Raw genomic sequence first — 121,896 nt, 5'->3', positions numbered from 1 at the left:
AACTCGTTGTTAAAACGGTCTTTATAAATCCACTATCTTGTCGACCTTTAATTGAAACCATATTCCCACAATCATCATGATGTTGTTAACCTTTTATAACCATCAAAGAGATCCGGTTCAGCACCAACAACTGTACCACTAGGAGACGCTAGGGGCGAAGTTGAGACGCTTTCTGTCGCCACTTTAATTATGACCGAGTGACGCGTCTTCCTGCTCGTAGACGATCTTTGTTACAAAAATGGCAGCGCGCATGTGAATGTCATGCCATCTTACACTATTCCCTGAATCGGTTCGTGTTTCGGTGCGATTAGTTGATACGTTGAAGCCGACATCGAAATTACATCTTGCAGAAGTGTGTTGTCACTCACCTGCAGGCAGCTAAAGATCAGGGAATCCATAACCTGCTTGATTCAAGCTCTCGATGTTAGCATTGTAGCTAACTACAACATAACGTGAGTCAACTTAAGACGGAATCACGATGGATCCTGACCAGCAGCTGAGAAATGTGAGTGTCATTCAGATACAGTGGCAGATGCATTGGGGTTTATTTGTCAATGTTTGATTGGGACTTTGGGTGATTGTGTCTCTTACAGCTGCGGGACTTCCTTCTGGTTTACAACCGCATGACTGAAACTTGCTTCCAGCGATGCAGCAGCAACTTCAACTACAGAAACCTCACCATGGACGAGGTACGAATGCTGGGAATCATATAGGTTACACGTGTGCCCATAACCTTACAGAACATGGCTAAAAGTATCCGTGGTGAATATCTGTGGACTGTTGAACACGTTAGGCTTGATTTATACTTCACCTGTTTTTGTTACAAAGTGCTTACTTTAAGATATCCACTCATCACCGATTTGCTGTTGTCTCTCCAGGAGAAATGTGTGGACCGCTGCGCGGGGAAGCTGATTCGCACAAACCACCGCCTGATGGGCACCTACGTGCAGCTGATGCCTCGGATGGTGCAGCGTCGGATGGAGGAGATGGAGAGCAAGGCAGCAGAAAGTGCCAAGGCAGCAGAGGCTGCCGCATCTGCACATGTGACGCCTCCTGCCGCCGAGGCCTCACCAGCATCTCAAACCCCCGTCGGCTTCTCTCAGCCGCTGTCGGAGCAACCTTTTACCCCAATGACGATTGACGATGCAGGACCAGAGGCCCGCGGCTCAGTCTTAAAGCCAGTAGGATTGAGTATTCCAGTTCAGCGTGACGCTGCCATGTCCAATTCCACAACGGCGTCAGAAGTCAACTTATCAGCCGCCACACCGCTCACACCTGTGATTGGAACAGCGAATTTCTCTGTGCTTAATGAAGCTGGACCGTCTTATACAGCAGGCTTACCTCCGCCGCCAATAGCTGGTGCCCGAATTGAGTCTGAGATCTCAGCGCCTCTATTTACGCAGTCTAAACCAGATGTGTCAACAGTAGCTGCACCTACAGTCTAAATCCATGGGAAGCCTGTCAGGCCAACAGACGGCCCCAGAGGTTACCCCGCCGCCAGGCCGGTAATGATGGCCGGACTGGGTGTGTCTCCGGAGGTTAAACTCTCGTGAAGTGGCCTAAACCCAAATGTGACATTCGCTGCATTGCTGAAAAATAATTACTGATTAATAGATTGACCTGAATTATACATTAACATTTCAACTGTTGTTACATATGAACTCTTCATGTCTTATAGTCTTTTTCTCTCCATGTGTGTGTTTTTCAAAAAACCTTTGAGGTTTGTCTCTGTTTGAAGTCACTGTTGACCAATGAAAATAATCTTAGATTTACAAACTCCTATGGTGACAAAACATAGTCAAGCATGTCACTCTTGATGATGATAATATATAGTTATTTCTGACGGTATTGCAAAGTGCCAGAAATGTTAACAAATATGCAGACATTACAATCGTAGGTGTAAATGTTTTGTGATGAGCGGCAAAACAAGAAGGAAGTTCTTGTGTGTGTGTGTGCGCTATGTCAGTTGAAAAATGATGGTTTAGTGACGGCAGTGACATTGCCGATCAAAGCTCCATAAGGATCAATCCCCAAGCCGCCTCCTTTATTGTAGAGCTTGATTATATTTTGACTTCAGTCTGGACTTACAGCAGCCTGGAGGGCTCAATCTGAGGACACCGTGAACATACTCATTTCTAAAAACAGTTTGAAAGAAGATCATTTTCCATAATAAAAAAAAAAAATGAGTGTGTCTTGTTTTTGTCATGTATTTAATTTGAATGTTCCATTGACAGCCTCTTGTAAAGTCCTGCTGCTGCTGGATGTCCTCACGCAGCAGTGGTCGGGGCGTATCATGCCAACGCTCTCACTGTTCTGGGTGTGAGTCCAGTTCATGACCTCCCATCAGTTCCTGTCTTTCCACTAAACATGTGTTCGAAACCTTAATAAGCGATCTTGAAACCGATTATTCCTCAACTAACTCAAGTAAGTTAGTTCCTCCGCGTAACTGTCTGCCAACAGATGTGACTGTTACGGATGGTAGAAGAAATGTGTTAAGAATGAAAATAGTTGGTTAATTCCAGTTTGGTGGATATGCTCATGCTATAATCCAACCAATTGTCATTCAAACAAAACCAATTATATTTTGAATTAGCGTATTGCTGATGCAACAAAAAGGCCAACCAATATTTATCTTAAAACAAAAACACTGAAAAAAAGCAAATATATCTTTGTTGGATTTCATCACTCTGAATCCCAATAAGTCGTGACAGTGAGTCAGCATGCACAGCACCAGCTTGAATGATTAAACAAGAGGTCAAAGGGCCAAGATGAGAAGATGCGATGTTGGTGAAATACTGTGGTCCAAATAAAATGACTTCAGTTGTATTGCCGTATATATCGGCTACAAGAAAAAATCTAGTGTTAGGCAAGGAGACAAATAATTTAATATCTGTGGATTTTGCCTCCGCTACATGGTGGCCGTTGTCTTGATTAGCAGGTTTTTTTTCATTACCATGCATTTGGAACACACATGTAGTTTGTATCGGGACAAATTGCAGTAAAAGATGTATGATTTATACATCACCTGAGCTCGGTATTTTCGGGCCCGTGCAGCTGCGCCGCTGGATGTAGTGCATGATTGCATTTCTCCCAGCAGGGGGCGCTGTTGTGAAGGTGTCCCGGGACATTGGGCTTGCCAGTAGCAGAGCTCCTCTAGCTTCTCACCAGCAGCCAACATCAACTCGTAGGAGCGGGGCGTGGACTCCGGCCGACGATTCTCTGGCTCTTACATTTCAGGAGACGACCGACTTTTCGGGGAAGAAAAGAAAAAGAAACTGACAAGAAACCGATCGATTGGCAGCTGGTAAGAGTTCTGAGAAGGCTTTTGTGTGTTAACTCGTTTTGTTTCCATTGTGGTTTGCGGACGTTTTGTTTTGGATGTCCAAATTCACTTTGACTTTTTAACAATACATTTCAAAGTGATCCAATAGGCCAGCCCTTCCGATTTCAACGGAGGTGGATAGAGTCAAGGGGAAATGTGGGAATACATTTAACGACCTCATAATGTCATTTCAATGGGCTCTGCCTGGCGTTTTATGATTCTTTGCGCATCAGATGGTGTAAATGTTGCATTTAACAATCATGAGGCAATGACTTGAAGTCTGGTTTACTGTTAATAGGAATATACTGATACCAGAGACTAAAAGACAAAACATAAAGTACATTATTCACACACGGCCATTTCAAGAAGAATAAACAAATCTATTTGACGTTATGAATATTGACCTGATATCAGTGAACTTAGAGACAGTGAGTGAAAAATAGTCCTCCTGGAAGATGTAGCCTACTGTACAGTGCACAGCAAAACCACTTCAACACATTCATGTACTTTCCATCGTTTTTCAGGAGCGAAAAAACACAAGCTCTGTCACACAAAGGAGTCTTTTGTTGAACACCTTTTGCAGGCTACATGTTCCTGATCTCAAAAGAGATCGAAAGAGCAACCAGTCAAGAGAGGCAACCCACAGCAGAACCATGGATGACATCTTCACACAGTGTCGAGAAGGGAACTCCGTTGCTGTTCGCCTGTGGTTGGACAACACAGAGAATGACCTTAACTTGGGGTAAGTGGATGAATCTGCACACACACACGAAGCTTTAAAGACGACCGTCTTCATCATCTCTTGGATGTTGGAGTCTCGCTGTAAAGTCTGCGCAGTAACAAATTGAGTACGGTCCTCTAATGAATGGGGTTGACTTTATAGCAAACGTACCACATTTGGTATGGCGGGTGAGTGAGTCTGTGCTGGTGTGTGTGTGTGTGTGTGTGTGTGTGTGTGTGTGTGTGTGTGTGTGTGTGTGTGTGTGTGTGTGTGTGCGTACAAAGCAGTCCTTGGCACATTAGAGGTGGTCAAATAGTTTCCATATTGTGCTCTCCCTGCAACTCCACACACTGCTGAACATCACTCAGCTTTTTGGCAATTCCAGTCCAGTCGTTCCCTCTCGTCTTCTTGGATTTCTTTCCTTATGATGTCATCCCCAAAAACTGCGCTTGTCTAAAAGCAGTGGGTGATTTGTGGAGGTTGTCCCATGACGTCAATTTATGGCAACGGAATATAACCTAAAACTCATCCAGAAAATCACACAGACGCTTTCGATTACAGTGCTGGAATGATTTAGTAGATTTTTAGAAAATAATCACATAATCATTTTAACTGTTGGTCAGGCAAAACAACCAGTTTGAAGATGTCACTCACTTTTTACATATATATTCCACATTTAAAACACAATGAATTCATCCAAAATATAAGTGATAAAGCAACTTAAAATGGACATGAGTTGCAGCCCTATGGTTAGGATAATCAGTGCACTTCTGCCTGTCAACACAATTTCCTTGCCAGAAAGGAGCTACAAGACCTCACTGCTAAAGACCTCGGTTATCTCATTCTTAGGCCAGGCCATATATGTGCAGTTTGTTGACGTTGACTTTGAGGGCTGCGGTGCTGCTAGCCAACCACGCAACAGCCAAGGCCATTTCCTCTGTTCAACTCCATACAGGGCCAGGCCCTCGCTGACAGAGCTGCTCAGGCAGCGAGCTGCAGTCCCACATAAACATCTGAGGGACCAGTCATTCTGCTGGAGGCCGGCTTTAGCTGTTAATATGAAGAGACTCAACTGTGTCTGTGTCTTCCTTCTCTTTCGGGATGTCCAATAATTTGTAGTTAGCGTTGTTTTGGTAGGAAAATGTGCTTTTCCCCCGAAATTTTGAAGCTGAAAGTACTGGAGAGGGAGTCCACTGAGAATAACATTAAATGCCATTTCAGATCTCCCCTGGGAGGTGTGTGTGTTTGTGTGTGTGTGTGTGTGTGTGTGTGTGTGTGTGTGTGTTTGAGCGAGTGACCACAGGAAGACACAGGGAAGTAGAGAGAGGGAGGCTCACAGAGAATGTGACGCTGAGGATTCCACTGTGTATTTTCCGCTCTGGCGTTCCCGAGTTGCTTTTTATAGCACACAGGGTCAGTCTGACTATGGACTGTCTGTCCACAGTGCTGGATCCGAATTGACCGAGAATGCGACAAACCGCTATTTCACTTTAGTGCGAGCTCGTACTGCAGCTATTTCCTACAGGCCATACAAGCCCTCTTGAGGTTTGTCGTTAAACAGAGTGTGGAGTTTGTGGCTTCGCGGGGAGTTGTGAGGAGCCCCAGCAGCTGCCCCGGGGTCAGCTAATGTGAAGGAGTCACTTGGGTGAAGGGCCCAGCAACACATAGGTGGTAGCTTGGCTCCTTGTAGACGGCAGCGGTGCTATGTGTACGCTGTCTAGGGTCTTTGCATATGTTAGCAGGCATTCCAGCTTGCATGGACATATTTACCACGAGGCCAGTCGTCAGACGGGCACGAGGAAACGTGCTCAAGTCTAAATAAAGATTGGTAGGTAGGGGAAGAGCGAACCACACAGATGGTATTTTGACAGCTGGTATATGCTCAGAGTTGTTAAGAGAGCACCCGAAGCATTTTTCCAAATATTATCATTTTCGAAAAACATTCAAATTCTAAGTTTCGGACAAGTGCTCCTTTGCTCTTCATTGTCACCGTGTGTCTTGCGTTCTAGTGACGACCATGGCTTCAGCCCCCTCCACTGGGCATGCAGGGAAGGGAGGAGCGGAGTTGTTGACATGCTCATCATGCGAGGTGCTCGTATTAATGTGATGAACCGCGGAGACGATACTCCATTACATCTCGCCGCCAGTCACGGGCATAGAGACATTGTGGCCAAGGTAAGCACACCATACGGTTACAACTGGACCTTTCGTGCTCCGTTTACATCGTCCGAGGGAAGGAAACTTGCTTCGTTGCTCATTTTTTTCTCACTCTATGACCTGTGAATGCCAGCTGATTCAGTGCAAAGCCGACCCCAATACAGTCAACGAGCATGGAAACACACCACTTCACTACGCCTGCTTCTGGGGCCAAGACGAAGTGGCAGAGGTGCAGTACAACACACACACACACACACACACACACACACACCTGTTCTTTTAGCACAATCTGTTGGCTGAAATGCTCTCTTCTGGGGAGAAACGGACACTCCGGTGCACTTTTTTGCCAGTGTCTTTGCTTTTAACCCAAAACAAAAATGATAACCTCTCTTTTTTTAGGACTTGATGACCAGTAGTGCCCAGGTGTGTGTATGTAACAGGTATGGACAGACACCTCTGGACAAGGCCAAGCCTCACCTGAGACAGCTGCTTCAAGGTCAGAGGTCATCTTTTGGCATTTTAACACCCTAACGGGTGATATTATTCAAGTAAATCATTATATTGGCAAAATAAAAAAGGATCACCACTTTATTTTTGTGTTGTTCCTTCTTTTATGTAGAAAAGGCAGAGAAAATGGGTCAGAGTATGACCAAGGTACCCTATAAGGAAACCTTCTGGAAGGGAACCATGCGAACACGACCTCGTGAGTAAAATTCACCGCATGAAAGAAACAAATCATCAGATCAGGATGTTTGATTATTCCTGTTTTGGCTCTTTCAGGTAATGGTACCCTCAACAAGCAGGCTGGTATTGATTATAAGCAGCTTTCGCTCCTGGCAAAGATCAATGAAAATCAGTCCGGAGAGGTCAGTTGCACTATGTTCACTGCTTTTTCTGTCTTTTTTTAAATTTGTATTTCTCTTCAGTTCCCCAGTGGTTAACTGGGCTATGTGCTCTGTCTGCAGTTATGGCAGGGTCGGTGGCAAGGGGATGAGATTATAGTGAAGGTGCTTCAGGTGAGAGACTGGACCACCAGGAAGAGCAGAGACTTCAACGAGGAGCATCCAAAACTCAGGTAATCGACACATCAGTTTTCTAACAATGCAAAGGGAATGGTGGTGGTTTGCATTGATTGCGGTGTCTGCACAAAGCATATAAACATCAGGGTTCATTTACGAAACTGAGGCCAATACATTTTGGCTCTGCTGTTTGGCTCTTCAGAGCCTGTTGGTATGAACCATATGCAGTCTATGAGCATTTGGATTGACTATCGTATCCTGGTAAACATAGTGTCAATGTGAGGATGGATGTGATTGAGTGTCTGTGTTCAAAGAGAATTTAGGATCTGCTGCAGGATTCTTGTGCAACAAGGAGAAGGTTTCTTTTTGTTGTTAGAGGTTGTTTTGAGGAAATGTGTTGTGGATGGTTTTGTGATGAATCAGTTGTTGGCAGCTGTCTGATGTGTGATGTGCTCTGCTCTACAATGCGAAAAACAAATTCCACAAACCGCCTTCCATCACAGTGAACATGAAATCCATTCTGACATGGGATTCAATCAATCATCGTAGAAAGGAAATGGTGTTTTGTAATTCTGTTTGTCATGTTTATGTTCTTGTATCAATCAAATCGCAACATAAAGGGAAGCGTTTGAAGATAATACATAAATTGTCCCTGTTTAATAATCAATGAAAACAACTTCAGACCAACTTTTAAGTGACAGGAAAAAAAAAACTCAACAAAACCTTAATAGGACACAAATGAAGAAAGCTTTTGAGCGGGCCAATTCAAAGAATGAACCCGCAGCAGGAAGGCTGAGTGGAATTGGGAGAACTTAGCAGTGTGCTCTCATGTTGGCTCCAGTTCTTGCCCTCTCTTAAGAATTGTAGCACACTTGAAAGCATTTGGGATGAGTATATTCTGAGGCAACGTATAATCCGCCGTGCACTGCAAAAATGAAAGAGCTTCATCTTAACTTTAAAGGGCCAAGGATGACACAAATGTGACATTTCTTGTCTTAACGCTTTTTTCTTTAATGGGGTTTCCTCCCAACAGCAAAGTGTTTTACTCCGAATCATCTGAAAAATACCTCCATGTTTTAAGAATATATTACTGTGTACTTTCAGCATTTACATTCTGTGTGTCTATCGTGTCTCCACAGGATTTTTTCTCATCCAAACATTCTGCCTGTTCTTGGGGCCTGTCAGTCACCTCCATCCCCTCACCCCATCGTCATTACCCACAACATGCCATACGGATCCCTCTTCAACATCCTGCACCAGGGCACTAGTATGTACTTGAATCTATAGACAAAGTGGAAATGGCTTTTATGGCTGAGGATTGCTGCTGTAGATGGATGACATCGCACACCCATCCTCACCCCATCATACCTCTCCTGTCCCCCTGTGTCTTCCTCTTCCTCTTCCTCAGCTCTGGTGGTCGACCAAAGCCAAGCAGTGAAGTTTGCGTTGGACATTGCCAGTGGCATGGCTTTCCTGCACACCTTAGAACCAATGGTTTCACGGCTTTACCTCAACAGTAAGCATGTCATGGTAAGACACTACTTTACTGTCCACAAATATCAACAAAAAGATTTGAGTCTATCGCCACCTCGACAGAAACTCACAATAAAGGTGATCCTGTGACTCTTTGACGAGCCAGATGTTTGATTTGCAGATTGATGAGGACATGACAGCCAGAATAAGCATGGCAGATGCGAAGTTCTCCTTCCAGTGTCCTGGTCGTAGTTACTCCCCAGCATGGATGGCCCCTGAAGGTATGTTTCCCTTTTTTTTTCTCCTTCTTTTCTCTCCTCCCTTCCGCCTATACTTCCTCCTCTCATAATGCCTTCTCAGACTTTATGAGTCATCTAGTAAGGAACATGCTGTCCGCTATAATTTAGTCCCACTTAAGTGGTAGTCACGTGGTGTGTTGCCCGTGTTACAGAATGAAAACAAACAAACGAATTAGTTTTTCTCTCATGTTTATGAGTTTCCTCGTCCCTCTTGTTCGCAGCCCTGCAAAAGAGGCCTGAAGACATCAACAGAAGATCTGCTGACATGTGGAGCTTTGCTGCGTTACTGTGGGAGCTGGTTACCAGAGAGGTCCCTTTCGCTGACCTCTCACACATGGAGATCGGCATGAAGGTAAGTGGGTCGGGTATTTATCCACCCACTGGCTTGTCTGTATGCCCACACCCATCATTTCTGTATTCTACCTGTATTCCTCAGGTGGCTCTCGAAGGTCTTCGGCCAACCATTCCACCCGGGATTTCCCCTCATATCTGTAAGCTGATGAGGCTCTGCATGAACGAAGACCCAGCCAAGAGACCCAAGTTTGACATGATCGTCCCCATTCTGGAGAAGATGCAGGACAAGTGAATGCCTTCACAGCAATCTGTAAACTGCTGTTAAAACGTTTGCTTTTTTAATCATCAAACCACTTCACTTCAACAATGTATCTGCTAAGCCACTGTAAATAATGTCAGAGACCACTTTCGCCACACAATTTAAACAATACGTATTGTAATGCTGTTCTTGTATAAATTAAATTTGAGGTATAAATGTTCTTTCGCCTATAGCTCTTTTATTATGGCTGAAACATGTTCACTCACTGGAATATTGGCAAACCTTTGAATCCAGTGTGGATCATATTCAGTGTCGGCGATGAGTCAGACAGAAACAGATCCAAAGAAATGTGTAAACAATGCTTTTATACACGTTAGCGAATACCAATGCAATAAATGTTTTATATTTATGACAAATCCTTGTTCTTTTGTTTCTTTTTTTTGTAATTATGCCGATTGTTGGAAAGTTTTCAGTCAAATCTTGTGGCTTTCTTCAGTGGATAGAGTTTTTCTATTGAAATGATTCAGTTGGTAGATCAGTTGTTGTCCACTGAGCATATACTCACTCCACTGATGAAGGCCACAAGATGGGGCTGAAAGCTTCAGGAAATGTATAATTAGTGGACCCTGTGCTTAAAGTTGACAGTCAAATCACTTTTTCTAATGTCTATAGTGAACCTTCAAGCTCAGCTCACAGGCTATGGATGCAGATTTCTCAAAGAACAAATGATTTAATATCTTTGTAGGATCCATTGTCCTATTTTCATGAGTTAGTGACGTATCACAGCAATCTAGATCTCAGGGATTATGTTGGGATGCTGGGTATGGGTATGTGGGAGTGGGTGTAACTTTGGGTTTATGTTGGGAATTTAAAGTTAAACAGTTTTTTTTTTTTTGATTAAGCGACTGTGTAACTGGTGCATAATGAGAGTAGTTACTGTCAAAATAGGATGTGGAAAGATCAATGCATTATCCAAAGTTACAATTCATTTGCTTGGGAGCAAAAAAAAAAGTGTGGCACGTGACGAGTCACCTGACTGCCTGTGCCTTTCACGAGACAGAGCGCCACTTCACAACAAGCAGAGTCCCGTCGACAGACAGTACGCTGCGGTTCCGCCAGGCTAACGTTACAGTTTGTCGAAGTGGAAACGGGACCGCCTTGCATCGCCTGAGAAGACGACGAAGACCGTCTGGTCTGCACTTTTCTTTTGGAGGTAACGTGACGTTACATTGGCAAAAGAGTAGCGAGCTAGCGACCTTGTTAGCAAGCGGTTTGCCGGTTTTGTGTTGAAGCCCCTTTTTTCAAATACGTTTGTGGGTGTATGAGTCATTTCTTCTGAACGTGAAGTGTTAAACTACACCGAGTGTTACTTCCGTGACACCTCTCGCCTTCTGCTTTGTTTGTTCCTCTCCCTCACTCAGACTGAACGCAAACCGTTCTCGGAGGACTCCTGCTGTCAGTCAGGACGATGAAGCTCTCCATCCTGCTGCCCTCCTTTGGACTCCTAGCCTGCTCTCTCGTGTTAACGTGGCCGCTGTCTGGCTCGTGTCATCCCGCACCGACCCCGCAGCAGCCCGGCCTGGTGTTCCTGGAGCGGTTTACCCGTCAAAGTGTGGGGTTTAACTGGGGAAATCTCACCTGTCCCCTGTGCAAAGCGGCCTTCACCATCCTCGATGTCGCCCTGCTGGTAAATGTTTGAGCATATCTCACCCAGAATACTAAAGAGGATGCTAGAAATAAGTAATGATGTATTTAAACAGTTACCCTTCATGAGCAAGGTGGTTTTGATGGGGTATCTTGTTCTAGACTAAGTTGCTGGTTTAGTGGGTACGCCTATCTTAAAGTAATGCAGTTTAATAAAACATTCCTGCTGTAATCTTTCGTCTATCTATCTTTAGAACGGCTATATTGGAGAAGGTCCACTCAATGTTCTTGAAAATCTATATCTCCCTGTGTGATTGTGTATTGCTGAATTGGCACGAAAACATCCTTGAGACATCTTGATCACATGATCTCTTTGTTGACCTCAAGTAATCCTATTTACCGGTAATTGTATTCTTTATTACCTCTCCTAGACTAACATGAATGAAGAGCGAGTGGCCCGTGCAGTGGGAGAGGCATGTATCCGTCTCCATCTGGCCGACGAGCAGGTGTGTCGACAAATAACGGAGTTGTTCCGGGACGACTTCATCCGGGCTGTGGAGGAGTCCGTGCTGTGGCCCACTGAAGCGTGCGCCCTGCTCGTGGGCCCTTCCTGTGGCAAGTTTGACATCTATGCCCCGTGGAACATCACCCTGCCGAAGGTCCCCAAGCCCGCTGTTACACCCCCCGTTCTTCCCAAACCTGGCTCTCCACAGAGCAGGGTCCTGTTTCTAACGGACATCCACTGGGACCAGGTGAGTGTCGTTGAGAGGTCTGCCAGTATGAATTCAAGGACTGCAATCTACCCCCTAAAAACAAAAGTGGAAGTTACTGATTTACTTCAAAGTATAGTTGCTGTTTTCTCTGGGAAATTGGCAATGACTAACCAGAAATCTGTAGGATTTTGGGTCACTTGGCTTTGGATCAAGCCCCGTTTCTAAATGTAATCCTCTCCACCGACAGGCGTACGTAGCCGGCAGTGCCGGAGACTGCAAGCACCCTCTGTGTTGTCGCAGTGACTCAGGCTCTCCCAGCTGGCGGCAGAGGGAGGCCGGGTTCTGGGGAACCTACAGTAAGTGTGATGTGCCTCTACGGACGGTGGAGAACCTCCTGGAGAACGCCGTCAAAGACGGGCCCTGGGACTGGGTCTACTGGACCGGAGACATACCGGCGCACAATGTTTGGTCTCAGACCCGGAAACAGCAGCTGTCGGAGCTTACGGTCATCTCCAGGCTCATCCACAAGTAATTTTCCTTTTAGGATTGAATATTTTGATGCAAGAGAAACATAATTGCTCTCACACATGACCGAGTGGAGTGTACGCTCCCTATTACTGCTGATAACTTCACCGCTTAGCTAGTTTTTCATAGAATCACATGTCTCTGGTAATGCTTTTGGAATTTCTGGACAAAGCAGTTTCTTTGAATTTAATCTCAAAGTGGCTCAAAACATGCTGATAACATTTGGGAATGATTTTGCTGCTGCTTTGTTTGTCATGTGTTACTTGAGCCCCGTGCTATGAAGCAAGTTTACATACCGAGGATATCTCGTTCGATTATTGGGCTTCACAATCGCGCTCGGCGGTCCCACAGCTGTGGTTATCAACCCTCTGTCAACACAGGTTTCCCAATCTTGCTGTGAATGCATTTACTTAAAAGGGGGCAACGTTTGCCGTGTATGACCAATCAAAATAATGGACAAGTCGGCAGAGCGACACATCTTGCAAACTCATAATTCGGGCTGAGAGAAGTTAACCTGATTCTGACCCACAATCCAAAAAAGTACAAGTGGCAATGTACCCTGGTAATAAGTGAACAAACCAGCGTTGTAACCATGAAACTCCTCACTTACCCCAAATCATGCTTCATAGTACAGGCCTCTAGAATTGATCCAAATGGCTATTGACTCTCTCCCCCCCCCCCCCCCCCCCCCCCGTGTCCAGACACCTGGGGCCCAACGTGACGGTGTACCCTGCTATAGGGAACCATGAGAGCACACCAGTCAACAGCTTCCCCCCACCATTTGTTCATGGCAACCGATCCTGCTCCTGGCTCTACGATACAATGGCAGAGGAATGGGCACCGTGGTTACCAAAGCAGGCTTTGAAGACTTTAAGGTAAATAGTTTTATTGTACCTAAATGTTGTTTTTTTTGTGTGACTTTGCTCTGCAGGTCATGCCGCCCTGTAGATGAGGCGTAAGTACTGTTAAATAAAAAGTTTATTCCAGATAATGAGCTGTTTTCGGCAGATGTTTTCACCTTTTTGTAGTTTACGTCCCACTTTTCGCAATCAGAAGTAGTCTCATTCCTCCGAATATTGTTCGCTATATAGAGGCTTTCCAGTGCTGAAATGAACTTTGCATCCTTCAGCTATGTCTCTTGATGTAATTTCAGATATGGAGGATTCTACACGATGGAGATTCAGCCCGGCCTGAGGGTGGTCTCTCTCAACATGAACTTTTGTGCTCGAGAGAACTTCTGGCTGATGGTGAACTCTACTGATCCCGCTAACCAGCTGCAGTGGCTGGTCCATATTCTGCAGGCCAGTGAGGACAAGGGAGAGAAGGTGAGCAGCAAGAACAAAAGGACTGAAGACATTTGGTCACGAAACATTGTAAAAGCAATCAAACTGTTCGTGTGGTCCAGCTCCTACCCAAGCTATGTGCTGCATTCTAGATGTGGGGAAAGACTCTATGGCTTCGACATTTTACTTTCCTATATTCGCTGGTTTTTAACATGTTTCTCTTTATTTTAGGTCCATATAATTGGTCACATTCCACCTGGCCTGTGTCTTGGCAGCTGGAGCTGGAACTACTATCACATTGTCAACAGGTAGCTACACTGATCATGTAAACCTAAAGATGTCTTATCCCTGAACTGTTTGAAGTTGCTGCAGTGAAGACTGGAGGAGCAGTGCAGCGTTCTCTGTTTACGAGCAGAGGACATGAAGATGTGAACACTAAACAAGCGGCGCTTGTGTCACTTCCTCTTTGTTTGCATGGCTAGATCAGATGTCGTGTGGTTTTGTGTGTCAGCTTTAGTTAATCAATATATATTTTAGTTTTATTTAAAGGTCGGTGACCTGCTGTGGTTAAAGCTGCTGCATGTGACGGATGAGAGCAGTTGTAAAGGTTTCTCTTTCTTGGGTAACATCCTCTTTATTTTCTCCCAGATATGAAAGCACAGTTACTGGACAGTTTTTCGGCCACACGCACCTCGATGAGTTCCAAATGTTTTATGACGAGGAAACCATGACCCGCCCACTGGGAGTGGCGTTCATTGCGCCCAGTGTCACTACTTACATTAATCTTAACCCAGGTGAGTTCATAAACTAGTTCAATGACCTCCCAACGTTTCAGAAGCAACACACGGCTAAATATCATAATTTGTCTTCTTTCCAGGCTTCCGTGTCTACTATGTGGATGGGAACTACCAAGGCAGTTCCAGGCTGGTGCTCGACCATGAAACTTACATCCTGAACCTCACGGAGGCCAACCACAGTCCAGGAGCACCGAGTAGCCCGGAACAGAACCCCAAATGGACACTGCTGTACCGCGCCACCGAGGCCTACGGGCTGACAAGTCTGTTCCCTTCCGACTACGACGGGATGCTGCAGACCTTTATCAAAGATGACCGGGTCTTCCAGAAGTTCTGGTACTTAAGATTTAAAGGACACGTGTCAGCGCCCTGCCAGGAGATGTGCAAAACCACTCTGCTCTGCTTTCTGCGAAGCGGGCGATACGACGAGCTGGAGCAGTGCGACTTCATCAATGGTTTTGGAGGAAACTTGGCGCGGGCCGCCAGAAAAACCCTCTGTTGACCAGAGGAGGTCTGGACTGACTGTCTCGGTGAGGGAAACGTTTGACCGAATCTGAAATTCTGCCAAAGTGTATTTTTTTGTTGCTGGTTGTTCAACAAGGATTGTTTAAGAGCAAAGTCACGAGAGCTAGTCATCATTACTCTGACGGTTGATGTGGATTTTGAGAACCTGACATGTCTGAAGAACTCTTAGTTATGCCTTGTGTTATCAGTCATGTTTCTACAAAGACGGCTGACTGATTGTAACAGGCTTTGGGTTTTGAAATGTCAATTTCGTAAAGACTGCTTGAAATGGCCCTGAACTGTATTCTGTTTACTTGAAATTCAGAAAACTGCAGGAGTTTAGTTGCGCCAATGTCAAGATTTTGGCAATTCTGTTGTACTTGGTGCCTTGTATCAGGAACATTTTTTACATATCTATCCTTAGCAACAATCTTGTGACTCTAAAATGCTCTTCTGAAGAATAGCTTGAAATGAATCTCAAGATAAACTTGAGAACATCCTCAAATTCTAATTTCTCGTAAATTGTGACGCAGACACTTTGTAAAGCAGATACTTAATTGAATGTGGTGCAATAATGGATCTCATGTTTGAGCTTTGCAGAGCTTCTAAGTAGCAAACTATCTCTGCCCAGTCACTTTGACTTCCTTCATCTGCACTTTAATTTTTTGTTTTGGTGGGGATTTAGGCCAGTACAGTATTTACTTTAAATCAGAGCACGATCTGCCTCAGAAACCACTTCTTCAACACGAGATATAGGAGGGTAAAAATAGTGTTGTAGCCACTGAGGTTTAACGCAGTCTGCACTTTAATTGTTTGGCTTGTTAACGTTCAGGTTTGCTACGAAGTGTGACAAGCATGGGAAGGCTATCAGCTCTTAGTCTATGCGGCCTGTGGTGTAACATGAACAATGTGACGAGATTGTATTACTTATGAATAAAAGATGTAATCTGATACTGTTGTCTACTTGTTTGCTTTGAGGGGATAAACATGAAATGCAAATGAAAAAGCACTTTTTTGTAGCGATACATTGGTGAAAGCAACTGTTGATTTGTATATTGTAAGAATTAAGTTACCTGCTACCTACCCTTCTTCTGAAATGGCGAGAAGTCACATACCTACGACTTAACAATGCAGAAACTGAGGGCATGTCCACATTACTGCGTTTTTGTTTGGAAATGCATGCTTTGCTACGTTTACATTGAGCGTCCATACTACGCCAGTTTGAGCACCGTAAACGGAGGAGTTTGAAAACTCCGGGGTTGCGTTTTCGTGTGGACGGACGAAACTGACATTCAGAAACGATGACGCCCGCATCCGCGTTCGCTACGTGATTGGTTCTTAGCAGTCATGACGTATCCTTCACTGATTCGTCACATGCCTATCGTGTGACCCTAACCCGGAAGCTCACAAACATTGATTACCGATGGACTACCGGGTTACTTTAACATGGACAACTGATTGCAGGTGTTGCTGACCTTGTCTTTACCAGCAGCTGTTCAGTTAGTCTGCATTATTACGGAGGAAGCGGCTGTCTGAAGCCATGGTTAGCAGTAAATACTATCCAGTAGGACAGATGGCTCAGCCGCCAGCAGAGCTACGAGTGAGAACAGACGAGGAAACGAGCGAGATGTGTTGACCACATTTATGGACCCATAATCTATACGTGAAAGTGTTTTTAAAGTAAATTTGGTGTGAGACCCGCAGCGCTGTAACTAAGTCTGAAAAATAAAACTTCTAAAACTTTCCACGAACTTCCACATTTAGAAGATCTCAAGTATCAAACAACCCATTCCTCACTTTTTTACGAAGCAACCAATCTTTCTGTTTACACCGTCACGCGCATGCCCAGTGTACGTTAATGGTCACGTGATATCAGTTTTCAAAGGTTGCCGTGTGGATGCAGAGCAATCTGAAAGCAATGTGTAGGCATCTCATGGCAGTCACACACAGGTGTGGTTTCCACTGGTGCCTCACTAAGAACATTTTCATCCGATTCTCTTCACTAAAACCACTGCATTCAGTAGTAGCTAGACATGGTGCATTTGAGAAATAGCTCGTTTAAAATCAACCAAATCATTCAGAAGAGATTCATTACACTGGGAAGTAGTTCCAGACTCAAGAAATACAGCACAACCTATAAGCATTATGATTTCATCAGGTGCAAGTGTTCTGATTTTAGAACACCCAAAATAACCCCACACAGATTCACTGCAAGACATTTAATGGTCATTTTTCCACATATCCCTCTATTATACATTTCAGTTTAAGTGCCACGGCTCATCAGAGCAACACTGCAGTCTACAAGATTTGATTCAGTGGAGGACTGCGCTACCCTCAAGATCATCCAACATTTGAACATAAGTAGTTTTAGGCTTTTCTATGAACTCATTCATTTGAGTTAGTGTTCAATCTACCAATTTCTGCTCAGCATCCATGATTAAAAGTACAACAGCAACAAGCCATTTAATGCTGTTCATCTTTCCAAAGGGCTTTTTTATGGTTCGGAGAAGAGCATGGTGACACCAAAGTCCTCCTTGTACAGGTCCCACATCTTCGGTTTGTGTGGGTTGTCCAGCTCGTCTCTGGGAAGAAACAGCCTGTGGAGGGAATGAAGAGTTCACAGTCAGCACTAACGTCAAAACGGTATAGGAAAACTATCGAGTCAAGAGCTAAAGAAACCATTGCATCAGAGACTTACTTGGTGTCCTCTATGAAAGACGTATTGAACCAGAAGTAGAACGGAACATCTTCGTATCCTTTTGGCAGACCCTAAAGGGAAGGATGAACACAAAGGACAATCATAGGACACTCGAGCTGAACACCAGCTTTACTTGCTGTAGTTTGTCGATGTAAACGAAAGCACTCACAGCACTGGACTCAAACATGACTTTCACGTCCCCTTCAACCACAGGCCCATTCTGTAGGCTGATGACTGCTGCGTTATTGCCCACATCAGGAAATACCTAAAAAAAACATTCACACGTTCAACAAATAAATACGACCCGATGAGTGCATGTGCGGAGTGTGTGTGACTCACTGTGCAGTTGTCCTGTTTGGCGCACACACACTGAAATACCAGCTCTTTCTTCACAATTATCTTAACCCTGAGATCACTGCCATCACCTTTACCCACACCTGGGTGAAAGCAAAAAATAAATAAAAGTAGGTATTAACACAGGAACAAAGATATGTAAAGCATAAAGTTACATGGCTTTTGCTGGGTTTACCTGCTATGGAGTGGATGCGGATGCTCTTGATCGTGAGGCTTTTAGGTGGAGGCAGCTGTCTGTTGAACTTGGTCTTCATGGTCTCGTAGTAGCCCACGTACCGGCTCTGTGGTTCACAGTCATCACAGAAACAAAACATCTTCAAACAGAGTCTGTGGTTTTAGAAGGAAAACTCGTTCATTTTCTCTTCTGAGAATTCACTCACTGTGTCTAACTGTCAAGAATAACAAGCTTATAACTGCATGTACATTATATACACAGTATATATGGCAAGTTATGTTACTGCTAGGGATTGTAGTACCTATTTTGATGATGAAAGTTCCCGTGTGTAGAAAAGTGAGTCATTTCTATTTGTTGCTTTCACCCCTTCTGTCATTCATAGCTTAAAAATTCTAGGAGGTGCCAGTCAGACTTTGTATTTTATTTTTTATTCTACACAGTCCTACAACAGTAAAAGTTCGAGATAAATGCCTCTATTCTATGCATCTGGCTCTAACCTGAGAGGGCGTCTCCACTCCCTGAAACTTGGAGCTCTGACTCTTGTCTGTCCTCCTCTCACCAAAATAATCCAGACTGTCCTGGTGGACAAAACAGAAATGAATATCAAGGAAAGGTTTGAAAAAGTTTTGCCGATTCAATAATAACCCTCGCTTTAACAACTCTCAAACTAAAAGAGACGTACCTTTGCACTCTCAAAGTGGTCACTGTCAATAAACCAGGTGCACACCATAGTACCTGTGCGACCTGTGAAAGAGAGCAGCAGCAGCGGGTAAACTAAGTGTGAAACGTAAGCAACTGTACACCAAACTAACGTCTTTGTTCAAGTCAGATAATTCATAAAAACGACAATGAAACAAGTCGGGATCTTTGGCCTCACCTTTCCCTCCTTTACAGTGAATAGCAATGATGTTTTTGGGATCAGCAGACATCCACTCCCTCACGTTTGCAGTGTATTTCAACATGTCCCTGAGACAGATACAGTAGCAGACAACAAAGTGAGATAAGCTGGCTATTGTACAACTCGCAATGGTAGTTAGTGATACATCCCGTTTCTGTACGTGTTCAGAATACTCAGTCAGTACACATACCGATAATAAGATAAGATACACTTTATTGACGCCACCAATCACAGTGGTTGTGTCAAAAAATTCAATCTCATGCATCAATATCGTAACTACAGTAACAAAAGGCTCTATTGCATATCTGTAATCTAAATTACTTCAGTATAATTACAAACAGAAAGGGAGGGGTGGAATAAAAAAATAAAAAAAACCGCACATCACAACAGAAAATGTTACTCACTCCAACGAGGGGACGTTGTGGTCATCAATGAACACCCGTTCAACCTTGTAGTGGAAGAACTGGGGGTCGTAGCCTTTCTCACCTGGAAACAAAACATGAGATTAACTGGCTTTGTGTCGTTCAATGCAGCACATGTGACGAGAGGAGCTGCCAACTTACTGCACAGGTTGTAAACTTTATAGTGGCCTTCATGTTTAGTGTCTAGGAACCTCGCCACCTCCTACACAGAAAGAGAGGAGGAACAGGTCAAGACTCCCGTGGAGGCGTGTGAATACCTAGAAGTCTGTGGTTCTACTTTATGTTGGAAGTTCTTTGTGACAATGGTGCCTGTGAACGGATTCATTTTTGAAATTGGTGAGTGTAATTAGATTGAAGCTGTGCAACCGTGTACCCTGGTTGTGTCAGAATTACCTTGATTGGATTCCTGTAGAATGACTGCTTCCCAGAGGAGGGGAAAGACATGGCGATGACGCGCTCTAAAGAAGCGGGTTAGGATGCAAATAAATGTTCCATTTCTTAAAACAAAAAAGTGTAATTTTTCTACATGAATTTTTGGCATCACACAGCATGTAACATCTACCTGTGACATAGGTAAGGTCGAGGTCAAATCCATCCTTTTGATAACGCCGCTTGTTCTCAGAAACCTGAAAAAAAAAACAAGTCAACGGTCAGGAAGGAATAGACATTTTTCTTCTATCTTAATGCAAACTGTTTCTACACCGCTGCAAAAATCCCTGAAGACTCCAGTGAACTTTTACGACATTTGGGGTTCACAGTTGTCTACGCATCCATGGTGACGATCTTACCATCCTCCTGGTGACCTTCTCCAGCTCTTTGCTCTGAGCGGCCAGTCTGAAAACCCTCACCAGGATTATTATTCTCAGGAAACGGAGAAACGTCACCACCCTGATGAAGAATTAATAAAAAAAAAAAAAAAGTATACTTATGAATCATTAAACAAACATTAACGCCTTAATGGCGTCAAGTATAATTTACGCAACATTCTTTTAAGGTACTTAAAAAATACAAATTTTACTAAACTATGGCCGATTTTATTCGTAAGGACTGTAGTTTGATGTTGGGGTTAGGCAATATGGTGGACAGATATTACATTAGTATACCCGAGATGCTAAATATTACATTTGATGTTCACTGCATTAAACCAAATTATATTTTTCAATGAACCACTACTTGACGTGAAAAGTTTTAATATAAGAATTGTGTATCACAACCTCATAATATAATTAAAAAATAAAAAAGAATCCATTGAAGCAATAGCATTAGTATTGCCTTTACCCTTGCAACATATTTACAGGAAAAGAAAAAAAATTTAAGAAATTTGGACTGAAAGGGTTCCCAAATTTTAGTAGCACTATTGTACAGCAGGATTCTTCATCTAGGCTTTTAAAAAATAAAATAGCCCTGTGTGGGTGTGCACACAGGTGTTTTCAGTTACCCTGGTGTTTTAGGGTAATTGTTTTCAATTACCCTGGTGTCAAGGAATTACGTGGCGTCCTCAAACTCTTAGGACGGAGGCGTAAATGGTCGCACACCAACAGGTGCAACAAAATCAACAGGAGACTGAGGGAGACGTTGATAAAGCACAGTTTGCACCTGAGAAAAGGTCTAATCAGGCAACATAAGTGAAAACACCTGTGTGGGTGGACAATGAGCGTGTGGGTTTATTAAAGCAACAGAACATCAATTTGAGGATCATTACAAATTAACCTCCAGGCACTAAACACAAACCTTTATACCCAAATCCAAGTATTCCTCCAGAGCTTTCAAATTCTTCCATCATTTTATAATTCTTTATTCACCACAATGTCTAACACAAATGTATCAGCCATTTCTAGTAATAGCAGGGAAAGCAGGTACCTGGGGATGAGGCTGGCTCCTGACAGGTCAGTGAAGGTGTAGATCATGGTGACCACCAGCGTGATTACCACAACACAAGCGTCTACGATGTTCAGCTTGGAGCTGAAGTACACTTTGAACCTATAAAACACACAACGTGCAAATAATAGTATGTGTCTGAAACTAACATTACTGGAGTAGAAAGTATTTAAATCATTGATACTCATTATGTTCCCCAAGGAACAGCCCTGTACATGCCATACATTTCCTGTGCAGCTTCCTGTTCAGAACGTCCTGTCTAACGGCGAATCACACTTGATTTCTGCTGACAGGGGACTCCGGGAATGATTGAGTCACTCTTTTAAACATTTTTTTTAAGATTTAGAAGTGGCTCACTCACCCCTCCACGTAGACCCGCACGAGAACGTCGGCGAGAAAGAAGAAGGAGATGGTGAGGGACACGGCCTCTAAGGCATCTCCAACCTCTCTGCTCTTGGCGGGCAGGGATAAGTCCACAATCACCAGCACAAAGTCCACGAGGATCAGTATCACGCCAAATATACTGGACGAATAGACAGATAAACTTAATAACCATCAAACACTACCAGGTAAGTAATAATCATCATTAGCAATTGTGCTCCAAAAGAGTTCCCAAAGCAGACTTACCGAAATCCAAAGGACATAACAAAAGGTGCCATCTTCTTCCGGATATTGCTGTAAAGGATAAAAGAAAGTTTGCCACCAAATATGCTCCTTCTGTGTGCGAGTAATTGCAGAATTGCGGCAGTGTATGGTTGATTGCGTGCAGCGTAATGTCTCAGGGAGACATCGATTACTGTTTCAATGTATGTTTTAAATCTCCTTTACTTTTGCCTTTATGCTTTTAATGGTTTCATGTGAAGCACTTTGAATTACCTTGTTGTTGAAATGTGCTATACAAATAAACTTGCCTTGCCTTCTGAATACAAGTGTTGTATACAAAACTGTAAAAAAAAAAAAAAAAAAAAAAAAAAAAAAAAAACTTACTGATACATTGTGTCTGGGACCACACTTTCATCCTTTCCATCATCAATCTCAACTTTAGCATCCTCCATCTTTGCAATGTTTCTAATAGATAGAGAGATAGAGATATAGATGATGACAATCCTCCCAAAATGCAGGCCGAAAAAAAAACATAACAACATCACCACACTCGCATAAAACAGCAAAGATGACAATCCTCACCCATTTACACCTGAATCCGACCCTGGATTGAAATAGACAGAGGACATGGTGTGTGCGTCTTCCTTATTGCTTTGGTCTGAGCGTGTAGTTTCTGCGTTTGAAAACAAGAGTGTTGAACGATTAAACTCTCTTGATTGTTAAACTTCCTTATTCGACATGTTGCTGAAAAGTCAGTGTAAAACATAGAGACAAGCCAGAGGACAAACAAAATAAAAAAAACTTGTTAGTGCCGTCCTGATTATAAAATACTGCATCTTTGAAAGAAAGACAAACACTTCAATCAAACTTCTAATCAGCATCCAGGAGTGCATTAGTGCGTCCCAGAACTAATCGAGCAACCAATGTGCTGATTCAGGTGCAGCCGATGATGCAAAACATACACGCAAGACATGTGCAAATTGCTTAAGAAAATGAGGAACCCACAATGCATTATTACCTTTTTAAGAAAAATGAAACGCACAGGAGTTAACCACACAAACCACCCGTTGCAGCTCCTTTGTGCAGAGAGCCCTCCACGCAACTGTTTGTTTATCCGTTTAAACCAAATTACAGAAACTAGATGCACTCTCGCCGCTTGCTTACCGTTCGGACTGTCATTCGTGAAATGACACGGGAGTTTGTCTTGTGACTTCTCCTTGTGGGGACAACGGAAGACGGTTCGAAGGTTAACCGGGTAGATTTGTTTTCTCTCTCTCTCCATCCACTATTCCTCTTGGTTTTTTTTTTGCAAACGTAGCGGTTTCGGACTTCCTGGATCTCAGTGAAAAACGCTCAGCCCCTTTTTTTTTTCTTTTTCCTCGTTACTCTTTACTCATCTAATCCTCCTCAGGAACTCGTTGACACGAAAACTGACCGAGCCTTACCGTCACCGTCCTGTGAGGAGCTTTTCTAAAAAGAAAAACAAACGTAAAAGGGGCTACAGCCGTCTCACACCTCCCTCCTCTCTGTAACATCTGCTTGTAATTAAACGCGCGTTCAAAGTCTAGCTGCAAAACGTATAAAGTTAGAGGTCTGACAAAAGCATTGCTTTTTATTTGCGAACACATGTAAATAATTAGCATTTGTGGAAATGTATGTTTTTTTCAGTTTAAGGTGAACCATTAAAAAAAAGTCCAACTTCAGCAAAATTCCAGGGAAATCCTAAATTAAAGGAAAAAGACACTGCAGTCTGAGATAGAACAATAACCGGTAGGCTACACCAGTATTTAACTGACTCTTTTGTACTTTTAATCGTTCTTTTCAAAACCAGGGTCATGGTGGAACAATACATATTCATAACAGACAAAATGGCGTGTTAAAATGTAGATGGCCAACGATAAATTCATGTCAATCAAAATGAATTAGATTAAATTATGTTTTATATATATATATATATAAATTTATAATTTAAAAAATATATACATCTATATTTTAAATATATATATTTACCACCGACTACAAACAATAGGGGGAGCCATATCTACAGCCTACCCAGGCAGTGAATTGAAGAACGTATTCGCTTTTCTTTGGTCTTGGTTGCTAAACCCTGTGTGTTTTTTTTTTTTTTATATCTCCTTTTTGCATGTGATTATCTCTATTCTGTAATATTAACATATACTAAGTTCATGGTACACATACTAGAACGTCCACTTTCGGTTATCACTTTCTTTATTCTATCTGCTGCATTCGCCCACTTGGAATCATTGTCCTAATGCTTTTTTTCTTAACATGTAGGATATATGGGCGATTTTTGAAAGCTTGTTCAACACATGTTCAACTGAACCCACTGTATAAGGGTCACGCTGTTTTCTGTTTAATGAAGACAATATGTCCTTTGGGAGTAATCTGGCAGAACATGGATGTATATATGCACATTTTTAGATTTTGTTCATCACATTTTGAAAGGAAAGAAAATATGAAAAATACAAAGGGCAGTACTCCTCCTATTTAAGAAATGGAGTCCTCTCAACACTTTCTGTCCATGTGAACATTTTGCAGGTCTGGGATCAGCTACTCTTCCCAAATATTGTTGATGGAGAAGGTAACTGGCTGGAGTTCATGGTTTGGCAAGGTTGGTCGAGTCTGGATCCTCTAATGTGGACCATGCAGAACCAGCCCAGCCTATAAATAATACACTGACATGTTTTTCAGAGGAAAAGAACACTGAACCCAGAGCAAACAAGGGGAGACTTCGTGAAATGAAGGTAGGCTTGTGCTGCAGATATTTTGAAGGAAGTTTGAAGAATTGTAGTATTTGTTGAATCTTATTGTGTTGAATATTTCAGACTGATATCGCAGCAAAGGAATTTTTCCTAAAAGTCATGGCAGTGCTGCTGTTGTTGGCTCTGGTGTGCCCAACCTTGGTCTCTTCTACACCGTTGTCAGTATGTAGCTTATCCTATACTCGTTAAGGGCTTCAGCATCTTTATTTTTGTATTGACATAGAAAATGGACACCATTTGGTTCAAAAAGCATAAATTGCACGCAGGGCTGTAAAATAACTCTCATTCCTAGTCCAGAGAGTCAATATAAATAAAAGTGTGTTTCATAGATGCCTGCTGTAGGTGCGGCCCTATGCTTTTGCTGGCCCCTCTAGTATTAAAACAAGGGTAGAAATGTCATGTTTAACTTGAAATCGGTTTTCCTTATTAAAGGCAGTGGAATCGTGCGGGCCGGAGGTGGCAGCTCTCAAGCGCAGCATAAGGAAACTGGAGAATAAACTCTTGATCGGGAATTGGCAGGTTGAGCACTTGCAGATGCACAAATACATCTGGCCATTTCAACCTGCTTTGGCTGATACTAAACCTGAAACTGACACAGCCACTGGTGTAAACCACAACAGCAGTGGGGCATTAGACAGCTCTGACATGACGCAGATTAAACCACTTCCACCTGGAGGCAGTTTGATTGTCTATGACAAAGGTAAGCAAAGCTCATATAAGTGTTTGGGTCTTTATTTTAAGTAAGAGTTTGGAACATCCAATATATACATAGCCATTTCATGAAATAATGATATATGTTCCTAATATGCAACATGAAGTAAGTGTATTATGAGTTACAATGGTGAGGATGATAATCATCTTTAAAGCCTTTTCAATGCTTTCTTTCTAGACTGCTCTGAGCTGTTTGACAGACTGAGACCACCAAGCGGTTACTACCGCATCAGACCCAAATTACACCAGGAACCTTTTTTGGCCTACTGTGACATGGAGGATGGAGGAGGGTGGACGGTGTTTCAGAGACGTCGGCATGGAAAAGTTGACTTCAGCAGGTATTTCAGCAAAGAAACTAGCCTACGTACAGTATATTATATCTCTCAACATCCTTGCAAACAGTGCAGGTGTTGTGTAGGTGATTTTCCACAGTTGTTGTGAGGTCATATATCTGCCTAATTCTCATTATAGAGACTGGGTAGACTACAGAGATGGCTTTGGTGACTTCAAACTATGGAATGATGAGTTTTGGTTGGGGAATGAGCACATGTATTCCCTACTCTCAGAGGGTCAGAAATTATTTAACTCCCAGAATTCTATAAGCAGTATTTTATTTTGAAATATTTTTGTTCTGTAATGTTCTGCCTGGTTTGCTGGGTTTTTTTCTTCTCATTTCTTGCCTGTATTTCTTTTCCCTGAAGGTAAGAACCTGGTGAAGATAGATCTAATGGACTGGGATGGACAGAGAAGTTATGCATTTTATGAGAACTTCAAGATCGCCGATGAGGCCGTAAGATAAACAGTTTTACAGTTCTGTTGGTCTCAGAAGAAACTGTGATTCCCAACAAACATCCCTTCCCTGAATACCTATTCCAGGATAAGTATCGTCTCCAGTATGGGCCGTATAGTGGGAAAGCTGGAGATGCTCTGACTGGTGGTGGGGGGATGGTGGAGCAGTGGTCTGCTTGCCTCAGCGGGATGCAGTTCAGCACCAGAGATCAGGTTAGTCATCGATCCCTCTTTACCAATATATCATGTCATAATGACAATGTGGAAATGATGACTGTGACTGACGACGGTCATCAACAGGACAATGACCGCTACCTTCAGGGCAGCTGTGCTGAGGAGAATAAGGCAGGTTGGTGGTTCAACAGGTGAGACTTTTTAAATAAAACCTAGTGTGTATCACTATTGCTCTGTGCGTTATCTTCCTTCTGCTTGAATTTTGCACAAGCATGACCACATTTCTGGAAATACAGTTTGAGTTTCTGTACTGAGTTTAGTTCTGCCTGGTTTTTTTCAAACAGTTTGAAACACTACATATGAAGAGAGTGAATTTCTTCATTTTGTCTTCAGGAAACTGCAGCATCCTTGACATTGTGTACTTACCTTTTATCTGTAGATGTCATGCAGCCAACCTCAATGGGAAGTTCTACAGCAAAGGGAAGTACAAGGGCCAGCATGACGATGGGGTGGTGTGGGGGACCTGGAAAGGCCTTTGGTATTCCCTCAGACACACCACCATGAAGGTGCGGCCTCTGGTTTTCTTGGACGCCGCAGGCAGTGGAGCAGGGGAAATGTAAAAATGACTTGCTTTCATATTCCCCTGCGTGATTCAGAATGAAAAAAGAAAAATGAGGGGAAAGACTGATGTTGTGTTTAATTTCTTACTATTTGAACTTCAACCATTGTTTCGTCATTTGAAACCATAATCAAATGTTGACGGTACAGTATCTTCTATATTCCACTGCTTTTCTATGAAGTGTATACAATTACTCAAACAATAAAACAAACGGCAAATCAGCCACGATGCCTCACTGATTTTTGACTGTCCTCAAACACAGTTACAACTGCATACTGCTGTTCTGACTTCTGAAAAATTGTTGACATTGCTGATGTCACACATAGAAAATTGTCACTTCACAGTGAGAGTGACTTTCACAACAGCACAATGTTATACAGTGGGACTTCACAGCATGATAAAATAAGCACATTCAGCAATGTAGAGCAAGAAGACTGACCTGTCTTCTGTGCTGTTTTGAATGCTGTCATTGACAGGGCACATATGACTTATTAACTTATGGTGAATACTGTAACAGTAGTTGATACATTAAGAAAGCTATAGAGACACTCTGAAGATAGTATATGTTAAATTATAATGCATATCAAATAAAAAAAAATTGAATAATTCCAATAAAGAAATATTTTAATGGAAAAACGTTTTTTTGAAATAGAAACTTAAATAGCTTTTCAAAAAATAAAATGTTGTGTTTTTCTCTCTCCCTGCCGCCCCTTGACCCCAGAGTACGACTGAGCCTCCTTCAATTTCCGGGCCAGGATGTTCCTCTGGATAGGCGATGGGCCACGACGGTTCCAGTTCTGCTCAGCACGCTCTGCGCGATCCACACTCAGGCTGACGGGCCCCGTGGCTGGACCCCCGATCCCCGAGATTCCATCTCCTCCCGCCTCACCACTCCTTTGCCTGTCCTGAGCGCCACCGACTTCTGCTTTGGCATGTTTCTCACATGCTGAAATGTTGTTTGTGTTGGTTCCTGTGTGTTTGAGCTCATTGCTGTGAGAAGGAGCAGCTGTCTCTATCCAGGGCTTCCTCTGCTCATTTCTCTGCGGTCTGGATTTAGCACACTCTGGGGCCCCGTGCTCTGGAATGGGGTAAGAGCTGTACGGCTTCCTCTCCCATCCTCCTTTATTCCAACAACTTCCTTCAGGAAGGGTCCGAGATCCAACCTGAAAAGGACAATGTATAATCTCTGTTAATTAAGAAAATATGATCTACAATACATATATATGAACACATAAATAAAGCTGGATAGTTGACCTGGGTCATGCTCCTTTCTCTGAACTGTCTGGAGTGTACAGAGGATAGAGGTTGGGGTTTGGTGTCGTTAAAACTGGAGGTCCGGCGGAAATTTGGATTCTTATTAAAGGATTTTCCCATCCCGGCTTCTTCTCCTCCTCCTCCTCCTCCTCCTCTGAGACCAACTAACCCACTCCTCTCTACCATCTCCACCCAGTCAGCAGTGCGGTCACGCCATTTTGAGCTGCCCCCACTTGCATGAGCAGAGGGACCTAAGACGAGTTCCACTCTGGGACTCAGTCTGTCCGGCGGGACCCTAGAAGTCTGCGATGGCAGCTCAGAAAAGCGAGTTGCAACCCGAAAAGGATTGTGGTTAGCGTCGTCCTGGAGGCCCACGGGGAGTGTGGGATGAGCGAATTCACTTGGCGTAGGAATGGGGGAGTTTGTGGGTGAAGCAGATGTCCCTAACACGGTGTCATGGACAGGGCTGGAAGAGACATGGTACAGCTGTGTTGCCTCTTTTAACCCCTTCTTCTTCATTGCTTTCAACTGCTGCTGAGCCAAATGGTACCTAGAGAGACAATATTGTTATTTCTAAGACTGGGGGAGTGACAAAAGGTTTGACGATAATGTTCGCCAGTGATGAATGTAAAGAATATTCTAAACATACCCAAATATTGGTGGCAGCACCTTCTGACCTGTGGGGGACAGCCCTTCTGGGTCCTGTGAGAGAGGCTGACTGCTCAGGGAAGGCCTGTCTATCTGGGCTACACCCACACCCGTGCCCCCCGGTTGGCCGTGGCCGTCAGACAGGCTGGGCCTCTGGAGGCTGTGGCCACAAATGGACGCCTCGTCGGAGAACTTGCGTCCCCCGGGGGAATGCATGGAGCCTCTGCGGACAGAGCTGCACCGAGGGGTCTTGCAAAGCTTTCTCCACAAAGTCACCAGAACAGTAGCCAGAATCACAGCCAGGCAGAGGGAGATACCGACCACCACGACCATGTTACCACCCAGGGAGGCAACTCCGACAGCCACGGGGGGGAGGGATGGAGAAGGAGCGGGCACCACTGGGAACAAGAAAAGGGAGACAGTTATGTAAATGGTATGCTCCAAAAGCACATCTATTTTTCTTTTTGACGAGGAGAAAGATGACGGAATATGAGAGAGTGAAAATCAAGGGACAGAGAGAATGAGGGATGAAAAGACTGACCAACACAGTCCTCCAGCGAGCAGAGGGACTGTTCCTTCACCATGCCAGTGCACTGCATCCCTTCCACACCTGAGGGCAGCAAACACTCACGCACTCGTTCCCTCACCCCCTCTCCGCAGCTCACACTGCACACACTCCACGGCAGCCACGGGCCCCTTGACTCTGCAGAAAAAGCAGATTGGCAAAAATGTTTTAATTGCAGATAAATGAGTAAGTGTGCAAGCCTTAATTATGTGCTGTTAATGTGAATGTCGTGCAATGCTGGGATCATGTTGAGGGAATAAAAAGCCAGTAGAAATATAGCAAATAGAAAAAAATTCTACATGGAGCTGAAAAAGACGCAACCATCATATCACATGACATCGACCAGTTAATGCTTCATCCCCAAAATATACAAAGCGAGGACACACAGCGACAAAAGCATCGGACTATATTTAGAATGTGACAATTCAACGGTTTATTGTCTAATTGGTAAATGGCCTTAAAGTTAGTGCTGCCTATACATTAGGCAGCACTAACTTTATATATATGTATATATATTTGCTGGTGTTGAACATTATAATTTCTTATGAATGACTCAGTTGTGTATCTGCACACTAAATAACAGAACGATGAGTTATGTGCTGAGGCTGACACTTCAGTGTGCTGTGACATTATGCACTGTGGTATTAGTTACACTAGGATGCATGGGAATGTACAAGAATAAAAATAGTGGCACGGCCCGTCAGCTGTTTACGATGCCTATTTTCTGCATTGTGGTGATATGCTTTGTTGGCACTGATTTCATGTTTTTTTATATTATGATGTTCCGTTGAGACGGATTAGGTCACCCTCCACCTTGAAAAACTGAAAAAAGACTTTCAGTCATGCCTTAAAATAGTCTTTGTTTGCTTCTAAAAGTTAGAAAAACAATCTTATGAGGCTGTCATCTTTTTTTTTTATAACGCAATGTTCAATCTCAGCAGGATGTTGCTATTTATAGATGTTAAATGACAGTGTGACAGTGAGCAAGCAGACACAACATCAGGACCCAGAAACCAAAGCAGCTAAATGGAATTCAGCCATCATTCATTTAAATTTTAACACCTGTGTTTTACTTTGGCCGGTCAAACATGTCATCTATGAAAAAGGCCCTTTGCCTACTCGTTAATGAAGACATTCCTGAACTAATGACTGAGAGAAGAGTAACTCTTTCCCTCCAGGTTTCAACAAAATCACAGTGTAAATGTATTCTTTGCAGGTGCCAAATCTGTCGATCTATTACATCTCACCTGCACTCCTGTGAACCACCAAACAGGTCTGTGCGGGGCTGGGGGAGCGACTGAAGTTGAAAACAAAGCGAAAACAGTACTTGTTCCTTCCAGTGTAAAACACAGAGCAGTTGAATTCTGTCTCGTTCTCTCCCTGGGTCAGCCAGTTGAAGGCCAACAGAGGTGAAGAGGGCTCCTCTGCTCCAAACCCCACCAGTGCTGTTTCACCTGCCTCCAGCCCCGAGGAACCCGCAATCCCTCTCCCAACACCTGCATCCTTATACAGCAATACTTTCCCATTGACGTGAGCACAAGGTGGGGTTATCAGTTTAACAGTCATAGTCCCTTCACAACCAGTCCTGTAAGCGTTGGTATTTTCCACCAGCAGCTTATAGGAGAAGATGCGGGACAGGTAGAGCGGTCCAGAGCTCTTCACATCCTGTGCTGCGTGAGGAGATCGCAAAGCCACTTGTATGAAGTCTCTCTCTGTGAAGGGGAAGGCGCAGGACAGCTCAACACTCTGGGAACGGAGGGGTTTGATTGGGTGTCGCGTGCGGGCTTGGACCTTGTCGATGCTGATTCGCCCGATCTGGTTGTACTCCATGTAGCTGACTTCTAAGAAGAGAGCCGAGTCGGTGCCGCTGGAGCAAGCCTGAAAGTGTTCATTGGTGGATATCCCAACCTGGAGAGAGAGAGAGAGAAGAAGAGACGAATGGATCAATCTGGTCCTCATCAAACCTTAATGTTTGAAGTTTGAGATCTTGTTTGTCTTGCCTGAAATGATCCTGAGTGGTTTCCGGCCCTGTCCACAGCGATGTGAAAGGTGGGCCACTGCACCTGCAGTTCTGAACTCCACCACCAGGCAGTGCTCTCTGCGCTACCGCCGTGTGTGCCATTAGCACGAGAAACAGCAGTGATGCTGGTCTGCCTCAGCAGGAACCGGAAAGTTCCTGCATACAGGAAGCAAGAACAGTTGAACTCCACCCTACCGGCCGATTGGCTGTTGGGGATAGTCCTGGTCAGAAGGGTGGTGTTGGTTTCCGTGTTGACCAGCGAAAGGCTCGTGTCGCGGATGGTGCTGCTGTTGGATTTTGTGCTGAAGTCCACAAATACACTGGCGTTGCTGAGGGCAACGTGGTAGGAGGGCCAGATATTGAGCCCTGCCAAAGCTACAGGGAAGGATGAAAAGGAGTCACATAAAGCAAAGAGAGAGACCATTTCACCTGTTGTTCATGCATCGTGCACAAAAATCTGCTGCATTTTCTACATCTGCTTTTTTTTGTCTTTGTTTGTCTTGATGTGACTTTGCAAAGCTGACTGCTACTGTGGCCATAGAGGTGTGTTTGTGACTCAGTTTTCTGCAGTGAGTCATTAACATGTTCTATAATTGATACAAATATCTGTTTAGGTGGACAATATGTTAAGTTGTAATGTTTGGGTAGTAAATGGGAACATTTCTAGTTGACACACATTTTAGAAATCAATCTGGGAGAAATGTGTCACTTTTGACAACATAATAAGTGTGCATCATGATTTATGATACCAAAATCCCATGCACAGTTATCGAACAACAAATTATGTATATATAGGCCTATTGATATATACGGTATGTCCCATGTCCAGGTGACATCCAGTTAAATTGCAATAGGCCGATCAGCATCCAGGGAAAAAGTCAAAATGTTGCCGCACAGTTGCACATTATTTTAAGAGCTATTGTGCCGTGTTGTGTGTAAATCCTGTTGTGAAAACCTCACATCCTCACAAAGCACAGAGGGTGTGGGAAGAGGAAGAGGCTGACCCGACATTACACCCTTCGTTCCTCTGCCTTTTTTCCCCCTCCAGGGTGTTAGAGCACATTTAAGTTAACATGTGTTTGCTTGATCAAGTGAATAAACAAAAATCAATTATCCTGCCAGCCTTTTCAAACGTGCAGTCGTGTTATTAAGAGTGTTGTTTGGGGAGACTCACCACATCCCATGAGTGCCAGCAGAAAGGGCAGCAGTGACACAGCCTGTGGCATTCCGATGTCCGTGCCTCGGTTTTCTCCTTCAGCACATGACCGTCCTCTTCCACCATCCCTGACCTCTACAAAATCAGAGGCAAATCACAAAATAAACAAAAAACTAAGAATCCACAAGAAGGCAGCAGGCAACAACCAATAGTGGTTGTGGGCGTCATCAGACAGAATGAGGCTTGGAAGATGCAGTGCACTGATCTGAGGTAAAACAGGAAGGCTGGAACATAAAGCTCTGACCATGAGTCGTTTGGGATTAACAGCGGAGACTCTTCCTTCCATCAGCAGACAAGCAGTCCACAACAAATATGTATGAAGGAGAGCCCAATCCTTGTTTGGTTGCTTGCAAAGTTTTCACTTGTTTCTCTGCTGTGTCCGTAGACAAACAAGAGACGTTCTGAGAAACAATTGTTCTGACACCAGGCTGCTGCCTGTATTTCACACTCCCATTCAAATCGTAGTATTGGGGTTTGCTTAGCATGGACCATAGACTGTATAAGAAGCATAGACTAATCACATAAGGTTGCATTTACTTAAATCAGTACATTATGCTACTTGAACGCATCGTGGCTGCGTCAAAAAGTTTGCCGAATATTTATTCTCAGGTGAAGAGTTTAATAGTAATCTCCTTTATACTTATCTCAAATGTATCTGCCACCAAGAAGGCTGAATGTTGTTTATTTTGAAAATATTATAAATAATACATGATGAATATGATTTAACTGCGGATATGATTTTAAACCTGGGTTTTAACATCGGCTAGTGCTTGGACCTAAAGTTTAATATCTGGCACACAGCGTTCATAACCCTCATTGCTTTTCGCTGGAAATGGAGCTTTTGTACTCACATTTGTTGTCGACTCAGCACAGCATAATTCACCTCCAATTTTCCAACACAGCAAATGACAACAGTCCCTCCACGTGCTGTTTTTTTCGATTGATAATCTACTAATAATCACATGTCAGCGGGACCAGCGTCAAAGACCCAACTGAGTTCTCAAAAGGTGCGCGCGCCGGTGTTCAGAGCGCGTGAGAGATCCGCTCACAGTCACTTCACGGTCAGCAGCAGGGCGGATTGAATATGATCCGCAACCGACTGTCTGTTTCTTCCCAAAAACGTACAGGCACAGTAAAGACAACGTAGGCGACTGTGCAGCGGTAAACAAACCAATAAGCTATTTTATTTCAGAAAGAAATTCAGAGATAAATATGAATGGAAAACAAATAGAGCAATTTTTTATCCAACAATCACCTTTTAGTGAGATGCGTGACCCGTTTCTCAAGTTTACTTTTTGACTGTTTTCACAGGAACATTATGCAAAATTAAGCTAAACTAGTTTGGAGGTGGTTCTTACTATTGTGTTCTGAACTTCTGGAATCAAATTGTTAGATATCAATTTCCAAAATATTGGTTCTCAAGTAACACATGGAAAAACCCATGAAGCATGTTCACAATCAGGTTAATTTATACAAGAGGATTGTTGTTACAGGCAAGGGCCAAAAGCACAAATGAAAGACCCTTTCCTCTCCTGGCAGTTAACAAATTGCATTATACTGTATGAAAGAAATACAGATACTGTTATAAAGATATTGTTGGCAGCTGGGTCATCAGAAAAACGGAGGAAAGTGACTACATGGAGAAATATAGTAACATAATAAAACATTCTATTTAATTTAGTCATGACAGTAAACAGGATAACTATTCATCACAAACAAACAATCAGATGACCCCCCCCCCCACATAAGATGACTGACAAGGTGTTCTTCTATTATCCATTGAAAACTGAGATTTGAGCAGATGACACTCGTCATGGATTCACTTAAAATGCACCATTGAGTGAATCCATATCAGCATGCAGGAACAGGACCTATTTTGTGTTGGTCAATTTTCACTCAAAGTTCTAAATGTCACGCATGAATCTCAAATCATTACGATCAGTCCTGCCTCAGTTTAACTCTTGAAGCAAATAGGTATATGATACATGGGATACATGGATACAGGGTAATCTAATCAGCTGCAGCGCTGAGACCTTCACATTTCCTCGAGAGAGAGAGAGAGAGAGAGAGAGAGAGAGAGAGAGAGAGAGAGAGAGAGAGAGAGAGAGAGAGAGAGAGAGAGAGAGAGCTGAAAACAGGAAGCGTCTCTGAAAATGAAACACCCTTTACTGTTCAGGCCAGTTCACAATGGGAACAAAGAACTGTTTATTCGGTGTGTGAGAAGCTCTATAAGGACACACAGATGCGACATTATTGTAACAATCTCAGCAGAAAGCATAACTTTTCAACCAGATTGGATTTATTACAATATGCTCCCATCTCACACATTCATTATTACTTATGCGGTTACCCTTTATATGAATTACTGAGTCGACATGGTAATGTGATTTTACAAGAGCATTTATAGGGTGCTTACCTTCCAGTCTGCCTTCAAAACGGTCACAACTGGCCTTTCTACAACATAACCTCTGCAATGAAAGGATTAATTGGCTGAATAATGACATTTGGCAACATGCCCTATTTTTTTTCACTGTGAACTAAACTAACAGCAGATCGGGCATTTTATTTTATCTTCCTTATCTTTTCTTGAATGTATTCTAGACAAAAGTTATTACATTCAAGGACAGTTTGACTTGAGAAGGAAAGACATGAATCCCGTTTTCAAGGACAAGATGAAAGGTGAAGTAGGTGTTTTAAATTCATTGTAACTTGAACATCTGGGCATGTTCTCTCCCTCCTCAGAAGACAAGACAGCATGACAAAGCTTCATTCCGTGTTCATTTATTACAGAAATGTACATTTCACTTTGGAAAACATGTAATCACTCGCTATGGGCCTTTCATGACAATCCATATTTGTTTTGTAAAAAAGAAGTATACGCTTTGCGTCACAAGTGTGAAGAAAATGTTCACTGGATATCCCATTATATCAATTTTCCCAAACCTATTTATTACTAAATGCACACGATGATCACTCCATCAAGCAGAGCAGATCTGGGAACACTTTGCTGCACGGACAGTATTTGAGCAGTTTCTGGAAAAGTATCTCTTTGACAAACTTTCCAGACAGAGTCGAGCTCTCAGACCTAAAGAGAAGATAGCTGGCAGTGCCTAAGGTGGATTTGCAAAGATCTACCACAAACAGAACACCAACCGTTAAAAGACTGAACAGCTACATTGTGCAGCGGCACGCTCATGTAGTGGCAATGCATTAGTCTATCAGCAGAGACAGCGCTGCCCACTTGAAGTTATTTTTTTCCTTTTTCAGCAACAATGACTGTGAACAGGTCAAAAGCGGTTCGGGTAGAATCTCAAACCCTCAACAGAGTCATCTCTACACAGGTGGCCCACCTTCTCAGCCAGCAACAACCTGGAGACAGAGGAAGGAATAGAGAAGAGAAGAAGAGCTAAATGACAAACAAAGACAACTGTGAATGTTACAACAACATGGTGTAGTAAAACAGATCGCCTGTATCATCTGTACCGATGAGATTCACAACTTACCGTTCTTTAGAGAGAAGAACAGAGAGACCCAAGAGCTTTGCAAACTCCTCTGCTGTCAAGGAGCCTTTGTCGGACACCTGTAGAAGAAAAATAAATATGACGAGACGTGGAATTAATTACAAACTTTGAACCGAAAGGCGACTGTGACTTAAGATATAGAGCCAAGACAGCATGCCCGTTTGATCCGTCTAAAGCGTGTCAATGTCAGTATGATGTTTGTAAAGGTAAAGCTTACATTGTCCAGAGCTGAGGCTATCATTTCCTCTTCGCTGTGAGACTGCAGCTGGACCACCATCACACCACTGTCAAACACACGCAGCCTACACAGAGGACAAGATGGATGAAGGAAACAGTGTGTGTGTGTGTGTGTGTGTGTGTGTGAGAGAGAGAGTGTGTGAGTGAGAGGAATGATGTTTTATGAAGCTAATATAAGGAGCGCTGGCTGAAGAACAGCAACCAGTTTGCGGGTACTAGGACCAGCGTGTTGCTGGAAGTGACAGGAAATGACAGTCGCAGCGGTCTGGACAATACACTCCAACAACAGGAAGTCAGACAGGAAGAGCCTGGCCTCTGGGATATAGTGTAGGCGTCAACCCTGCACTACACAACACAAAGCCTGATCTATACATATATGAATGTATGAAAGAGGGCAGCGATAAATCAAAGAATACAAAGACACAAACACAACTCACCTCAACGGGAGCTGCAACGACTCAAACATCTTGCAGGCGTTTACCAAATCTTCTGGAGATAAAAGCTGAGCAAAGGGAAAGAAAAGTGACCTCTGTGCCTGACACCAAAGACCTTTGTGTGTAGTGAGAATGTATCGATAGAAAAGCTGTGTATGATTAGGTCAGCTCGAGTGAACATACGTGGGTATGCCCACTCAAGTACGACGTTCTGTGTTTCTGTGTGTGCGTCTGTGAGCATTACCTCCATCCCTCTGGCACGGTTGACGAGACAGTACACCTCAGTGAGAGCCATCATACCGCCACGCTCCTGAGAGAGAGCAAGAGTAATGGAGTCAGAAAGTGGAAAAGAAGTAGATGACTAACATTAGAGTTTGATCTTAGACAGATGTAAATCACACCAACCTCCAGAGGAGCCTGTAGCATATCTCCCAGCTGCTTAGCTAGCTGCAAATGGTAATGTGTACCCGATCCATGTGTTTCTCTGGTCACGGGGTCAGCGATACCCATGCTCAGCAGGTAGGACTTAAACCGAATGGTCTATTATAAAGCAGAACAAAACTGTTAATAAAAAGCAAAACTACTTGGAAATGAAATTGTGGGTAATCACAACATCAGTTGTGTGAGTACTTTATGATTATTTATTGCTATATGTACAGTAGTTTGAAGCCACGCCCTCTTGTTTCCATGTCTGATTAAGCTCAAGTTCCTACCTCATCTTCTGAAATGTCTCCCTGCTTGTCCTTGATCTTGTTGGCTATAGATCTGGACAGCTCCACCATCTCCTTGGCCTGTTATTTAAAGTAGACAATCACTCAGCAAATCCCACCGCATAGCCGTATATGAGCTTAACACAGGTTTGATATCTATGGCTATGATGTTTGAACATGAGAAGGCTTCAAAAAGGGAAATAATTCTGTATTAAATCAACAACTACAGTAAAATATGAACATACAAAGGAAAGCATTCTTTACCTTCACCATCAGCTTACTGAGATCCTCAAAGGCCTGAAAAAAAGAGACTAAATAGGTAATTCAACAATTTTCACAATTAAATAAACCACAAAAACTTCATGGCTACATATATAATTGAAATATCATTCCACAAAAGCCCCGCCCAAAACTGAACAGTCTCCCTAGCGCTACACCCATAACATTCTTTTCATTTCGCGAAATATATGTAATTTTTATTTAATTTTATTGTATTCATATTCAATCAATATCAACTGAGGTTGCATAAACACATAACTTCACGGATGCCTCACGAAAGTCACAGCGGCTGTGCTCAGCTTGATTTAATGTCAGTTACAATAAATTCCGATGGTGACAAGTTTTTGGCAGAAAAAAAAGAAAAGAAGAAAGCTCTTGAACTAAACCACTCTGTATCCTCAGTTTGCTCACAGTCATTTCCATAAAAATATGGCTCAATAAACAACTTCATCTGGGAGCTTTGAGGAGACACATTTCTCGGTATTTCCGTATTTTTGCTCGACAGTACCTCAGAAATATTTTTGTCCGTTTCTTTCCTCTTCTCCTCTATCTTCCTCTCAATGCCAACAATCCCCACGGCGCGCGTTCTTCCTGCCTGCGTGACCACAAAGGAAAGAAAAACACACGTTCTGAAACACACACAGGCACTTTAAAAGAAGCCTGAACGGAAAGACAAACAGTGAGGAGGGAACAAATTGTGGTCAACTGCTGTTACGGTACATAAATCAATTCTAGTGACTCTGATTTCTTAGTGTTTATCAAAAATGGATGGAATCTCATTTAGAGACACATGACCTAATGCAAATGAAAGGACAGTGTTTAACGGCCCGACACAGAAGTTTATTTTTACTTTGGTGTGAGTGCTGCTTTGGGACACTATACTTAAATTGATGTCAATGCCAATTTCTACCAATGTTGAGCAATACGTGTCACTATTATATATTGGTGAATAAGGCAGAATAAGTTATGACTAGACCGATAATATAGACAAGCTCATAAATATGGAGACAACACTGCCATCCTGTGGTACATGAATTGAATTGATAGGCGCGTCATTCCCATGTACGTCACCTAATAAAATGCGAAAGGCAGTTTAGCTTTTAAGAGTCTAACCGGATGAGAAGGAGCATCTGTTCAGCTTCTAACCTGAGAGCCGGTTCCTGTGGGGATGGGTTGTGAAGCGGGCGTATTCTCCCATCTCTTCTGAGTCATTTCTTCTGTTAGCCTCCTGTGAAACTGCAAGCAAAGGACACCACGTCAGTTCCCAGCAGTAAAGAGTCTCCCCTAAGAATGCTCATTGAGAGATGAAAAGGGTAAAGCAAAAAGCTCTTCTAACTACTTGTGTGAGTGGCACTACCTCAATCTGCCCGTGTTCTTTGAAGGACAGCTTGATGAAGGAGTACTTGCTATGTTGGTAGGGACCTGGCTCCTTGTTGGCAGGTGTTGCGTGCAGGTGGATAACTATTTTTGCACTACAGGATAAGAGATGCCAAGGGTTAATTCACCATTTACTTCTTTTAAATGAAAAATATGATCAACATTTAAAAAAAAAATCCTCACTTAAGTTCCACTTACTATTTTTTCCCAGAGCTTTCAACTGCAGGGAGCTATGATATTCTCCCCAAATACAACTATCAGTTAACACGTGACCAAAGCTCCATACTTTATTCATGTTATTACAACGGCGCCCTCTTAACAACAAGAAGCATTTGCCAGCTCCAGGAAAAAAAGCTATTAATGAACCCTGACCAAGGGTTTTGGGTCAAATTACACATTTAGGTATAAAAACACACTATTTTGTTGTTTGCTAATTTCTTAATGTAATTCTGAAAGCCTACTTCTCATTTCTGTTCATATTTCTGTGCCCAACACAAGATGTATTTACTGACACTCACCTCTTTCCTATTCCTGCAGCCTGCTCCTCAAAGAAGATGATCTGTGACAGGGGCATGGCTATGCAGCATTCCTGCAAGTGACAAGAGAAATACAGAAGTCACACAAGAGAGACACACACAACATAACATATGAAAAGACAAATCTGTGAACAATGGCAACAACTCTCACACGATCACTGCTGTCTTACATGGTTTTTAACGTCCCTCCAGATCAACCGATGGGTGCTCAACAAGGCGACTCCAACATCAAGCTTAGCCTGGTCCAATGACAGCAGAGTACATGACGTTATTATGTTAATTAATCAAACCGTCAAAATCATTCAGCAGACGTTCTCTTAATAACATTGTTGCATGGAAGTTTTAGCTGCTGTATTGTTGTGTCAGGCCACAAACTTCGCAATCAGAAGACAAAAGTATACCTTATCATCACCGTCATACAGTCTGACACCTCGTTGCTGGATCACTAAAGTTTCGTTTATTTCCAAGAGCCCATTCGACCATGAAAAGCAGTCCATTTTTACTATTACAAACAGACGATTATCGTTTATTATGCTGCTCTTCCGCCGAGACCCATTTTTGTTTACTTCCTGTACGCTATTCAGAATTGCCCTAACTCTGCCTGCTTAAAAACACCAAAATAGAACACGAAACATATATATAAATTAGAATAAATTGAATCGATAGTTATGTTGCCAATAAATCAAATGTTAGCATTATTGATTCCACCAAACTAAATGTAATTCTATTATATCTTCATACTTTGATACATGGTGTCTTTTCTGACAGGCTGCCTTCTTTAGGGGTCCTTTTAGCTGTTGACGTTAATAGCGCCAGCTGTCAGGGGGAGCTAGCAAGACTGCTATATTTCCGAGCGCGTTATTTTAAAATTTGTAATGATTTATTTTTCATATTTTCCAGTCTTTATCGTAATTATCGCCAGCACTGGATTTAAACTAAACTTGAATGAATTTATGTCCAAAGAAATCCGCCTTTCCCAGTGTCTTTTTGTTGAGTTGTGCACAGAATTAAGGATTGCTGTAGCTGGCTAGCTTGTTGTTAGCTGCGGACAAATCTGGTGCAGGCAGGATTTGCACTGCAGACACAGCTTCTGTTGTTTGGAAGTCATTGTTCACGGGCGGAAAGTTGTATTTGATATAAGGACTGTAAAGACCTTCATTACGAAACTAAAGGATACGGGTTTACTGTAAATATGCAATGCTTTGAATCATGCGTTTGCAGCATTATGAATTTAAATCAGTAACGTTGGATGGCAAGCATGGTATTCAGACTTTAAGTCGTCCGAATGCATTTTATCTCAAATCCATCTGCTGCATTGTAAAACGTATATTTACCAATTGCGTGGTATAATAACTATTTATTGACCAATAGGAGAACGTTTATTTAAATCAACAAACATGGATAAGAAATCATTTGATATAGTCTTGGATGAGATAAGAAAGGTAAGGAGTGTCTAGTCCCAAATTGTCTGACCGATTTAAGATTTTAAATTGTCTAAATTTGAGTTTTTTTTGGTAATTCTTCATTGTGTGTTTCAGTGTGTCCTGACAGATCAGCGGGTCAAAGCCATAGAGCAGGTGCACGGCTATTTCTCCAGTGAGCAGGTAACCGTCCAAACAGCGATACCTCCATTTGATGGTTATCTCTCAGTTATAAGTTGTAACACTGTCCTAAACATCTGCAGGTGACGGAGATACTGAAATATTTCTCATGGGCGGAGCCACAGATCAAAGCAGTTAAAGCTCTGCAGCATGTGAGTAACGAGTGGTTTAAGTGATCAGCACCAAAGTTAACATTTTGCTTTGCTAAATATGTTTTCTACAAACATCAATAACAGTGAGGCTCCAAAAAGTTATTATTTTGTGTGGCATCACCACCTCTCTCTCTCTGTCATTGGTATGTTTTTAAAGTGTTAGTGAAACAGCTTCTCCTTTTTGTTGCCTTTAGAAAATGGTTGCAATCCCCACAACCAAAGTTGCAAATATCCTGAATTGCTTCACCTTCTCAAAGGACCGACTGATTGTCCTGGAACTAATAGCTTTGTGAGTACATTTTCAAAATGCATTTAAACAAATGTTCAAATGTTGTAATATCAGCCGGTTAATTAGTTACTTTTTTAATATGGATATTTGTTCTCATACAGGAACATTTCAGATGCTCAAAACTACCGTCCTGTGGAGGATCTGTTTCGCATACACTTGTCTGAGAAGAAGCGGGCTCGCAGGATACTGGAGCAAGTGAGTTCACCAATACAAATGTAATCTCATGGTGGTGTTTGTGTTCTAGGTAGGTTTCTGATTTGATGTCTCGATATCAAAAGACCCTGTGGAACCCCTGTGGTAGCGATAGCCCCAGTGAAACAATTGTCTCCTAGTGACATGTGCGGGGACAAGCGATTGATGCAATTTAAAAAAAGAATGAAACTGTCTAAAATGATGCTTTTAGAATAGCGGTGTGCATGTGTTAATTAATGCATTATCTTTGACATCCCTGAAAATGTTTCAATGCATGCTGTAAATACAAGCACAGTTTCTAAAATATATACTACACTTGTGCGTCACTAGGTATGTAAGGTTGGCTGCAAGGCTCCTGTAGCCATGATCTCCTCGTGTGGTATGATTCCAGGAAACCCGTACCCTAAAGGTAGACCCAGCCTGGTCACTGGCACATTCCCTGTAAGTATGTCCAGGGCTCTCCGCTAACAACTTGTACTGGTTAGAGGAAGAACTGTAGAAGGTTAAGTTAAATCTAAAATGTTAATATTTTACTTTGAATGCTGTATACCTTTTTTCTTAAAAAGTGTGTTTCATACCAAATGTAATTGGGCTAAAATAGTTAATAGTGATACTGAGCTCACAATACGCCTGACTTTGTAGAAATGTATTTTATTTTTGACACACAGGGAATTCCTCCAGTAAAGAAAGAAGCAGAGAAGAAAGAGGACGCTTCTAACAATCTTGAGGGGAAAGGAATTTCTGCTCGTATCATTGGACCTTTCAAACCTGTAAGCACCAGGATGGGAATCCCACACTGGGATGAAGTAACAGTACCAGGATGCCCCAGAGAACCCTCATAGCTAAGTGATGAGGCCTCGCATGACTAATAACAATGCTTACGCTTAATAAAAACATGGTTTAGAAGCCAACGATAGACGAGCAAGAGCACATTAAGAAACACTCGATGTAAAGCATGAAAATCCACTTTGCGCACTCCATTCATTTCTAAATAGTGTAAATGTCGTGACTGATGAGGCTATAAAGAATGCTATTTATTAAAGATAATCATCTTGGAATATGGGGACATTTTAAGAATACGACCACCATATGCTGCATAGAAATCCCTCATTTGTTGGGCTTTTCGACAGAGCAAGTAGTTTGATCTTCCACATTTTTCTTTCTGGTTTTCCCTCAGTGTTTTAACAATGTAACATCAATGTGTAACTTGTCTTATAACGCTTTTGAAAACTTGCATTACAGATTTACAGAGTTAGACAGAACTGGCTGATCAGTTAAGAGTGTTGAGCCTTTTCTCTTCCTTTCCTTTTCTAGTTTCCATCAACCTACAACCCTCATCGGCCTGTGCCCTACCCCATACCACCGTGCCGACCCCACGCCACCATCGCACCAAGTAAGAAATGACCCTCACACGCGCACACTCGTCCCTGCCTTCCCACGCCCTGCCCTGTAATCCAACACTGTATACACAACTTGACGATGATGGGAAAACAGATTTGTAAAATAGAGGGCTCTCAGACAATTGAGGATTTAATAATGCTGCTTTGAGTGGTTTTAGGTACAATGAGGCATGTTTTTTTTCCATCTGGTTGAGGTATAGTTAGTAGTGTGTGTGTGTGTGTGTGTGTGTGTTTGTGTGTGCATATGAATGTACGATGGACGCTATTAATATGTGCAACTACTACTCAGGTGCGTACAACAACACAGGCTTTGTTTCTGTGGGAGGGGTTATTACAACCAACGTGGCCCCTCCCCCCTACAACTCCACCCACAAAGTAGCAGGTATGATTCGTTGGAAGCGCGTCTGTGTGTGTGTGAGAGCAAATAGACGTTCCTCGAAGCTTGCGGCCTGACACTCTGACATGCTGCTTACCTGCGCTTCTCCAGTTTTGAATGCCTTTTAATCGGGTGAAGAATGAGCCTCTCACTTCTGTGTACACTGAGTGACCAGAAAAATACGCTCCGTCGTACATTTCAGTGCAACCCAAAGCAGAGCTGTGTACTGGATTCCTTTGTTTTAGGGCTGTTGGAGGGATGGATTCAATATTCTTTTTAGGGGGGCGTTGCTTAATATCTAATGCAACCACATTTCTGATGTTTGACATAATCCAGTATTTGTTCTCCTCTAAATGTGTAGGTAAAGAAGAAGTATTCAATACAAATACTTATCAGTGTAACACAGTCCTGAGCAACACCACAGAATGGTCAAAAGCAAGGCTGTTGTATTGCAGTACAACGTGAACTTCTGTTTTCTGGTCAGTCAGTGTAGAAGTACGCTTTGATGAGTGAGGCTGGATCTGTTGTGGTGTGGACCAGGAATGGCTTTGAACTAATGTCATTAATCTTTTTCTTTGCTGGCGTTTAACATGCATCGCTTGGGATAACTTTTGAACGCACTTTCAGTTTTCACAGTTGAAATGCATCTTTTAGGGCCTTTGGGGAGACGTGCGGTGTTCCGCACTAAGATATCTCAAGTTGTATTAAATTGACCAAAGTGTCCAAAGCAGAGTTGAGATCAGCACAGTGTATAATATATGCAGTTACCAAGTCAAATAAGTGACATTTCCCCAAAGGTAGGAAGAAGACATATTCCAATCTTGAAAATTGTTATTATTTCCATATAATAAGTTGCACGCTGCAGGGATGCTCTCTGGCCAGTCCTCCTTGCTGTGCATTGCTTCTTCTTCTACAGTTTGTCGGGTTTTAACCTTTTCTTTGCCTACAGTTATTTAATGCAACTATGTACTGTTAAAAAGTATTTGTTTTTTTTCTCAGTTGATTCCAACACCATGTCAGATAATACCATTATTTGAGATTATCTTTTTCATCTACTTTGATCTTTTTCTCCCTCCAGGTTACGCCAAACCAGGCAATCCCCAGCACACCACGCCTGGAGTCAACAGCGGGCCCCTCCTTATCCCTCACGGCTCCACGCCTTCTACCCCTGTCCCCCCTCACGCGTCTCCTGCTCAGCCACCTCCCACAACCCCGATCACACCAGTCTTCCCCGGCATGGTTCCCTCTCACAACCCTAATTCTCCCTCCCCTGTTCCGTCCCCGTCCGTGATCAAAGGACCACAGACCCCCGGCGGCCATGTTACACCGACGCCTTCGTCGGTCATTAAAGCCCACACGCCTTCCGGCACCCCTTGTGGGACTCCTGTCCCCGGCAGCGGGGGCTTCTCCCCTTCCCCCTTCCATACCGTTTCCCGACCGGGCACCCCCGCCTCCTCCCGCAGTGGCCCAGACCCTTTATCTCAGACAAGCGCCATGGGCTCAAACCAGCAGAGGGGTTTCTCTCAGTCCACCGATCACCAGTCAGGACCCACCCACCACGGCATACACCAGCAAGCAGGTAACCCCTCTGGGTCAGTGATCCGGAGTTACACCCCCTCTGGACAATCCGCTCCAGTTAATCCGAGCTGTTCCACCTCAGGTCCCAGTCCCAAACCCTCCCCATCTCATTCGGCACAGAGTCAGGCTGCCATGACCGCCGCCGGAGTGCTGAACAGACACACCGGGGGTAGTAACAGCGGCAGTAACAGCCCCGTCCCCTCTGCTTTCAAGGGCACCTCTCGCTCCGGCACACCCTCCGTTAGCTCGTACGTGGTGCAAGGTCCCGCCCAGGCCGCCCTGGCTCGTTCCTTAGGTCTGTCACACCCCTCGGGTTCCCCTCAAGTCTCTCTCTCTAGTCCGGTCGCTCTCACCGGCTTCCAAGCTCTGTCCTCCAGCCCGGCACCCTCTCATTACCCTGGCCTGTCCCCCTTTTCCTCCCTTTCATCCTCTCTCCCGCCTTCGTCCATGCCCTCCATGTCTCCCAGTACCAACATGTCTAACATTCCACAAACCTCGATCTACACCGCCGCCGGTACAGCCTCCCCTTTCGGCCTGGGCCCCTCGTTGTTCTCAGGCCTTCCTCCTGGTGCTAACCCCGCTGCTTTCCAAGCGCTGGGGGTTTCAGGAGGGCATGGTGACGGGAGCGCCGTGTTGTCTTCATTCATGGGCCTGCCAGGGGCCTCTTCGGTAGCGTCGGTGTCGCCACTGCAGGCGGCGGCAGCGGCGGCAGCGGCGGCAGCGGCGGCGGCTGGAGTTCCGTCGTCATCGCCAGTTTTACCGGGCTTTGCGTCGGCTTTCAGCTCCAACTTCCAGCCCGGGTATGTGAGCTTTGAACATTTCTACTTTCCAGTATACTTTACTAAACTATTTTATTTCTCCATTTCCAGTAAACACAGTAGTCAGAAGTCAGAATTCGCTCTGGGTTCATTTCAACATGTCGTTGCTTTCTACAATAAACAAAAACTATATAAATATCTTTTTTTTTTAAAGAAAAAGTGAGATGTCTTGTGGAAACAGCAGGATTAAAGGGCATCATGAATCATGTGCAATGATTTTCCATGATGGGTTTTATAAGTGGAAACACTGCACCCAAGAGCAAAGTCAACTCCTACTGTGGAGGCCCAGCCTTTGGTTTGTGTCATCTCAGAGTTCCTTGTGAGTTGTCTGCTTGCTGATTATTGTCTACCATATATTTAGCAGGTTATCTTGTGTGTGAACAAGTGTTGCACAAACAGCCTCACCTTTTATCGACATTTCATACACTCAACAGGCGGGTGGCGTCCTTACAAGAGCTATTAAAGAAATGCAAGCATGTTATACATTATAATAATGGTAAATAGTAAAGTAGGGAAGAATATAATACATGTTACACTTTAAATTACATATCCAACCATATATACTACTCCTGTAATAAGGTATCCACTCTCATACATCCATTGGTATATTTATTTAAAAATATAAACACAAACACTGGTATATTATTCTGTATATGGATAAGGAATAGTTCTAGATTTTTCGTTTTTGGGGGTTTGGTGAAGGCGCATAATCACTGTGCGGCACAGAGGACGATGAGAGCGTTAGCTTCCTACTGGTTCAACGGATCAGATATATTCATCACATTACCTCCTGTACAACAGCCAAATAACAATTCTACACGTAGCTTTTTGTATGGATAGTACAAACGAGATCTAACTAGTGAGCTTTAGGGGTACTTCTTTTTGTTACCTTTTGAGAAGAGCCTGGCGAGCCCATTTCCAGTCCATATGCTAAGCTAAGCGAACAGGATGCCGGCTCTAGCCTTATATTTAAATTGTCAGATACGAGAACAACAGTGCTACTCATTATAGTCTCGTAGAATGTGTGTTGTATTTTATCACATTCAAATAAAAAACGAGTATTATAAACGTACTATTATACGGTAATTAAGATCACCATGTGTAGTGATGACGGTAGCTGTTCTGCATGTGACAGGTTGAGCAGTGGACTCCAGCCTCCAGGAAGCAGCGGGTTCCCCGGCTTGCTGTCCTTCCCGGGAGTGCCGGGCTTCTCTTCCTCCGCCTCTCCTGCTGCACTCAGTGGCCTCCACAACTCAGCCATGCAGTCTGCCCTGCTGCAGGTACACACACACACACACACACACACACACACTGTGCTCTGGCAGAGTAAAATGATTTGAATGTCAGTTTGATAAAGCTTCGATGCTTTTCTTTGTCTTGTTCCAGGCTCATCCCTCGGCTGTGTTGGAGAGCTTCCCTCCTCAGCCCAACAGTTTCACCAACTATCCTCCCGGCCCAGGGAACCCCTTCCCCCTCCAACCAGGCCTGCACCCCCAGTTGGGTTGGCAGTGAAACCCACAACACACTTTAAAACATTGATTACACTTACACGGCGATCCCTATCGTACACCCCGCCCGACCCCTCAGCAGTTGTTGCGGGTTTTATTGTTTTGGTCTTGAACCCTGAAGAACACGGGACCGATTGGAGAGTTTCAATAATGTGTATGTTACAGCCAGAATGACTTACTACTACTAGAAACACTATTGTCAAAACAGTTGAGTTAGTATGTGGGGGAGATGGCATATTTCCTATATTATTCATAGTGAACAGTTGTAAATATCAGTTGTTATGTTTTACAAGTAGACCATGACTGGTTTAAATGCTAGCTGGACTTGCCTGTTTTTAATCGAGTTTATCAACACTTATTAGCGAATAATGAATTATAGAAATGAAATTGAAAAGTGTACATGATATCATGTAATGAATTGACAGTATCCTCGTGTAGTGTTTCATGCAGTCACAGTGGAAAGGATGTATGATACCGATTGATTATTGAGTTATGACATGAATTATTTTGGTGGCTTATGTTGTGCTGTATGGCGCGGTCACATCTCGTGGTGAGAACATCATATTTTTGCCGTGTCAGGGGTGGGAGTGTTGTACACAAAAACTTGCATTTGGCAGTTCCACTCATGTCTGTCTGAGATTTCAGTGAACACACACTTGTGTCTGTTAGCAGTTTACCGTCATTCACATTGCGTATGTTTACACATTTCTTTTGACGGACGTCGCCCTGCTAGTGCTATAATTACAGTATTGACCAGATGTACTGTATGCAGATGTTTCTGAGTACAAGCATAATGTTGATGGATATATGGACTTGAGATACATGTCTTTATTCTTCATAGTGAAAACTGTAATTTTACCTCATTTACTGTGAACCTCAGTACACTCAGAGACAGTTGAGAGTAATAGACGAGCTGTTTGATTCCCTGTGTTGGTTTTTTGTATTTGCACCCGTTTTATTAGTTTGTCAGTAAACTGCTGGTTGCTGTAGCTGTTTCTCTATTCTGTGCCACGGCTATCAGGAAAGCCATTGCGTTTAAAGATCATCACCTGTTTGTGACTTTTTAATAAAATATCAAATAAGGCCTATAACTCAGATTAATTGATATTGCACAGGGGCTAAAAAAAATGCTAATTGCTGTGGTAGAGGGACATATTTAGACATACTGTATTGTAGCAGTAAAGGTTCATGGTCAGAGAAAGACTTAATTAGTTAATTATTACAAAATGCTGCCTGTAAAGTGACCAAATAATGACCAGCACAAAGGCTGTGGTAAATGCATGCGTTAATTAATATGCAAATATTATATTTCCTGTTTTATTCAACCCTCGGTGTTTTAATAGTTTTACAGCCTGTACTTACAGTTCATTTAGGGCTTTACACAGTGCTTATCATGGTCATCTGCAATATTGCTCAACGCACAAGTGATGCCATCAGTCATGACAATCCAACACCCAGTCATGGGATCTCACTGGAGCATTTTCCATTTTTCCAGTTTTTTTCCATTGTAGCCATATGTTGGCTACAATGTTTTATCCCCAATATAATTGTATTAATTGCAATACATTCATTTAGTTTCTATAGTTTCAGTAAGTGATTTATATATATGTAATATATTAGATATAAGTTATTTCACCTGGCTATTCTTAAGGAAACCAGTGTCATTTGTGCAACAAATGGGTAATAGTTCCTCATTCTAGTAGGAAGTGAAAAGAGGGAAAGTAGAACATTGCATAATTTGCTTCTGCTTCTGGGAAATGTCAATACATCACAACACATAAACATTATTTTTTCTGTTTAACTGGGTTGGTATTGTAAGGTTCACTATGCGGCACTGAGATTATCCAGTTATCTATTAGCATCATGGTAATAATTATACTTTGTTAACGATCAACTCAAGAGCAGGAGCCACACCTCTGAGCTGCGTTATAATCCGGCATTACAGCTTTAAAAGGCTGGGTGACTCCCACATAATCAGACACTTCAACTAACTCTCAACACACTTCCCCTCTCAGTTCTAACCAGCACATGGAAATGGCGGATCAAATGGAAAGCCAGAAGAGAAGAGGAATCAGCAAAGATGATTTAATATGTAAGATCAACCATATTTCTTTTTAATGTCTTTTCTTCTGAGCTTTAATGCTACATGCCTGGTTGTGTTAAAATGTAAGATATTACCAGCAGCAGACATTCATGCTCACAGTTTATTCATATTTAAAGCGTATATCAACAAAAGAGGTGTTTACTCTTCCATGAAACAGGAGTTCTGTGTTGACTGTACGATACCATTACATTGTTGTGTGAGCAGGAGGGTAGTGTGTGTAATACGTAGGAGCCCACCTGTGTAGGTAGAATGCAGCCAGAGAGGCTAGGGCAAAGTCCTCTGTCGTCATAGAGACAGAAATCACATGCTACTGAGATAAGAGTCCCAAAAGCATGTGACTCGGAGTGTTTGTGTGTGTTTGTGTCCGTGCTCTGTGAAGTCAGGGGAACAAGGAGCTGTCATGTTAAACAGACGGCGTTGGTGTAACTGTCCCATTTATTTGGTTTTCTGATGACAACTCGCTTTCAAATTATCATCTTTCACTAGTTGTATGCACCACCAACCTGTTGGGCGGGACTGTGTGACACAGAGACAATGTACACATCATTTACATGCATCCTATTTCACTCAGGTGATTGTTGGTGAGGCAGTGCAATTACATGAATTGGGTGCACAGATTATGTGGATAGGTTTTAGTGCTGTTTTTTATTTATTTTTTTAAACCTATTGTATTGAAAGAATATACAGATATAATGAAGATTGGCACAATGTAAGCTATACTATTGTAGCAATCCTCAAATAATATGTATTGCTCTTTTCCAGTAACTATCCTAGATCACATGAAACAGGAGAAATGAATCTGCAAGGCTCGCTAATGTGCACTAATGCTCCTTAGCAGTGTAGTGCGGCAGTAGAATTTCCTTTCGTTCAACAACAGGAAACCGCATTGTGGTTTGACGTAGAAACAGAATAATGTTGCTTCAATTGATACTCCGACAAAGGAAATCACAAAACAAGCCTTTCAAAAACCCACGTAGTTGAAGCTTTTTGAAAATGTAAATGCAATCGGCATCCTTTGACTGTAATACTGCAGGCTGCTGAGGTATAAACCTTAAAGTGCGACATGTAAAGGCTTTATTGCAGAACAGACACAGATAAAGACTGAAATACAGCTGGAAACTATGACCCGATACCACACACCTTTCCCACACATCAGCCTCCATGACCACAGCAGCACTGCAGAGATCATGTTGCATGGGTAAACATTTTATTGTTTGCACTCTTTTGTGTGAGAGTCTCTCTGTGTAAACTGCCAGTGTTAGATCTAAGCTTGAAACCCGATTAGTTCATATTGATTCAAACCAATGATCAAATCTGATTTCCAGGACAATATTAATTGTATCGTGTACAGTCGAATGGATGTCAACTTTCCTTGACTGGTGTAGTTACAGAGGACCAAAAGACATCGCCTCCACTTCCAAAGTCATTTTTAAACTGGTTTCTGATCAGTGACCTGGGATTTTATGACAGATGTCCATATTTCCCGTCATTATGACCCGGTTTGTAAGAACTTTTTTTTTCTTGCTTCTTCACATCTCTTACTTGGCTACAATTTGGAGGCGTTCCTCTCCATTTCATATTGGTTTTTTTGGATTTCACAGTATGTTAAAGAGAAACCGTTGTCTCTCTCTCTCTCTCTCTCTCTCTCCAGCTGAACGGACAGGGTCTTTGGGATGCATTGGGTGGGTCATCGTCATTCTGTCCGGCATCTTCACAATTTTACTCTTCCCCATCACCATCTGGTTTTCTTTGAAGGTGAGTGAACAACAAAAATATGAGCACAGTGGGTTGAAAAGAAGAAACCTCTATTTCCTTTGTTGCAAGTTTGAATGTGAATGGAGCTTGTGCTGTGGACTTCCTGCAGATTGTTCAGGAGTATGAGCGCGCTGTCATCTTTAGACTGGGCCGCATTACAGACAGGAAGGCCAAAGGACCAGGTACAAACAATAACAATTTCTGTCTTCTTTTTTTTTTTTTTGATGACTAAATGCAAATAATCCTGGATTGGGATATAATTTGTGGTTAAAAAAAAGTAAATAAGGGGATATTTCCAGATTGTTACAAGAATGTAAAGTTTTCTTTTTTTTAACTTTTGATTGTCCACAGGAATTTTCTTCGTTTTGCCGTGCACTGACACCTTTGTGAAAGTGGATTTGCGAACAGTTTCGTTTGACATCCCACCACAAGAGGTAGGGATGGCACAAGGAGCGAGACAAATTGATTTCAGTTCTAATCCGTGGACACTCACAAACACACTGCCATGCATTACTACTCTAGATCCTGACCAAGGACTCAGTTACCGTTTCGGTGGACGGAGTGGTGTACTTCCGGGTCAGTGACCCCATTGCCTCTGTGGCCAACGTGGCTAATGCTGACTTGTCCACCCGTCTGCTGGCTCAAACCACCCTCAGAAATGCCCTGGGGACTAAGAACCTGTCTGAGCTGTTGTCTGACCGCGAAGGCATCGCTCACAGCATGCAGGTACAGGAAAGGCTCAGGCTGGAATCTCTGGCCCTAGATATAATATATGCATTGTGTTTGCTGAGTTTTTTTTTTTTTTCAATGAACCAGTTATGGTGTAAGCTACAGTTGTAAGCTCCTCCCCTTTCTTTCTTTTTCAGTCCAACCTGGATGAAGCCACAGACGACTGGGGCATCAAGGTGGAGCGTGTGGAGATTAAAGATGTGAAGCTGCCACATCAGCTGCAGAGAGCCATGGCTGCCGAAGCAGAGGCTACACGAGAGGCCAGAGCCAAGGCAAGGACACGATGACACATACACAGTACATCATGCATACAGTGTTGTACAATAACTTACTGTAAAACACAACGTACATTATTATTCAGGTGTTTACTGTTACGCTAGTTATGTGTGCCAACCTAATATCTCTTTCTTGATCTACGTATAGGTGATTGCAGCAGAGGGTGAGATGAATGCATCTCGTGCCCTGAAGGAGGCGTCCCTTGTGATCGCAGAGTCTCCGTCAGCCTTGCAGCTGCGCTACCTGCAGACTCTCACCACCATCGCATCAGAGAAGAACTCCACCATCATCTTCCCCCTGCCCATGGACATGATAGCTCACTTCATGCGGAAGTGATACCTCAGTTTCTTCATCCTCTCAAGTCGCTGTCAAATTAAACATGATTTGGAGGGGATCAGGGTATATTTCTAAAATAAACAGGATGCGACATGATGCTGTTGTTGTATGGTTGACATTTCTTCAGACTGATCATAGAAACACCTTTATGGTTTACATGTAATCAAGCTGTGATCGAGTCCTGCTAACATGTGAGGGAGATTAGCATAGTTTCCATATCTTTGTCATACTGTATGTTGCTAAAATTATATAAACGTGTCTCATTCACATCAGATGACGTAATGTTGATCAGTTGCATATTTTGATACTGAATTAAATTTAAAATGTTTAAAACTATTTGTTGAAGTTTTGTTAAGTTCAGTCAAACAGCTTTTGTTGCCTCGAATCTTGAATCCCTTATACAATGTATGCGATATTAGTTTATGTTTTTGTCACTGTCATAGTGTTGGTGATTGCTAAAAATGGTAGTTATGCTAAAGTTGACTTTGATCGAAAGTATTCTGTTAACTAGGACAAGCCCTTGTATCCAGAATACATGTAGCAGATAAACACACGCACTTTTGAATGGAAAGCAAGACTTGTCAGTAAATGAAACACAGACATGACTTGTTATTGGATATTTTTTAATACTGTGTTCTCCCCAAAAAGTACAAATAAAAGCATCAACATACTTTGTGTACATTACATGTCGAACTATCTCGTTCCTCGTCTTCTAGGCCTCCTACGCTACGGGTACGATTTGACCATCACAAATGCAGAGAGATAAAAGAAGAGAGAGAGAGAGAGAAACAGCAAATACAGGAAAAACATGCTTCTATTACTTTGTTGATGCACTAAGACACAACCCATGTTGTAAATGTATTTACATTCAAACCTACAATCAGTGCCAGAAGAAACATATTCAGTGAACTTTTACCTCCACAAATTCAAATTCTGCCGATGGAGACATTCACCACAACAGCATTGAAACATGAACATGACCATTTCAATCCCTAATGTATGAGATAAACATGTTTCTTGTGGGGAGGCTCGACCAAGTGCTGCATATTAAATGGCTGCTACATAGCGGTCAGACCAGAGGCCTTTCTACATCAGACAAAATCACATGAATGACTTGTATAAAATGCAGTCATTACATTTTTGACATTCAGCGCATAGTGAGACACAGATGTCCACAGGACACATTGAAGGGTCATTACCAGTTCATTGTTTAGAAATCATAGTCCATTCAAAAGTGAAATATCAAATTTAAGATGAAATCTGTGACTTTACGCTGTCATTTGTAAACAATACTTTTTGTTGCATCCTTGTCGACTTGTTTGTTTTTGCACCTGAAGTGACCTTTAGGAGGTCCCTGAAGAGTCACTCAATGGCGCACAGTAGGTGAACTGCAACCCTAAAACATTCGAAAACACAGTGACTCTGACTAGCATATTCTTACAATTGATCGTTATGCAAAGACATTCTCAAAAATCCTAAGTGTAGGTATAAAATAAGTGAGAATTAAGATACATTTCTCAAATCCTATGCTGTATTGAACAGTCTTTCGTTTAAGAGCGTTTAACCCTGTTTGTGTCATACAAAAAATCTTGAAGATCCATGAAAAGATTTTTACTTAATCACGGCCATCAAAAGTGCTGGTATGGCAATGAAAGATCTACTTAAAAGTCTATTACTGTACTGAAAATCCAGCAACCCAGAAACATCATCCTTTACATGCTGGTAAGACGTTACATTCACTTAACCTGTAACTTAACAAAGAAACGTCTGACTGAATCTAAGCCATGCGCCCATTAGCAATGCCTCCGCGACTGCCAACAGCACGACACTGACTTACCCTCATCCCTTTTCACTGGCAATACTGGTCTATTTCCAGCAGCTCATTTACATGTGTAGTCCGAACAGCTGTGTTTCGTTAATGTGCGGGTAGATCACTGAGATTACACCGTGTAATACCGTAGGTTTCATTGAAAAAGCCAGATGAAAGAATAGGACCCTGAGGGTAAGTCTGTCAGTAGAGTACAGTACAGGAAGCAGCTATGACAAACCGTATGCTATAAAATAAGTCTCATTTATATATACCAAAGGATGGTTTCTGTATTATTTGTATTATATATGGGGAAAATGATCTCGGGAAATATCTTGAGTGTTGAATGTCCTGTAGAGAAGCTGTACAAAAAGGAAAAAATATTTCAAATCCAAATTTAGAAAAGAATTCCCTGAACGATATATTCGTGCACACTGAGAATGTAGCTTGCAAACGTTTTGAACATTATATTGGAAGGATAAAAGTGTCGATCAGATAAAGAAACCCGAAGAATCAGAAGAGGTTATGAAGAGGTTGAGAAAGGCCGACACTTATCTTTGCAACACAGTCACAAAGAGGCAAACCGAGGGTTTACCTGTATTTTGTTTAACCTACGTAGCTTATATACCATTTCCTAGCACAGTCCCCCCGAACACCGCCTATGTGTGATGACAACAAGTTAGAATATCTCCTCTCTCCTGTGGTACGTCACATAGTCCTCCTTTCGTTTACCTTCCCACCTCAAACTTGCTAAATAGACAGACCACAGCGATAATACGTTTCACATTAAGACTGGAAGACTTCCACAGTACATGCTTGCTTAAGTAGCAAAATACATGAAAACTAAAATAAATAGAAACCTCACATTTAAAAAAAAAAAGAAATTCACAAAAACATTTAAAAAGAGCGATTCCTGTGTAAGGTTTCCCCCTTAGCTTTGAGCTCCCTGCTAGCTGTGTGTTTCTGTTGTTGTTGTTGCTGTTGAGCCACGGACACAACACACTGCACATTCCCGCTGAGGTAAATTCAAAATGGCAGACATAGTTGACCTGAGGGATCCCAAAAGTGAAGAGTAGCTCATCATGTGTTGCGATGCATGGAGGAAGACCTGGCAAAGGTTTGAACATTAAGTCCTCTGGATTTTGCAGGTAAAACGGCTCGGGTTCCAGGTCGGGTCGTCCCACACGAGTACAACTATTACAAAATGTTGACTACACCCAGACTCACTTGATTTGCAAACCAAGTCTTTATGCAAAGTCCTTTATGAAATAGATTGTTGGTTGTTCTCTGCTGGTGAGACGGCAGGACTAGTTTAAGGCTCTTTGTTGGGCTTTTTTTTTTTCAGTTAAAAAAAGAAAATAATTGATGATGAGAAATTGATCCTAACAAGAGAGAGAGTATATAGCTTATTTTATCGAGGGCATGGACGTGTGTTGAACACACCAGAGTATTGTGTTCTGGTGACAAGAGTGTGCTACTTTCCATCTGTATTGTTTCTGTCTGTGCGGGGCTCATGACTCCTCATGCAGGGAGCTTTCACTACATGTCGACACACATCTGTGTCACTATCATACAGTATGTACAGTCTGCGTTATACAAGTTGGGATCGGGGACAGAGAACTCAGCTGCAGTCATCTGCATTCATTTGCCATTACAATACTAGGCTGTGTGTACAAAGCTATGCTTCACATGATGGACACCGCCAGCTGTAGAGGCTTTAAGATGAACCGTCGTACTTTGACACTGACTGTCCTGAGACTATAGACCTCGTTTTTTCTCCAACGTGTATTTCAATGACAATTATGGAAATAAACGAGAATGAGCCAGATAAGAAAATAAAAAAGAGAGAGCAAGAGATGTGAGTTTATCTCTGGAAAGAGCTGAGGAACGCGGCTGAGTTACAGCGGTTGGCTGTCACTCTGTGTGTGGGCGTGGCCGGGCCAGGGGAGTAATTCTGATTGCTTGTTGCTCTGTGAGTTGGCGTGCCTGGTCCAGGGGAGACGTTTTGATTGGTGGCGGCTCTGTGGGACGGGGAGCAGTATTGCGCCTGCTGGGGACAGCCGTAGCAGTGGGTGGGGGAGTCACACCCCGCTACAGGTGAGGAGGAGAAGAATTGAGTTGAGGGGACGGGGGAGGCGGAGAAGGAGCGGTGCAGCGGGGAGGAGGCGGGGGACATGAGGGGGCTGGTCTGGAGTCGCCACAGGAGCTCCTCGTTGTTACGACTCAGCCGCTTCTTCTCAGTGCTCTCCTTCCCGACTGAATCGTGGAGGTTGGCGTTCTCCTCGGACAGTTGCCTGCAGGGATAACAACGCGGAGGAAGCTAACCTCAGCACAAAGCAGCATGTACAGTTTACATCAGGGGGTTGACTGATTGACTGAATGTGTCTTACCTTGACAGGACTAGGTTATTATCAATACGAGCCCTCAGATCTTCATTCTGCTGCTGCAGAACCTGGACCTTCTCCTCAAGGAACACGTTCTTTTGGGCCTGCTCGAAAGTGAAATACAACCACAGTGTAATCTTCACTCACCGGACACACTTGTGTATCCAGTGTGCACGTGTGTGTGTGTGTGTGTGTGTTTGTTTGTTAGCTGTTTTGAGCCTACCACTTTCTCCAGATCGGAGATCTTCTTCTCTTGATGGTGTATCTGCTGGTTCTTCATCTCCACAACCTCCTTCAAGCTCTTCAGATCTTGTTCAATGTGCTGGTATGGAGCCAAAGCATCCTGAAGAAAGACACAAGACACGAGAAAGTTAGGGGAGTGGTCCAGGAGCGTCTGTGTATTTATCTAAGAGAGGAGGTGATCTCACAACAATCTGTTCATCTGTGCTCCTCCTCAAAGCCTCCTCAAATCGTTTGGCTTTGTCCCTCAGACTCTGGTTTTGAAATGTGAGCGTATCCACTTGATCCTGGACAAGCATCCACACACACACACAAACACAGTAACATACATTGCCTCAGTACATATCAGTGTGCATCAACCAAAAAATAAACCATTAAGTGTCATTTGTATGGCAACATACCTGTAGAGAAAGCCTGAGCTTCTCAAAGTCTTCCTCTAGGAGCATCTTCTGTTGCTCGTGAGCTTTCCTTAAGTCTACACACAGATACAGAAGCACAATGGAAAAAGAGAGTTTATGTTTGTTTCTCGCAGTGCTGGTGTCACATTGTGTTTAAATTAAGGTCTGAAATCACACCTCTCATTGTACGGGCGTGCTCCTCATGCAGTGTTGCCATGGTAATGTTATGCATGTCTCTGAGCTCCTGAAAGGCTGCATGGTGGGTGACTGTTATCTCCTCCATCTAACACACACACACACACGCACATATACGCTTTAATGATTGATAAGGTTTGATCATGTGATAGAAGATCAGATCTTATCAAAGCGGACATCATTTCACACATCTCCCATGATGCCCCTTGTTTCTTTCACCTGTTCCTGTTGCTGGGTCCTCAGCTCCTCCATCTCTGACCGATGCTCCTCCTTCAGGTGTTCAGCCTCTGCCGAGTGACACTTCCTGAGCACATCCTCCACAGCAGCCAGCTCCGCCTCCTGCTGCTGCTGCAGCTCCTGCAGCTCTCGCTCAAACGCCTCCTCCAGTGACGTCTTCTCCCGATGGAGTCTCTCCCATCGCGCTGAATTGAATGCTGTGTATGAAGTATTGAAATTGTATTGAAATCACTCACGAGCCATCGTTAGTGTCATTCGTAGCACCTGTGCTGTCGCCTGATGGGATTGATTTGGTGCTTTTATTTGTCCGGTCATGTGTTGGTTCTCACTCACCCATTTCCTCTCTGATCTTTTGCATTTCCAACAACAATTTCCTTTGATTTTCCTTTGTAGTTTTATTCTGGAAATTGAAAATGAGAAATAAACAACATTTTATCGTAATGCAGGTTCCAACAGCATTTATAAAATACAACAGTGAACCAGCTAGTTAACTGTTGTTAATGTAACATGGTTTGTGGTCTTCCCCCCCCCCCCCCCCCCCCCCCAGGTCTGAGCCTAACTCCACCCACTGCATCTTTTTGAAAAATGCTAAATTGTGAGCAAGGGGCTGGGGGCGTGCTCAGTGACATTCTCTGGCCTGATTTGGTTTCACATTCTTTTTTCATACGTGCATTTCATGCACCTTTTTAACCAATTGTCAATTGCACAAACTTTTAGAACCAGGTTCTAGCATGACAGAGCATAGAAATGTCAGTTAGAAAAACAGAACCTGAGGCTACTTTTTAATCATGCTAAATGATTACTTGAATTAATGTTCATTAAATATATATAAATAGAGAAATGGAAAAAACAAATAAGAAAAAAGAAGATAAGAAACCAGAGGTTTATGTATATATATATTTAGGTTAAATTCACTTTAACCTCCTTTTAGCGTAGCATGCTACGCTAAAAGGAGGTTAAAGTGAATTTAAGCTGCATGACATGCACTACTGTCAATGTTGCTGATCAATATGAATAAATTCCTATGCATGTACTTCATACTGCATGCTGTTGTCTGCGTCGCTACAGTAACTGTAATGCCAGCAGAGGGAGCTCAAACCTACTCAAACAGATAGACACTGAAAGCATTCTTGTCTTAAAGCTTGCTGTATCTAACCTATGGGCTGGTGACTGTAGCACTCAGACAGAGACCATAAAGAAGTCAGACAGTCCCTCGACAGTCTGGGAGCAGTATTAAAGCTATCACACCTTAGAGGCTAAATCATTCCATCAGACACAGAGAGCTGGATGAAACCAGCACAGCGACACACTGAACTCTGGAGGACCTTTTCCCACAGTAGCAATCACTGTTGCTCATCGTTTTGGAGCGTGAGGTGAATCTCATCTCACCTCACAACATTTAATACTGTATGTGTTCTTGAGTTCATGTGCTGAGAGAGCATATTTTCATTCCTGAAAGGAGATTTGATTGTGAGGGAAATATACATAATTATGATAGCCTTATTTGTATGCATTGTATTGTTCAAGCTGGCTACCTTGAGGCAGTAATGCTGAGTGGTGATAATGAAGGCTTCCAGACCCAAGGAAGTCTTCCTCAGCTCTTCTCTTAGAGCTCTCAGCTGCCTCTCCTGCTGCTCACAGCGTCCCTGGAGCCTCTGAACCTGTGTGACAAAGAATAAAATAGCATGCAACAGTGCAAACTCCAAGGGCTGCTGCAGATTTTCTCAGCAACTCACCTCCTCCTTCAGCTCTTCTTTTTTTCTTTCCTCTGCTTGCCTCTCTCTCTCTTGCTGTTGAGCCTCCTCTTTCTCCCTCTGCAGGCTCTCCTGCTGTTCCTGCTGTGGCCTCAGGGGGGCCACGCGGCGAGGGGACACCAGGGGAGCTGACCCTCGCACCGCTGCTGCGGGCCGCTGCCCGGACTGGACTGTAGGGAGAGAAAAAACAAACAAAAGAAAATTGAATTGAGTTCGGAACGCTTGTGTTTGTCTGTTTTTTTTCTCTCGGAAAAACATTGTGAATACAAATGAAATATTCAAATTATACATACAGAATATGATATCTCCCATATGCCGCTAATTAGTCATGTCCTGAATCTTAAATCGAACTAGGACACATCTATGAAATAGATGAGTATGGAATCAAGGGAGATTTGACCTGACCTATTGCTAATGACTGCGCTCACATGATAAATGATAGTAAGGTAATTGAATCGTTCCTACAGAGGAAGCCTTTGGGGTAATTCCCAGTTCGGTGTTCCTCATGATGGACCATCCAATCTCATGATGAATGTCGTCATTTTCAAGAAATGATTGAGCTGCAGTATGCAATCATATTTAGACACTGTTACAGTATGCTTGAGTGTATCATGTGTATTGTGTTTGTGAGACACATTGAGTAAAGGCCGTTAATGATTGAGGTAATTTAAAGGCCAGTCAAACACAAACATGTGGAGGCCATTTTTCCCTTGGAGGGGTCACAACCATTAAGCTGCAGTTGACATACAGACGGGCCGATTAACCTGTGTGTGAGTCACCTTGTCATGTAGTGTGAGCAGACACCAGCCTGTGGAGATGCACAGCATCCGAGCACAGCAGACAATAGAAGACATTCTTTTAAGATGTACCGTCCATATATGTTCACACAGACTGACAAATGAGCCGGTGTGGGTCTGCACACACAACACCAAGATCACTGCAGCTCCACATTAAACCTGCTTAAACCATATAATTCGGGCCGACTGATGCATGAAGCATGGTCTCCATGACAACGGGAGGCTGGGCTTGAGGTGCAGGGTCCCAGGTAATGAGTGAAAGATAGGTTAGAGGGAGGTGGGGGGGATAACGTGAGGGGAGCGCTATGGGCCACGGGTAAATGAGAGAAGAGAGTGGAGAGACAAAGAATTCAGTAAGAAGGGGGGGGGGTACCATAAGGAATGATTTGATTGTTATGTTTGGCGTTTTCGGCCAATTTAGCTCAAAACACAAATCAAACACGTGTTCTTTCAAGTGTATGTGTGTGAGTAAAACCTACAATGGGGGGGATTTCTCTTTAAAATCTCTTTAAAATTGTAAGAACTAAACATCAAACGGCAAAAAATATGTATTTTCATGGAATCTGATAATCCAGGCTTTGCTTTGCAAATATCCGAAAATGTTTCACTATTGCATCTTCATCACTGTATTTCCCTTGAAGGCCCATTAGGATTCCCCGCCTTTGAAGACGACTTCTAAAAGTCTTATGTAAACACCTAGATATCTGTAGGTTTACCTGAAAGGTTTCAGAGAGTTGAATGAATACTAAATGAGTTTATGTGAAGACAGCATGCAGATGATAGCAGACGGGTTGATGGAGGAGGAATAATGATGCGAGAAACAATGAGGAAAAGGTGATGGCAGACCTTGTGTGTGTGTGTGTGTGTGTATATTTACCTTTCTATCTAACAATGGACTTTGGCATTGCTACTTATTCACCAACAGGGGACTCCATGGTCAACGGGGGACATTTTGGATGTATGTTGGCCATGCTTTAAATAATACTAACAGGGGGCTTGCAGGTGTGAATGTTTAAGTCTATGGTTTAAGTCCATGCTCAGCTCTGCTCTTGCTGGCTGGAGTAGGGATTTAAATGACTCACTCACACATATTGTTTTTAACACTCCTCCATAGTGTGAATGGCCTGCAGTCCCAGGCAAGTCTTTCAGACTGTAGAGGGGCTATTACTTACTAAAGAAACCAGTCTCTTGAAACATTTGTTGCAATGTTTTTGTAAGAAAATAGAAATGCTCAACTTAAGTGGATATTTTAAGTCCCAAGGTGAACACAGAAGGCAGAAGAGTAACAAGTATTTCACAATCTAAAAATGGGAGGAAAAAGAGAAAAACGACCAGGATAAAATTAGGGATAAAATAGTCAGCAGAATAATATTTTCTTTTGAGTTGTAACTAATCACAAAGAAATTATATGACATCAGAAGTTGACTAGATCTTGAAAATGTCTTTGTTGATGCAATTACAGGAAAATGATCCAGACTCGGTTGGAGTACTGTGGTGGTCCACTGTTGGTAATGTAGAAATGTGTGCATGTGTCCCTGCCAGGGTGTGGTTAAAGGGTTATTCATGAGATCAATTTCATTTTCATTTCAACATGCTGACATTTTGCTGGCAGACTGTCCAGAGCAGCTTCAAGTGGGAGCAGCCAACTTTCAATATCTGTAAGTCCTCGTAAACAACAGCAAAGCTACAGTGCTGAGAATCAGGGAGAAAGAAAATGTTTTTTTTTTTTATGTGACTGTGTGGGAGGAGACAACGTCCAGCAAAAGATGCAGCAAAGATAACAGTCACACCTGCACTTTAGTGCTCAGTGAAGTGAGCCAAGAGAGAGCTGTAGCCTGAGGTGTTGAGTGTTATCTCTGCGAGGAAAGATGGGTAGGCCCTCTGCAATCCTACGAGAAAATGATTTTACCACTGTAGAGCCAGGAGGAAGAAAGGTACAGACTGCATGGAGCAAATATAAGATATTTGAAGCTGCTTCTCGGTGTGGGTGGATTATTAAGAAGAGGTCATAAATGGAAGGACACTTTTTTTTGAAAGGTTTGGAAAGGTAGACGATCTGGTGGGCTGGTCGAGTAGGATTACAAGCCACTGTTTACATATGTGCATTTTGTATGATATGTTTTGATAACAAGAGGAAAGTCTCACCCGGGGACTGAGGTTTGGGAGGAACCACCGCCAGCCTCTTTGGGGAGGACGGGAGGCAATGTGTGACCTCTGAACTCCGCTGAAACTCCTTCCTGCCAACTGTCAACCAATAAGGATACAACCAATCAGTGGGACTTACTTTAAACAGAAAATATTATGACAACGTAAATGTAACAGTAACATGTTAAAAAGGTACCTGATATTTATGTCACATTATGTCAATCAAACATCCACCTACATACACACACACACACACCAAACCAACCACCCTTACCTGCCGACTTCTCACTCTCTTTTCAATTTCGTTGCTGATTTTTCTCCTCTCCTAACTTTTTCAATCTTTCTGTTACACTTCAGCTTTCATCTCGAGCTATCTCACCCCCTGCTGCGTTGTATAACTATGTCCCACGGGACTCTGGGTCAAAGAGAAGTAGAGCATACTGGCAAGATGTGCCCATCACCTCCCTGCTCTCTGCGACATTACACACTTTGCAGACGAGACAACCGGGAACTATGTCGCAGAGTAGGTGGAGTGTGTGGGAGTAGATAAAGTAGCTGGATTTAAAACAATAAATGTGAGCTGCCTTACCCAGGAGAAAAAATAAATGTGCGATGAAAGAAAAACAGATGATCGTGAAAAAGAAAAAAAGGTTTCAGGAGGTTAGCAGGGAATCTGTTGTGAAGCAGAGAGCAGAGAAGGAGCGAGGCCTTGGAAATAAACTAATTAGACCTGTAATAGAAGAGAAGCCTCTGATCCTGAACAAATCCCCCAAATAACCCTGGAGAGATATTTTAGGCCTGCAGAGACAGCGTGTGTGTGTGTGTGTGTGTGTGTGTGTGTGTGTGTTCACTGTTCATGTTTGTGTGTGGTCATGCAAATGTCTCTCTCAGAGTGACTCATTACCGCCAAGTGAACCCCACACACACACACACACACTGTCATGGCACTGTACTGTTACTAAAACCCAGCATGACTGTCTTGAACTTGTACTTGAACATTTAACAAACACTTTAAACCCTTAATATATTTTGGCAAGAGGCAGCTGGGAGGTGTTTAGCTTAGCTCAACACAAAGACTAGAGGCAGGTGGCAAACAGATATCAGAATTTAAAAAATACATGAACATGCCTTCCAGCAACACCAAAATGATCTTGCTCAGAGTTATTCGGCTACAGTTCTTAATTGCTGTTAAATCTCCTTTTCTTTTGCCTTATGTTTTGATGCTTTTAATGTTCGTGCAAGGCGTACACTATAAAACGCAGATCGGCAGAGATCTTTTCCAGACGTGGTTTGTGTGCGAGTAATTGCAGAATTGCGGCAGTGTATGGTTGATTGCGTGCAGCGTAATGTCTCAGGGAGACTTCAATTATTGTTTCAATGTATGTTTTAAATCTCCTTTACTTTTTACGACTGAATTTTATTTCTTACACTGTTTCTTTAATTGTTTTTAAATCTCCTTTTCTTTTGCCTTATGTTTTGATGCTTTTAATGGTTTTATGTGAAGCACTTTGAATTACCTTGTTGTTGAAATGTGCTATACAAATAAACTTGCCTTGCCTTGCCTTGCCTTACAGTTGCAAGATGTGAACAAACTCTATTTTCACATCGTGCATTCCAAGCTTAGTTAGACTAAGTGTCTACAAACATGGTCGTGGCTCTGTGAGGCTGTGCAATGTTTTGAGCTAATTCTATAGCTAACATCAGCATGCTAACATGCTCATAATGTCGGTATAATAGCGAACATTTTCACTATCTTGGTTTTGCATGTTAGCATGCTAGCATTACAGAATTAGTCCACATAATTAGTCTGAACCAAAGCGCTAGTGCCTTGTTTTGGGCTCCGTGCAAAGAAGGTTTTTGGTTTTGTGCTTTCAGGGCCTCAACATGACAGATGTGTTTGTCGACTGATATAAGACGTATGTCTGAAAATGTCTGTGTTGAATTGAGATGGACACATAAAAATGTATTATCTCGGACAGATAAAAGTAGTGTCTGTGCACGACTTGCAGGTTGACAGGGACTCCTCAGGTATCTCTTCATCAATCATTTACAGCTCATTTAAAATCAGCAGGGCCTACAGAAACACAAGGTGAGACATTCACAGACAGTCTGCATTCCTAGCACACAGTTGACAACAACACAAGGACGATCTCTACTTTAAAATGAGTTTTGCCCTGGAAAGTTGTGTTTGTGATAGCAGAGTTTTTGTCTTTTATTCAATCAGCTACAGTGTGAAAGTTTAAAGACATGAGATAAGTGTGAGGGAGAGAAGTGTGATACTACAAGCCGTCTGGGTTTAATTTCCATGTGTGAAAAGCATCACTGCTTGTGCGCCTCCTCGCCTCTGAACAGATCGTATTGGCACCATCGACGAGGACAGTTGTGAACCGACAAGCTCAAAAACATGTATTAGCAGTAGAACATGTTAAATGTGTGGTGTTTTATGATACTTAACGACAGCGTTAAAAGCTGAAAGTGTATTTTAAGCTTTTAAACCTTGTTATTTGAACGTTTTCTAGGACATTACAAAGTGCTTTCATCAGAACCAGGAGTACACTGGAATTAATGGCCGAGACGAACACTTGAAAGGCAATTCCACCCTTAGATGTCTCGAACGCAGTTCAACACATTCTGTGAGATCTTGAAAGTGAAGTGTCCAAGTGTTAAGTTAGTGGGTTCCAGCATTTCCCATAATTACTTTCAACAACCCCTGAGAGCAGGAGGTTGTGCTGAGTTATGTGCTACACTGTAACTGGAAGCAGAGAAAAGAGGAAATAAAAAGTTGGGCCATATATGCAGTGAGCACACTGTATGCCTCTTCTACAATGGATTTCTCACTGTAAAAATATGTGTGCAAAGTACTGTTTCTAGAACACAAGCGCTTGCTCCTTGATTTCCAAGTACTGACTGTAAAACCTGTTGTTTACAATTGATGCTGAATTTTCTTCTGCTTCTGAACACCAGAACATACATAATACATTGTGTGTGGTTTGCTGCTTATTAAAGTGTTTACCACCATGTGACAACAGCATGTGACAACAGGACACAATCTGTTTGTATTGTCAGATTGTATTTGCACATAGGGGTGAGTTCCCTGCCTGTTCCCCTCATGAACACATGCCATTGTTTCTGCACAACCTGAAATACACATTTTGACTGAATTTAGTCCATGTTGAAATGAGTCTGAGCCAAATTAAAGAAAAATCCTCATAAAATCGTTACAGTAGATTGTTTTTAAAAATACAAATTATTTCTGGAGTTGAACCAAGAAATGCGCTCTGTCCTCCAACAACAACTCTGACTGACCTCCAGGAGAGCTTCTTGGCTGGGCAGGCAGGTAGCGCCGGGGAAGAGCTGGAGTAGAGGGCGGCTGGAGGCTGTGGCTGCGACAAGGTGCCCCTCTCTGGTGATCAGCCAACGGAGCGCCGGTGGTCACTCTGTGAAGAGGAGGATCCTCACTCACACTCAGACCTGGAAAACACAGAATTATTGTGTTTATATGTTGTTTTTTTTTATCTACATTGCATATGTTAGGATATATCTACAGAGTTCCCTTTCTGAGTTGCTACATCTCAATTGCTCCTTCCTCCTTTTTATAATCATATATTGGTTTTTCTACAGTCTGGTAGGGCTGTTAGGACTGAATTCAGGTTCACTGGACTGAGAAATAGTTTTTAACCCCTGGGTCTCGCTGCTGCTGCTCTCAATCTTCCTTTTGCTAACCTGCAGCTGCACACTTATCCTGCACAAACACATGCCTCACACACATGTTTTGCACATACACAGGAAAATACAATGCAGACTCACACATGAACGCACTAATCATCACTCATCCTGGCCTATACCGCAGCTATAATCTATTAAATGACAAGCCGAAAGTTTACACACTTGCAAGCACACGTGCACTCTCACACACTGCGTAAATCCTGCTCATCTCCCCGATCAACAATGGCACAAAAGATTGCCTGCACTTCTCCACCTTCTTCGCGTGACAAGCAGGGCTGAACAATTCAATATAAAGCTGCTTGTAAGAAGCCATGAGATTGGTGATGAAGATATGTAGAACATTCTCCCCGCATCCTCAGAAACCAGTGCTTGTTGGACAATGTGATGGGAAAATTTAGATTGCGATAGTTGCTTTTGGTCTGCATTTTCTTTTGTTTCAAGCCAAGTCCCTCAGGCACGCTGGATCATAATACACCACGTCATCTATTCACACGAGCAGCCTTTCCATTGGTGAAGATTGTTTCGTTGACCAAAGTGTAGAGACACACTGAGCTAGTTATAACCACTCCTTTATTTGCTCCCGCCAACACTTGCTGCATTGTACCAATTTTGTGGTAAATAGTGAGCAGGAACTCATTAGGTCCCTTACAAAGAAAATCTGCAGCCACTGCATATCTGAACAGACCATGACTTGGATGCAATTAGTCTTTTTATCCTGAGAAAACACAAACCGGTAAATATACAAAGTGGGCATTTAACAGAATATGCTTGACAACTCTTGAAAAACTAAAAAGAAAGAAAAAGAAGGGGAAAATGAATGGTGCACATAACGTAGCCAGGTAAACAGCGCTGGGCCACGTATTACTAAAATAGTGGATTCCAAAAAATCCCACATCTAGTAAGCCACAGTTTGAACGGAGTTGACGACATGCAAACCATAATAATAGGCCACTATTTGAAAGTCAACTAAGGGATTTAATGAACAAATATTTTGACTTTGATATTGTCCTCTGAAATTAATAGATAGATAGATAGATAGATAGATAGATAGATAGATAGATAGATAGATAGATAGATAGATAGATAGATAGATAGATAGATAGATAGATAGATAGATAGACAGATAGACAGATAGATAGACAGATAGACAGATAGATAGACAGATAGATAGATAGACAGACAGATAGGTACTTTATTCATCCCCAGGGGGAAATTTGTATGTTAATAAAGACAAAATCCATATTTAATTGGTATAATTTCTTAATTTGCCTTTGGAAAACTGTTCCCTTCCACCGTCTCATCAGGTGTCCTATACACCGGTGTCATCAATCTACTTAATTGATTAAACAACATACATTCAGTAGCAGAGCTGAACCAGAGGGGCATAACCACACAGAAATCATTCAACATTCATATTTAACACAACAATTCTACCAACCACATATTTAACTAAGCATGTTTATATACAGTTTTATATCAATAATTTGACTTTCATACTCAGCCTTTTCTGAAGTGTACCTTGGCTCATGGTTCATTATGGCTCCAGCAAATTGTAAAATCCAATATTTTCCAATACTTCTTAAAAATCAGAGCTGTTTTGTTGCATGCAAGATAAACATATACTGTATGCATGTAGAACCCCTACCGTGGGTCTTTAGAGACCAGGGACTATGTTCGGCATTAGAAACTATGTTAGGCATTACCGCCTATCATTCATTTTATTCAGTTAAGCACTTTCACACACACACAAACACACACACACACACACACACACACTCTGATGGCAGCAAGCTACCATGCAATGCATGGGGAGCCGGGCATCAAACCAACAAGCCTGCAATCAGCAGAGTATGTTCTCTACCCCCTGAGACACAAGAAGGTTTGATGATAGTAACTTTGAAGTGAAGGACTGCCTGAAGCAACTGATGAGGCAAATTATATGCCAGTGTCAAATGAATAGCAAGATATTTCAGAATTGGAGCTGGAGTATGGCAACGCTAACTCAGAGAAAAATAGCAGACCACTGAGCATAGCGTGCCCTACCATGCTGCAATGACAACAAGACAATGATTATTATTTGCGACAAATTTGTGTTTGGTCGATCCCAGTCATTGAGCAGTTACAGCAGTGTGCAACACAGTACAATATTGTATGTGATAAAAAAACACTTGGATATTTTGAACGATATCAATAGGTCGGGGAAATATATTTTTTGGCACCTGTAATTGAAAAAAACAACAAAAAAATCCAGAAAATATGTTTTGGGTTGGCAGTATGGTACAAATGCTCAGCCAGTTTGAAGTTTCTTTCTCAAGTTGTATCCTCCTGTTTGCCGTAACCCTGCAATCCTGAGTACCCTTGTGCTTCAAGTGCTGTCTGTGCCTGCCTCTCTAGCCTACAGCTCAGCCCACTCTTCCTGCCCCACTCCACCTCAATCTCCGGATACACTTTCACCCATTTTCTCGGATAAAGCTGCTTATGAATTTTTTCATACCTCTGGCTATATTTCACATAGACTGTGAATTACCAAAAAAACATGCTACACTGTTATATATATATGTACATGGCTCTCCTGCTCAGGTTGCTGCCTCATCATATACTCAACCGAGGGCAATCCAAGAGTTGATTAGTGAGGCTGTTTGCAGTATTTCCTCCTCATGAATCAGTCAAGGGCATGAGCAGTGTGTTCTGGCCAGATCTTGGACAGCCACAGAGCACTGCTCTGCAATTACTGCTGTAAACACCATCTGCATGAAGACCTCCATTGGTTAGAATCTCAAAGATAAAAACTGGATTTGTAAATAACAAAAAGGCAAATGTTCGGCATTGACCTCAAATGCTTTGACTGATGCTCCGTTTTCGGAGTTGACACAGATCAATTCGCTGGTTGATATGAACTGAGATGTGCTCATTAGTCATAGGTCAAATATGTATTGAACAAATTCCCAAAGCACAGAGAGGAAGAGTAAATGATGGTGCTGCCAGACAAAGAATGCTTTGAATGATAAAAAGGAGAGTGTCATTCAGGGGCTTATAGAGAAAAAGGGATGTGTTTCATTGACGGTGAAAGCAAGCTGATATGCATCACTGATTGGCAAAATGCCAGCCGACAACAGAGCGTGATGAAGATGGGGGTGGCTGTATGGGATCAGGAAGAAGAAAGAAACAAAAGAATATAAAAAGAGCTACAAAGAGGAGCCAGTGGCAAGCTTAGCATTTTATGAAGACAGACGAAAAATACCAAAGATATTAAAAAGGGATCAAGAGCGTGGTGAAACGGTTGAGAACAAAAGGCACAGGGTTTTTCAAGCTCAGTGGGAGGCCAATTTATTGGAGCAGAATGCACCTCACAGCAAAAATAATGCCAGTAGAATAATGCTGACTCTTGTATCTGAGTCCTATACATAGAAACGGATAGGTCTGAGGTTTATATGCGTATCCTCAGCGTTTCCCATTGATGTGTAAGGAAAATGGCAATGTAGCTGCATGTCACTTGCACAAGTTTAATTCGATTTTGAAATGGCTATATCCATACCTCGGAGGTGTTTCATTTGACTGAAGCATAAATTGCCAGCTAAATCAGCACAATCACATTCTGCAAAAGAAACTCGTTCGCTGTCCTAAAGGAATTGATCTTGGTGTCGTTCATCCAGGTTGCATACGCGCAAACAACCAATGTGAACTGGAGCCGCTGTACAGACTGCAGTGCTGACATGCCACAGAAATGGCTATTCTACAAAAAAATGTATTGCCCCTGGGAAATAAATACTTAAAATGTTACGGTATGCTTAGAAAAACAGCAGCATCAACGGACACATTGGCTCATTGGGATGTTTAGGGGACAGCTGATAAGCTGGTGGTGGGATTGATGTGAGGGATGGAGAAGTTGTATAAATTAAAAACATGTTCGGAGTTCACCAAAACTCATTTATGTTCTTTTTTGTTCCTTTTAAGCAATGTATTTTTCTGACCACTCTTCAATAAAGCCCATCTCTGTGGAGTGTACAGCTTAAAGTGGTCCTCTGAACAGATACTCCAATCTCCTCTGTGGAGCTCTCCAGCACCTTCAGGGTTATCTTTGATCTCTTTGTTGCCTCTCTGATTAATGCCCGGTCCATGAGCCTTGGTGCATTTTGTAACAATGGAATTAATGGTGCTCCCTTCGATCATGCGACACTTAGATTGCACACAGGTGGACAGTATTTAACTAATTATGTGACTTCTGAAGGTAGGCTAATTGGTAGCACCAGGTCTTATTTAGGGGCTTCATAGCAAAGGAGGTGAATACATGGGCACGCACCACTTTAAAGTTTCTTCTTTTTGTTGTTGATATTTTCAAACATGTTTTTTATTTAGCTTCACCAAATTTTGACTTTTGTGAAGGTCCATTACCTAAAATCCAAATAAAAATCCATTTTTATTTCAAGGTTGCAATTCAACATTACAGGAAAAATACCAAGGGGGTAAAAACATTTTGCAAACAAATGCTTAACTGATTTAATTGAATCATATTTTATGTTTAATACAGTGGTGGAAGATGTACTCGGGTCCTTTTACTGAATAAAAGTAGCAATTCCATTGTGTTTGCAGATGTCTACTGAATCAAGTTATTTTAATGAGTGATGTATCCATGTTAATTGTGAATGGATACAAGTTAACTATTATCTAAACTGTGCTCTTGTGTTTGCCATGTTTTCCACCTGGTGGCATTTTTGCTAATATATTTGTGTGATTCCTTTAATTTATGAACGAAGGTTACATTTTTCATTCTGTATCATTACTTTTCTTTAGGAACTTCCGTGATCAAGCAGATGAGGATCACCTGGTATAAGAGGAAGGGGTGGGACTGAGTCTCGAGTTGGTTTTTCCTTTGTGTGGAACGGGGCATCGGAACAGTCTTTGACCTCACGTTTAACAGATATTATTTTGCTGTTGAATTTGTCAAGAGAGAAAATAAAATCAATCAAGTGACGGCAAAGAAAGCAGCGTCTGCAAGAGTATTTATTTGGACTGGATAGCGTGTGAGTCAACAGAGCCCCATAACGTGGCTCAGTACAGAGAAAGAGTAATCAAGAACGGGCCACCACACCACTGACTATCCCGACATCTACATCTTAACAATTCTTATTTGGCATCTTCATTTGGTTTAGATGAAGCTTATTTTTGTGAAGCCCTTTTAGTTATGGCCTCCTGAGCCAGGTCACAACAATATAAACTGAAATAATGTAGTTTTTAAATTGGTTTAAAGAGAGACATTGTGCTTATATTCTGTGATTTTCGTGGATTTTGAAGCCTAACCTTCAGTGTGCTTGTAATATTAGACCACATGTTCTCAGACACGGATGTCAGATTCATTCAACGCTGTTCAATACAAGAGACATTGTGTGTAATTAAGTTTGAGATTTTATTATCAGAGCCTACAATTTGTCCTGCTTACTAATCTTAGCTCCGTCATTGATTTGAAGCTGCTTTTAGCTGTCTAGCTGTCACTATTCATCCATCAGTCATAAAGCACAGGACACGCTATTCCCTAATTATCCTGTGATCTTAAATATTTCTGCTATGCTTACAGTATATGCCACACGTTATCTGAATAAAGTTTCATCCTGTCTCGACAGAAGTCTGGAAATTAGTTTAAACACTGAAGCAACATGTTCAACCTTTTGCCAAATTGTATCTCTCAGCAGATCGGTGTCAGTCAGTGTACTTTTTAAGTGCCAGAATAATGCACAATACAAAATGTGTGCACAAAATTATATATTATGCTTGAGTGTGAAATGAGCTTTGATTACATGCCAATCAGTGTCACGTAAATTAGATTCATGGATATGGAATTAAAGTTTTAGAATTTATTTTTTCTGAACCATATCTTAACTCAAAACACTTCCTAGCAGCTGTCAAACTGTGCATAACTGTGTGTCTCGAATGATAAACTGGCAAAATAAAGGTCCGCAAATGCAAAGTACACCCTCGTGCCTCTGAAGAGATGTTTGTGAAAGTCAAGGTTAAAGCTGCATACATGAAGCACAAAGTAGTTGTCGTGCAGAGACTAGACCAGGGCTGCAGACTGTGAGATAGATTAGACAACACTGGAGCTGACGGAAGCATCCACAGGACTCCCGTCTTCTGCCAGGATTCAAAGAGGTCAGGAGATTAAAGCTTCAGCTCAACCAGAGGGAAATGTGGCGTATATCTTATGGTCAACAAGAGAGCGCCGATCCTTCCTGGCGGACCAGTAAATTGATCAAGCAGCATTATAAGTATGACATTCAAATGAATCAGACTTTTACAATTAAAGTGTTATTTTAGGACTCATAGGCCATACAATCTCAACAGCATGCCTAGAGATAAAGATGTTCTTATCAATGAAAGACTGAAAGATTTTTCTTTTATTGAATGTCAAGATCCACGAGTGATGTCCCAAATCTGCTGAGTATGAATAACAAGGAATTATTTGAGAAAAATTAAATGACCACGGCTCTCTTTACAGTACATTGCCGAATTAGTATCTCTTACATGTTTATCTGATTTTGATGCTCCAGTTCTCAATGTCAGGACCATCAGTTATACTCATAAACGGTGAATAAGATGGAGCCAGATAAAATACTGGGAGTTTATCAGTTAACAACAACCACTGTCTTCACTGTCACAGCTCTGCTGCTCCAATAAGCCTCTGCCATGTTAGTTTTTCACTCCTCAGCTGCAGAATGGCAGCCATATCTAATTGGCCAATCTGATTCGCCTCTCTGGTGTGTGTATGTGTGTGTGCGTGCGTGTGTATATACACGTTTGTGCATATCCGCGTGTGTGAGCATGCACCAAAGAAACCATCTGTTCACAGTGAGCTAGCATGAGTCACAGACCAAAACTGAGCCATGGCATCTGGGGGTATAGCATCCACTCTCCTCCCTGCGCCAATCCCTCCATGCATCTCTCTTTCCGCTCCTTTTTCCCCCCCTTCCTCTCTCCCCTCAACTCATTTCGTCTCATTGAATTTGCTCTTATCCCCGCATCTCCCTTCAGCTCCTCTTCTCCCGTCAGCTGCCTGCTCAGTTTACCCTTCCGTTTATTTGATTTTCACCGAAAGGGAAGAGTGATGCAGGTGATAACGCTCTAATAATGCAAAGTTTGGAGTCAGCGTGGCTCAAAGGCACAGGCTTCATCAGCTTCCTTCGGCTGGATTCTCCCCTCAGCTGTGTAATGGAGTCTGTCAATCACAGTGGAATTAACAATGCATCCCGATATATTTTTTTACAAGCATGGATGCTCTCTCTCTAATGCACATACACACATCCCTGAAACACCATAGGGGACGTCGGCGTTTGCACTAAAGGGAGGACTGGTTTAATGGCTAATCAATGTCATATAGAGTAACCTGTAGCACCCCTAGATGCAAGACAAGCACACATGTAGTTGCATGCATACTTATATGCAAACAGGCGATAAGAATCAATCAAGGCCAGACCAGTTTAGCTCAAAGTCACCTTGGTTACCTGAGTGCGAGGGTGTGTAAGTTCTGTTTTTATGCTCATGTATCTGATTTGTTTCCCTTAAAATAATCTGCAGTGTGTCTTGAAGGCTAGTCATTTTTACTTCACAATAAAACACATCTAGTAGTATCTATGCAAATAGTTTTATTTCACCATCTTCTTTTTTTTGGATAAATATATCTTTGAAATTTCTACCTTCATCATTGCGGTTGACTGGAATTTCATTTGTGGTGTCCACAGCATTGGTAATCAACAGAAGCTGTCAACACGTATTTGAACTACTTTCTACCGATGAAAACTAAAGTGCGTTCAGTGGATTGCTCCAAATAACCAGGACAATGTGTGTGGAAAGAGATTATTCAGCTTTTTATTAAATGTCATTTTTTCAACGCTGTGAGCACAAATATCCATTAACGCCACGTTTTTTTGGGGTGGAGGCAGAAACTGTGTGAGTAATTTGGGCAACGCAACCCTTTAACATTGTGATTATGAACTGATGTCTGTGCAAATTACATCACATTGTCCCATTCCAAGTCGTTTTCCTCTGCCTCTCCAAAAACACATAATTCCATATATATATATATATATATATATATATATATATCTTGTTCCCATTGATCAGAGCAGGTTGACGAGCTACGACAGTGGGGAGTTTAAACTCGAGGGATCCTTCCGCTAACCCACTTTACTAGAGCCTGGCAATCCTTTCCTCCCCATCGCTCTACTCCTTAATGATTTCTCCTATCATCCAGAGCCCTAATGGAGTCTGTTTTGCTTGATGATCAATGGGGGAAAACGAGGAACTGAGCCTGGCTCTCTGTCAGAGGGAGGTGCTGGGTTGCTGCGGCTCCCTCAACATCCTTGATGGAAGCATGTGTGAGAAGTCATCTGCCAATCCTTATGTTCTTTGATCTGAGTTGGAGCGCAGTGAGAGGGGGCAAAGATCCCAGAGTAGTAGAGGAAAATCGCGGTACCTTAAACAATCACCACATGCATACATCACGTACTTCCAGACATGCACACATAAACACAAATTCAACAAAAAATGAGCCTTTGGAAAACTGAAGATTGTTTGCAATTCTCACTTAATTGTTCTCTCCACATTGGGATTTCACTAACTTGCTTCGAATCACAACATCCGTCTACAAATGGGTTTGTGTAGTGACTCAGAAACATGCCCCAATATTTCACGCATTGCCTTGGGCAACATAAGGATTTCAAAATGCAATTATTGTTGGATAAATCTGACAACATCTAATATTCAAATCATGGAGTATAGCTTAACTTTGAACGAAATGTCACCCCTATTTTTTTCAGCTTTCCTAAATTGCCCTGGGGACAAAAAACAAAGTCTCAGCATTTCATCATCATGCAGTACTCAAACTTTTAGGTTAAAGCACTTGCTAATTTATTTTTATATCCAACCTGTTTCATACACAGTAATGATTTTGCAGGGAACATTATGAACAATCAAACGAGACAAATTCATTCAGAAAAGAGAGGAGATACTTTTTAAAGCTTGAAAACATTTATTTTTAAATGTTTCCCAAATAAAGGTCAGACAAAAAGACACCAGACAACCCTCTGGTTAAAGCTCCACGCGTGCCCGCACACTGGGAGAGACAGAGCACGAGCTACAGCCCAGTTTAGTCTTGAAGGTTCAACCAGAGTGAGAGTTCAAATGCCTCGCAGCTAAAGGTCAAAAGCACCACACAGAGACTAAAAGGAGAAGTTCATGTTGCTGCTCTCCCCTCCTGCCTGTCACACACACACACACACACACACACACACACACACACACACACACACACAGAAATGAACTTCAAAGGACCTGAATCTTTTGCCTCTCATGTCCATCATCCTTGACTCCATTTTGGTCTTGCCATGATCCGAGCTGCAGCAGTTCAACAGCAGGAAGAGGACCATTGTGCTGCAGGCTCTCTACTTTTACAACTTCTAGTCTTTTGCATTCTGCTGGCAGTTGTTCCCGTGTGTGTGTGTGTGTGTGTTTACAGATGTAATATTTATAAACTGGTCCTGAAGGAGTTTTGGACTACAGGTGACACTGGAGTAAATCTGTACATAAATATTGCTGCTTAAATAGACGATATGCTAACCAGCAGGAGTTTAGGTCAGTTACATTGTGTATGTTTATCTTCCGGGTTTATTTAGTTGATGCACTTGTTGCAGTAAAATAAAAGTCTGATGTACTGTACGTTGCTTTCATTGACTCAAGATATTGATATTTGCGTGGTAATTGTATTTATAAAAGTACCGTGCAAATGATGCTGTTATCTGCAAGACAGGGAGGCTAAATTCAACATTGTCAATTGAGTTGCATTTGTCTCCAACAACAAACTAAAACAGAAATTGAAAAATCTAAATGTTTAGCTGCAAGCGTCAGTTAGTGTCATGGAAACTGTGTTTCCAGCTCATTACTGTTCTGCTGGTCTTTTGACATTATGACGGGACAGATTTCCTTTAGCTGCTGTAGGGTATTACTTTAACGATCACTTAATGCATGTTGATTGCTACAGTGCCACAGCTTTTAAGATCTATTTCAATTATGTTTGAGATGAGGGTTTAAAATCTAGGAGGAGATTTAAAGATATGTTCTACAGAAAATTCAGGTTGGTGGAAAACCCAGTGTGTCACCATGTGCAACAGATTCAGTTCATGTACGAGAATATGGGTTTCAAAAGACAAAGAGAGAAGAGAAGAGTTTACTGTTGCTGCAACTAATGATTGTTTTCTTAATCAATTGATTAACTGTTTGGTCAGAAAAGAGGAGGAAGCTGGAACCGGTAAATACTTGGCATTTTTGCCCCAAGAATGACTTAAACAATTAATCATTTCAGCCCCATTGCGCACACACATGCCAACACACTTGGTCAATACTCACAATGCAATTAGAGCAATACTCATTGATTGAGGCCTTTCATCGATAATGGTCCAACCCAAACATGCAGAAACAGTTTAATGTGTTTTTATAGCTTTTGAAAAAATAATCTCCACATTTATGCCACTTTTATAAAAAAAAACACTGCTGTGGAAACCCAAGGGAGTCCTTTATTTCCCTGTTCCACTGTAGCTGAAAAGGCGCCTCCCCCACATTACCGCACCGTTTGTAATAATTTCCAACCAATGAGGGAGAGAAAAGGGGGGGAAGGAGGGAATGGACAGATGACATAACAGGGGGGCTGATATGCGTGAGAATGGAGGCGCTTACGTCAACTGTAACTGGGAGAGGAAGAGCAAGCATTCCCTATGTAGGTCACATTAAAAACACATGCAGCTACAAATTCAGCCAACTAACAAACCAGCCTGCCGAGCTGCATTGAAATCCCAACTGTATGTACAGCTCCAGTTCTCTGTGAAAATGAGCACCATCAATACGATACTGTTATCTCTGCCCATGCTAACCTAGTTAAGAGCCCGTGCCATGTTATTTTTTTCATAGATGTAAGACAAAAAAAAGCCGAGCTGTCAAATGGGGGAAGTGTCGTGCCTTTTCAGGATGTATCAATGATTTATCACAGTGAAACTTGAATGCATTGAAACCTTGTCTAATCATAATACCCAGCGATTAACGATAAGTTGATTGCACTGGCAATGTCTGTTACCATAAATATCCCTCATATTGTGTCCTCGTGTTACAGAAAATGTGCTTTGCAAAACTGCAGCCCTACAGCTGTTATTGGCCTGGTGCTTGTGTATGAAAATACAGAGTGAAGAATAGTAACAGGGTGGAGCAGGGGAAGAGGAAGCAAACTGTACCATAATGAATGTGGGAGGAGGCTGTTTATGCAAACTGTATGCATAATGGGATAGAATAAAGCAATAACGACAGTATGGTGATGATAACAGTGTACTTGAAAGTGCCATTGAGATTTACAAATAGATAGCAGCACATTCTCACAAACGGTAGGACTGATGGCAACAGATTTTGTAACGAGTGGACTCACGGTGAGCTGTCCTGCAGTGGTCACTCTGTGTGCTGTCAGCAGACTGGGCCGAGGAGGCGGACGAGACGCTGGAGCTCCTGACGAAGCCGAAGGCTGCCAGGCGGCCCGCGGGGAGGCGGCTGGAGCTGAAGCCTGGGGGGCGCAGGCCTGACTGGCTGGCTTTGGGAAGCGGGGACCTGGAGGCCATGGGCTGGGGCTGTGGTGCTGCGGTCGCTGGAGCAGCAGGAGGAGGAGCATGATGGGCGAAAACCTGGTCATCTGTTCACAATGAAGAAAAAGCACAGTGAAGAATCATGTTGTCATTTATTATTCGACAAAAAAAACACTGTGAAAAATGAAATACTGACATGGGGTGTCCTTAGATGCACTGATATTACAGTAGCAGCCAGACAGTAAGCAGTCAACAGCAAACTAATCATTCCCTGCATTTCAACTTATCGCGTGACCCTTTGTTAAGCCCCGCCCTTATGCTGCTCGTCCGTCAGGCTGTCAGAGCAACCATGGAGCCCACACTGTCACTTACTGCACTCCCTGCAGAAATACTATCAAATGTTTGGAAAAACTAAAAAGCTATTTCAGGAAAAACAGACTGAAGGGTATCCAACATGCGCTTGTATGATACAACCAGGATGTCAAAGCAGCGACAACAGGTTGAATAGATAAAGACAGAAGCGAACGCCTACAGATCACAGTGTAAAAGTGAACCAACTAAATCGGATAGTTGTTGGACCCTGTTCAGAGCTGGCCAAAGCTACGCAATGATTGGCTAGTCCGCATTGGAGGGGCGGGACTTAGCTGCATTTTGCTCACTTTGTTTGAGCTGCAGCCTGTGGTGCTGAACGGACAGCGCCACAAGAGTAGGAAGTAAAAGTGTGTGTGTGTGACTACTGTAAACTCATTAATCACCACTTACATACCAACAGCACAGCCTTGATGTTTATTTCCCCTGTGAATCATTCATCATCCTGTGTTGACTAAGCTCCAAAGTGTTGTGTTATGACTCTGATTGCTACAGCAAGCAAATATGATAACAATAAACACGTGCTCACAGACTGGGCTGGCGGCCAACAGCTTCTCCAATGCCAACACTGTTATGACGTTCAATATGACACCCACAATTTAGGACACAGATTATATATCTTTCCAATACATACATGTGTTTGCCTGTGTTTATAATTCATTACACGATCAGGAATTGCTCGTTATTAGGTATTACATCGATTCTGCAGTTATGCAGTTACTGCATGAAAGCCGTTCCTCTACCGTTCAGGACTCAAAACCAAAAAAGAATATTAAAGGTTGATTAAAAGAGAGAGGAAACTTCCAGTGAAAGAGAAAGAAAAGACCTGGAATCAAAGAGAGAAAGGGAGGATAAGAAAAGTAATCTTAGCTCCATAGTGGCAGCTATTCTCAGTGAGCTCTCGGTAATCTATGGTTTCCGACAGACAAACAGATGAAATGTGCAAGCATGAACAACCAAGGCTGCGCACATTTACACACAGTGCAGTGGGAAAATCCTCAGGGCTGGGATAGAAACCCCAGCCTGCAGTACACGGTTTAGATCCTAGACAGAAGAGAAGAATTATCCCCTGCTGGCTGCAGAGATAATGTAGGCAGCCCTCCTTTCCTCAACTAGTTGGCACAGCTGTGGGCTCCACATGCTACAGGGGAGCGGCCGCATCAATACAAGAAAGGAAGAACTCTGAGAGGGAGAATTCAAGCTCTGCTGGTAGAGAAAGACAAAGTGGGACAGTGCGAGGGAGAAAGGTCTGCAGTGTATCTCCCCTCCAGCTTCATCAGCGCCAGTGTTCCCACTTATCACCTCTTTCCTCCTTCCTCAATATCTGCCTGTGTGCCACGCGGCCTGTTTATCAGATTTGAGCTCGCTCCTCTTGAGTGAGAAGGTCAGGATCATTAAAGATAAATGGCCTCATTTTCCTGCTGCCCCCCACCACTCCATTCATCCCCTCTGAGAGACGAATGAGGGAAGTGAGCCTGACAAACATCTTCAGTGTAGATAGCACGGACCTAAGCTCCTGTTAAATGAAGTAACACATTATTCATAACAATCTAAAAAGGAATAGGAAGGGAATGGAATTATTAATATGACTTTGACTGTCCTCTCTTTCTATTCTTTCCCCTGGTTTGTTTCTCACTTTCTTGTTATTTATTTTGCACCTGCAAAATACACTCGACCTGATGAAGCAGCTTTTAAAAAATACACAAATAGGACAAAAATGTATGAAAGTATGATTTTGAAAATGCATCATGAATCACAAAACCCTGAGTGTTTTCCTGGGCTTGCCATTTTCTCCCTTTGCCATTCCAAATATTTTAATAAAACTTTCCCCTTAGGTCTGAAACACCACCTACAGTCTCTCAACAACCCCCGAGAAATGAAAACGTCTTCCAACCATTGGCTTTTGCTGATAGAGAGAGTATCCTTACTTGAGGTGGATAATGTAAATTGGGCTCTGAAAAGTCAATGGGACAGGCAGCTGGGATAAGCACTATACCGACCAAGCAATTTTAATTAAAGCCCAAGGTGAGTTGCGGCAACCTGCATGGATTTCCTCCACAAAGCGTTAAATTGCATATTATTAAATGTGATACTTGAGTGCATTGCAATCTCTGCAGAGCTACTCGAGCAAAGCACGTGGGCGTCGCTGCTGTGAAGACGGGAGGATGAGAGCCTCAATATGCAGAAGTTACAGTAGCTTCATCACAAAAAGTGGATAGTCCTCATTATCTTAACAATAGACAGTTTAAACCCTACGTGGTAATTGTGTGAGTAGTGAGAGTACTTTGACTGCTGTATACAGTATAATTACTATAATATGTGTACGCAAGATGGGGAGATTTTCTTTCACAAAAGCCTGAAAATGCGTAACTCCCAGTGACGAAAAGATGAAAGGAAACATAAAGTGCTTATTGGCACATTCTTAGGGTTTACGGCTCAGATTTCTCCAGGAGATGGATGAAAAAAACAACAACAAAAACAACAGAATTCCCTTAATTACATAGCCTACAAGAACCGACACTGACACACACAATGTTGACCCATGCTGTATATACAGTACATATTTTAGCTGGTGTTTATCCATGCGGTCTCTGTAGGGCAGGGTACAGCAGGGATGAGAGATGATCCAAGCAAGAAGATACTGGCGTTACTTAAACCTTAATTGCTTGGCACTTCAAAGCCTGTAGTTCCCAGAGGGCCAAGCAGCACTGAGACGCCATACATATGTATTAATAGGGATTATGATAAGGAAGGCAGGCAAATCATAACACTATGCTGATCAATTCAGTATGTGCAGTTTTGGGTTATGTGTGGCACGTATGAACACGTACGTCACACTCGGTGAGAGAGCAGATGAAATATGCATGGAAGTGATAAATGGCATAGCCGGCTGATGAGCAAATTCCATACTTGGGTATTCTATTCGGCAGCCGAGTTGTAACGTAAATCTGACTTCAGAAGTCAGAGGTATCTGAATTTTTATTTTGCTGTGTGTAGAGAATGTGTGAGCAAGCTTATATTTATTTATTTACTTTTGTAGATGGCAGCCTTCTGGAGCAGTCCCCTCAGAGTATTTCTTTCTTAAAACCCTCCAATCAGATCAGCCAAAAGGAATCTCACAGAATGTATTTTAATAACCTGCATTCATCTCCAATATCGCTATATATATATATATATATATATATATATATATATATATATATATATATATAAGGCCAATATCGTTGCTCTGGTCGTTGCTACAAAGGAGAAGAACGATGAGGTGGCTCTCTCTGGTGTGACTCATTTTTTGCTGAAATAAAAGCTGACACAAACTCTAAAACATCATTTGGGGAAATCTCTTACCTGTGTTATCTTGGTTTTTCTGACTGGTCGCTGGGCTGACCGGGTGGACTGGCTGGCTGAAGACCAGTGCTGACCTCTGACCCGGACTGGGCCCTCTGCCCTTGGCTGAGCCCGTAGTCGTCCTGTTGACAGCTCCCAGACCCAGACGCAGACCTCTGCCAGAGCGCAGGAGGCTGCCGCTTCCTCCGGCCTGAGTAACCGCCCTCGACTGCAACGCGTCCTCAGCTGTACTCCCTTTAAAACTGGCAGATCTTCCCACCTAAACATCAAAATAATAAAATAATGAAATCAACTTCAAAATCCTATCATTGAAAAATATATACTGTACCTAGGGCCAGAGACTGAAAATAAATATTAAGTAATTAAGTGGTATTGTGGACAAACTGGGCAAAAAAATCATTTGATGCTGCCTTTATTATAATTTACCAGCACCAAAGTCATAAATTACATCATTGCCGCCATATAGACTTAAGTCTGTTTGTCATCCAACATTCTGTATGAACAGAACAAATTATTAAAATATGATGAGACTGATCATGAGTTGAAAAAATGGTAATACCGGTAGATAACAAGAATTCCTCCATCTTGGAGTGTGTCCACTTAATATGGCTGACGCTGTGAGTCGAAGTCACAAACAGCCTGACGACATGCAGGGAAATTGTGATGCTAAACTGTTTAACACCACCGGGGTAATTCAAGAGTAAGTGTTGTCTCTCAGCAGCCTGAGTGCTGGACAAAATGCCAGCGTACATGCAGTGGCAAATAAAGCGTTGAGAATCCTCCTTGTCCCTGTGGGCTTTGTACTTCAAAATACATCAACTATTTATTTCCGCATTTTGGTGTTTGATGCTGTATGAATATGAATACCAAAATGAAGCTATTGAATCAGAATCAACAACGGATGATTTTAAAGCGATAATGAGCAGCTCTTGAGAGAGTGGGAATAAAATGCAGAAGCTCTGTAATCAATTATACATGGTTTACTGTGGGATAGGAGTTATCGACATCAGCTCGTGAAACTGACAGAATCACTTAATTTAATGGAAGAGTCTTTGCACTTAATATGTATAGTATAATATATATCCTAAAGCAATTATATCCTGCTAATTGATTTAGGAACTATCATAATTCAATTCTGTACTTTCACTGTTTGTGTGATTGTGTGTAATAGTGGATTGTGCTTAATCTGAGCACGATAGAAAGTCATTTTGATGAAAGAGAATGAGCATTGAGCACAATCCCAAACTTATATAGAAGTCAGAATGCAAGCTTCATTCGTAATTAAAAAACAACAACCTTGAAATCAGATACTTATAATAAAGACTGTACATAACACTCACCTCAGATGGCACTCCGTAGAAGGTCTCTGCTTTGCTGCCCAGTGTTGGGGGTGCCGAGTGGCTGTGTGTGTGTGCAGGGGGGACGGTGTGTGTGTGTCCAGGGTGCTTGATACTCCTGCTCAGCATTCCTGACGGGAAGAGGTTTGTCTGCGTCTCCTGGCGGTACTTGTCATAAAGCAGGTTGGAGGCACTGAGCACTGGGGCTCCTCTGGTTTCTGCGTCGGGCTTGGATGGATCTTTAGCGGTGTCTTTGAAGGACGTGGTTGTTTGGCCGTGTGTGTATGCCGACAGCCTGGACGGTAGAGAGGATACCTGATAAGGTCCATCGGCAGCCTGGGGCTTGAACTGAGGATTCTTTCGGACGGAAGTAATGATTTTGGGCCGAACTCCTTTAGGTTTAAGCTTAGGTGATGGGGAGCTCTCTTTAGGGCTGAAGTTGTGGTTAGAGCTCTGCTGGTTGCTAAGAGGCGCTTTGGGGATTCCACTTGTGCTTGTATTGGTTTTGACTGGTGCTCTCATGCAACTGCCATAGCCCTGAGCTGATGTTGTCACAGCAGGGTTGCATCCTGATGGGATGTGTCTGACCACTCCAGGGACATTCCTGGAAACGAGGTACATGGAGGGCTGCCGGCGTGGTGAACCCTGTGGTGTCCTGAGAGGGGAGTGGGGAGGGGTAGAAGACCTGGAATCAACCCCCGTCCTGTTGGGACTAGAGCAATACCTTCTGTATGTAAGCTGAGTCTGGGGTCTCTTCTCGAAAGTGGAAGGATTTGAAGGACTTGAATTATGCCACGCAGGTATAACTGGCTGTTTTTCTGCAGGTGGAGCCTCCCTCTGGGCTGCCTGGTTGGGCTGCCTGAGCTGAGAGCCTCCAGATGTGCTGTACAGGTTGGAGAAATCCGATGGCTCCCGTAAAGACGATTTCGTAAACTGTCTGTTTGACCCACTACTGTGTGAATCTGGAGAGGGGTTGGGGGAAGACGGTTGCCCTGTCTCAGCTTGTTGAGCATTGGTCTCTGCTAAGCACCTCGCTCTTCCCACTTCTGCCTGACAGAGGGGTCTGACGAGCTGTTGCCGCCGCGGTGGCATCACCCTTTCCTCAAATCCTGCCTTCCTCCTTTGGCCCAGCAACCCGTCATAGGTCAATCCTTTTCTATGATGACTTCCCTCGTCCTGTCTCTGATCCTGGCTGTAGTATTGAGGATGGCCTTGTTTCTCCTGAGGATGCGATGGCGGGGAGTTCTGGTTGGCGTCTAAAGGGCCTGCCCTTCTTCTGGTCTGGGCTGAGGTAGTGTGGTTTATATTGGGATAAGGATTGGTCTTAGAGTTGGACAGAGAGACGAGAGACTGCGCTTCTCCGGTACTATCCAGAGCACTCGACAGGCTCCCACTGAAGGAAACAGCTGACAGACTGGAGACAAACACATTTGTCTCAGACTTTGACTCCTTCAGACCTCCCTTCCGTCTCTCCCTGTCTCTGCCCGACCTGGTGTCCCTTTTCTCTAGTATGCCTGTCACACATGTGTCTAGCTCTTCGGTGCTTTGACAGGCAATCCTTTTCTGCACCTCTCTGCCCCCCTGTATTCTGCTCTCCAATTTGTTGTTGTCATTGTAATTTCTTCTCGCGCCGGTCGAAGCAGAGCTGGCAGTGGAGCTTGAGGATATGGACATGGGCCCCTCATCTTTACCATCCCTCATACTTCCTCCAACGTCATCCTCATCTTCCTCGTCCCTGTTTCCCAAGAATGTATGTATCTCCTGACACTTCAAAAGCTCAAACTCTCTGAGCTCAGGCTCCAAACATTGCTGCTCAGAGCCCCAGATCACTAACTTGTTGGGGGATTCGCGCTGCGAGACCAAAGGTGGGATGGAGCTTGTGCTGTAACCTGTGTCCTCTGTCGAAGACAGTCGATTGGCATTATCATCCCCTGATTGGGGGAACTGGATCTGTGTTTTGCCCCCAATTTTCTCTCCTCTTTCAACATTGACCCTCAGTCCCTGTAAACCAGTCGGGATGCTCATGACGGACTGATTCTTCTGGCGCGCTCAAAGACACCTGCAGTGCGCTGAGGCCATCTATGGAGTTACAAGCGTTTCTTCACTAGCTGCCTCACCTCTTCAGGGTCTGTGTGACGATGGCCCTTCAGTTGATTATTCCAAGGGCAAAATGTCATCTCATGGAACCTTTTTCACTTCAACTCGCCACTTAACTTGCATTTACCGTGAGTCAGAAGAGCTTTCTTTGTATGGCTCTTCGGGGAGATGGAAGTCTGTTCAATCTGAAATAAAAGAAACGAAAGGAAACTGTAAGAAAGGGCAACAAATAAGCCTGAAAAGCAGCTACTTTTGTAGAACCCATTCTACAATTCATCACAGCGTTTTCTAAAATCAGCTGCGCACAGCACCCCCTTGTTCCCTTTACTGGCTGCCTTTCGGACAAAAAGACACTGGAGGCACAAGAGGAAGCGATCGTCTCAGAATTACCTTGTTTCTATTTTAAGTGCTTTTTTTCATATCTATATCCAGACTAAGACGAAATACAATTCATGTTGTAACCAGTAAGAGTATAGTGCAGCATTGCTAATAGGAATGCAATTATCAAACGATGATGTATGTTCACTAAAGGGCGCAAAGAAAAGTGAAGAGATAAATGGCAGATATGAGGCTACAGACTGTTTGCATGTAAGTGAAGGAATCACCCTTAGGATGTCTGATGAAGACAGGCGAAGAGGAAGAGAGGAAAGGGTGTAAAGGGTTTTGTAATGGGCTTTTTTCCCCCATGAGATTTTGAAAAAGAGAAGGCAAGAATGAGGATAGGTTGAAAACATCTGCAACAACAGTCTGTTTAAATGGTTTTATAGAATATGCAACGAAAGCAAACGGTGTCTCTAACATGCTCAAGTGCATGCATGTTCCCAACATGAAAATGATATGTGGTCGGTGGGTGTCGCCACAGGCAAGGAGTCAAAACATCCAGCTCGGGAGGAATAAATCCATACTGTAGGTCTGATCACTACTGGAGGGTGTACACTCTTCTCTCAACATGTCGTCTTTAACATGCCATATGGCTGATTTAGCCGATGCCACAATTCGATCGAACACAGCAACAGCACATCCTGCTCCATGGAAAGGCAAAACTCTGCAGTATGTACAGAAACCGTACAAAAAGGGGTGTGTTGAATGTGAGTACAGTTAGTAACTGACTGTATGTGGTGCCATTAAAACATGTACAGTCAATAGATGAGCAGATGGTAGGGCAACGTTTTGTTTAATATATCATGTCAGTGCAGAACTGATGCAGGATGGTTTAATCACAGTGTGTTCACATGTGTGTGTGTGTATATATCAGGCATTCACTAACACATCAAAGACAACTTTGGCTATTCTGACAATGACTGTTATGTTTTTGATCTGAGAGGAAACACTCTTCGTCTCTTTACATTTCAATCCCTCAATAATTATGCAAGAGCTCTATGAATAATTCTCCTTCTGCCTTGAACCAGACGCATTAAAACTGAATCTAATGCTGAATATTTGAGTTACGGTAGTTCAATTAGAGCTCCCACCCTCTAATTATATGTGCAGCGGGGTACTCTGTACTCATTAGCAGGTGCCTTTCTCCACGTGTCCTGTGATATCAGTGAACTGAGTCAACTACTAAGAAGGCAGCTCTCACTGCCTGTGGCGCATCTGATGCCGCTCCAATAGGGTGCAAAACTACAGTTTGTCCAAATGCACTTGGAGGAAAAACATTCAAGGGTGTGATTTGTGTTCCTGAAGGTCAATGATCCATTTATTTACTATACTGATAATATTCAGCTTGAGATGAGATTGCAGAGCGGCAGAGGGAAAATGCATTGCGGTAGACAAATAGACAAACAAAATGTATTATAACCAGCACACTGTCTTCTACTCCGTGAACGCGGCTGATATTTACCCGTAGCTGGTGCACACAATAAAATAATAAGCTAATTATAAAAACACAATTCAAAAGAGGCGGGGAGGGAGAGGGACGGGAGACGGAGAGAGACAGAGCTGTAGAGAGAATTCTCTGGGAGGACATGGTGGCAGATCAATTACGGCACTGATGTAGTACTGGAGGTTGTGCTGATGACAGCAGTCTTGAGAGGCTGAGCGCTGAGTTTGGTCACAGTGGCTGAACCACAATAAGCTGCACACCACCTCGCTCGCAGCAGAGGCAGACAAAAGCAATCTGGCAAAAGCCCTGAACATAATCAGACAAAGAGCCAAACAACCTGTCTATGTGACTATGTGAGTAAAATGACCTGTTGTGATGATAAAACGTGTACAGAATCAAGTGTATCTTGGGATGCTTCAGGAGACGGGCATATGAGAAAACAGGTGGTGTCGTACTACCTTTTATTGGTGACATACTTACTTAGATGTAAAAAGGATCACAAGGGAGTGAGTGGATAAAGCAGGACTGATGTTGGTGAGGGGCTTTCCTTTGACTGGAATATGAATTATGCAATTACAGGTGTAACACATGTGGACATCTTTGATCATCAAAGCCCTTCTAGAAACACTACAAAAAATGAGAGGAAGTACGCAGGGAACCGTTTTTGGCTTTAGGAGTTGTGAATACACTTCTGCCAACAGTGCTTCAAGCAAATATGGTAGCAAATGTATTCCTTTACCAGTTATCCACATTGAATAAATACGATAGAAATCCTTCTTATATGAATGCTGGATTGGAATATGTAACATAGGCTTTGTTTCACCTTTTGTTTCAATGAGTTGAAGCAACCACTCTGTCTGAATTCCTCTGGGAAAACAGCAGGAAGGTAACGTTTAACAGTCCTGCTTCTGTTGTCATTGAAATGCAGTCACCGTTAGAAAGAGATGGGCCGTCCTGAAGGTCAGCCATGTGTTTTTACACTCACCGCTCATGGATACGTTCTGCTGTGCAACGCTGTCGCGTGTGCATGCATGGATATATATATATCTATATGTACATATTATATGCAGTCACAGTTAAATTGCTGAGTGAAAGCCAGTTTTTTTTTTTTCCCTCACTGGGTACATAGTGCTCATCTAGGAGCAATCATATCCCAGCAAGTGGGAAGATAGACGGATGGCTGAAGTGATGAGAGCATGGGGCAGGATAAGACCATATCTCAGCAGTGATCAAATTCAGTCAAGGAGGTTTTCACCAGGCTCCTAACCTATCAAGAGCTGCACTGAACCGTAGAAAGTCCTTAGGTGGAAAATGACGAGCTGAGAACGCAACACGATGAGAGACTCGCTGGAAATTGAGGGCCAAACTAAATCTAGAGTAGAATTGGAAAAGAGAAAGGCCTTCCCCATCTTTCTTTTTCTTCTCTGAATGTGAACGAGCATGTGTGGGTGAAAAATGAGACAGACATGTGGTGGGAGAGATAAGACATGCAGATGGATTTAAAAAAAAAAGGAAGACTGCATGCTAATTAGGCTGATGGAAGGGAATACATCATCCATATTATGAGCTATAGCAGGGATTCCCAAAGTGTGGGAGTGGTGTAGAGCTGCCTCTAGGGGGTGCGCGAGAGGAAAAGTGTAATGGCGGTCTGATGGTGTGATAATATTAAATATATTTTTTTAAATGTAATTTTAATTTAAAAAGTGGGATTTTTCACAAAATAAAAACATGAATTATAAAAAATCCCTTTGTAAGATTTAAAATTTAAAACGTACAATTTAATAAATGCACTTGAGCTCCTTCCGGCAGTCTTGCGCCTGCCGCCAGTCGTACACACTAGCCAGTCTAGCTTGTGCAGCTAACGTCAGCTAACAGCGAACTTCATGCATTCAGCAACATTCATTTAAATATGCTAAACTGGCTGAAATCGGGGAAACTGTCAAGTGAGACATCTGAAGCTATCAGTCGTAAAAGAGGAGATGGACAGAGAGAGAGAGAGGAATCGGAGGCGAGGGGAACGGAGAGGTGCGTTGGGGAGAGACCGGGAGAAGAAATCGAGCCAGAGTCAGAGGAAGATGAGACGGAGGAGACCGAAAAGGAGGAAGGGATAGCACAGACAAATCGGGAGCACATCGGCCCATCGCGGAGTCAAGGTGAAAAAAGAGGAAACGAGAGTGAGCATCAGACTGGGAAAAAAAAGAGGAAATATGATGAAAAGTATCTGTGTCTGGGCTTCACTTGGATTGGCAACGCAGATTCCCAAAGCCGCAGTGCGTGGTGTGCAGTGAGGTTCTGGCTAACAGTCTGAAGCTCTTATTTACGTCGCCACCTGAACACCAAGCATGCCAGTGCAAGTCAAAAACCGCTGAGCTATAGAGCCCTGTTTCTGCAGAGACGGAGACAAAAGGGAAGTCATTAATTATTGAAATAATTTTACCGTATATAATTGCTAATGAGCGCTAAATTGCTCCCAATGATGAAACTGGAAACTTATCCATCATATAAATTTCACTCCCAGCCAGGCATCATGTAACTGATCTGAGGGACAATTATTTAGATATTTTGTGGGGGAGGGTATTGTATTTTCTGAAGTCAAGTGGTGTCCAAAGAAACGTGTGAGCATGGGGAGGTTATTGCTTTTTACAAAATGAAACACAAGTTTCAACCCCCCTCCCATTTTTGTACAGTCCCTTATGTTCATGATTGAGAATCAAAATATTAGAGGGGATTTTAATTGTCAGGATTTTTGGATACTTTTTTCACTCAGGGAAAGAAAGTGCTGCACAGAATTAAATTTGAGTGAAAAAAAAGCTAATCGCAAAGAACTTGCCAAAGATTCTCGTATATTTTCTCTCTCAAAGAACCAGGGAAGTCAAGCAAGGTAGTGTAAAACACAGCTCCTTTTCCTGTGAGTGAGTTGGTTTATGTCTTCAGAATCATGTGAACACATGTGACACCATAAAGACTGTATGTGCATATGAGCGCATTGTGTCTCGCTTGGCCACAAACATCTGCAGAGACAAACAAATCGACACATGCGCACACACACACACACACACACACACACACACACACACAAGCACATGTGGCTATTACAGAAGCCATTTGTCTTTGGCACTTTGCTTTATTCCTCTCCTCCCCCCACTGGAGAGCAGGTTTTATAGCTCTCTGGTCCCAGGGGAACCCAACGACACACACGCAGACACACACACACACCTACACGCACACACACTCCCCCTGTGCCATCACACATACACACATACATCGGCAGAGACGCGAATTCCAGCACACTGAGATGGAAGCAAAAGAGATGGAGGGAACACAAATGGACAGAGTGTCGACGTGTGCATAACCATAATTTATGACTCCTGGGTGTTAGCACATGACATAATTAGATTTAGTGCAGGATTACATTAAAATGCACTGTAGCAGTTGTCCTTTAAAGATGAAACTCCAATCCTAATACAATACATGCTGTGTCTTCGCGAGCATGTAATCAATCTCTAATGACATCAGTTTTGCACACTTTCCTTGAATATGTTAGGTTTGTGTGTGTGTGTGTGTGTGTGTGTGTGTGTGTGTGTGTGTGTGTGTGTGTGTGTAGGTGCGTGTGTGCCACAGAAATGTGGATACATACTTTTACACATACAAAAATAAACTGGCAAATAATGTATACACCAAAATCAATCATCCTGTTGTCCTTTTTGGGGAAAATATATCGTATTCCTTTCTCCTTGTACTTTGGATTCTATTCACACACAATCATCCTGCAGGATAAAGCTTAGTGAGTAAGTCTATTCAGAAATAAGCTAAGCTTTAGTCATCCATTCCTTCTCCTCCCAGCTCTCTCAGTGACACAACACAGACAGAAATAGCACTGAAATCAGCGAAGAGCTGTGTTTTCACAGAAGACACAATCGACAGCCAGTAGACAACACTTTCACAAGTAGCGCTTCGCGAAACTGTCAAGTGTTTGTATGTGTGAACCTAGCCATAACTCACTATACGTACAGCAGAGGGATCACCATCACAGAGAGCAGTGAAGCAGGACTGGGAAGTATCCAGAAGTAGTATCCTCCAGTTGCTCTGCACTTTTTTTTTTCGAGATGTGCAGCGAAAAGCAACAACAGAGCTGCTCCTTAAAAATGATCTTTGCTTCCCTGACTGCAGCACAATATAGCCCCCAGCTGTATTCAATTCAGATGTTTCCCTTTAGTTATTATTTAGTTTTATTGGTACATTTAAAAATATTTTTTCATGTCTGTCTATATCTCTTCTCCCTCCCTAAATCTTCTCTTCCATCTTAATAATACACAGTTAATCAATCCCATTTGCATCCTTATAGATGGCACATCAGCTGACTAAATCTGCCCAAATAATCCCTGCTCTCTCCCCCTCTGTCTCCCTCTATCCCACTCCACTCCCACATACACACAGTCGGACGCCTTTTTGATCCCCATGGGAAGTCATTATATCGCAGGGGGGGAACTGTAACAGGCTTTCTGTAGGATCCCGGGTCAGAGTGGGTGGTCATACCGAACTGAATAAAGAGAATGAGAAAATCAGATCATCTGCAATAGAATCTGATTTATATCCGCATGGCACGCGGCCATGCGGTATTTGCAACCTGCTATGAAATCATCTGAAAATCACAAAATGCCGATAATAGAATTTATTAGCCGAAGCGAAATGGAAAAAAAATGCTTCACACATCCATCCATCACACAGCTGGAGAGAGAAACTGCATCGTTCTAAGAAAGAAACGGGTAACGAAGAACATTTGAAAGCTAAACTAAAAGCCTCAATGTACACTTGCACATCTGCATGCAAAGTTACTCATGCAGCAGCGTGAGAAGCACCTCTACACACTCGGGCAGTGACTATCGCTGCAGCAGGAGCAGAGACAAAGAGGCAGCTTCACACCGGGAAGAAATGTGGCTTACTGATGAAAAATCTCCATTATTTTTTTCAGCGTTGCTTTAGGCAAGTACTGGGTAAGAATCTCCAAATCAGACATGGTCCTGCTTTTCCTGTCTGGTTTTGCTGTGCTATACGCAGCCTCTGAGTGTGGATTGTAGCTGAGATGGATAAAGGAAAGACAAATGTGCAGGAAATGAAAAGAGAAATGACAACGGGAATGAGATGAGTTGGGAACAATAAGCAAAGGGGAGCCGGTAAAGAGATTAGCGTGATTAGAAATACACTGACATGCTACAGCCTGGAGGAGAGAATTAGGAGAGGGAGGAAGACATGAGACTTGTGTTTGTTGGTTCATTGAGCCCTGCAGTTAAAACATAGATCCAGACAGGGATGGCATGGAGGAGAGGAGAGAAAAGGGTGTCCGTCCAGACTGGTTGCTGGTTGCACCGCATTGTTATTACCCTTACTCCTGTCGCAGAGAAAAATGTTAACTCTTGCATGTCTGTATGTGGGGACAAAGAGGAGAGGGAAGGAGTACACTTCAAATGCAAAGCGGTTGCAGACAAAGAATTCACCGATATAATTCTCCGGGGGACCGCAGGGAAGTTGGCACATGCTTACACACACACCTACACGCACACACACCTACACACACAGACATAGTCAGACATAAAGCTAGCAAGATGAAGCAACCCAGACAAAGAAAAGCTGAGTGCAACTTAGAGACAGGCTGAGTCACTTCTGTTTATTTTAGGAAAATATGATAATAGAAAAAAATGAAGCTGCAGAGAGTGAGGAGGGGAGGAGGTGAGGAGGGGATGTGGGGGATTCGAGTTGGTGTTGAAATGTGTGAGTGTGTGTATGCATGTGTAATGTGGCAAACCCCAGGGGTGTGGGGGAGGGGAAACTGGCAATGGATCAGTGAGAAGTGAGCTGAGGTTTTTTTTAGGATGGTGATGATGTGCAAAATAAAAAAAAATGATATGGTAATGGTTCTGTGGCTTTTTACAGTCAAGTTAAGAACAGCACTTACAGCTCTGTTCCTCACGAGAATGCTGCTGCGCAGGCTCCGTTTAGCTTCATTCACAGTGTAGCATTCGTTCATTTAGAACTCAGCTTGTTGACTCATTTTAATGCAGAAACATTGTGAAACAGAAAAAAAAGTAACTGATTGCACAAATTCAGAAAACGGATGCACACATACACACAAGTGAACAAGGTCTTTCATGTTGACACCAGGACAGGGAGGTGTGTGTGTGTGTGTGTGTGTGTGCGTGTCATCAGCGGAGGCGTGTCTCTCTGTTCACCCTCTGATGTCCTGCCTGTGACTGCAGGGGAGGAGCTACAACAAGCTCATTGCCACCTTCCAGACAAAGACAGCGTGGATTTGAGAGTGTGTGTTGACACTTTATTCACACACGTACCATCCTCATACTGAGCAAAGAGAAGCCTCCAAATTGTTTAATTGTGAGTCACAACAGTGAAATAGCTGAAGCCTCCTCCTCATACTGTCATTCCCTCTTGTCTCAACATACACATTTAGCTACTTTTTACAAACTAAAATGTTCACATTAGTATTCTACAACATCCAGACCACTGTGGTATCAATTAGCAGAACACTTTTGTACAAATTAAAGTGAATAAAAAAAAACTCCTTTCTCCTCCACCTTCTCCTCTCTTCTGCCCTATAAAATGAGCTTGAAAGTCGCACCCGTGCGCTACACTCAAGGGCTTTGTGAGAAACTGTCTTACCTGCAGAAGCACTCACTCACACACACATACAGAAGCACCTGAGCCCGAGCACTACAACAAAACACACACACACACACACACACACACACACACACACTGCTGCGAGTGGTTTTCCTGACAGAGATCTGCTGAATTGATGGCTGTTCGGACATTGCAGAGGTCAGAAGTAATGAATCACTCACACATGCACCACCATCTACAGCAGCTACAGCCAAGGCCACAGGCTCTGCTGCCCTGTGATGAACTGGAAGATCCATAGACTTGGGAAGTCTCTGATAGTGGGATCGATAACGGCACCAGACTATTCCAATGAAAAACAAAAAAAATGCACTTCTGGAACATATTTTATGCACATGAGCAGAATCTATCGACCACGTGTCGGGGCAGCGCAGCCAAATGCTAACCGCTGGGATCACAGTTGCAAAAAAAAAGACAGGGAATCTGTCCCCTCCGCACTTTCAAGGGCAACTTGATCAATCAGACACCGAATCAATCAGAACAAGAGGCAAGAGTGTGAAAGATCTGCCCAGCTTTACTTGATCCATCCCTTCCTGTCTTTCCTCTCCCGACTCCCCTCCAAGTAACCTAAAGCTGAAGCTGAGGAATTGTTGCAAAAGTAACCAAAGCACATGAAAACACTGTGCATGTGACTCATCTGGCTTCGCACCTGAGTTAGAAGATGCAAAATAATAAGAGGTGAGATCTTCGAGTGTGCAGCTGCAGGAGCAACTCATGCTCACTCACTGGTAAACGAAGGCGAAGAGAAGAAACAGGCAATATTTCACAAAATGAATACTTTGCTAAATGATGCAAACATATTTCCCTGATGGTGTGAACAGTCCCAAAAGAGAGCATAATTAAACTTAACATTCTCCACACACTGCTCATACTACTTCCAAAACCACTTTCCTTAAATTGTTTAAGTCTGAGTCAGCATAACACTAAAATACCACAACACAACTATAAAACCACTGGCATTTAAAGGGGACAACTGGGAAGGATGGGGTTTTGAAATATATATTATTTGAATTCATTTTTCTTTTCTTTTACTTGATGTCAGAAAATTGTACAAACGGCGGCATAATAAACACGCATAATAAATAATCATTCTTACGAGAAAGAATACACACGCCTTCCCAGTATCTTCGTTGTCACCTCTCAGTACAGTGGATCATAGCTCAGTTGTAAAGCCAGGATAATCTATGTCTGATCATTAGCATCACCCAGAGACGCGACCTGCTCCATCAATCACACCGACCTGCTCCTGCTCTTCCCTGTCTGACCTCACTCTCTCTCTCTCCAAAACCACGCTATTCTCTCCTTCAGCCTACTGCTCCACTTACCGTTGGCCACGCAGATCTGCTGATCAACTTCCATATCGCATTTGTTTTTTATAAACAGGCTGTGGAATGTCACAAGCTGCACGTCGTGCCTGCGATAACAACATGATGAGATCAATATTTCACCGATTCAGCACCAAGATCCGGTTCTCCTATACGCGCAAAATACGTGTGACACAATCTTCAAGAAAACCTACGCTGGACTCCGAAGCATCGGTGCAAAAAAGACACCCCGCGCGGTGTTTTCAGCTGTGCGACTTACCTTCGGGTTTGTGTGAGTCGTTTAAGAAAAGTCGCTCAAATGCAGTTGGTGGCAAAACGAAACACATGCGCGTCTTTGCACTCTCTCTCTCTCTCTCTCTCTCTCTCTCTCTCTCTCTCTCTCTCTCTCTGACTCGCAGTGCAAGGAGAAAGAGAGAGAGAGAGATGCTGCGGACAGGAGGAGGAGCGGTGCTGATGCTGCAGCCGACACCTGGCAGAGCAGCCGTATGCTCAGGCGCCGGAGTTTCACTCTCTCTCTCTCTCTCAACACATGTGCGCTCTCTGCTGGATCATATTAGAAGTTCAAAATGAGTGGATTTCAAAATAAAAACACGACACTAAGAGTCTGGATGTTGAAAAGCTCTTTTTCTTTTTATTTACAGGAGTGATGCACGAAACACACATACTTTAACGAAAAGAAAGAGAGGGTAAGGAGACAAGCAAAAACAATGTCATCCTTAACTGCCAGGAATGAATACCTGCTATTTCAACTGCATGTTGACACTGCTATTAAAGTTGCTATGTGAGGGATATTTTATTAGCATTCAGCCCCTCATTCGTAAAGGAATTTCAAATCCCACACATGGTGATTTTCATTGTGAAAAACAACAACATGAAAATACAATCAGTCTTTTTTGTTGGTGTCATAAACAGGCATTATTAGCCAGTTTTAACATTACGATCTGTACGCCTGTTTATTCTGGCCTATTACATGTTTAGGCTATGTGCTGTACATGTACATGGCACCAGAATGCACTTTGACAAAAAAGAAAGAAAGACAAGGCCCACTAACTAGCCTATTCTGGAGATGTCAGCCGCATCTCATGGTCTTCCTCTGGTATCTATTCTCATTGCTATCTAACCTACAGTAAGTATGCAACTTTGACTTAATGGGCTTCCTCGTCCATGTTGACATTGATACATTGACTGTTGGCCGATGTCCATCTGGTGAAGAAGGCTGTGAGATGTGATTAAAAAGCTCAATAAAAGGCTAATGAAGACAGAGATGAAAAACAAAATGATAAAACATTGATGTGACCTAAACATAGCGATTTGTTTTTGTGCTTTTTTTCAGCATTTACACAGTAAAGGAAGCCAACGACAACCAGGGAAAGAAAAAAGTCAAAGAAAGTCAGGAAATCACAGCAAAACAACATAAACATGAAGCAGCCGGCCACCAACACTGGTGATGGATTTGAAACATCAAAAGCCTTATTATGTGACATATGTTAAAGGGAAAGCTAAAGTGTTTAAAGCAGCATCAAAAGTGTAAGAAAGTAGCTCTCTCTTTTATCGAAGTGTGGACAATGTACTTCTTTTAGAAGGAAACACTGAGGTTTGGCATGACATGAAGGAAAAACAAGTACCGGTACTCATTATGCCAGAAGATATATTTTCAAATACACATCCCTCTGTCTCTCAAAACTAACAAGGGGACTGTACGTTTGAACATTAAGCAGGGTTAACTGCTGTTGCATTGTTATGTCATAATGTGCATTTGTAGATTTCTTTGAAAATGATACAATCATGGGGAATATGCTTTGACTATCTGTGACGCTGCTCGTTTGTAACAAAATAATTGCGTCGTGTAACAATTCAACAATGAATATTATCATGTTTAGTACAAACATTACCAAAACCCCTGGATAAGTCAAAAGTGAGACTTGAAGAAGCAATGCAATATCACATTGTTACACTTCTACTGAGGCCCAGTATGACCCTGCCAACATTGCCAACCCTGAAGATAAAGTTTCACGTAAACACAAAATAAGCAACACAATGTCAGACACAAACAGGGCCACATCATTTAAGCCCTTCTCAAATTTACAAATAATTTACTGCAAGAAATATAAACAATGTCTTTTATACACAATGTTAATAAAACATGTTTGTACTTTTAGAGAACGATTTAGTTGTAAAGGACTCCCCTGACCACAGAGAATGAGCTTCAAGGTTATAAACTGAGTGTTAATGCATCGGTCTGCATTTAAATGAAGATTTTTTTCGTTGAAGGGGAACTCCAGCAATTTTACTCGACAAACTATGTTCAAAGTCAGATAAATTGCCTCAAGTGATGTCCCTTGAGTCATCTTGTCAGTTGAGTCTTAAAACTACAAGTTTGAAAAATGACGATCTCGGGGGTTTGCAGTTAGAAAGAAGTGAGCTTACCAAACCTCTGTGGCCCTCTCCTCATCGCTCCTCGACGCTGGTGGCCCCAAGCTACATTAGTTTATAGCATAACACATTTGAACATCTGATTGAACTGTTGGCGGTCCAGTTGCACTGTGGGTACAGTACGCTTGGTTTTGACGAGGAAGAATGACAAACAAAACTGTTGTAATAAAACAGTAAATATGAAATTGAATCAGATTCATGATGTGAAAGGTCCTGGTATTGACGTGTTTTAGGAAGCGGGTAATATAAAGCAGTTAATAAACATGAGAAACGGTGAGAACAAATTAGGAAACAAAAACATTCTTCCAAATGTAACATAAATACAAAAAAAGGCAGCCTGTGTCATTTTATGAAGAAGAGAACCGAAATGCTAGAAGCTACAGATGCAAAAACAACACACAGCAGCCAGCACTGTGACAATTCCCAATCATCTAATGTTACGCAACATTAACTGACGTTACGCATCCAGGTTTCATTCATTTACAAAGGCTATTAAATATCACAAAAATAAGAGAGTTTAACAACTGTCATTAGTATTGTGAAGAGAATTTAAAACCAGATATCAGGTCCACGATTACGAGTCAGATGGCTTGACTGTAAAATGCCCCCAGTCAGGACTAGATCTGTATGTCACAGTAACAAACTGTCCAACACAATGTTGTTTGCTGTCTTGATACGGCAGTTTCAGAATTATAATTTGCACATAACCACAATAATAGAACCACAATTACAAGTGAAAGCCTGGGACCTCAGATGGTATTGACCTCATGGACACTTGTAAGCTTCAGCTCCCTGCATTTTGACCACCCTGTTCTGCTGGTCAACAGGGATAATTATATCACGAACACGTGATTTGCAGCGCATTGTGCAAGCTCTCACTTGTCATGTAACTGATAGTGAAACGCTGCTTTAACAGTCCTCCGTAAGAGTTGGCAGGTTTAAGAGGATGCGTACCAATCTGTATTCAAAACTGAGTATTATCTAATTTTGTTAAGAATTAGACATGTACAGTTGTTTTGTTTTCACAGAAAGAAAGACTACATGTACATGTTTCTGTTTCTGATGTTACCACCTGTGCACACAGTCCTAGCTCCAGCGCGCCACAAGAGCCCCCCCCCCCCCCCCTCGTACAGCCAAGCAATAAGGAGCATTTGGAGCTCAAGCCCAAACAAAAGGGGTAGCAAGCTTATAACAAAACACTGAAATAACAGGACATGTCAATCATGGCTCAAGAAGCTCTGCTTTTGAGTTCTATCCCAAGTTTTCTGTTTTCTACCCGGCAGTCAAGAGGGAAAGTCACAGGTTCATGAAATTTAGGGTAAAAGTTGTTTATCAGTACCGGTACTTTCCACCCAAAAAGGGAGCACTGCAAGTGAGCAGTCAGAAATACTCTTACACAGACAAACTGGCAGCGGGGGAGGTCGAAATGTATGCGGCACGTTCCAATGCAGCCTACAAATCATCGTCGTCTTCCTTGGCATCATTGTGCAGGACGGCCTCCTCTTCCGGCGACGCCTCTGAATTGCGATTGCGCTCGCTCATCTGTCTCCGGAGACGAGCGAGCCAGAGCGGCCTCGGTGCTATGATGAATGCCGTAGCAGAAGTAGATCGCGAAACCTGAAACGGCAGGGATCGATACAATTTATGCAACTACCATGTCCCCCTTCCGAAAGACAATCATGATTGTTCGAAAATAAAGACTGCCTACCTATAGCCATCCAGACAGAAAACCGTATCCAAGTGCCTCTGTCCAGCTGCATCATCAGGTAAATATTGACAAACATGCTGATCACTGGAAGGAAGGGTAGCAGTGGAACCTAAAGAGTCCAGTATCATAAGGAAACATGACAACTTGCGTTAAGACTTCGCAAAGTGAAAGGATCACAAGGAGTGTTTTTTTTCTTTTTTTTATCCGAACCATTCTGAAAATCAAACCTTAAAGGACAGCTTTGTCTTGCTCTGAGGCTGTCTCCAGACGATAAAGGTGAGGAGGAGACACGCCATGAAGATGGCACTTAGGGCTACGATGTTCCACACCACAAAGCCTCCATGCACTGCCAGTACGCTGAACACCAGGATCAACGTTCCTGCACAAAAACATGTTTTTAAATCATTTCATGTTTAACTCTGCACAAGTTCCATTTAATTCACCAACCACGACTCCGATTTTTTAAATGAATCCATTCAATCTATCATCACGTACCCATGGCAGCGGCACAGATGTTGACAGCGAAGCCTGACAGTGTCGTCGGCTCAGGGTCATCTGGGAACAGGAGGGTCTTGAAACCAGGCAGGATGCCCATACTGGGGACACTGATGCCGTCGCTCAGCTCCACCTCATCCTGAGTATTGGCCATCTCATACATCAGGCCGGGCTGCTCGGGCTGGTACCTGACACACACACACACACACACACACACACACACACACACACACACACACACACACACACACACACACACACACACACACACACACACACACACACACACACACACACACACACACACACACACACACACACACACACACTTAGCTGTTTTACCATTGCTAATTTACTCTGTATTCACATCAATGTAAATAGTTGCTAGTCCCAGTGGTAATGCAATGTTAAGGAGCAGCTGTTGTGCACCGTGAACCTGTTTATAAGTAATGTCAATTATGCTGTTACGTCAGCTGCAGCCACATTTTTAGCAACAGCAGTTGAAGTCATATTTTGTCTGGTAGTATGAAACTGCTTTCAACAAGAATGCAGAGCTGAGTTTCACTGGTTGCTAAAAAGAGATGTAAACAAATGTGGCAGCAGGAAGGTGGCACGATGGAAGTGTTTTGAGCTTAACGCTGGACCAACTCCAACATGGAAATTATTTTCATAAGTGGTCAAAATCGGGGGAATGGCGAAGCGCTGACGGGTTCAGCGCTTCGCCATTCCCCCGATTTTGGCCATCTGAACCACTGAGCCATCAGAACCACTGACCCTGGATAAACTCGACATACTTATGTCCCCCCACTGACCTGAGCACCAGGACGCAGGTAGCCACTAATGTGTAGGCCAGCAGCGTCCCTATCGACATCAGGTCCACCAGGTCCTTCAGGTCGAACAGAAATGCCATGATAGCTTCCATGAGCAAGGAGAGAGAGAGAGAGAGAGAGAGAGAGAGAGAGAGAGAGAGAGAGAGAGAGAGAGAGAGAGAGAGAGAGAGAGAGAGAGAGAGAGAGAGAGAGAGAGAGAGAGAGAGAGAGAGAGAGAGAGAGAGAGAGAGAGAGAGAGAGAGAGAGAGAGAGAGAAAACAATTAGAAGAGTTGTCTGATCCTTTGGACCCTTGTTACCATGAAAAATAATAAATAGAGAGAACCGTTATGTGTTCTGAAGTTGGTCCTTGGATTTTCCATAAACATGTCTGCACTTTAATTGTCTATGTCTATCGAACATTCTACGGTTAACAAGGTAAACATATCCCCAAAACATTGTCACTGTGAGCATGTTACCATGCTGAGTTTTTGCACTCAGCTCAAAGCACTGCTGTGTGTGGTTCGGGCTCACAGAGCTGCTGGCATGGCTGTCGACTTTTTGTGTAACATTACAGCACAAAGTTCAGCAAATGCAGCGCACAGTAAGCACATCGGAAAAGATGTGGTGACTCCCTTTGCCTCAACACAACCCTTTCCATGTAGAAATGACAGTTGCAAAACATTTTGAAAAACGCATGTTTAAATGGTCACAGCCACTTCTTCCCTGTTGCCATTTGTGGCCATACATAGCATCCACTAACGACGGCTGACAGAAAGGTCAAAGCGGATCCTGCACGTTGTACTCCTTTTTTGCTTGCTCTTGGTTTTCTTTAATTCTACTTTCACATCATCTCATACCTTCCTCCCTTCATGCCCTCTCTCTCCGTCCCTCTTCCCAAATACTCTTGTTTTCCTTATCAGTCCCCATTTAACAATCTTACCAGACATAACCCCAGAGGCCACAGTGGACGTTATGGGGGATTTCCTCTCGCTGACACGGGACAGGAAGGAGAAGAGCAGGCCATCCCGAGCCATGGCAAAGATGATACGGGGTAGGGGGAACATGGAGCCCAACAGACTGGGGAGGCGTGGGGAGGAAAACATCAGATTGGGACAACAGTTGTAGGGGCATGGTAGAGGAACAAGGGGAAAGGAAGAATGGAAAGAGGTCAGTAGGGAAGGAAGGGGAGGAATTAGCTAAAGGAGACAAATACGTATGGCAAGGATAGTAGGTGCGGATTTCGGGTGGGGACGAGTAGCGGGATACCGGACAGGCTTGCACTGTAGAGCAGCAGGGGCAGTTTAGTTTGGAGTTTATTCTTCTTCTTACACCAACAAGATGCAGGTAGAAAAAGAAGGCTCCCCACATTAAGTTCCTTAAAGAAAAACAAGTCCGGCCACTGACCCATGTCAGAAGAACGCCTACATAAGAGACCTGGCCATGACAGTTAGTGAAGCTAAGCCTTCATGCTGAAGTGCTGATTTCTGGCAAGTTTCTTTATAACACAGTTCAATTGAATCTGCAATCGGCAGACCAGAGCATGTCCAACCCGACGCAGCTCAGCACAGCAGCTTGAAAACAAGCCTCATTGAAAATAGATGCTGTTTAAAAACATGCGTGTTAGTGTCTCAGCTGCCCCTACGCCAGAGGTGAGGGTTGCGGTTAGCGGGGTTTTGGTGCGGGGGCTGATCCCGGCCATGAACTTGAAAAGCACCCCATCGTCGGTCATAGCCCACATCAGGTGGGGCATGGGGAGTATAGCACCCAGCAGGCTACCAGGGGGGAAGACCAGGATATATAGTATCCACACTTACACCCACGAAAATGCCGAGAAACGTACATGAACAGAGACACCAGCTCACAGATACAAGCAACATCATACAGTACATTTACAAAAAATAATATGCTGCATCTTGTGCAAAACGTATACAGTAAGGATAATAGTTGCATGCACGAACATGTTTAACATCAACGCACGCAGCTGTTTGTGACCTTAAATATACTTTGCACACATTTTGAAATGTATAGAATCCATAGTTATCTTTAACAATTCTCTATCATAGCAGGCATTCAGAATAAAAGCATGTATGTAGAATAACACCGCCATTATAAAACCATTAAAAACTGATTATTAATTTAAAAAATCAAGCATGTGGTGGCCTTCGGTTACATGAGTTACATAATAACAAACTGATGGTACCATATATTCTTAGCAGTGCTCTTATTTTTAGTCAAGGCAAGGCAAGGCAAGTTTATTTGTATGGCACATTTCAACAACAAGGTAATTCAAAGTGCTTCACATAAAACCATTAAAAGCATCAAAACACAAGGCAAAAGAAAAGGAGATTTCAAAAACAATTAAAAAACAGTGTAAGAAATAAAATGCAGTCGTAAAATGCCGAAATGCAGGAAATTGATTAATATATCAATTGAACGTGGTTCAATTAAAGGCAGCAGCAAACAGAAAGGTCAAATCAAATGCCTTTTGAAGTTAAATATACATTCACATAGTCCCGCACACAGGAATGTCTATGTGTGTGTGTGTGTGTGTGTGTGTGAACGAGTACATGAGCATGCATGTTAAGCTAACGGCAGACCAATGCATGTGTGTGTAACTGCTTACCTAGTGGACAGAGCACAAAGAGAGCCTACAGCAACAACATATGTGGCTCCTGCCCAGCCCACATATTTAAAAGCTGCAGGCAGAGGGATGTTGCTGTCAAGCAGGTAGTATGGCATCATGAGGGTGAGGGCGGCAGAAACCCCAAAGTAGGCTACAAAGCAGATGAGCAGCGAGGACACGATGCCAATAGGGATGGCTCTCTGGGGGTTCTTCACCTCTTCGCCTAGGGCGTAGACGAGGAACAGACACAGTTAAACAGGGAAAGAAGTACGTGTTCACCGATTTATTACTTCAACGGGTGCTGACTTATGCATTCAATTTTTTTGAAAGCATAAAAGTCCTGCCTATTGGAATTACAAGAGACAAATCTGCATTATCAACTGCAGTGCTACAAATGTGTTTTTTTGTGATCAAATTTATATAAATATATATATACTAGGGGTGTAACAATACGCGTATTCGTATTGAACCGTTCTGTACGAGGCTCACGGTTCGGTACGCATGACGAACCGAACAATACGTTTGAATAAAAAAAAGGAATTTCTTTTTTTTTTAAACCTTTATTGAACCAGGTAGTCCCATTGAGATTAAAAATCTCTTTTGCAAGGCAGAACTGGCCAAGACATGCAGCAACACAAGAAACGCATAGTCAGACAGAAAAACACATAACAAGACAAGTTAAAAGAAATTCAAATTTATAATACGAGTATAATATAATAATAGTAATAGTATAATAATACTAGTGCATTTGGAAAATGCAGAAGCTTAAATTGTGGGAAATATTATGTTTTCGGTGGAGCCACTGTTCTCAAACTGGCAACCCACATGACGTAACGGACAGCGTGCTCTCTGACACGCCCACCACCAAAGAAAAACGTTCTACTCCAGTCGGGAACTTTTGCGCTGTGAGACACGCTACAGTGTAGCACAGTTTTAATGAATAAATATATTTTAAAATCAAGTACATTTCTCTGGCATTTATAGTTTTCTACTGAACCGAAACGTACCGAACCGTGGCTCCACTGTATCGTACCCAACCCAACCGTGAATTTTGTGAACCGTTACACCCCTAATATATACACAGAATACTATTAATAAGAATAAAAATAAACACTCATAGATGCCCCCCTACTCCCCAAACGGAAAACGACACCGTCGTATTGGCAGAATTCCCAAAAAATGTGGAAAACAGGGCAAACTAATGTATTTAAGAAACCACCCAACCATTCAGCCGCAGGTGATTATACAACAGAGCTCCTCAGGCGAACACTCACGTCTTGTTCTGCACTGAAATCACATTGCGATGATGGAGTCTGTATCACACTGTCTGGTTTCCATTCCGACATCACCATTCACGACAGCTAATGATCGCCACAGATTATTGGAAGGTCAGAGGTAATATGCATAACGGGTAACAATTGTGTGGATGTTTGTGTGCCTATGTCTACATTTGTGTGTGCGTGTGGAGGGGGAAGGGCTTCATGGCAACTTAACTCTTGGTAGCCAGAATACACACACACACACACATGATATAATTTAGGGCTTGCTGAGAATGCCCCCACAAGTCAAACTGAAGCAATCATTCAGTGTTAACCTCACACTAGCCAATTCGAATTCAGGAACAAGAGGGGTGGGAATAGCCGGGGGTCCAGAGAGACTCTCCCACCCCTTTTCCTTTTCTTTAGAATCCAGAGGCCTTCAACCGATTAAACAGAACGACATGGATGAAGACACACACCAATTCACAGGTGTATAGATCGGCACAGTGTAGAAAAAAACGTCCGAACACCAAACCCGGTATCATGATTTCACCTTAACCGGCGTCACAGTGCTCTGCATTCCAGCAAGAGCCAATTTGGGTCAAACTCACTCAACTGTCTCTTTTCACTCTGCCCTGACCCTCTTATGGAACACTCCTGGGTGTTTAAACAAGCTTAGGATGGAAATGGTCCCAACTCCAGATTCAGTTACAACACCCCTTTCAAAAGCAGTCACATGCCCATGAGGCAATAGAAGGTATAAGAGACCAACTGGCTAACTGAGTTTTCTGGCACTGACCTGTGGTGGCGATGCAGTCAAATCCAACGAAGGCATAGAAACAGGTAGCAGCTCCCGATAGGACGCCTGTGAAACCAAACGGCATGAAGCCGCCCACTCCTAAACTCTCTTTGGTTGGCAGGACGCCTGTCAGACTGAGCAGGGACGAAAAGAACGATTCAAATCAGCAAAAAATAACAAAGCAAAATCAAATGTAACATAGGATGTTTCACAGAACATCTTTGCTATAGAGGTGGGTGTGTATCCACATTCTTACTTGAGGCTGGAGTTACTGGTATAATTGGCATGTAGGATCTCTTCAGGGTCCAGCTGCCAGTTCTTCAGAGTACCTTTGACCAGGCCAGAGACCACCATGAACAGCAAGACCAGGACGTTGATACACGTAAAAACCTTGTTCACGATAGCTGACTCTTTGACCCCGAATGCCAGCAGACCTTAGAAAATGGAGAAGACGTGGACAATAAGAAAGAAAATGAAAACTTGTTTGGAGGCGGAGACTACACTGGAGCGTGTAGCGTGTAAACCTGTGGTTACACACGTTTTGTACTCAAATTCGTCAACCTATTTATCTGTAGTGAATATCCGCCACTGCAGCAATGTCAACTATAAAGGTTTACGGGAAAGACAAAGTCACAAAGTATGCTCTTTCTGACACGAGAGAGAGAGGGAGAGAAAGAAAAGAGGTTTTCTTACCTGTGACGATGAATATGATGAGAACAGCAAACATGTCGGGGTACTTTGCCAATATACCCGGTGCATTCATGGACATGTACTCCCTGCAGAACTGCTCCATGCGCTTCCCTACAAACTCGTCAAAGGTGGCGCTCCATGCTCGGGCCACGCTGGCGGTACCTGAGATGAAGGTAGATGAAGCAGTTGAGGTCGATTTTTGTGGTGCCTGTGCTTTTGATTGTCTTGGTTGTGCCCTCTCATTCTGTTTCTCTGCATGGGAGCTCAAACAACAAAAAGGAGGGCAACATAATAGTAAATGAGGAATTTGCGTGTTGTTTACCAATGATATAGGAGAGGATGAGGTTCCATCCAGTGATGAAGGCCCAGAGTTCCCCGACAGTCACATAGGAGTAGAGATAAGCTGAGCCTGTCTTGGGAACACGGGCTCCAAACTCAGCATAGCACAGACCTGCCATCACTGAGGCCAACGCTGCTATCAGGAAAGACAGCACAATGGCAGGACCTATGGGGAGACAATGGACATCACATGATTAGAGGGAGGCTTGAAGAACATCTTTCAATCGCTTGCTGAGGTGTCAACTTACCTGAATTCTCTCGCGCAACAGCACCGGTCAGCACGTAGACGCCAGCGCCCAGCGTGCTTCCCACGCCCAGGGCCACGAGGTCAAAGGTGTTGAGGCATCGCAACAGACGGGAGTCTTCCGCGTTACAGTCCACCACCTTCACCCTCAGCAACTGCTTCCCGAAACCCAGAAGCTTCTTCAGCGCCATGGATCCCAGTCTGACCTCAGGGAGGGGGAGATGGTTGACCGGGGTTCAGAGGTCACGGGATGAGGGGGGGGGGGGGGGGGAAGGGGAGAGGTCACACACAACCTAGCAGGAGAGAGAAGATGAGGGAATGTGATTTAAAGTTCCGCACACTCAAGTGCTTCAAAATAAGCGGTGGAACTTTTTACAGCAGTCGTTGAAGAAACACATGGTTTGCACAGTGGTGAAGTGTTGCACACTGGGTTAAGCGGTTTGACAAACTTGAGAAACTTGTAAAGTAGAACACTGTTTCCTGGGGAGTTACATAACCCAAATCCACAATGTGTGACTGCTTGCCAAAAAACCAGAATCCTATAGGGATAATCCATCTTATTGCTGGATACGTTGCTGACGTGTGTTACATCACACGGCTCACAGGGGAGGAGGCAAAGCCCTGGAACAGACTGTTCCAGACGAAGACAATCACAGCTCATCATGACACAGAAAAGACTTTTTTGAAACGTGCCGTAGAGACTTGTTGCATTGTGTTACCCCTACACATAGCAGAAGAAACTAAAGCTACCATGACCGCTACTATTTACCTCTGCAACGATACAAACAAGGACAATCCACTATTGAGCAGCCGTTGGAACCTACCTCTACCCTCTAGAGGCAAAAAAAAGCAGCTGTAAGACCTGTAAGTGGTTGCTGAGAAGATACTGTGAGTCAGTGGTCTGTCCAACATGTCGTGCACATTCCCCAGGGCTGAGCTCACAAACTGAGAGGTAATACTTGATATTGGCCCAGAGAGGGCAGAGTGAGGAATGGAAAGAGGAAAGACAGAGGGGAGGGGGTATAAACAATGTCCTGCAGCTGTGGGAGTTAGGTTGTGGCGGTATGGCAGAAGTCCAGTGGCGCGTCCCATGGAAGCGGACCAGACATGCAGCAGGATAACACTGTGGCCCATTTTGAAACAATGGCACCGCTCCACATGAGGACATTAACCCAGAAAGGTCATGTGGACAGTGCAACAGTCATGTCACACCTTGTGGAAACTGGCATAGAAGGGTAAGCTAAGGAGACAACCTTGTGGCTTTTTTTCTTTCTTTCCAGAAAACAATATGTTGCAGTTTTACAAGTTCTCCAAATGGATGTACTTGTATTCAAAGCTCAAATGTGCAGTGGGGCATGTTTACTGTACAAGCTTATACATTAAGAAACACTTCGCTGTCTCAACGCTAAACCCAAAGCACTGCCACCACTGCGAGCTGAAATGATTGCAATTATTACAAGTCAGAAGACATTTCAATTCAGCCTCTTTCCACCTGCAGCTGCTATTTGGTGTTGCAGAGGTCCCTATTGTCTGCACCGAGTCATTGTTAATAAGTGACGCCGCTTGATGGCAGTGAGGCTTCGCTGGATGTTCTCTAGAAATGGAGTGGAAGAAATTACAGGTATTGTATGCCAATGTGATACTGCACACCATTAGGGGCCTACAACATAAAGATCTGCCATTTAATCAGAACGGATTGATTAGTCGAATAGTAGATTGTCAGAAGATGATATAAATTTGCTTTGTTTTTTAAGAAAATTGCAAAATATTTTCTGGTTTTCTTATAAGTAAATGTATGTAGAACATAATCAACATACTAATCGATATTCATACACATCTCATACGAGCTCATACATCAAGCTGTTTTTGTTGTTGTTGTGCTCGACATAAAAAAAACAGCCCAACACCTGCAAGACGTTGATGGATGTACGGGTGCATCTTGGAGATTGTCATAACCAAATAAAGATCCTCCTAAATGAAAACTGAAAGGGAGCATCATGATGTTTGTGTTGCATTTTTACAAATTTACCTTCAACATATTCAGTCATAGCCACTCCCACTGCTCTACCGCTGAGCCACAGTGACCCCATGATGAAATGCATACACGCAGTAAATGAAGAGTACATCTAGAGAAATATTTGTTTCCTTCATCTGTTTACAAAGAAACGAATTGAAGGGAAACCGCTGTTGCACAAGTAATCCATGAAATTACTCGACCAAACCAGCAGCAGTAAGACTGCTGAGCCCATGCTTACGGTATATTCGTATTCTGCCCAGATAAATAAGTAGCTGTAATACAAATAATAAGCTGTTCCAGAAAGGCGGAATGAGAAAATATAAGGAGTACTTACTTCAGAACACCGACAGATAGGCTTCACCTGTTGATCTGAAAAGTTTGAAAAAACAAACGGTGGCAGATCGAGGGATTAAACGCCACATTTGTTAACCATTCTTGAAGCTGCTGTGACGACTGCAGAGCGATTGACGGCAGCCGCTCTGAAATAGAACCTGGAGGAATCACATGGCTTTGCTATTCGAAGCAGCACACGCACGCATGTACACACAAGCACGGTCACAATGTCGCAGTCGTTGGCTGACCATGAAAACCTTCATTTTTACGGTAATAACTCTGGATGCCTGTAAGATATTTCATAATTACGGAGTTTGGAGCTGCATAGACTTCAGGCTTTAGACGGCATGGTCCCTTCTTAACTCAGTGTGTGCACACACACACACACACACACATACACGTATACCCGGCCCACTGTCAGATTAAAATGGTTTTGGCAGAGAGAGTACAGTGGAAGAGTTGTGCAGAAGGCAAAGGCAGTGCCCGTCAGTGGGAGGGAGTGGATGAACAGGGAAGGGGATGTGATCCGTTAGAAGCTATGAGAGTACACCGCAAATATGACACTGCTTGACATTTAGGAAGGCTATGAGTACTCTTAATGACTACCCACAAAATAACTAGCGGTAGACTTGGAATAAATTGCATTAATATCGTCCCCCCAGCAACAATTTCATGTATCTCTCATTTAATTATTCCGTGTTATGTTGGAGGAATGAAAAAAGTAGAATGCATATTTTGATATCTATGTCGTCCGGTGGATTGTTTCACAGATTTGGGGTCACTCAGTTCAGCTCAAAAGCATACCCACCCACTGTAGGCTTCCAGCTAACTGAGTGGAATTGCTTTCTGGAAGTGGGTTCGCCGAGGAGAGAGAACGGCATGCAACAGCAGTTACTGCTGCTTGTTGACATGTCCCATATGTATCCATCCCATGCATCCTACTGCAAGTCCTGGTGTAGTCTTAATGACAGGTTTTATCTTTTGGCGCCTGTAAACAATTTCATTTGATGCTGTTTGACTGGCCGCGTGCCCCAATGGGTCACCTTGAACTTCTTGTGTGTGTGGATTTCATGTGTGCCAATCGGTCAGTCTGTCGGGAACAGGCAAAGTCATTGGCAGCCAAGTTTTGACCATGAAGAAAGAATGATTTACGCTTCTGGCGAAACTAAGAACGTGTGACAAGGGACCAATGACGACGTGTCTGAACACACAACGATCCAACTCTCAGCCTATTCCTGACACGGTCCGGAGAAGTAGTCACATATTTCAGGAAAAAAAAGGTTGTCCCATTACCTCCATTCAGTTCTAGTACAAAGATAGCGGATGCTAAAACACCAGCATGGGGAGCTACAATCACATGAAAGATAGCGAAATGTACTGACACCTCTGTTTAACACTGGAGTCTCTTTGCTGATCATTTGCTGATCATTTGTCTGCAATTGTTGAAGATCCAAGACATCCGGAATATTCAGAGAATATGAATATTTGAGTTGTCCAGTGTTCCAAGTGTTAGCCTTTAGTACATGAACATAGTACTCACGGTTAAAATAAAAGGTTAAGAAACCGTTTTTCGTCCATATCTAATTCCTCCGAGAGAATATTTGTATTTTAGATTCATTAAAATAGCACTACAAACTGAAATGGAAGTGTCTTTTAACGTACCATATTTGTGTGCATTTGCATTCAGATATTGTGTATTGAGATAGTTCATAAGTAAACAGGTCAGTAGCACGTTTGACGATTAAAAAGCTGGCACGAGGCGACACTGGCCCATTGAATACAAAGTTCACTTTCAGAATCTCAATCTGTTTTCTATTCCAGCAGCTAATCACTTCCGCAAGCATGACTACACATTGTGTGGGAGCGCGTATTACGATTATCCAACATCATAAACCACTGATCCATGTTTTGAACACACTGCAATCGATTTACTGCAGCTACTTTTGCTTCCATTTTTTGCACACAGCGGCGGCAAGTCAATGTCAAAAACCCATGGACTGCAACTTGTTTCATCTTAACTGTGAGTGTAAACAAACAGCCAAAACACCGTTCAGAGAAAATACACGTAATTATGCTGTTATTACTGATTACACAGCAAACCAAACATGTGTCCTGGAGATGAAGCAAAGAGGACATATGAAGCCCTAGCATCTCCAAAATCTCAGTGAACCTGGAAAGCTTCCACCTCCATCCGTCGGTGCATTTTTATATGGGCTTCATGCATCCCTGCAGTCAGCAACTAGCTCGCTGGTGACCCCCTTTCAGACCAGCTAAAGTTAGAACGACTGGATCTTGCCATCAAGATCCAAAAGGTCAACGCTTGTTACGAAGTCATTCTTCAAATATGATCAAATGTAGGACAGAAACATCCAGTCAGTTGTTAATCTAACAATTATTTCTCTTTTTTTTGGGTCACACTTTCTTCTGACACTGCTTTTTTTTCGAACACGGTGAATGGAGTGTCACTTTGAATGTGTCCCCAGCTGCTTTTTCAAATGCCAAACTGTGGTGAGAGTCCATTTGGCAGAGGCAGGTTGAGTCATGCTTCCGTCAAACTGGAACACGGTGGGCTTTCACGCTGTTCTTGTTAATTGTACGCTTTCCCGAACTACAGTACAGATCTGACCTTTCCACTTTCATTTTTCCAGAGGAGCAAAGTAACAAACTGTACTGACGATGACTGGTACATCGATAATTCAACCCTGAAGGAGAGTTTTTCACATTTCAACTTCAACGGATGGATGCGTGGATTTGAGCCACAGTGTAATCACTTCACTGTGAGTGTGTACATTTTCCACCACTTGGAATTTGCAACATGCTCTGCATGTCAGACGAGTTTTTACACTCCAGGAGGGGGTGTAAACCCGTCACTGCTGGTTTCAGACCAGTTTTGAGCCCAGGACTGTTGCATCCCTATTCCAAATCCCACAGTCACCACTTTCCTCACGTGTATTACCAGTCCTCTTATTCTGCAGTCAAATCCAGATTTAGCACACTTCTGGGATCCCCTCTCTCATATTACATGACCATGGTTACAGATAATTCGTTTTTAGAAGCCTCTAAATGTAGAATCAGCCAAACTCCACGAGGTGCAAGTTGCATGAAGAGGACATTGTGCAGCTCACTTGTATCTCTTCGGCTTGTGAAGCCCCATTCGCAGGCACGCTGCAGGAAACTAACACTTCTGCAGCAGTTAAAATGGGGGCTGCGAACGGAGCATGTGGTTAAAGGCGTGGGGGGCTTTCGTGGTATTCACGCGCCCTCTTAACTTTACGCACGGGAATATGCGTTTCCCATGTGCTCCCTAGATGCTGTGCATCACCTGGAAATCATCCAGCACGGGGCAACAGATGCTAGAAAGTTAGTAATCACATAATGTTTAACCATTTGAACGCGGCGACGTTGTAAGAGCAGTTCTTTACCTTGCAGATCCTGCGGGAGCGCATGAAGCAGTGATACAAGCGAGTGATTTCCTCGAGGTCTGAAAAGTGGAAATTGCGAGCAGGTAAAAGTGCGTCAACACAACCGCAACACTGAATGAAATGTCCGTCTTTACAGGTGGTGGGAAGACTTTTTTGTTTTTGTTTTTAAAGGTTTCGGGTTTCTCTGTATTGCGCGTTCGGACGGAGGGGGGTTACGGGGGGCAAACAAGCAGCCCCGCCCGCTCATTACCATTACAGTTGTGCAACAGCCATTAGCCTCCTACTGCATGAGAGGATGAACTGTCACAAGTGGCAACTGGCTAAAGTCATTCATGAGTAGGAATACCATCCACACTTTTCACTTCAATTGAAACAAGACAGTGATCATTCAAGTGAATATTTTATTCACAGGCAAATAAAATACTAACACAAAATTGTTTTACAAAATTGAATACAAAGCTCTCCGCTGTGGTAGGGTCATCGGGGACGTCCTGGGTGACACAGAAGGGTGAAGTGGGCGGTCCAAGAACAAAAACCATATCAGCTGTCTCACCAGCTGGTTTTGTTTACAGGGTGCATTTCTACCTTTTGGTATTTCTAACACATAGAAGTGGAGTATGTGAGAGAAATAAAAGGTGGTTCAGCAGTTTTTACGGATAGCCAGGTTGACTACGGTGTCAATTTAGAGATCAGACATTTCCCAAACATATGCCAGTCATATCAACAATTGTTTATTCTGAATAAATTATGCATTAAAAATATTGCCAGCATTGCAGAACAACTGAATGGTCTTCCTGCGGTGACAATACAAGGCCTTACTTCAGCATCAGTCTTGTGTTGAGCATACCTTTCTATACATTATTCACAATATTTACACGAAGGTCTTCTACCCTCTCTTTTCAGGCAAGGTAGCAACTGTCACGTTTTAGTTCAAATCCATTTACACAGTTTTTTTTTTCTTTCTTCTTCTTCCCCGGGAATCCGACTTCAGCGATCCAAATGGCTTCAATGTGCTGAACACGACAAAAGATGTATGAAAAGTTGCTATTGCCGTGTCCTCCTCTACGACTTGGCTTCCAAAAGAGGCTTGATGTCTTTAATGCCGTGCTCTGCTGCCACTGCGATGATGTGGTCCAGGGCATTCATGTGGCCCAACATCTTCACCACCTCTTTGACTTGGTCCCTGTTGGCAGAAAGGAACAGTTATAAAAGACGCAGTACAGACAAAACCCATACAACACTAACAACTAACAACACTAGTTCGTACATTGTCATTTTGTGCTTCAACCAAACAACCCTGGCAGTGTAATCTTCCATGGAGCTATAGCTGAAGTCAAGTTCCCCAAATAGAGACAAACAAACTGTCCAGTATCTGCAGAGCTTCTTACTTGGCAGTGCGCCGATCTACATCGGACCCGCCCAAACTGCTGCGGTGCATCGAGTTGGCCAGGTGGGTGAGGTAGCGACAGAATGGCTCCAACTGAGGCAACGTGCGCTGGCCCTTCAGTCCAGAGAACCACTGCAATGGCAGACACTCCACCACCTGAGAACGGGGACACGAACGGACACGGAGGCGTTAAACACCAGCTCTGTGTCGCCCCGTTCAGTGAGACCCACTGAGCCACCTGCTCCTCAACAGCAGGTCTGTAGTCACATCATGGATTATTAAATACGGCAGGAAGCCTCTGGAATCATTTGAAAACCTATAATTAGGTGTAAATGTAAATCTTAGTTTTATGTTCTAGTGAAATGGAAACCACGTTTCCTCAGCACCTGATGAATGACGTAGTGATATCACTAAACATAATTTATGGTATTCTCATGGCTGTAAAATGTAAACTATTACAGAACAAGTCAGTTAATCTAAAACAAGCATTCTGACGACATCTAGTGTCTATTTACACGTGAAGCTACAAAAACAGCCGGTGGGTCTCCTACCTTCTGACACTTTGGGACATTGTCCGCTCCAGTGTCCGTGGTCTGCAGTGCAGAGAGGATGTATCTATTCATGGTGCTGTCCAGTGCCAGATCCTTCAGACAGGAACTGGATAAGATTCCTTCCCACTGCAGGATGTTGCCCAGTAGCTAAGACGAAAACACAACGGCAAATCAATAACCAACTACGGGGTTTTTTTTTTATTTTTTTTATAGCTACCACAGAAGTAAAAACACGGTTTACTCCACGTCTGCACACACCTTAACACAGGACCAGAACTGCCGCTGGTAGAATAAGTAGGGGCTGCTGTTCTTGTTCTCCAACACACTGAAGAGAAGCAAAAAAAACACACTTGTAATCAGTAAGTGTCGTCGTATAGATTGACGAAAACACAAACTGGACTTCCTCTATTATGTAATGTACTTTTTGGGGTAGAGTGGAAGGAAGACATCTTCATCCAGAGTCCGCCTGGTCCTGAAGACAATCGTTTTCAAAAGCTCCTTATGAGAGAAAAAAAAAAAGGAAATCAACAAGATCATAATTCTATCACGAGAGCTGACGCAAAGTCTTGATTTGCAAGTGAAGTACATTATGTTTATGTAAGCGAGTGAACGGTACCTGTGTGTATCTGTTGTCCCCATGCAGCACAGTGGGGTAGCCTTTCACGAGTCTGTGAATGAAGCCCACCAGCCCGGCCGTCTGACTGTTCGACAGCGGGTCCCAGACTTCCTCTGCCAACACTGACACACAAAGCAATCCATAAATATACAGATTTGTACATCTTAGTCTGCCGAGTGTGACCGTGCGGGTTACTCTACCTGTCAGTTTGGAGAGGATGACCTTCTCCACAATAGCGGGCAGCAGGCTGATATCCCCGTCTCCTCTCTGCGACGTGCTGTGCTCCTCGAAGCCGTAGAACAGCAGCGACTCAAACCACAGCATGTACTCGAAATTTGCACACTGAGCCTGGCCAGGGGGAGAAAAAAAAGACAAGTGGTTTTGAGAGTTCACCTCTCCCATTTCAAAAAGCTAAATGCTCCACTACAAGCATACACGTGCCTCACCTCAAGAGGGTTCCATGTGATCAGCTGCAGGCGGACCAACGGGTTAAAGAGTTTGGGCAGACACAGGCCGATGTAAGCATCTCTGTAGCAGTCGGCGTATTCTCTCCTCCACACTTCAAAGTGGGATTTGATGCAATCAAGAGAATGAAAGTCCTCCACCGCATCCTCAAACACTTTCTTACATTCCCGGCTGATACGATCTGGATGAGACGAAAGTCTTCAGTTAGCCACGAACTACAGAATGTCTGATGCTTGTTATGTCTGTTTACTGTCACTTCTGCAGCAACTTGATGACGCACCTTTCTCCATGTTGAAGCTGGTGATGTCAGTCGAGGTCTCCTCATCGTCGGACGATAAGCCTTCTTTGTGCTCAGCCCTCTTTCCGTTCTGCTCTCTAGCTTGTCGCCGGCGAGTTCTGCACCCAAAAGCACAATTTATGGTAAACTGAAACCAGCTTGGCACTAAAATGACTCAAAACAATAACTTAGGGTCTCTTGCATGCAAACACATTCTTTACAAACCAAACTAGGCTGCATTTTTGTGGATAAAATCACAGAAGGCTAAGCTCCGATGTAAGTTTCGGCATACCGGGACCATAGTACCAGTATGCCTAGTATCTCGTCACATGAATCTAGCAGACAAATCCCTGAAAACGTGTCTTTGAGGAGGATTTTGCTTCGTACCGTCGTGCTTCTCTTTCCGCTATCCGCCTCTGACGACTGTTCTCTTGGTAAACTGCGCGGTCGCGACCAAACGAGTCCAGATTAGGAGCCATGACAGCTTTACCTGCAAGAGACAGGAGTCATGTTAGAACCAGCAATAACAAGCTGAGACAAACCCATAACCCCATTCTATATGCTGGGCCCTAAACATCGCACACAACAAATTTAGAATAATCTAAAAGACTTGAAAATCTAAATTAGACGAGACATGCAAAAGGATTGTTTTAAAAACGTATGAAACAAGTTAAAATATAATAATAATAATAATAATAATTCAGCTAAACCTCCTAATATGTAAAAGGTAACACGAGCAACAACACATCATATTTGTTACAATATGTAATTTTGGTATCGTTCATTTTCTAGTCACTTACCTGGCTGCAACATGTTACAGTGAAAGTGACAGATGACACGTCACTGACAGATCATTTATCTTTACTTAGTGACTCATCGCTTGAGCTGAGTTACAAGCGCCCAGCTGACTGCGAGACTCGGCCAATAAAGAGTAGCCGAAACAGCTCCTCCAATAAAAACAGTTCTCATGTAGGAACATCCACTCAACTCACACCTCGATTAACCGTAACACACACTCATGAGGGGAAACAAACGGGGGTTGTGGGTAACAAGAATGTGAACAGCAAACACACACACTCATTCATTCACTCACTCACTCACACAGAGAACTAACGAGGCCGTTCAAATAAATCATAAAAACCTTCAAGATGGACTGACTTGAAAGGCTTGCAAACTCCGACGATTCATCTTTAATATCATCCTGTCTTCTCTGGACAAGTCGTGAGGCACGTTGCCTTAGTAACTGGTGCATGGCCGCCTCCAGCTCCAGGACAGCAGGCACCTGAAAGATATGATGCCTTCTGTGACCTCTGACCCAAACAAAAAAGCCGGGGCTCCGAGTCACAGGGAGTTCTGGCTGAAGGGACAAGAGGAGCATGACTGACAGAATAACACTGGAACCTAAATACCGCTGGTGTTGAGTGAAAACTCACATCTCGAAAATGTCGTATTTATTTGAAGGAAAGCTTGAACGTTATGGACTTTTGTTCAGCCGACGTTTTAGGCTGAAAATAATGATAATCCCGAGTCAACGGCATAACTACATGCCTTTTAAAGTTAATGCAATAACACCACAAAACTGTAGAGTTTTTACCCAACACGGACAATATACAGTTCCAGTATTGATGTTCACACTGTATTCACTCCATACTAGAGTTATACTGATAATGGCTGCTGAAGTGTCCTGTTCCCATCACCTAACAGGGTTCAAAGAGACATCAGTGTGTATGAGGAAACACATGTTGGGGCAGCTGGCAGGCCTGTCCTCGCTGTGCTCCATGCAGATGACTGAATTATTCTATTTGGACGTGCATTCAGCTAGCTGTAGCTCGTGTCGGAGACATCATTTCGCTGAGATCGGAAATTTGTGTATAAAGTCAAACATACATGGAGTTTGCTCCAAGTGACTGATTCGCAGTCACACTGGCTCTTCAGCTCTGGTACTTAGCGTCAATAATAGCGTCTTTAAAATGCTTTTTTTATCTCAATTAATGTTTCACAATACAAACTTCTCATTGTATCCTATCCCTTTAAAAATCCACAGCAAGTGCTCATAGACCACACAGACACAAATCAGAAGACAGCTAATCAGACAGCAGATGAATTCTCCCTTACCTTTTCACTGAAACACTCAAGCAAGTCTCCAACATACCCTCGCATCTCTTGCAAGAATTTATATTGATCTGCATTGTCATTGGACGAGCCGTCCAGCTGCAGTATGGCGCTCTTGGAGGCCGCTAGGTCTTCTTCGATCTGTTTGTAGCGGCTGGCGTTTGCGTTGTTGCCTGCGCACATTTGGCTGAGCCTGCGGACGCATGACATACAGGGGGAAAGACGGTAATGATGACTTAGTCGAGGCTGAGAAAAGCAGAGAAATGCTGCCATCAAATGAAACAACATGAAAACAGATTCAAAGAGACAAGGAGCTAAAACGGTGCACTCGTTTGTAAACCCCCTCCGGACCTCCACACTCCCTCTCTGGCCCTTAGATCTGTGGATAGGGTCCACGGCACACAAAGATGGCCGCAGCTGAGCTGAAGACTGATATTAGATGTCGCCGCCGTCTTCCACTGAACCTACCTATCCTGCAGGCGTTTCTTTACCAGATCAATGGATACCGGCGTTAGATCGCTAATAGGCGTGCCGTAGAGAACGGAGCCGTTGTCTGCGCGGCCCGTCGGCTTGGCGGGCAGCGGGGCCACGGTGCTGTAGGTGAAAGGCATGCTGTAGGCAGACCCGTATGGTTGGCTCTCGTAGCTGTTCTGGTAGTAGACCGCGTTGTCCTCTGGCTGACTGCTTTGGACCTATTAGAGATAAGAAATTCACGACATACTTTTTAATATGACAACAAACCAAAAGGCATTCAATATACAATGATATTAAAGGAGCAAAGCATCAGTACTGCACAGCTTACCTGGGGTATGCTGATTCCTTTCCTAATCTGCTCCTGCTCCCAACGGATTACCTCCTCATCCTGACCTGTATCCAGCGCCTCGTCATCACTGCCCTCAATACCTGTGCATGTGGAGGGCATTGTCGTGTCTTAGAGACAACGGATTGAAAACAGTTGTGTATATAATCACTGAACGGCCACTGCACCATTTTCGTAGGTTACCTATCTCCTCGGCAATCTTTTGCCTCTGGCTTTTGTTCTTGACTCCGCTGAAGCTGATCCTCTTCTCGTCCTCGTCTTCGTCGTCGCTGGCATCTTGTTCTTCTTCCCGCACCATGCGCTTCTTGGGGGTCTCGGTCTCTACGAGAGGGGGCTCACCCCCCAGCTCCCTAGCTAGTTGTCTGCGCTTTCTGGCAGCATGGATGAATGCCGCATCAGGGATCTCCCCTATCGTAAGAGAGAAACAGGTCTTGATCTTAGTTCTTGTGTGTCCAAATACCAGATTTCAAATATTCCAGGTTTGGACAACAGATCAGAGGACAAACAATTCAGAGACGGGTACAGAGTAAACAGAAATAAACAAACTCAGTGATATATACTATTACATATCTGTCAACAAGAACAGGAGTTGACCTGTTAAGACTGGTTGTGCCAGTGCTTACAGTTGAAACATTTAACAGGCATTTAAATGTGTGTACGGTATGTGTGTGTTACCTGGTCTCAGGCTGCCGAGGGAGGAAAGCGTGTTGAACGACGCTGCAGCGATGTTGCTCTTGATGACTTGACTTTGTGCTTGGCCACCTTGACTCTTGGCCTCCTCCTCCTGTTCATTGCCACTGTCCACCTCCATTTCTTCCTCCCCCTGTTCACTGCCCGCTCTGCTGGTCACTTCCTCTTTGATGGCAACCGCAGGCTGAGGTGGTGCATCTAGGAAAACCGGATGCAGAGAAAAATGAGTGGGGAGGAGGATAACATACCTGACAAACTAATAACAAATGCCTTCAACTTCAGAAAATAGATCTTAAAATTAGATTCAATCTGGCAGATAATTTTGATGGATTCCTATAAATGGTAATGCAATATGATGATTGTTTTGGTTGTGATAACAGACCCACCTGATTTAATTTCATGTCTGTTTCCAGACTTCTCCAAGTCATCCTTGTATTCTTTCTTCAGCTGTTTGACGATCTTCTTGCTGTGATTGGATTTCTTCACTCGGAACACCTCGGATCCTTCTGTTTACAAACAGAGTCAAGATAAGCGTGCACATCATCCAGGTCAAGTTGCTGCTACTGGGAATGATTCCCGGAAAACAAAAGTACTTAACGTTAACGCTAGCTTACAACGTTAATAGTTTTTGTAATTATGTTCGTGTCCTATGCAGGAGCTAAGTGTACCGTTAATATGTAAACATGTAAGGACAACACGATCTCTCAAACACACGTTAACCGGATAGCTACGTTAGCATTGGTTAGCTTACCTTCATCATCGTCGAAACTCAGCAAACTGGCTTTCGTGGGTCCGACCACGGTAGCTGCAACGATGGGTGTTTCTTTGACTTTCTTTTCTTTCTTGACAGCTCTTATGTTGTACGCGTTAGCCTGAAACCCATTGATGTGGTAGTTATCCGCGGCGCTGGGTGCTCCGGTAACGCTGGTACTTGAAGCCTCCATAAACGGGATTTCCTCCACGACAGGCCCGAACGACGTCGGCGCCAATGGGGGCTGTCGACCCTCCTCCTGGTCGTCCTCGTCGGACTCATTCCGCCGTCGAAAGTTAGCTCGTTTCGCCTTTTTAAACATGATGCTTCTCTGCTAAATGCAACAGCGCATGGTATAAACGTAGGGCACCTTAAAATTGTGCTTCGAGCAGTAGGAAACTATACCCGCACTGCAAGTCGGCCATTTTCTGTCAGACAGTGAGTTTCTTCTTCTTCGTCAAAAATGTAAGCTGCGCACAATACTGCCCTCTATTGTTCAAAATGGGTACAGACGCGCCTCAGAGACGTGCACGACAATTTGGTACAAGAATGAATAAATAAAATGAATGCAAAACACGAGCAGAAAGTGATCATTTGTTGAGAAAGTGTACATCAAATTTGAGGCTAATGTTGAAAATGTGCCTGTTTTTTTATTCTGCGTTTTCCAAAGTCCATTGTACAAATATGAAAAAAATGTGTTTTCTGTTTGATTACATTTATTGTTTCGTTTCTTGTTCCATTTATCAATTTAAATGAAACAAGAAAGGCAAAACAAAGTACGTGTGACCCTCATGTGAGCACGGGACAGTGCAATTAAGCGTTGTGTCTTACAATATATAAAGCTTTCAATATATGCTCAACTAGTGCTATATTTGAGATTACAGTAAGGGAATTATAAATATCCGGTCTATGTGACAAATCGTCTGTGTTTAGTATCAAATTACCATGATGGAGATCACCAGGAAGTGCAAACTTTGCACTGAAAGTGGCATTATCAACTGAATGAAATCTGTCATAAATATCCACAAAACAGTCGTAAACTAAGTCTTGAATATGGCGTGTCACACTAAACCTTATAGTTTGTCAGATTGGCCTGTTTGTAGGACAGCGGGGCGCTTGTCTATTTGGCCATGGACGTATTGACTTGGCGTAAATGAATGAAACCCATTGAATCCACATTAGGAACATACGTGTTGTTGGGTGGGCTATCTGTGCTTGTCAATAAGATCTGCGGTCATCAGTTTATGTTTAAGAAGATAGACAGACAAATAAATACATGAAATAGTACTAGAAGAAACAGTTGAAAGACTTTCAACAGTATGACCTTCCCACATCTCCTTTCTCACAAATTAATTTTCTTCAAAAATGGTCTCCTTTCATTTTACCTCACTTTCATTCACCCCTCATTATCTCTGGGCTGTATCTTTCCCTTTCCTGACGACAGCTTTTTGAACAATAGTCTGGAGAAGATGATTCAAATGCAAACCCTTGAAATGGCCCCTGATTGTATGGTGGCGTGTTAAACACATGGACAAGGATAGAGTTGAGAGGAGCATATGTCTCTCCTGATAGAAACAGATAATATGCATTCTGGACTACGACAGCATTCAGTTCCTTTCATAAATGACATGAGCTGCGGTTAGCGAGGGTCATTACAGACACGGTGTAGTGTGCGCTGTGGTAGTGATAATAACTGCTGAAATTAAAGTGTCACCACAGATGAAGCTGGAGTGATATGTTGTGATTGATTAACATC

The 121,896-nt window shown here is 43.0% G+C and overlaps 12 protein-coding genes across 15 annotated transcripts; 6 read left to right on the top strand and 6 right to left on the bottom strand.

The window, feature by feature from the left end:
* The first annotated feature begins 243 nt into the window (after positions 1-243).
* On the top strand, positions 244-2,139 carry timm10b (translocase of inner mitochondrial membrane 10 homolog B (yeast)). Its single transcript, XM_079283824.1, has 3 exons — positions 244-505; positions 594-689; positions 879-2,139. Exons 1-3 carry the CDS (start codon positions 479-481, stop codon positions 1,443-1,445), a joined length of 690 nt encoding a protein of 229 aa, XP_079139950.1. The 5' UTR covers positions 244-478; the 3' UTR covers positions 1,446-2,139.
* Positions 2,140-3,181: 1,042 nt separating this feature from the next.
* On the top strand, positions 3,182-9,960 carry ilk (integrin-linked kinase). 2 transcript variants are annotated; one of them, XM_079284070.1, is made up of 13 exons: positions 3,182-3,304; positions 3,906-4,064; positions 6,053-6,218; positions 6,334-6,429; positions 6,600-6,696; positions 6,820-6,903; positions 6,981-7,066; positions 7,166-7,275; positions 8,359-8,486; positions 8,628-8,749; positions 8,874-8,973; positions 9,213-9,343; positions 9,428-9,960. In XM_079284070.1, exons 2-13 carry the CDS (start codon positions 3,976-3,978, stop codon positions 9,575-9,577), a joined length of 1,359 nt encoding a protein of 452 aa, XP_079140196.1. In that variant the 5' UTR covers positions 3,182-3,304; positions 3,906-3,975; the 3' UTR covers positions 9,578-9,960. The 2 variants fall into 2 exon arrangements, with proteins under 2 accessions (XP_079140196.1, XP_079140197.1); XM_079284071.1 differs by having other exon boundaries at positions 3,209-3,304; positions 3,847-4,064.
* Positions 9,961-10,621: 661 nt separating this feature from the next.
* On the top strand, positions 10,622-15,958 carry smpd1 (sphingomyelin phosphodiesterase 1). Its single transcript, XM_079282996.1, has 9 exons — positions 10,622-10,757; positions 10,966-11,231; positions 11,620-11,940; positions 12,149-12,429; positions 13,128-13,301; positions 13,580-13,751; positions 13,941-14,017; positions 14,358-14,503; positions 14,587-15,958. The coding sequence occupies exons 2-9, from the start codon at positions 11,013-11,015 to the stop codon at positions 15,003-15,005; spliced, it is 1,809 nt and encodes a 602-aa protein (XP_079139122.1). The 5' UTR covers positions 10,622-10,757; positions 10,966-11,012; the 3' UTR covers positions 15,006-15,958.
* A 1,263-nt stretch (positions 15,959-17,221) lies between these two features.
* tpte (transmembrane phosphatase with tensin homology) lies at positions 17,222-23,431 on the bottom strand. Of its 2 annotated transcripts, none has more exons than XM_079282891.1 (19): positions 23,200-23,431; positions 22,618-22,708; positions 22,420-22,500; positions 22,060-22,107; positions 21,794-21,955; positions 21,415-21,534; positions 20,343-20,442; positions 20,117-20,180; positions 19,948-20,012; positions 19,696-19,756; positions 19,537-19,618; positions 19,112-19,200; positions 18,917-18,978; positions 18,732-18,812; positions 18,235-18,340; positions 18,045-18,142; positions 17,875-17,970; positions 17,706-17,776; positions 17,222-17,604 (listed from the first exon to the last, which is right to left on the bottom strand). In XM_079282891.1, exons 1-19 carry the CDS (start codon positions 23,315-23,317, stop codon positions 17,502-17,504), a joined length of 1,698 nt encoding a protein of 565 aa, XP_079139017.1. In that variant the 5' UTR covers positions 23,318-23,431; the 3' UTR covers positions 17,222-17,501. The 2 variants fall into 2 exon arrangements, with proteins under 2 accessions (XP_079139017.1, XP_079139018.1); XM_079282892.1 differs by lacking the exon at positions 23,200-23,431 and adding an exon at positions 23,054-23,174.
* Positions 21,927-28,175, top strand: fgl1b (fibrinogen like 1B). Its single transcript, XM_079282894.1, has 12 exons — positions 21,927-22,001; positions 24,595-24,667; positions 24,748-24,800; positions 24,882-24,980; positions 25,251-25,518; positions 25,708-25,867; positions 26,001-26,098; positions 26,231-26,319; positions 26,406-26,531; positions 26,619-26,683; positions 26,932-27,108; positions 27,833-28,175. The coding sequence occupies exons 2-12, from the start codon at positions 24,655-24,657 to the stop codon at positions 28,059-28,061; spliced, it is 1,377 nt and encodes a 458-aa protein (XP_079139020.1). The 5' UTR covers positions 21,927-22,001; positions 24,595-24,654; the 3' UTR covers positions 28,062-28,175.
* thsd1 (thrombospondin, type I, domain containing 1) lies at positions 28,124-32,824 on the bottom strand (the record flags this gene model as incomplete). Its single annotated transcript, XM_079283327.1, has 7 exons — positions 28,124-28,274; positions 28,535-28,915; positions 29,015-29,411; positions 29,555-29,716; positions 30,826-31,486; positions 31,579-31,973; positions 32,773-32,824. 7 exons carry the CDS (start codon positions 32,822-32,824, stop codon positions 28,124-28,126), a joined length of 2,199 nt encoding a protein of 732 aa, XP_079139453.1.
* A 2,775-nt stretch (positions 32,825-35,599) lies between these two features.
* Positions 35,600-40,463, bottom strand: vps36 (vacuolar protein sorting 36 homolog). Its single transcript, XM_079282829.1, has 14 exons — positions 40,310-40,463; positions 40,079-40,147; positions 39,891-39,961; positions 39,353-39,467; positions 39,142-39,231; positions 38,504-38,590; positions 37,981-38,013; positions 37,720-37,797; positions 37,412-37,546; positions 37,251-37,316; positions 37,010-37,074; positions 36,553-36,637; positions 36,318-36,394; positions 35,600-36,183 (listed from the first exon to the last, which is right to left on the bottom strand). The coding sequence occupies exons 1-14, from the start codon at positions 40,403-40,405 to the stop codon at positions 36,102-36,104; spliced, it is 1,149 nt and encodes a 382-aa protein (XP_079138955.1). The 5' UTR covers positions 40,406-40,463; the 3' UTR covers positions 35,600-36,101.
* Positions 40,464-40,736: 273 nt separating this feature from the next.
* Positions 40,737-48,905, top strand: proser1 (proline and serine rich 1). 2 transcript variants are annotated; one of them, XM_079282778.1, is made up of 12 exons: positions 40,737-41,350; positions 41,460-41,512; positions 41,593-41,661; positions 41,856-41,950; positions 42,052-42,145; positions 42,473-42,583; positions 42,811-42,912; positions 43,457-43,535; positions 43,832-43,924; positions 44,997-46,296; positions 47,450-47,594; positions 47,701-48,905. In XM_079282778.1, exons 4-12 carry the CDS (start codon positions 41,859-41,861, stop codon positions 47,824-47,826), a joined length of 2,142 nt encoding a protein of 713 aa, XP_079138904.1. In that variant the 5' UTR covers positions 40,737-41,350; positions 41,460-41,512; positions 41,593-41,661; positions 41,856-41,858; the 3' UTR covers positions 47,827-48,905. The 2 variants fall into 2 exon arrangements, with proteins under 2 accessions (XP_079138904.1, XP_079138903.1); XM_079282777.1 differs by having other exon boundaries at positions 41,447-41,512.
* A 910-nt stretch (positions 48,906-49,815) lies between these two features.
* On the top strand, positions 49,816-53,693 carry stoml3b (stomatin (EPB72)-like 3b). The gene is made up of 7 exons (XM_079283502.1): positions 49,816-49,914; positions 51,578-51,681; positions 51,791-51,863; positions 52,033-52,115; positions 52,204-52,407; positions 52,548-52,682; positions 52,834-53,693. Exons 1-7 carry the CDS (start codon positions 49,851-49,853, stop codon positions 53,020-53,022), a joined length of 852 nt encoding a protein of 283 aa, XP_079139628.1. The 5' UTR covers positions 49,816-49,850; the 3' UTR covers positions 53,023-53,693.
* Positions 53,694-56,693: 3,000 nt separating this feature from the next.
* Positions 56,694-85,387, bottom strand: mtus2a (microtubule associated tumor suppressor candidate 2a; the record flags this gene model as incomplete). Its single annotated transcript, XM_079283326.1, has 15 exons — positions 56,694-57,123; positions 57,220-57,320; positions 57,437-57,556; positions 57,642-57,740; positions 57,855-57,928; positions 58,029-58,134; positions 58,266-58,480; positions 58,617-58,683; positions 59,819-59,944; positions 60,020-60,207; positions 62,980-63,078; positions 66,286-66,450; positions 78,161-78,418; positions 82,026-82,284; positions 83,366-85,387. The coding sequence occupies 15 exons, from the start codon at positions 85,385-85,387 to the stop codon at positions 56,694-56,696; spliced, it is 4,329 nt and encodes a 1,442-aa protein (XP_079139452.1).
* Positions 85,388-95,904: 10,517 nt separating this feature from the next.
* On the bottom strand, positions 95,905-109,497 carry slc7a1a (solute carrier family 7 member 1a). Its single transcript, XM_079283772.1, is given in 14 exon segments — positions 95,905-99,275; positions 99,277-99,349; positions 99,441-99,549; positions 99,668-99,819; positions 99,936-100,123; positions 100,748-100,850; positions 101,686-101,822; positions 103,369-103,591; positions 105,427-105,560; positions 105,683-105,860; positions 106,120-106,278; positions 106,439-106,621; positions 106,704-106,992; positions 109,051-109,497. Coding segments are annotated over 13 exon segments (1,917 nt in total). The 5' UTR covers positions 106,891-106,992; positions 109,051-109,497; the 3' UTR covers positions 95,905-99,184.
* Positions 109,498-112,852: 3,355 nt separating this feature from the next.
* paxbp1 (PAX3 and PAX7 binding protein 1) lies at positions 112,853-120,563 on the bottom strand. The gene is made up of 18 exons (XM_079283432.1): positions 120,141-120,563; positions 119,776-119,895; positions 119,375-119,587; positions 118,883-119,107; positions 118,682-118,782; positions 118,348-118,571; positions 117,883-118,072; positions 116,926-117,049; positions 116,155-116,257; positions 115,771-115,886; positions 115,472-115,671; positions 115,226-115,373; positions 115,026-115,147; positions 114,831-114,907; positions 114,668-114,734; positions 114,410-114,556; positions 113,860-114,014; positions 112,853-113,654 (listed from the first exon to the last, which is right to left on the bottom strand). The coding sequence occupies exons 1-18, from the start codon at positions 120,460-120,462 to the stop codon at positions 113,534-113,536; spliced, it is 2,775 nt and encodes a 924-aa protein (XP_079139558.1). The 5' UTR covers positions 120,463-120,563; the 3' UTR covers positions 112,853-113,533.
* Between the last annotated feature and the right edge of the window lie 1,333 nt (positions 120,564-121,896).

The sequence above is a fragment of the Melanostigma gelatinosum genome, assembly GCF_949748355.1.
Source record: "Melanostigma gelatinosum genome assembly, chromosome: 14".
In the NCBI taxonomy this organism is placed as follows: domain Eukaryota; kingdom Metazoa; phylum Chordata; class Actinopteri; order Perciformes; family Zoarcidae; genus Melanostigma; species Melanostigma gelatinosum.
Note: the sequence above shows the minus strand (reverse complement) of the source record. Positions and strands in the feature narration are given on the sequence as shown.

Bases quoted from the DNA above. Each gene is read 5' to 3' on its own strand.
- paxbp1 (XM_079283432.1), bottom strand. From the start codon at position 120,462: ATGTTTAAAAAGGCGAAACGAGCTAACTTTCGACGGCGGAATGAGTCC. The intron at 118,073-118,347 runs GTAGGTTCAGTG...ATGCGTCCGCAG, and splicing joins AAGAAACGCCTGCAGGATAG to GCTCAGCCAAATGTGCGCAG. The intron at 117,050-117,882 runs GTAAGGGAGAAT...CATATCTTTCAG, and splicing joins TTGAGTGTTTCAGTGAAAAG to GTGCCTGCTGTCCTGGAGCT.
- timm10b (XM_079283824.1), top strand. From the start codon at position 479: ATGGATCCTGACCAGCAGCTGAGAAAT. The intron at 506-593 runs GTGAGTGTCATT...TGTCTCTTACAG, and splicing joins CTGACCAGCAGCTGAGAAAT to CTGCGGGACTTCCTTCTGGT. The intron at 690-878 runs GTACGAATGCTG...TTGTCTCTCCAG, and splicing joins GAAACCTCACCATGGACGAG to GAGAAATGTGTGGACCGCTG.
- smpd1 (XM_079282996.1), top strand. From the start codon at position 11,013: ATGAAGCTCTCCATCCTGCTGCCCTCCTTTGGACTCCTAGCCTGCTCT. The intron at 11,232-11,619 runs GTAAATGTTTGA...TACCTCTCCTAG, and splicing joins TCCTCGATGTCGCCCTGCTG to ACTAACATGAATGAAGAGCG. The intron at 14,018-14,357 runs GTAGCTACACTG...ATTTTCTCCCAG, and splicing joins TACTATCACATTGTCAACAG to ATATGAAAGCACAGTTACTG.
- stoml3b (XM_079283502.1), top strand. From the start codon at position 49,851: ATGGAAATGGCGGATCAAATGGAAAGCCAGAAGAGAAGAGGAATCAGC. The intron at 49,915-51,577 runs GTAAGATCAACC...CTCTCTCTCCAG, and splicing joins CAGCAAAGATGATTTAATAT to CTGAACGGACAGGGTCTTTG. The intron at 52,408-52,547 runs GTACAGGAAAGG...TTTCTTTTTCAG, and splicing joins GCATCGCTCACAGCATGCAG to TCCAACCTGGATGAAGCCAC.
- proser1 (XM_079282777.1), top strand. From the start codon at position 41,306: ATGGATAAGAAATCATTTGATATAGTCTTGGATGAGATAAGAAAG. The intron at 42,584-42,810 runs GTAAGTATGTCC...TTTGACACACAG, and splicing joins TGGTCACTGGCACATTCCCT to GGAATTCCTCCAGTAAAGAA. The intron at 46,297-47,449 runs GTATGTGAGCTT...TGCATGTGACAG, and splicing joins AGCTCCAACTTCCAGCCCGG to GTTGAGCAGTGGACTCCAGC.
- vps36 (XM_079282829.1), bottom strand. From the start codon at position 40,405: ATGGACTGCTTTTCATGGTCGAATGGGCTCTTGGAAATAAACGAAACT. The intron at 39,232-39,352 runs GTAGTGCCACTC...CTTTGCTTGCAG, and splicing joins AAGAACACGGGCAGATTGAG to TTTCACAGGAGGCTAACAGA. The intron at 36,395-36,552 runs GTAAGCTTTACC...TTTCTTCTACAG, and splicing joins TAGCCTCAGCTCTGGACAAT to GTGTCCGACAAAGGCTCCTT.
- tpte (XM_079282891.1), bottom strand. From the start codon at position 23,317: ATGGAGAGAGAGAGAAAACAAATCTACCCGGTTAACCTTCGAACCGTC. The intron at 18,341-18,731 runs GTTAGAGCCAGA...TGTGAACCACAG, and splicing joins GAGTGGAGACGCCCTCTCAG to AGCCGGTACGTGGGCTACTA. The intron at 17,605-17,705 runs GTAAGTCTCTGA...TTCCCTCCACAG, and splicing joins TCTTTCATAGAGGACACCAA to GCTGTTTCTTCCCAGAGACG.
- fgl1b (XM_079282894.1), top strand. The intron at 24,981-25,250 runs GTATGTAGCTTA...TCCTTATTAAAG, and splicing joins TCTCTTCTACACCGTTGTCA to GCAGTGGAATCGTGCGGGCC. The intron at 26,099-26,230 runs GTCAGAAATTAT...TTTTCCCTGAAG, and splicing joins GTATTCCCTACTCTCAGAGG to GTAAGAACCTGGTGAAGATA.
- ilk (XM_079284070.1), top strand. From the start codon at position 3,976: ATGGATGACATCTTCACACAGTGTCGAGAAGGGAACTCCGTTGCTGTT. The intron at 8,487-8,627 runs GTATGTACTTGA...CCTCTTCCTCAG, and splicing joins CATCCTGCACCAGGGCACTA to CTCTGGTGGTCGACCAAAGC. The intron at 9,344-9,427 runs GTAAGTGGGTCG...TGTATTCCTCAG, and splicing joins ACATGGAGATCGGCATGAAG to GTGGCTCTCGAAGGTCTTCG.